The sequence below is a fragment of the Nuphar pumila genome, chromosome 4 (assembly GCF_984573655.1).
Source record: "Nuphar pumila chromosome 4, dmNupPumi1.hap1.1, whole genome shotgun sequence".
Lineage (NCBI taxonomy): Eukaryota > Viridiplantae > Streptophyta > Magnoliopsida > Nymphaeales > Nymphaeaceae > Nuphar > Nuphar pumila.
In genome coordinates this window covers 129,389,595-129,533,773 of record NC_143252.1, presented here as the reverse complement: position 1 = coordinate 129,533,773, position 144,179 = coordinate 129,389,595, and the positions used below count along the sequence as shown (strand labels likewise).

Genomic DNA, 144,179 nt, shown 5'->3' with positions numbered 1-144,179 from the left:
ACCACCAGGTGTCTCGCTGGCAACTGGTGCAATATTTTTATGACGGTCTTACTAAGAAGAACTGTCAAATGGTTGACGTTGCTTGTGGGGGCACTTTTATGCACAAAAGTGAAGACGAAGCATGGATGCTTTTTGACACCTTGAGTGAAAATTCCATGTATCATGTTGTCACTTCACGTTTCAATAGAGTTGCACCTGCGCAGGATGGCGCTAAGAAAGCAGGTATTTTTGAGATAGGGATGCACCTTCAATTGAGCAACAAGGTCGACCAACTGTCCCAGAAATTGGATCAGCTTCTGTCGGTTCTCTCTCCTGCCATGCAGGTGTGTGCGCTGTATGCTAGCCCTGCACACCATGTAGTAGACTGCCCAGTAGCGCCGCAATACCCTGAGTTTGTCCAAAAGCAAGCTCAGATGACACAAAATTTTGCTAGGCCAACACCCAATTCATATGCCAACACATATAACTTGGGTTGGCGAAACCATCGCAATTTCTCATGGCGCAACCCCCAAACTCAACCCCCTAACCCTTTCCAAAGTCAACCCAGGCAAGGCGGTTATGCGCCTGGATTTCAGAGATCTAGCTATCCCCCAGCCAAACCTGCCTATAGTTAACCTCAGTCCCATGAGCCTTTGCCTACTCAGTTCTTGGAGGACAAGATATTGCAAGCATTTTCAGATATTAAGGCAAACTTGACCTCCCATACTCAGTCCATTGCCAAACTTGAAATCCAAATTGGGCAACTCGTAGAGGTGCTTAGCAGGCGAAGTGAGGGGACCTTGCCTAGTCACCCTATAGTTAACCCTAGGGGTAAGGAGTCAATGTATGGCTTGCATATGACAGATGCCCATCAAGAGCAGGCTCAAGCGGTGATTACCCTTAGGAGTGAGAAACAGTACGCAGCGAGGGAGACTGCAGAAGAAAGAGAGAAGATTAGTGAGAAGCAGATTGTCCCTAGTGTTTTATCTCAGGAAAATGAGAGAGTTCTTTCATCTGAGCCTTCAAAAGCCTACATTTCTAAATCCCCTTTTTCTGAGGCGTTAGAGAGACCGAGAGCATTAGGTAAGTCAGGAGTGAATATACAAGCGATGCTTGAGATATTCAAGCACGTTCAGATAAACTTTCACTTACTTGATGTCATCCAGTAGGTCCCTGCATATGCAAAGTTCCTCAAGGAGCTTTGTACACAAAAAAGAAAGTTGAGGTCTGTGAACACCCCAAATTTTTCAAAGTTTTGTAAAAATGACCTTTTTGCCCCTGACCCCATTTTCAGAGAAAATCAAAGCTAATTTTCAGTTGTTCTTCGAATTTTCTAGATCAAATTTCATTCAAACTCGATTCTGGATCCGGACCCAGTGTTCAAAATTCAAATATGAGCCTCGTTGTCCAATTTCCAAATTAAAAATTACAAAAATACCAAAAAATGGTTCTGAATGGCTCGGGCAGTTCATCTGGCACTCTATTGGATCCCCAACTCTGTATTTCTCGATTCGAGGCTTTTAAACCTCGAATAATTTTCTCAAAATCTAGATATGAACCCATTTTCTGAAGAAATTTTCTCAAAATAGCTTTTAATTCTCAGAAAAATTCCCTTTTGTAAATATTTTTGCAAAAACACAAAAAAAAACTAGTTTTAATATTTGTCTTCTCGTAAAACTTTTAGGACTTTATTCTAAAAAATGAAAAAAAATGAAAAATAAACACAAAAACCAAAAAATTGGAAAAATTACGAGAAAAACAAATGAGTTTAAACTTTTTAAGTCAATTTTGCTAAAAAAATATTTTTTTAACCATTTTTATGAAAATTTTGTTAAAGGAGCCTTTTTTTGGAAAAAACAGAAAAAATCACAAACAAAGCTTAGAAAACCCTCAGCCGCACTCCTCTATGGCATTCTCTCCCTTTCTCTGAACCACTGAAACCCTCCATCACCATTCATCTCTCACTCTCGATCCTCCGCCATCGATGCCCAACGACCCTTCTTCCCGAACCTTCCTTGTTCCTCCTTAAAAGGGGACTCATGTGACCCTTTTCAGCCATTTGTTTCCACCCTTCCCCATTTCCTCTTTCATCCATCGACTCCATTCACACCCATCCACCATCCGTATGTCATTAGTAGCCTGTTTATGCCATCCGTTGTAGCAATTAACATCAACTATGTATGTGCTTGCCACACCATACCTCATTTTTTTTTACACAGTACCTCACCTTTTTCCCATCACAAACTATCTTCACTGCTAAAAGGGTTGCTTGTAGTAACCTGGACATGATCTGTCCCTCATCATATCTCCCTATTGTATATACCCCATATATATAGGTATATATATCATTTTCATCTTTTTCATCATTCATATCCTGGTATATGAACATTTTTTTTAGATATCCATATGATATATGCCATTCTTCTTCTACTTTCATGTTAATCCAGTTGTTTTGCATGAAGTATATGGAATAAGGTCATTATTGGGAGTTGTAAATTCAATTTTATGTCTTGTAATAGTTAGATCTTAATGAGAAATTACATTTCCTGTTTTAGATAGAATGAATAAGCATTGTAAATATCATGAATTGCTTGTTTTCATGTATTTTGTCTTTATTTCTCAAATTCTCACAAATGGCAACACGAATGGCACGTGCACCATTTCATAAGAGATAATTAATTCTAAGTTGATGATTTACATCAATGGTCATAGTCAGGATGTAAACAAAACTTAGGATTTTTATCTTTTATAAAATAACACTGGATCCACACTGGATCTTTTTCAAAAATCATCATATTTTCTGTAAATATTTTCCTCTTTTATCAGAATTTAATTTAAAATTAATTCAATATATATACCAATGGCCATAGTCAGGGTATATTGAGAGTTAATTTCATTTTAAATTCTATAAAAGTACCAAAAATATATTTTATTCTTCACTTGAATTTAAATGTGGTTATTATATAATATATTCAATGACCATAGTCAGGGATATATTATATCTTCAACCTCAGTCTTAATTCATTTAAAGAATGGAATAGCTTTTTCAAAATCTCATTTCAAATCTTTTTCATTCATCATTTAGGATAGAATTGCATCATATTTTCCAAATTCCTTTTTCAAAATCTAAGTGACTGTGAATATCTCTTCTTCAATTTTTATTTCAACTTATCAATTCTATCTCATTTTCAATATCCAAATTTTGACTTTGAAATCGAAATTCAAAATTTAAATTCAACTTGATTCATTTTGTATTCAAACTTCAGATCAGTTCAAAATTCAAAATTCAATTCAATTCCATTCTTCAAAGTTCAATTTAAACTTTAAAACTTCTGAGTTATCTTCTGATTTCACATTCGAAATCAAGTTCATCTTCAAAATATCAAAATCAAAGTTTTAGATTGATTTTTGAATCTCAAAAACTTGACTCTTCTTAAATTTTAAAATTCAATCTGGGTTTTTCAAAACCCAGATCCATCTTTAGTAGGTCCTATTTGGACTTTTCAGAATCCAAATCAAAAGTTAGATCCCAATCCCAACTTGGATCCAGATTTCCAAGTACAATATCCACTTTTGGATCTCAGACTTCAGATCTAGAACTCATTCTAGGATCTAGAACCCAACTTCATCTTGGATCTCAGATTTTAGATCCAAAACTCATTTTAAAATCCAGGATTCAACTTCCACTTTGGATCTAAGACTTCAGATTCAAATCCATTTTAGAACCCAGAACCCAATTCTACTTTGGATTCCAGACTTCAGATCCAATTCCATTTAGGATATAGAATTCAAATTCCATCTTGAATTCCAGATTTCAAATCAACTTCTATTCTCAATTCCAATTCCATTTCATCCCAGATTTCAAATCCAATTCCCATTTTCGGATTCTAAATCCAGAATTCAATTTTGATCTCAATTTAGAATCCAAACTTTGGATTCAAATTCCAACTTTCAAATCAAATCCCATTTTTTCAATTCTATTTTAGATTTCTCAAATCTCCTCCTAATTTTTAAACTTCAAAGTTAGAATTCAATTCCATTTCAAGTATTCATCCAGGTTTAAAATTCTAGTTCAAAATCCATTTATGACTTTGAAGTTTTCTTTCTTCTCCTCTTATCTCAATTTCGAGATCCTTCCTTTCAAAAAGTCTAGATTATTTTCTCAATGATTATTCCAAAAATTCGTATATCTAAATCTTAAGTTCTGAGTTAGAAACCATTTTTTCACTCTATTCATCCCAGAAATACTTGGAAATTTTCAAATCATTTTTTGAAAAGAGCATACATCTTTGCATTGCACAAGCATGATTCTTTGTGCATTTAGTTTCAAGATAAATTCTTAGATAATATTAAAGCAAAGCAAAAGGCATGAATTCGACCCTTGGTTCGATTACCCCTGGTAAAGGTACCAAGAACGGTCGAACCTCGTACGGACGAGCGGATCCCGTCTCCCAGTTTTCCCGCAAATATTTCAAAACGGAGGTGAGTTATTTTAAAAATATCTTCAAAATTAAGGTCAAGTGAGACCCCGCAAAAGAGTTCATCTTCTCTTCTTTTCTTCTTTTTTCTCTTCTCTCTTTCTTTCTGTCTTTTATTTTCTCCCTTCAAGGAAGAGAGAGAAACCACAAGAGAGAGAAAATTTTGCGATGATCACAAGGTCCCATGAGCCAAAGAAGATATATTTGACCGAGCAGGTGAGTACGATGTTACAACACCAAACCCCACCAAATTTCAAGGACCTAGGGACTCTGATCATTTCATATATCATAGGAAACATCATTGTTGAGCGTGCATTGCTCGACCTTGGAGAAAGTGTCAACATCTTGTTGAGTTTCTTTTATGACAAATTTGGATTAAAAGAGATGAAGCTAACACCTATGATTTTGCCGGATCAATCAAGGTCCCATGAGGGATTCTTGAAGACGTTCTAGTCAAGGTGAAGGATTGTTACTTCCCTATCGACTTAGTTATTTTGGATATAGAGGGAGTGGAGAACATGCAACGGACCCCCATTATTCTTGGATGCCCCTTCCTGGCTACCGCCAATGCGTGCATTAATTGTCGCACTGGTGCAATGGATGTTTCATTTGGCAACAGGAAGATGAGGCTAAACATTTTTCATGCGGCTATGGGGCCTGCCAGAGAGGAGGCTTCTTTCGAGGTTGATTTTATTCAGGACCTCGTAGAAGCAGAGCATGCTTGGTTATTGAGTGATTCACCTCAGGAGGAGGAGGATAAATCTTTCAAAGAGGATCGCCTAGGATTGATTGAGAGCCAGACAGGTGATTTGAGTTGGACCTGATACTTTGAGTCACTTTCTGATTTGGTGAAAAAGCATGCTTGACCGTCCATCAAGAGTCCCCCGGAGCTAGAGTTGAAGCCTTTATCAGCCTCACTCAAGTATGCCTTTCTAGGCAAGGACCGAACTCTCCCAATCATCATTTTCGCAGATCTGACTGATATGCAGGAGTGTCAGCTATTACAGGTCTTGCATGAGCATAAAGAGGCAATTGGATGGTTGGTGGCAGATCTAAAAGGGATATATCCTTCATTTGCATGCATAAGATTATCATGGAGGAGGGGGCTAAACCCTCAAGAGAGGCGCAAAGAAGGTTAAATCCCCACATGAAGGAAGTAGTAAAGAAGAAAGTAGTTAAATGGTTGGACGCCAAGATCATTTATCTCATCTCTGACAGTCAGTGGGTGAGCCCTACCCCGGTTGTTCCCAAGAAGTCTGGGTTCATCGTGAAAAAAATGAAAAAGGAGAAAGTGTTCCCATGAGGACTACTACGGGATGGCGAGTATATATAGATTATAGGAAGTAGAACAGTGCAACTCGGAAGGATCACTTCCCATTGTCGTTCATCGACCAGATTTTAGAGACTCATAGGCCAACAGTATTTTTGCTTTTTAGATTGATATTCTGGATACAATCAGGTGGTTGTGCATCCCAAAGACCAGGAGAAGACGACATTCACCTGTCCCTATGGCACGTTTGCTTATAAGAGAATGTTGTTTGGGATCTGCAATGCTCTTACAACTTTTCAGAGGTGTATGATGGCGATTTTTCTCTCACATGATGGATGATGTCCTTGAGATTTTCATGGACGATTATCTCCAAAAGTTATCTTGTGTGCTTCAGCGTTGTAAGGAGATAAATCTGATGCTCAATTGGGAGAAGAGTCATTTCATGGTGCGACAGGAGATTGTTCTTGAACATATTATGTCCGAGAAAGAGATTGAGGTCGATAAGGCCAAAGTGGAGACCATTGCTAGATTATCTCCACCAACCTCCATACAGCAAGTGTGATCATTCTTAAGGCATGCAGGTTTCTATCGATGGTTCATTAAGAATTTTAGTCAGATATCTCGACCATTGTGCAACCTGCTGTCGAAAGACCAACCATTTGTTTTTTATGATGCCTGTTTGAAGGCATTTATGGCCCTAAAGGCGACCCTGACCACATCTCTAATTCTTTGATCTTCTCAGTGGTTAGTGCCTTTTGAGATTATATGTGACGCATCTGATTACGCTGTTGGAGCTATTCTTGGACAAAAGATAGAACGACGATTTCATATTTTTCACTACGCTAGTAGGACCCTCTCTGATGTGCAATTGCATTATACCACTACAGAGAAGGAATTGTTAGCTGTAGTTTTTACGCTTGAGAAGTTTTGTTCATATTTATTAGGCTCCAAGGTCATCATTCACTCAGATCATGCTGCATTGTGATATTTGATGAGTAAAAAGGATGCCAAACCGCGTCTCATTTGGTGGATTCTTCTGTTGGAAGAATTTGATCTCGAGATTCATGATAAGAGCGGATGTGAGAACCTTGTAGCAGATCATCTGTCCAGACTGACAATAGAGACATCCACTAACCAGGGACAGATTAAAGATTCATTCCCAGATGAGCAGCTCTTTCATGTCAAGCGTCTACCCTAGTTTGCGGATATCAGCACCTTTTTGGTGACCGGAGAGTATTCTGCGCATTGGAACTGTAATGAGAGAGATCATTTTTTTGTGCAGGTGAGGCACTACTTCTGGGAGGAGCCAGAGTTGTTTCGATTATACCCTGATCAAATGATTAGAAGATGTGTTCTCGAGGAGGAGTATAACTCCATTCTATCTTTTTATCATTCATTGGCTTGTGGAGGCCATTTTTTTAGCTGAAAGACCGCCGCAAAGGTCCTTCAGTTGGGATTTTGGTGGCTGACACTTCATAGAGATGCTCACGAGTATTGTAGGAGGTGTTTGCGCTGTCAGCAGACAGGTCGCATCACCAAGCGTGACATGATGCCTCTCCTTCCTATCCTGATTGTTGAGATTTTTGATGTTTGGGGCATTGATTTTATGGGTCCTTTTCTGTCATGTTTCAGATTTGTCTATATTTTAGTGGTGGTTGATTATGTCTCCAAATGGGTCGAGGTCGTGGCCACCCAAACCAATGATCATAAAGAGGTGCTTTGATTGATCAAGCACAATATTTTTAGTCGGTTCGAGGTCCTGAGAGTGATCATTAGTGATGGTGGTACGCATTTCCATAATGTGCAAGTAGCTTCCTTAGGAAATACTATGTTCATCACCGGATTGCTACACCTTACCACCCCCAGACTAGTGGTCAGGTTGAGGTCTTCGACAGAGAGATTAAATGGATTCTTGAAAAGACAGTCTGACCAAACCGCAAGGACTGGTCCCAACACCTTGATGATGCCATGTGGGCTTATAGGACTGCTTTCAAGACCTCGATTGGCATGTCTCCATATTGATTAGTTTTTGGAAAACCATGTCATCTTCCTGTTGAGCTGGAGCATAGGGCATATTGGGCTATCAAAAAGTTCAATTTTGATATGACCCAAGCTGGCGCTGAGAGAAAATTACAGTTGAGTGAGCTCGAGGAGATGTGAAATGAGACCAATGAGAGTACCAAATTTTACAAGGCTTGAACCAAGCAGTTTCATGATCAGCATATTGTTAGGAAGCAGTTCGAGACTGGTCAAAAAGTGTGGTTTTACCATTCGTGTCTCCATCCTTTTCCAGGCAAATTGAAGTCAAGATGGGGATGGTCTATTTATTGTGCATAGGGTGTTCCCACATGGAGCGATAGATCTTTTGGACCCTCGCATGGGTAGTATTTTCAAAGTCAATGGGCAACGGCTGAAGCCCTATATTTCTGATGTTGTGATAAGGCAAGACATCGAGGATGTCGATCTCATAGAGGCATAGGGTGCACACAAGTTTGTATGTTGTACCATTCATAAGATCTTGTAAATATTCATAGAATAGTATCTTGTTTAGTTTAGTTTTGTTTTCATGTGTTCCATGCGCATAATGAATAGATCATGAGTACCCATAGGCATACATTCATATTTTATATCAGGTTGAGTCTACTTTTTTCCCTCATTTTGCATCTTATGTGCATTCACTTAGTTTTATATGAGCATAAGAGAGTGCCACTGGGACAGTGTCATTCAAGCATGGGAGAGGGTGTAGTTTGCACACCCTGATATTTTTTGTCTATGTACTTGCACATGTTTACACATCTTTCATGAAAAGTAGGTCTTTAAAGAAAGTATTTGAACTTATATGAATGTTATTCAAAATCTAATGTTTTTAGAGGATTTTTAAGTCCCACGAAAAAAAAAATTCTGCATGGATCTCGAAATTGTGGTTGTTTATGTGGATTTCAAAGAAATGACGATAGATACATGTTGGAGTTTATTTTGAATCACAAATATGAATATGCAAAGTGTTATTTTTGAAAAACTAAGCAAATGAATAGAGTACAAAAATGAGCTCAAAAAGTGTAAAAGAGCATGTGTTAGGTTGTTTGGATATATTTCACAATCCATAGTAGTTGGACACAGACGCAAGTTGAACTGTTTGAGTTTCATTTCGAAAAAGAGAGTGGAAGTCTTCGTGAACCCTAGTAGCTGGGAGCAGACACAAGTTGAAGTGTTTGAGTCTCATGTCAAAAAGGTGAATGAAGTCACTTTTGTGTCCTAGTCAATATTTGCGGCCTATATTGTTCTTATAGAAAGTATAAAAGATATTGGCATTGCATAAAGCATAAAAGCAGACCATTCGCAAGCCATAGAATAAAAATAGTGTAAAAAAATGAAAAGCAAGAAAAAAATAACTTAAAAAGAAAAAAATACACTGCTTAGAAGTGTGATTGAGAAAACCTATGCAGAAAATATGTGAGTAAGGATAAGTAAATAATAACTTGTATTTATTTGATTCTTCAAGAATAAAACATAAATAATTATGATATTTAGAAAAGTGAAAAAATATTTTATTCTGTGGTGGTATATAAAAAGAACTTTAATTATGTTTTGGTTATGTAATAACAGAAAATATTTACGAAAACAAAGTCTTTAACTACCTACTGCTTGTGAAAATGAGTACTCTTATGCATACATGAAAGAGATGTTTCTGGGTAGCATCACTGCAAACCCTCATGAGACCTTACTCATCCACTGAGGTAACCCAGGGGTTGAAAGGGCTTGTTGCATATGCTAAATGCAACTATGATTCCTATGAAAGTGAGTTAGTGTGAATAGTGTTGATTCTTGCATTTTTCCAATTTGCTCGAGGACTAGCAAATGATAAGCATGAGGGTATTTGATCATGCATATTTTTTTGTGTTTAATTCATAATAAGCTATGCATGATTAAGTAGAAAAGCATATTAAAATCTTGAGTTTATTGTTAGTTTCGAGAAAATATGCAAAAAGAATAAAATATGAAAATTGCTTGAAAATGAGTTATTTTGTAATTTATTTCAAAGGTTATCATTTACAATTAACTTAGTAGGTTAAGTTAGAAAAAAAATAAAAAGAGGAAAAAGTTCTTTAGAAAAATAGCTATAGCTTAGTTTGGCTAAATAAAGTAGGAATTAGTGCATTAGGGAATAATTTTTTAGGAGTCTTCTTTTTAGAATTTTTGGAAATAAATGGGGGCATATGTGAAAAATCAAGTAACAACCTAACAACTTCCCTTTTTAAACTTAACGTAGAAGAAGAGAGGGGTGTCTTCTCTCATGTGCACGCCTCCCTCTCTCCTTTCCTTTCTCTCTCATCCGGATCTCCCTCCTTCCACTCTTCCTTCCCTCGCTTTTCCCTTTCTTCTTCTTTCCCTTTCCCTTTCCCTTTCCCTTCCCCTTTCCCTCTCCTTCGGTGGAGTATTGTAGTCTGACGGTGGCGCACATGGTGGAGGCAGCCTTCTCTTCTCAACCCAATCTAGTTTGGTAAGTTTTCTTCCTCTCTTCTCCCCTCTTTTCCTCTTTTCTCTCATTCGTTTCTCTTCACATTCCTGTTTGCATTTTACATTGTTTTGTTTTGTTTTAAAAAGAATGCAAGAATGCATTAAATGTGTAAGTAAATGAAAAGCGCATATTGACATTAATCAAAGAAACACACAAATGCACGCAGGAAAGAAAAACAAAGTGCTGAGTGCGCAAATAAAAATGCAAACTAAGAAAAACGCAGAAATGATTTGAATGCAAAATGTGCGTAAAACTATGCAAGATGCAGAACTGAAATAAAGAAAATAAAATGCAGGAAATAAAAACATGGGAAATGGAATGCAAGAAATAACTAAAAAAAAATGCAGATGCAAAAAAAAGGAAAAATGTGCAAATGCAGAATGCAACATGCGGCTGTGTAGGAAATGCAAATGTATGCAGAATGTGGAAGGGAAAGTGAGGCAAACTGAAATGCACAAATGATGCAGTGGATGCAGAAGATGCTGATGAAGTGCTGCAATGAAGATAAACTACTCGATGCGGATGCAAAAGGAAATAGAAGTGTCGTGAGATGTAGTGAAAATAAAATACAGAAATACAGAGGATGCAGAGAATGATACACTGAAACAAGAATTAGGATAAATGAAAAATGCAGAGCAGCAGATAAAGTAAAAGGAATGAAACACAGGTTCAAATGCAATGATGATGATGATGAGAAAAGGGGGAATGCAATGTTGTGAGATGATGAATTAGGAGAATGATGATAAGAATGCAGATGCTGATATGCACAAGAAATCGATGGTGGATGCTGATGAATACTAATGTGTAGAGGAAATCATGAATGATGCCAAAGAAATAGGAAATGCAGAGGATGGAACAATGATATGCAATGTAGAAAATAAAATGAATATGATATGCAACAAAGAAATGATGCAAATTGAAAGCAATGCAACGATGAACAAAAGGGGAAATCAATACAGAATGCAACAACTATGACATGATAAAGCAAAAACTACAAGACTAACAAGAGAATGCATGAAATGTTAATGCGCAAAAACACACAAAATTTGATCTATATTTTCCTGTTTTGCATTTGTATTTAGCATAGTTTACTTTTGCGTTTGCTTTGCTTACTTTGCATTTAGTTTCATTTAGTGCATTTTATTGTTCTGCAAAAGTTTGTTTTAGTAGTTTTTTTAGTGTTAGTTCTCATATTTGTTTTGCAAATAGCTTAGTGAAATTTAGTCAAGTTTTGTATTTAGTTCATTTTGCACATTTTCGCATTTCTCATTTACATTGCATCACATTTTTATCGCAATTGCGTATTGTAGCATTTAGTTATTAATTTTGTGATTAAATTTCATTAGTACACTTAGCATTCATTTCTTGCACAATTCCCTTTCACATACTATACATATTATTTTTAGCATAGTGTTAGTTGTCTTCTTTTACTGCTTGTGTGTTCATGTCTTGCAGGAAAGCGCAGAGTGAAGGCAAGTGAGCAAGTCAGTTGGTGGCACGCATTCGACATGCAACACGAGGCACGAGCATAGAAGACATTTTTGCTTTTCTTTTAAAATTAGAAATTTAATTCAATTTTTGGGTTTGTTGTAATAAAAGCATTTTAAACCCTCTGCGTAGAGTAAACATTTGATGTAAGCTAAGTAGTTTTATTTTCTCACACTTTTCATTTTAGGCAACAAAGCGTAGTTTAGTTGCATGTTTGAATACAAGTATCTCCCGTTCCCTGAGATCGACCCAGACTCCACCACTCGTGAGATCCAATTTTTATTTTTGGTGTATGGCTTTCATGTTGTTTTCATTTAAAAATCTTTTCAAAAATAGACATCAAATTTTGGCGTCGTTGTCAGAGAACGGTGAAATACGAGTATTTACTTTATTGCCTTGTGTTTGTTCTCGTATTTTAGGTTGTTAGTTTACTTTCAATTTTTTAATTAGGGTTGCTTAGTTTGTTTTTCAGTTCATTAATTAGGATTGTTTAGTTTACTTTTCATAATTAGGGTTAGAACCACGTGTTTGCACACCATAGAAACCAATTTACTTTTTCTGCACAACCCACCTATTAGGATACCCTTAGAGGTGACTGTGCATGAGTGGTACTATGCTCATAGTTTGCTTTTTACAAAAAATTTGTTGAGTGCAAGTGTGTGGTGTTTTGTTTATTTCTAGCTTTTCTTTATTGTTTTACTCGCTTTGTGGTTTGTGTGGTTTGGCCGTTTAGGGCCTTAGTTAGGTAGAAAACCCAAATTTAGGATGTTTGTTGAACGGTCTACCTCTTGGTGCATGCAAGGGCTACGCTCGCTTGACCCCGAGCTTGTTGAGACAATCGAGGACCCCAAGTCTCTCATTAGGAGACCCCATCGATCCACGGCCATGGCCAAAGATCAGCAGTTGATTCGTCCTCTTAGGGAGTACTTCATGTCCAACACGTACACTCCTACCTGCTGCATTACAAGACCTAATGCAGGAGCAAACCAGATTGAGATCAAGGCCAGCATAATCCAAATGCTACCTTTATTTTATGACCTTAGCAACGAAGACCCATATCGTCATCTCGACAAATTTCTTGAGATTTGCTCGATTGTGCGAATCAACAACTTTGGAGATGATGCAATGAGGTTGACGTTATTTCCATTCTCCCTCAAGGATAAAGCCAAGCATTGGCTGAAGACTTTAGATACAGTTCAAATTACCACTTGGGAATATATGCAAAAGGAGTTCCTGAAGAAATATTTTCTAACTGATAACACAAACCAGTATCGAAAAGTCATTACCAGCTTTTTGCAAATAGAGGAAGAAATGTTCTATGAAACTTGGGAGAGGATGAAAGATCTTCTCCGCAAGTGTCCCCACCACCAGGTGTCTCGCTGGCAACTGGTGCAATATTTTTATGACGGTCTTACTGAGAAGAACCGTCAAATGGTTGACGCGACTTATGGGGGCACTTTTATGCTTAAAAGTGAAGACGAAGCATGAACGCTTTTTGACACCTTAAGTAAAAATTTCATGCACCATGTTGTCGTTTCACGTTTTGATAGAGTTACACCTGCGCAGGATGGTGCTAAGAAAGCAGGTATTTTCGAGATAGAGATGCACCTTGAGTTAAGCAACAAGGTCGATCAGTTGTCCCAAAAATTGGATCAGCTTTTGTCGGGTCCCTCTTCTACCATGCAGGTGTGTGCACTGTGTGCTAGCCCTGCACAGTAGCACCACAGTACCCTAAGTTTGTCCTAGAGCAAGCTCAGATAGCACAGATTTTTGTTAGGCCCACACCCAATCCATATGCCAACACATATAACCCGGGTTGGCGAAACCATCCCAATTTCTCATGGCGCAACCCCAAAACTCAACCTCCTAACCCTTCCCAAAAATAACCCAGGCAAGCCGGTTATGCGCCTGGATTTCAGAGATCTAGCTATCCCTCAGCCTAACTTGCCTATAATCAACCTCAATCCCATGAGCCTTCGCCTAGTCAGTCCTTTGAGGATAAGATGTAGCAAGCATTTTCAGATATTAAGGCGAACTTGAGCTTCCATACTCAGTTCATTGTCAAACTTGAGACCCAAATGGAGCAACTCGTCGGGGCGCTTAGCAAGCGAAGTGAGGGGACCTTGCCTAGCCAGCCTATAGTTAACCATAGGGGTAAGGAGTCAATGCATGGTGTGCATATGATAGATGTCCATTAAGAGCAGGCTCAAGCGGTGATTCCCCTTACGAGTGGGAAGCAGTATGCAGCGAGGGAGACTACAGAAGAAATAGAGAAGATAAGTGAGAAGCAGCTTGTCCCTAGTGTTTTATCTGAGGAAAGCGAGATGGTTCTTTCGTCTGAACCTTCAAAAGCCTACATTCCTAAAGCCCCCTTTCCTGAGGTGTTAGAGAGACCGAGAGCATTAGGTAAGTCGGGAGTGAATATGCAGGAGATGCTTGAGATATTCAACCACACCGGGGTCTTCGTCACATATGAATGTGTCGACGAGATTTCAATCTTGGCTCAATAATTCTCAATGTGCAAAGAGATACACGTCCCCAAAGTTTGAGTGGGTTTGCGTGGGCACTAGCATGGCACCTCCAAATAAAGTTGCTTATTTCTGTGATTTGATTTCACAAACGTGCTCTCCACATGTAATTGTGCAAGAAAATACTCAACCGCAACACATGAATTATGCATGGATGTCCTCTATTTGCGAGCTTGAAATTAAAATGGGCAACGAGTGATGTAGCACCCACGAAGCATGACACATGGCTTTGGGTGGCCGAAGAGACCCCCATGCCATGGAGCATAGAGCTATGCAGATGCACTTGAGAAGTAATGCACACACTTTAAGCTTGCTTGCTGAGCTGTTATACGAATAGTATAACGTTGTCTCGTGCCATCGCCGCATGCCATAGCTAAGGCATGTGCTTTTGGCTGGTGACAAATAAAGTTGAGCATAGTAGGCACCTAACGAATATATATATATATATATATATATATATATAACAAATCAAAACTAAATATTTGTTTAAAAGTACAGCTCCCAAAAGCAGAGGCAAAATCGGTTGTAAGTCACAAATTCAACGCTACTTCGTCAAGTTTCATTTGAATCCATATTCAGAAAATCCAATGCATGAGATTCAAATCTGGATTTGGATGAAGCATGATCCGGCTTATGTCCATTCATTTGCACTCCTATTAGAGAGAGATGCTAAAGTGATTTACTATTTCTTAGGCTGATGGTGAAACAACACAATGTTTGTAAACTATAGCTTGCATTAGAAAGATTAGGCAGAACACACGTGTAAGGAAAAAATGACAATTAAATTTGTAAAACCAAAAAAAAAAAAATTTACTTTAACCAATGCATTTATAGTTTCTGGTTTGTCAAGAGAGTTTTTTGAACCTGTCATCTGGCAAATGTATGTAGTAAGGATGACTGGTAGAGTTTTTCTAAAGAGCTAAAAAAGAGTAGGAGCTTTCTCGCGTGCTTCTTAGGATGAAGTAGAGAGAAATACCAATGAGGATTCGCTTGTCGGGTAGGAGCAGCTAGTGCACGTCACCTTGTGTTTGGACTTTACAAGTTAAAATCCCAATTGTATGGTTGTATAACTGGCAGGGTGTTATCATTGCAAAATTTTACTTTTGCAAGTCAAACTGACCTTTGGAAAAAAATTGAAAATAACCTGCCTCCGTTTTAAAATGTAGGATAATTCTGAATAATGGGACTCGCTTGTCGGTACGAGGTTCAACTGTTCCTGGCACCATAACCAGAGGTAATCGAACCAAGGATCAATCCAGTGCTTTGGTTTGCTCAACTTGTCTAAATCGATGTTCTATTTTCTAAATGCACAAAGAAACAAGCATGTGCTGTGAATTTTAGAACATGTAGATTGAAATCATGATGTTTACTTGGAATATTGGAAATATTTGGAAAGGGGGATACCTTGAAAATCATGAACCATGTTGAGAGAACATTTTTGAAGAAAAGAAAAATCGATTTCTAAAAAAATCTTGAGGTTTTGAGAAAACCGAGTTCTGAGGAAATACAAATGACCTTGAGAAAAGTTGATTTCTTTGAATTCTGAAATTGAGAAGTTATTGAAACTTAGAAAATCAATTTTGGGATTTATAAAAAATATTTGGAAATCCCTTGAAAATCGTTTTTAATGAAAAGAAAACCTTAATGTTTTGAGAAAAATCAAATTTTGAAGAAATTTCTGGATAACTTTGAGAAATCAATTTTCTTGAAATTAGATTCTTGATTTGATCAAAAGAGAAGCGTGTAGCCTTGTGAAATCCTTTTCATGATGCATGAAGATCAAATCCTAATCCTAAATGGCTAAAATGAAAATGTATAAAGTAAAAAGCAATTTGAATAAATCAAAGCATAAAAAAAAAATTTACATGAAATTGAACTAGATCTACATTACTATTACATGAAATTGAAAGAAAATGCAAGAAAGAAGAGAAGAAGAAGAGGGGGGTGATTTTTGATAAATTGAAAGAAATAGAAAAAAAAGAAAAAAAATCAAAAGAAAGGGAGAGAGATGGCCTACCTTGGGCTTCTTCCTTGCTCCAGCTACCATTTTCAACCTTGAGCCACCAAATGCCAAGAAGAAGAGTTTTTTTCTTTGGAAAACTCTTCACTCAAAGGAAGAAAAAAGGGAAAAGAGAGATGGGGAGGGAAGAGAGAGAAAGAATTTTTTTGTTATCTCAATTTCTCAAACTCCAACTTGATGATTTGAGAGACCCACAAGGGGTTTATTTATAGTTGAGAAATGGGGTTGGCTTTTGCAAAACTTTAGATATTGGACTAAAAATTCTCAAAAAATAGAATCCAAGGCTATTTGGGTATTTTTCTTATTTGTAAAGAGGCATAAATAGATATTGGAAATGCTTGTACACATGGCACCCATCTTGCACATGGGTACCCATGTGGCAAAAGGGAGCTCACATGGGGTTGGCGCCAACCCCATGTGGGTCTTTTCCCAATTTTGTAAATGGGCAAAAGTGTCCTTTGTGAAATCTTTTGACACATAGTACCCTCTTGCAAGGAGGCGCCCATGTGTGTCTTTTTTTATTTTAGAAATGGGTAAAACGAGATTTTCTTGAAAAAATTGACACACGGCATCACCTTGTGGGTGATGCTCATGTGGGATTTTAAAAGCAAGGGGATTTTAAAGGCACTTTGAAAAAACAATTTTGATTAAAATGCCAAGTGGCACCCCTCTTTTGAAAAATGCTTTTTTTATTTTTTATTTTGAAAAATTAAAAAGCAGAATGAATATGAAAATGAAAAGAGGTATTTTTGGGAATAATTGAAATTCAAAATTCAATTTTTGATTTAAAAAGTCCGAATTGGGCAAAACCGAATCCAAATTGAAATTTTGAGAATTTTTGCAAAAACATTGATTTTGGTTTCTGAAATTTCAAATTTTGAAATTGGGGATAAAAATTGGATTTTGATTTTAAAATTGAAATCCTCAAATTGATTTTGAACAAAAATTGGATTTTGAAAATGGATTTGAATCTATTTTGATATATCGCAATCCAAACTGAATTTTGAACTAGATCCAAGGTATTTTTAAAGGATTTTTAAAATTCAAAAAGTTATTTTTTTGAAATTGGGGATAAAGATCGGATTTTGATTTTGAATTTGAAAATCCCTATATGATTTTTAAATAAAAATTTGGATTTTGAAACTAGATCTGGATCTATTTTGATATTTCAAAATCCGAATGAAAATTTAAATTGGACCCAGAATGTTTTTCAAAAGATTTTTGCAAAATGATGAATTTTAATTTGAAATCTAAAGATTGATTTTGAAATTAGGATAAAAAATGGGTTTTTAAAAAGGATCTGGATCCGAAGTTTTGAAAAAGATTATATCTGAATCTTGATTTGAAGGAAATTAGTTTGAAATGAGAATCGAACCCTAAATATGGATTTTTGAAGAATTGAAAATGGAAATGGCCCAAATTCATAATAAAATTGGGATTTTGATTTTGAATCTTGGATCCAATTTTGAGAATGGAACTGAATCTTGGATCTGAATCAGAAATCAAGAAGTGAAATTGCATCTCAGATAAATGAATCTGAGTTCAGAAATTTAATTGAATTTGTACTCTTGAACGGATCAGAAGGTGGATCCAGACTGAAATGAATCTGAAATGGTTTAATTGGATCATGGATATCTGATGAGATATTTTAGGTTCAAAGAATGAATTCAACTCTGGATATGGATTTTTGAATGAATTAGGTGAAAATTCATGTCCGAAAAGAAATTAGATACTAGATCCAACATTGGATCCAATATCTGAATTGAAATGGATCAGATCTCGGATATTGATGAAATATTAGGTGAAGGAATGAATCCGAGTCCGAATTTGAGGTTTGTCTCAGTTAAGAAATTATTGGAAATAGTGTCCCAGATAATTTTTTGGGGGGGGGTTCTTCGTCCTGCAGGGATAAAAACACGCTACTAAACTGGTTTGAACTAATTTGAGTTGAACTGGCACGAAATGAACTGATTCAAAAGTTAGTTATACTTAGATGAATTGATTTTGAAGTTAAATCACTAGCTCAACCAACTGGAGTCAGCTCAATCTGGACTGTGTTGAGCTCAAATGAGCTCGAATGAGCTCAAATGAATGTCTGAGTGTGAAAAAAGTGATTTTGAAATGAAACTGAGTTACTTGAACTCTTAATGAACTTATATCAAACTTACTAGAATGAGATCTACTGGATTTGACTGACTCGAAAATAGTTTGGTTAAGATTTGAGCTAAAAGTGAGCTTATTTGGGTTGAAATGAGCTAAATTAACTGAAATTGTTATAATTCACTCAAGCTTAGAGGAGTTAGAAATGAGAGTCATTCTAACATTTCTGAACTCAAGATGAGATTAGTTAAACCTAACTGACCAGAAGTCTAAGGATAACCTAAGGGTAAAATAATAATTTTATTAGCTAAAAGGAGGTAAACCTAACCTTTAGACTGAGGTAGACCTAGGGGTGAGACTCGATATCTCACCGTAGAAAAATGACGTGAAATGAAAATGTTTGGAATGGAGTCGAAAAATTTAAGATGTTTAATGTACCTCAAGGATTTTACCAATAGGAGGTGAGCGATGATTTCTCTTGTCCTAGCAAAAGGCGGGTTGTCCTCATATACAGAAATTGCATCTTTGTGCTCCAAAAAATTCTGCAAACGAGAGAAAAAAATGAAAGATTAAAATAGATTTTAATTGAATGCAAGGTTTCATGAAGAGATAGGCCTAGTGTGTGGGGGAGGCGGGTTGTTTTTAATCTTCTCCTTGTTTCCTTACTAAGCAGAGGGCCTTCCCCCGTTATATCAGCATAAAATATAACGGGTACATTACATGCATTCAGGTAACTTCTTTAACAATGAGCTTCACAACCTCCCCCACATTACCATGTTCAAACAAAACCCTAGCCGATGTGTTAACTTTGGCAGCCGAAAAGGAATGAGGCGCCTCCCTTGGCAACGGAAAAGGAAAAAAGCGCCTCCTAGCTTTTAGCATTGAAGTCTTTTTCTTCTATGTTAGACAAGAAATATTATAAAATACAGCCATTAATTTTCATGCAATTAGGCATTTAACAACGTTCTATTTTTCGCCGTTTCTACGCCTCCTACAAACCGCTGATACCCCACCTCAACCCCTCTATTTAAACACCCCTGTCCCACCCATTTCTCCATCTCTCTCTCTCTCTCTCTCTCTCTCTCTCTCTCTCCTCTCTTTTGCTGTGGAGTAGGAAAATGGAGATGGGTATGGGTTCAACCCAGCCTTCCAAGGATGCAAACTGGTTTCTCTACGCTATCCCTGCCTTCCTGGGCACCAAAACCCTGGAATTATGTGATGGGTGGGCTCTGTTATCACTGCTGGCTGCCTTCGTCGCCACCCTCGTGGTGTCATGGTGGCTTACTGCCGGGGGCACCGCCTGGAGGAACGGCCGGAACTCCCGCGGAGCCGTTCCCATCCCGGGGCCCAGGGGACTGCCCGTCATAGGCAGCCTCCATGCCCTCAGCCGCGGCTTGGCTCACCGCACGCTTGGCGCCATGGCTGATCGCCTAGGCGCTAGGCAGCTCATGGCCTTCAGCCTCGGCTCAACTCCGGTGATCGTCGCCTCCGAGCCGCAGACGGCGAGGGAGATCCTCACCTCACCGCACTTCGCCGACCGGCCGGTGAAGCAGTCGGCCCGCCAGCTGCTCTTTGAGCGGGCCATCGGCTTTGCGCCGAGCGGTACCTACTGGAAACTCCTGCGCAGGATCGCAGCATCCCACCTCTTCGCGCCGAGGCGCATCGCTGGCCACGAGCCGGGGCGCCAGCTCGACGCCGCGGTGATGCTCGCCTCCATCGAGGCCGAGCAACGGGCCAACGGATTCGTGGAGCTCCGGCGTCACCTGCAGGGCGCGGCGCTCAACAACATCATGGGAAGTGTCTTCGGGAAGCGGTACGACGTGGCGTCGGAGAACCACGAGGTGACCGAACTGAGGGAAATGGTGCGCGAGGGTTTCTATCTGCTGGGCGCGTTCAACTGGTCGGACTTCCTCCCTTGGCTCAGCTACTTCTACGACCCCCACCGCATCTGCTCCCGTTGTGCTGCTCTCGTCCCTCGCGTCCGCAACTTCGTTAGCGGCATCATCGGCGAGCACAGGATGAAAAGGGCCGATAGCTCTAACCCAGGGGATGATGCGGACTTCGTGGACGTTCTGCTCTCCCTTGAAGGAGAAGAAAAGCTCGGACAGGATGACATGATTGCTGTCCTTTGGGTATCTTACCCATCATCTCTTCCCATCCCATCAACTATTCTCTTTACTATTTTTTTGTTTGGTTGCTAGATTTCATCAGATCCTGTATCAAAATTCTCGCTTGTTGCTATTATTGGTTGTTTCATTTACTTCCCTTTAGTCTTTGCCTTTTTTTCAGTTAGGGTTTGGGCCTAGGGACGATTTCAATGAGCAACAATGCAGTATTGTGTGCTTTGTTGGGAGTACGTCGCTAGCTTCGGTTTTTTAATTATCATTTGATGCAAATTAATCCTCTCTTTTTTTGCATGTGGTTGCAGGAAATGATCTTCCGTGGCACTGACACGACAGCCCTGTTGGCTGAATGGGTGATGGCAGAGTTGGTGCTGAACCCTCAGATTCAGTCTAAGCTTCAAAGGGAGCTTGATGAGGTGGTGGGGAAGGAGAGGAGCGTCACCGATACTGATGTTTCCAAGCTCCCCTACCTACAGGCGGTGGTGAAGGAGACGCTGAGGGTGCACCCACCTGGTCCGCTGCTGTCGTGGGCGCGCCTCTCGAAGAGCGACGTGCATCTCAGCAACGGGATGGTGGTGCCGGCGAAGACGACGGCCATGGTGAACATGTGGGCCATCACCCACGACTCTAAGGTGTGGAAGGATGCCTTGGTGTTCAAGCCGGAGAGGTTCGTGGTTGAGGAAGGTGAGCAGAGCGTGGACGTGAGGGGAAATGACTTGAGGTTGGCTCCGTTTGGTGCGGGCAGGAGGGTGTGCCCGGGCAAGAACCTTGGGCTCGTTACTGTGAGCCTGTGGGTCGCTAAGTTGGTGCACCATTTCACCTGGGTGCAGGCTCAGGGGAACGAGGTTGATCTGAACGAGGTGCTCAAGCTGTCCTGCGAGATGAAGTACCCTCTCTGTGCTGTGGCGGTCCCTCGTGGTGTTGCTTTCTAGGGCCTCGGTTTGAAGGGGGGTTTTGCTTTGCTGTGCGGAGTAATGATAATAATGGTTGCCAGTTCTGGTCACGTTGGTCTTAGAATTTTGAACTTCCTTACTAAGGCCACATTCCTACTGGTAGTGTGTTAGGTTTGATACATACAAATATATATGTTTTTAAGCGGACGCTCCATCTAATATATGTTGACCAATCTTTCCCTATATAATGTCTGGTGCGAAATGCTAAATGGGTGTTTTTTTTTTGTCAATTTCGACCCCATAAATGTGTTGGTTACTGTCGATTTTGTGTTTTCGATAAAAAAATTATATTTGGAGCTTCTAAAATTTTGGAACCTTATAAAAATGAAATATTTATACTGTCAAATTTTAAAAATAAAACAAAAAACCCTGAAAAACGCATTTAACAAGTATCATTTAGCACCTATCATTTCATACCTACTCATTACTATATCTATACAGAGATATACATATGAGAACCGAAAATGTTAGGTCTTATTTCTTGTTTCATAGTTTTGAACTGTTTTATGATAGATCTAAACCGTTAAATGTGTTTAGCATGCTCAATTTAATGAGAATTGACTCTTGGATCATGATTTTTTTGACGGTAAAACATGTTTTTACTAACTGCAAAAAAAAAAAACTGATATATGTGAAATAAGATGCCAAAAAAATGAGTTTTGAAAAATCCAAAGGTCAGAGCAAGAAACAGCAGCAGCGCATTACTCGTATGAGGTTGCAGCAAGCTGCACCCCAAGTCAGCACTGAGAAAGGGGTCGATGGGGTCACCCCACAAGCGCTACTGAACATACTGACATTGTTCCAGCACACACCTCCATGTTTGAACAAGCGACATGTAGGTCGTGGACACAGTCGGATGAGATACCAGTTTATCCTTTACTTAGAAAACGTACCAATGCTCATGCATCCTAACACTATGATGGGATACACGAGAGAGAGAGAGGTGTGAAAACCGAGTAGCCGTCAATAATAAATTCGGATTCTCTGCAGAGCATGCACTACGGTGATGATCATAATGAGAGAACAATAGGCGTTGTGGGCAAAGGGCAAAGGCATAGGCTGCATCTGCAACCGCTTTGCCCTCTTTACACTTAAAGGAAACAGCTCTTCAGCATGCACGCACATTAACTACGTACATGGGACATGAGATGGACGAGAGTGCCCAACTCCAGCGCCCATGCGGGCTTGTGTGGAGTCTTAGTACGTATCTCTTGCTTCTTTTCTTCAGTAAATAGCCGCGATTTTCCCTCAACACAACTATTACTAAAGAAAGCGATGTGACCGGCCAAATACTTTTAGAAAAGATTTTTATTGGAGTCCATATCTTCGCTTCAAATTTCAAATCCACTGATATTTTGAGAAAAACTCGAGACAGTGCTCTACTTTTTGGAGAAATCAGCAAATATTGACATTGAGCTCCTTGTGAAACTTGCACCAAATTTAACGGTACAGTCTTGGGTTTCCCTCGCACTTTTCTTCTGGGGTTGCCAGTGAGCCCGGCCCAGTTCGGTTTAGAGCTCGAGTCATCTGTTCTTAAGTATGGCCTGGCCGGGAGATGGCCCACCCCCTTATTATTGGGCCAGGTACCCAATTCTTAACGGGCTCAGGTTTGAAGATCCGCTCATGACCCAGTCCATTGACCCAATGGGACTATATTCAGGGGATCAATCCATCCCGGGCCCAAACCCATTTGTAGGTTATTTTCAAATGAAATCCATAAATTATTTCCTACAACACCAAAAAAATAAATTAAATAAAAGATTTAATGCACCCATTTAATGGGCAATGGATGGACGGCTCAGTGGACCAAGCCGAGCCGAGCCACTATAGGCTGACTTTGGGTCAAGGTTTTAAATTAGTTGTTTTGATTATATAAAAAAAATAATAATTTGATGAGTGCATTAATCTTTCATTTAATTAATTGCTTTTGCTATGATAGGAATTAATTTATGAACTTTCAGAAATAACCTATAAATAGGTTTGGGTCGGGTTGGTTCGATTGGCTAAATGTTGACCCATGAGCTGGATCATGGGCTGATCTTTAAACTCAAACCCGTTAAGAACTAGGGCAAAACCCGACCCTTTAATGTGTCGGGCCATTTTCAAGCCCGGTCATACTTAAAACCCGATGAACCCAGCTCTAAACCGGCTTGGGTTCGATGCCCACCCCTACCTCTAGGTGGCCTCTTTCTTTATTTTCTTCAAAAGGTGCTTGTGGGTCACCTCTTAGGAAACTAGAGACACCATTTAGAACTCATATATATGCTATGTTCGAACAATTAACTTAAAGCTAAACGTATGGTTTGACCTAACTACGGGTGAAACAGTTAAGCTATTTCCGTTATGAGTAGAAGAGTAAAATTATCTTACAGTTCTATATTTGCTCATTTTTTCATAAGTTCATTTTGGACATTTCTAATTTATAAAAACATGAATCCGTCTTGTCAGTCAGGCAAAAAGGTGGGGATTCTCCAGTATGATTTTTTTGACAAAAAAATTTACCACTTTCTCTGGTTACTTGTCAGTCCAGCTAATTTACCAATCATTTTTGTTTTCTTTTTTTCTTTTGCTTGTTGGTTGGGATGGACAAAAGGTTTTTTGCTGTATTTGCTGATAATCTACTTGGGTACGTTTCCTTCCGGTACCTTGGCACGGCTCGGGCCGTGTTTGGTGTTCATAACTCGCCCATGAATTTCTCGAAACTTGGTTATATTCCTCTTTGAGTGCCAAAATATTAAGAGGCAAGGCAGTTTCCAGGAAAAGACTGGTGATCCCTTTGTAGGTTAATTCGAGAGTGTTGTCCAAGGCTTGAAGGTTTGATCACATATCCCCAATCGCAAGCCAAGTCTTGCCACGGCTGGTTCAACTGGACTTAGTACAAGTGCTATGAGTTCTATGAGCAGCATCAATAAGCCCTATTGTCAGCGAGACTGATGGGGTTCATGAACTTGGTCATGTTTTGTAGGCCAGATCTGCATCAGGCATTAACCTATATGCTATGATCGACCATGTGTAGCTATCTGGCAATCAAATCCCTCCTCTGACCCTTCTGCTTTTGCCATGATCGATAGCTAGAGCTATTCTCTCCTGCCATCATTAGAGGCGTTAGCGTAAAACGCTGCAACTTTTGCAAGAACCCCATAAGCGATTGGTACAAGCTCTGAGACTTGCTGCTAGTCTACAAACACAGTCTAGAGGAGCTAAAACCAACAGCGTCAGTGCCCTTGACAAAACTGTAGAAATAATTAAGAAAAAGCGTGCATGCACCAAAAAGAATAAAAAAATACGATGAAGGTCAACTAGAGTAATGAAGGCGTCCATCACATATGAAGTGAGCAAATCCATATAAAGTTATAAACCTTAAAGTTCATAAACTTGTTCACATTATGGGGCAACCCCACCACAAGAATCACATGCGTGTATTGGAACTTGGAAAATCCTGACAATGCATGTTCATGCTCTCTTAACAGAACCAGTGACTGAGTCTGAGTCCTAGCCATCGTACAGCTCAGCTAACAATCTCTGAGTAATCATACAGTTCCTCTTCTGGTTCTCGAAAAGAGAGAGAGAGATGAGTTGGTGCATGTAACCAGAGTTAGACTAAATGTCGGTTTGAACGAAGAGTTGTGAGTGTTAGGTTCCTCGAAAGGAGCATTGCCTCTTATTCTATACTTGAGGGAAACAAAACATAACTCAAAAAAGGCAGGCGCACGAGATTTGACTTTGGGTCAAGTTTTTGTTTCAATGGGTATTTTATTATTATAGAACGTGAAGAAAAAGTAGCTTTGGTAGGAGTGGTTAGGGCATGTCACCTTGTGTGTTGGGACTTGGGACGTTGTAAGTTCAAAATCTAATATAAATCTAATGGTACATTGTGAGGACCTCCCTGGCCCCATCTTTCCTGTCAAAAAGAAATATATGTATAAGAAATAGTTGCGGTGATTAGTGACAGCACCGAATCGTACAAAAAGAAAGGGTGGTGCAACTGTGTCAGTCTTGTCAACTCATAGTTAACCCATATGTCTCTTTGATTGACTCTTGACAGCTACTGACCCTTTTCACACCATCAAAATACTCACACCCTTTCTTTACTTTCTACCTGGCCTTCGGTGTTTATTTACTTTCGGTTTATTCAAATGATCCGTTAATCATTTCTACTTTTTTACTGAGTGCCAAGTCATGTTAAAAAAAAAAAGGGTGCAATTTTGCTTTTATTTTTTAAAGGAAAAACACTGTATCATTTCGATCAGTGAAAAGGAAAAAGCGGGCGCAATGAAAAAAAACTTGGGTGCAATTATGCTTAATTTTCTTTTTAAAGGAAAATAAGGAAAAAAAATATGGGTGCAGGTCTTCTACGATGCATCTATGTGTACATACGGAGAGTGCATCTGGTCGAAGGCAGCTTAATTTGTATCATTGGATGTTCATCCATGTGATGAATGGCAGCTAGAACACCGTAAATAGATACATTTGTTGTTAGCTTAAAATAGATAAGTAAGAGTTACTCACCGGTTGAACCCTAAAAATGATGAGAGGCCGATAACACGTAGTTTGTTCTCACAGTTCTACTACTAGGAGTCTCTTATTTATTGAAAGATTTGGAGGAAGGTCACAAACCCTTTAAAACCCAAGAGTCTCTCCTATATACATCCCTTGATGTGCTCATGTCAATATGGGTAATATGTAGATTGAATCTGATCCGCTTCAAAATCCAATATTCTTTCACTTGACTCATTAACATGAAAAACACTTCATCGAGGTTCAATTTTTGTGGGTTCGCATGCTATCATGGATCACAAGAATGAATTATATGAGTCATGAAGATGAACACCTCTATGCGAGATTTCATATTTTCATGTACTACAAAATTATTCATTTTAAGTATTTAACATGTTAAGAATACCTTTATGAACATATTTGTCTTTAACACATTCTATTGGTTATATTAATATTGTTATTCTATTCTTTCTTCAAAACGAGGGTCATTTTATACAAAATCAACAATGCATAAAACTATAGAGAATAAATATAATTTCATAAATGTGATTACATATAACCATAAGGTATTGTCACACACCAGAAGGAATCAAATAAACCCATCATCATTGTATATTAGTAATATAATCTTGGTGCTAGCCTTTTAATAAGAGGATCCACAATCATTTCTTTTGTAACAATTGTATCGATACACACTAAATGATTCTCTATTCTTTTTTTAACAATAACATAAAGAACAACTTTATTATCACAAAAGATCTTCATTGGCTTTTCAATATAGACCACAATACCAAAATCCAAAATGAAGTTTTTTATCCATATGGTCTGAGATGAAATCTTGTTTGAATCAATAATTTATGTCTCAATGACTTTCAAAAAAAAAAATCGTTGTCCAATAATGAGAGATGACGCCTCTAATATTCTTAGCTATTCATGATTGACAAGTTAATACTATTTTAGCACTCTTACTTCTCATAGACAACCTTCTGAGTGCTCTCACTTCTCATAGACAACCTTCTAATCGATTGTGTTATTCTCTATTGGAGTGGGTTAATTGCTCTATACAAGATCCTATCGAAAAAGTAAACATGAGATCCTTTATTAGTCACATTTTCTAAGGCAAACATAATAGAGCCATTGTCATTACACTTTAGTGAAAATATAATAATCAAAGTTGTTTTGCCTCCTCAAATCTTAAGAAATTGACTTCAATTGGTGAAACTAGTAGATCATGTAACTAAAGGCAATTTGACACTGTACCTGTGGGTATAATTATGCTTTATGGGCTGGTGTACAGACTTACTATTACACCTTGTGTGAATTTGAAACACAATGACCTATCTTTGGATAAAATCAATGTTTCATAAAATCACATATAATCATAATACTGAATATTGATCTCATCACGGTCAAAAAAATTCTTAATTAACACAACTCATATCACTTTGATGATTGCAAGAGTGAGTTGAACAATATCTATTACTGTATGTATATGCAATGCAAGTCAAAACACAAAAATAATGCATGCATTCATAATCTCATAATTAAAAAATCATGAATAACTCAAAAACAATATGAAACGCACTTTATATCATGTTAAAGTCACCAAAAAGTATGAGATTATTGATAAAGACATGCATTTACAAGTAATAATATCAGGGATTGGGCTTGAAAATGACCTAAACAAGTCCTTAAAGACCCTTAACTGGTCATTAAAAGCTCTGAACCAGTTTTTAGAAGCCACGAACTAGTCCCTGAAACCACTGAACTGGTCCAAGAATGCCATGAACCGGTACTGGAAACCCTGAACTGATCCCCAAAATTACTAAACCGGTCCTAGAATGCCCTAAACCAGTTTTGGAACCCTCAAAACTGGTCTCAAGATGTATGAACCAGTTACAGAAACCCCAAAACAGGTTCCAGAAACCCCAAAACCAAACCTAGAAGGGCCAAATTGGTTTTAGAACCAGTGCTATTTTGGATGGGTCTGGTTGGTCTAGTTCTGAACCTAATCTGACCCAAGGTACTGACCTGTTCCACCCTGAAACAATAATAGGTCCTGGATCGATTCCAAATGGGTCAGGCTCAAGCTCAATCCACCCAGAACCCAAATTCTGGGTTCGTGTTTCAGAACCGGGTCAGACACAGACCCAGTCCACCCAAAACCCCCAATGGGTCTCAGTCTTAGACGAGGTCTGAAAGGGTCGGGCACAGACTCGATCCACTCGCCCCCACCAACATGTCTGGGTTTGGATCAAGTTCTGTCGGGTTGGTGCAGGCACTATCCATCTGGTCCTGTTAATGGGTCCAGGTATGGATCGAGTCTCGTCGGGTCGAGTGTAGACCCAATCCACCTGACAAACCTTCTAATGGGTTTCCGAACATGGATAGGGTGCAGACCCGATCCACTAAAAAACCCTCGATTTAGCTGAAAACTGCCTCTCAGGTTTAGAACCAGGTACCTTCGGGTCAGGCACAGACCTGATCCACCAAAAACCCTCAATGGGTCTAGGTCTCGGACCTGGTGTAAACCTTATCCACCAAGAAAACCCTCTAATCGGTTTATGGGCCCAAATCGAGTGCAAACATGATCCACCCGAAAACCCTCTATTGGGATTCCAAGCCCAGATCGAGTATAAAATCTGATCCACCCGAAAACCCTCTAATGGGATTCTAGGCTCGGATCGGGTGTAAAATCTGATCCACCCAGAAACCCTCTAATAGGATTTCAGGCCCGGATTGGGTGTAAAATCTGATCCACTCAAAAACCCTCTAATGTGATTCCAAGCCCGGATCGGGTGTAAAATTCGATCCGCCTGAAACCCATAAATGGGTTTGTGGACCCAAATCGGGTCTCCCCAGGAACGAGCGCAAATCCAATCCACCCAAAACCACAAAAACAGTTCTGGGTTCATATCAGGTCCTTGCCCCGGTCGAGATCCACTGTAGTTGCAACTGTGGAAACTCGATCCCTCTCAAAACATAAAAAAGTTTTTTTTTTGCCTAGGGTTATACTCCCTTGCACCAGCGTGATCCGTCACCTGCAGCCACCATCGGCGGTCAGCCTCTACTGCTGATAATGGCCAACTTTTGTGGCAGCGGCGAAAAAACTTTTGGCAGGGAACAGGAGACGTTCTGTAATGCCCCAAAATATTTACCAAAAAATTCATAGTTTTTTTTTTAAATCACAGCAAAATCACTTAATACTAATCGAGGTGAATATCTTGGGCAAGTTACAAGCTTTCGAGACAGGAAATTAAACATCATTCTAAATAATTATTACATCCCAATGATAATCATCAAGTCTTAAAGTTTTTTAAATGAACGAATAAAAATTCAAAGTTTAAACAGGACATCTTCAAGAAATTAAGGTTCAATGGCGCCACCCGTAGCGATGCTCGCAATAACTCCAGAACTATCATTCGCTTCCTGAAAAATGGTAATATGGAAGAGGTCAGACTACTCCCAATTTTATTAGGAAACACAACATCAATATGAATGCGCATAGTGTCACCTAAGCCAGTATATATGCATCACTTTTGAATATCACCGCTAAAAACCAAGGTTCATTCAAATCACATATACATTCGTCATTGCAAAATATCATATCACATGGCATAAAAGAGCAATTCTGAATAACAGTCAACTTCAAATGAAATCACAACATAATTCAAAGTAATCACAATACTAACCAAAACTAATATCTTGAACCACAAAGATAAATTTAAGTTTCTCTTTTTAACTCGCTCTATAGGTACATACAGACTTAGACATCGTAGCAGACTGGGACCACACGAGTGTTTGATATTAATATCCACAACTGAGAGAGTACTCCTCAATGGCATAAACAAGAAACATGATGCATCTCGAAAGTTTTTCAAGTGTACCCAGAACCCTAGGAAACAAGTAACATATACAGTCTTTCAGGTGTACCCAGTACCCTGTATCTTAGGTTATGTGTGCAATTATTAGTTCATTTCTTAGTATAATTCATAGCACCTTGAGGGTTAAATCATAAAACCCAACTCGCAATTGGGTGATCCAGTAATACTCACAACCTCAACTAATGCACATAAAGCACCATCACGGTTTTTTTATAAAACCAAAGGCTTGTATATGAGTCGAGCATCTGTGCAAAAGAATTAACCTTTATGATTCTGGGTATATGTATTGTAATCCCTTCCTACTCTTTAGCAGCCGCATACCTAATCCAAGGTACTACACAAGTATATGTTTCACGATCTACTCGTGACATATCATAAAATAATTTTGTTTGCCAATGATCATATAGTACCACACTAGGTTCCGTAGAACCGTGTGTTTGTTTTTCTTTGCACAACAATAACCTTGCACATATTTTTTTTATCAACAATATATAGTGGTTCATGCTTTGAACCATAATCAGGTAATGCACATTTGTCAACCAAACCATAATCAAGACAAGATACCATACACAATTTTTTTTTGGTTCATCTGGCATATACAACACATGCATGAGCATTGTTCTTTCACTAACATTATTTACAATTTATTATCGTTTGAAAACGATATAAAATAGCTGAAAATTTGCAATTATATGCATATGCACAACATAAGTGTTCGAGTGTGTTTATGGTAATGCATAGTAGAAATTTAGTCCAATCATATATATAATTTTTCTTCTTTTCATAAGGTAAGTTGGTTTTAGGTAGATCCTTACCAGTTAAACACTTATGTCTTTTTGCTTTGAAACCACAACATCTCAATACAAGGTGACGTGCATCGACTGCTCCCTCCAGCAGGTGGAGCCTGCTGTTCTGCCATAAGTGTGGCAGGGATATTGCTCAGTAGGGAGCCGGCCAACAAGTGGCTTGTTGTCCTGTACTTTGACAGTGCCCAACAGGGACTGCGCTACCTGTCGTGACCAACCTCCCGCATCTCACCCATGGTTGCTAATGCAAGAGCATAATTTGCATTATATGACATACTCATAAGTTGTGTAATCATATTTAAGTGCTTCATTGAATGCTTGATGACAATTATACATGCATATGAACAATTCTGCATGCTATGTGATAAGCCCTGTCTACTTAACTGAAGTTTTACATGACAAATTAGATGTCGCACGAGTTGATCTATGCAAGTAATTATTTTGTTTTCATGCTAGACAATACGTATGTGTGCAATATAAACCAATCTACATACCGGAAATATAATTTCACATGCGATATGACATCTATGCATGTTGTATGATCAAATTTATGAAATTAAATATTTTTTCATGCTATACAATACATAAGCATGCAATATGAACTGATCTACATACCAGAACATGATTTTGTATGTTATATGACATTTATGCGTGTCGTGTAAGCAGATCTATGCACTTAAATAATTATTTTTATGCCATACAATATATAAGCATGCAATATGAACTGATCTACATGTTGGAATATATTTTTGCATGTTACATGACATATATGCATATGATGTCATTAGATCTATGAACCATGCAATATGGACTGATCTACATGCTGGAATATAATTTTGCATGTCGTAGGTCATCTATGCATGTCGTGTGATTAGATCTATGACATTAAATATTTTCTTTTGATGCAATATGGATTGATCTACATACTAGAGTATAATTTTGCATGTTACATAACCTCTATGCATGTCATGTGAGCAGATCTATGCATTTAAATATTTTTTTCATGCTATACAATACATAAACATGCAATATGAACTAATCTACATGCTCGAATATATTTTTGCATGTTGCATAACCTCTATGCATGTCGTGTAATCTGATCTACTTATTTAAATATTTTTTTCACGCTATACAATACATAAGCATGCAATATGAAGTGATCTACATGCTGAAATATATTTTTGCATGTTACATTATATCTATGCATGTCGTGTGATCAGATCTATGAAATTAAATAATTTTTTCATGCAATATGGACTAATCTATATGCTTAATCTCGCAAAAGAATGCATAGCAACCAAATACTACAATCGTAGGGTGATTCAATTCTAATTAAGGTTGATAGCAGCCATAGCAAAAAAAATTTAAGCATGTAACGAGTTGATCTTCACCTATATGTGCCCCTATGGCACTATGTGCAGGCATAGAGGGATCGTGCACCCTACCTCTTTGAAGATTCAAACTTGAATATCCTTCCTCAATTCTTTTTCTCCTCTCTAGACTGGAAATCGACTTTTTTGCTTCTCTTATACAGCCCACGATGCGGCTTCTACAAAGTATAAGGGAGAGAATAAGAAAGATAAAGGGGTTCACATGATGTAGAGCGAGAGAGAGTAGGAGTCTAATGTATGAAAGAAAGAGAATAGTAAAGAAAAATTGTAAGCTCTTTACCATTTAAAATCACTCCTAATGGTGAGGGGGTCACCTTAGGGAGTGCGTTGAGTTTTTTCTTTTAAAAATCGCCCATTCAATTCCACCAACAAAACTTCTTTCCTAACTCCTCTTAAAAAATGTGTGAGAGATTCTTCCCATATATATTATTTTTATAACACTATCTTATGTTGAAATATAATGTCAATTGAATTGGCTTTCATAAAAAAATGCAAATAGGGAGGTTGACACTCCCTTTCCTTTCTTGTGTGAGGGAAATTTTTAAAACTCAAATCTCTTAATAAATTTCTTTGTTTTCTTTCCTTTTCATTATGTTGACCCTTCTTATGCATTTTTTCTTCTTCTTTTTTTAGTCCTCATCACAAAAACTTGTATGGAATAAATCCACTTACTAAAACTAATTTTTCTTGTTTAATTTCCCACATGTCATCAAGGAGAATTCGATTTTTTTGCTAAGTGGGTCCCACCAAGGGGATGACCCACTAATCTTAGGTTTATAATAACTCTTGATGTGAGTTGGATTCTATCCTAATTTGGATCAACCCAAGATCTAATAGAAATCCAGAATTTTGGATTTTCCCTAGATCCAAAGTCTAATTCCAGATCCAATGGAATTGGATCAAATTTAGTTTAATTGAGTTGGATTAAATACAATTGGATAGGATCCGAAGTACCATCTATTTTATTTATAAAATTTATTGGAATGCCACCAGCAAAACCACTTTAATTAATTCTTTTTTTAAAATTCTCATTTAAACCCTAATTCAACTTGAATTAACATTCCCTTGAATTTTAAGTTATTTTCGCACTGTATGTTTATTTTGTTACTTACCATAATTTAATTGTGGATCAAACTACTTAAATTTTGTGTGCACGGCTAGGATTATGAACTAAAATGCAGTCAAATATAAAGAGTCAATTCCACCTTTTGGACTATTGACTCAGACATGAAATTCATCCAGCTGATGTCGTCTGCGGTCAGCCATTGGTGATGACAACCATGTTATGGCCCTGAAACTGAAATCCTTTGGTTTTTTAGGGTACTGCCCCCCCCACCACCACCACCACCACCACCACCAATAGACATCAGCCTCCACCCATGGCTGGCCTCCACTGCCGACAGTGATGACCGACGTCCAGCGGCCTGTCGTCTTTGTCCACGATCACCCATCGGTAGCGAACAACCAGCTTGGCTGCAACCGACTATGGCTGTACACAGCTACAGTTGTCGATGGTCTCCAGGGGTGGCTAGCCTTAGTGGCTGTCAATGACAGTCGACCTCAGAAGGCCAACTGTCGCCCAACATAGCCTAACCCGACCTCTTAGTGGCTGCGGTGACAAATTGTTGGTGGAAGGGGCTCCTTGCAAGGGGCTTCAAAACCCAGATTCTGGCGATCCAGCTCTCTGACGGTGATCACCACTGCCTCCGCAGGGGGACAACGATTGTTATCATTCCGTAGGCGATATGTCACCGGTCAACACATCCCCCCTCGCCGCCGACTTTCGAAAACCAAATGGGGGTCCGACGATGGAGAATAATGCTGACAAAATTTGTTGGTGAGTGTTGCATGGACGCCGATGCAACTACACCCCAAACATGCATAGCAGATGCGCGGTGTGTGGGCCCATAACCCAATGTTGACTTAAAATAAACCAAAAAGAGCCACTTATCATATGCGATCATGAACGATCTGTACAACACTTTGGTAAAGGCAGGTGGTCGGCGTTCTCCGACGTCAATCGACGCCCTCAATGAGCCAAGGCCGGAATGTAGAGGTGAGTAGGACTCTTAAACCCCCAAAATGGTGAGAGATTGATAATACGTAGGTAGTTCTCATCATACTATTACGGGTCTCCTATTTATAGAGAGATCTAGAGGGAGGTCCATGATGAGTCTCTATAATGAGCATACATGGACAGTTATGAGGCCTCATCTCATAACTATACCCAAAATCCAAAAGCCTTTCCTATGTATGTCCCTTGATGTGCCCATGTCAATATAGGTCACATCAAGGTTGGATCTAATCTGCTCCAAAATCTAATATCTATTTCTCAGGTGGGCTCCACAAATTTTTTTAGGAGCCATTCAAGTTTTTTAAGAGATTTTCTCTTGTTGAGAAACAAAATGCACCGAGATTAGCGCCATTGGATCAGACATTTCTCTTGTCATAGTGTAGTAGGGGCTGAAGCTCACAATGGTTTGGGATTTTCTTATTGACAGTGTTGTTGCGTCTTTGCTTAGTATTAAATTACTAAATAGCTAATAAACAATTTATTGCGTTCTTTTGACCACGCATACTCATAATTCCTTACTAGTTTTGTGTCCCCTTTAAGGGAGACGCCAGACCACCAAAAAGAGCAAAAGTATGAAACCGGGTTTCATGTAGTTGAAATTCTCACTTATGAACAAAGCGCATTTGCTTTTCCGATGGGTATCTTATGTATTAATGAACATGCATGTCAAAAGGCAATTCAGAATCACGGGTTTCTCTCTCTTAGGCAAAGGTCAAAACACATAAAATAACCAATGTGCAGCAGATCTTACTTTCTTGGGGGCTAAAATGTGCCATTTTTAATATTTTATTTGCACGAGGTAATGGCATCACAAGAAGCTTTATTATTGTTTTTTTTCGGGTAATAGAAAAAAAAAACCCACATCACTGCTGTCACATTGGCTGGCTTCCGTTTGGTAAAACCCTTGAGGTCCTTCCTGCCCATTAGAGAGTAGACCCGGCTTCAATTTTACGACAAGGGATGACATCCGTAGGTTTCGAACTTGTAACATCCTGTCAACTTGGTGACATTCACAAGTTGCCCATTGTGGGCAAGCTTTATTATTGTTAGTCAAAAGAAAACCCATGAACTCTTTGTTTTTATTATTTTTCTTTTTATAGGCAAAGTTGGAGATAATCCTATGGGATTTGAACCCGAGACTCCTTAGTTATGAGTGTAAGATAAGCATCCAACTATCGCATTCAAACCTGACTTTTCTAATATGATATGACTGAAAAGCAATTTGGCTATGCCTAGAACCACTACAACAAAATAGACTTTTAGTGACAGCCTTTTTAGTCACTAAAGGCCCCAAGATCTGTCACTAAAAGAACAAGAGCCATCACTAAATATCCTGTCACTAAATGTTTTAGTGACAGGTCAATCCATCACTAAATAAAACCTCTAGTGACGGTTATTTTCCGTCACAAGAGAGTACCTACAACCACGGCTTCAGCCGTCACTGTAAGTCTTTGCTTTGAAAAACAACACCTTACCAATAGTGACGATTTCAGCCCTCACTATAAGTCTTTGTTTTGTAAAACAACACTTTACTAATAGTGACGGGTTCAAACGTCACTAAGTCTTTTTTTTGCAAAAAAAATAAAATTCAGTTTTATTTAAATATTTTATATTTATGTGTATTTACATAAATAGCTAGTTAAATATATTTACATAAATAGCAAGCATGTCCACATGCACAAACACACGAGGACTTTAATCTTATAAGAAAATGAATTGATCAGTCAATGTTACACACAAGCACGTGCGTGCTAACACACCACAAAAATCAAACAATTTTATTTCAATGTTTACCAACTCTGAGCATACACCTTGTCTAACATGGGCATATTTTCTCTCTGAGCTTTGTATGGGAAAAAATGCATATGCTCTATCAGGTAAAATTTTCATATGCTCTATAAAAAAAATGCATATGCTCTATCATCTAACATGGGCATATCTTCACTGCTTTCGCTTTGTATTTTTTCTATTCTTGTCTGTGTTGTGCAGAGATAGTTCTCCAAGAAATCTCACATGGTATCAGAGTGTCATAAGAGGCAACCCTCGTTGATGCGGGCTGCAGATCTTCCTTCCTTCCAAAACATCCCTCCTTGTTCAGATCTCATTAATAGGCCTGGTTTCTTCCTCTCTTTTCCTTTTATCAGATTTGCTATCAATCAGATCTATCGATATTTCAAATGAAAATTTTTGTTAGATCTGATATCAATCAAATCTATCTCCAAAAAAAAAAAGAGAGAAATCAATTTGATATCTACTTTCATATTCTTCCTTTATCAAACCTCTACCATAAAAAAAAAGGGAAAAAGTTATTTTATGTAAGATCATGTTAGATCTGATTTTTGTCCTCTTGAAAACTTTTCTTTTCTCTCTTCCTAATTAGATTTGTTTTTCTCTTCTCTCAATTTTCTTATTTCTTGTTTCTCAAAACTCTTTCTTTTCCTTTTCTTTATTGCATCTTGTTCTCAAGTTTTCTTTCCTTCATATCTCACGTCAGACCATATTTGATGTGCTTCTGGCTTTCAACATCATGTCAAATCAGATCTGACGTGTATTTAAAAAAAAAAAAGGCTGATAGTATTAAATATATACATATAGACTTTATATTTTATATATATATGTCATCGGTTATTGGCCTCTTCTGCGCATCAATATTATTGGAGATTATTCTCTTATTTACTATCGTCAAAAAAAAAAACCTGAAAAAATCCTTCACGCAAAGTGCAGACTATATGTTTTGCCAATCAATTGTTTATTCTTTTTGTCGCTCCTTTCTTTTCTTTTCTTTTCTTTTCTTTTCTTTCCTTTATTCTTTCGATGGTTGCAATCAATGCTTCATTTCTCAGTCACCTAGTAACTAAGAAACTCGATTCTTCCAATTTCATTACCTAGAAGAATCAAATCATCTATTTCCTCAGCAGTCATGATCTGATGTGGTACCTTGATGGGTCAATTTCGGTACCCTTAGAGTTTATTCTTAAAACAATCTCAAAGCAGAATAAAAGTGCAGGGAAAGCCTCCAAAGACATGGTCAGAAATCTAGATTTTATTTCATGGCACAGAAATGATCAGTCAGTGATAGCTTTCATCACGACCACTCTTTCCCGTGAAGTTTTTCACATTTCATCTAGAGTTCTAACAAAAGAGTTATGAGACACTTTACATAAATGGTATGAAAAAATTTCTACTCTCAGAATTTATCAATTGAAGGCAGAATTCACATATCTAAAAATGAGAGTTTCACATATTGCTGAATATTTCAACAAGATCAAGGTTTTTGTGGATCAGGTTGTAGCCATACGCTCTCCATTGTTAGATGAGGTTATATGCTCAAAAACGGTTAGAGGCCTTGGGCAAGATTATAATATGTTTATCACGGTTTATACCAGTACAGTTCCTCGCCCGCCTTTTGATTGGTTGTACACTATGTTGTTGAAACATTAAGCGATGCTTGACATATCATTTGTGTCCCAGAAAGATAAAGTGAGTCATGATGTAATGGTTACAACACATACTTTCAACACCTCTCAAGAAAGAGGACGAGGTCTTGGACGCAATTCTGGTGGCCGTGGGACATGTATACTTTCTATACCCTCTTCTTCTACTAATCAAGCAAATTTGGTGTGTCAGACATGGAAGGATCATATGTGTTCCAACTGTTATTGGCGATATGTTCCTACTTATTGGACGTCATGGTATCGATTCCCGCTCTCTTTAGGGATCTTGCAGCTACTGCTCCAGCATTTGCACCATCTGGATTAGATTTACGTGCTCCAATGAATTTTGTTCAAGCTCCTTTCAGTACTTATCCTCCTTTAGTTGCAAGTTCTCATGATTTAGATATGCTTACTGCTAGTTTTGGTCAGTTGAACTTTCAACATAACCATAATCATGTTGGGAATCCATGGGCCGTCAACATGCATTTTTTATCTTTGGTTGAACCCTCTTCAGGCACTCCCTCGTAAGGCTGGTTTATAAACTCAAGGGCTGCATACCACGTACGAGAGATCCAGGTAAACTTTATCATGTTGATCCTTATCATGGTAATGAGAGTGTGATTACGGAAGATAGAAAACACCACCACATTACTCACATAGGTACTATTGTCATTCATACTAGTAAAAGGTCTCTTTCTTTGTCCAATACTTTTCTTGTGCCCAATATTTAAAAAAATCTTGTATTTGTTTCTCAACTTTGTCGTGATACTAATTCCTATGTTTCCTTTTCTTTGTCTTCCATTTCTGTGAATAGCATTCACACAAATCAGACACTCGTTGAGGAAAGAAGGTACAAAAACTTATATGTCCTGAATGAAGCTCTACAGTTTTTTCCATCGTTAACCAATCATTTATTCTATGCATCATCGTCGTCAAGTCCAGAAGTCCACCTGCAAGTTAATGTTTGGCATCATAGATTACATTATTACAATTTCAGTTTTCTTGATATTTTATGTAATAAAGGTTTGATTGATATTCGAGGAAGAAATTCCTTTTCTTGTGTTAGTTGTCATATTTGTAAAAGTTATGAACTTCTATTTTCAAGATCTAATAAAGGAGCGTCTTTTCTTTTTAAGTTGATTCATTCTGATGTTTGGGAACCTTCCTCGGTTGTGTCCTTATCCAAATCCAAGTATTATGTAATTTTCATAGACGATTTTACTTGTTTCACTTGGATATATTTTCTAAAATCTAAGGACCAAGTCCTAAATGTCTTTTGTAGATTCAAATTGTATGTTGAAACTCAATTTTCTCAAAAAATCTTAATCTTGCAGAGTGATGGTGGTAGTGAGTTCATGTCCACTTAGTTCACACATTTTTTTCTTGATAATGACATTCAATATGAGTTGAGTTGTCCAAGGACCTCCCATCATCATATTATGGAGACCGCCTTGACTATGATGTATGATGCTAACCTCAAGCCTTACCTATGGTCGGAGGCCTTTCACACACCAATTTATTTGATAAATAGAATGCCTCTATCCAACCTTGGAGGTGAGTCATCCTATTCTTTGTTGTACGGATCATACCCTAATTATTCTTAGTTACGTGCGTATGGATGTTGGTGCTTTGTCCATATTGATGGCTTGATGCGAAATAAATTATCTCCCAGAGCAACTATGTGTCAATTTATTGGGTGTGATGAAAAATACATGGGATATAGATGCTTTGAACATGCTGCCAATAAGGTTCTTATCTCCCATCATGTTGTTTTTAATAAAGATGTTTGTGGGGCTGCATCATCCGAAATCACTGCATTCCTTTTAGCCATCATTCACACAACAAACTCAGTATGCTTTTACTGACAAAGTTGTTGCTGATAATACTCAGCCAACACATGAACAACAACGTCGTTTTCAATTTTTTAAACAGGTTTACAACAGAAAAGGTGAATAGCAACCTAAAAAATATAGCAAATCAACTGTCGAACCCGTTCAGCCTACTACTTCCACTGCTAATTAGACTGTAGATCCTCCCTCATTGGTTGAGGGTAACACCTTCAATCAGCCTACTAAAAGTTTCCCATTTCAGCTATCAAATAATGCAGCAAACATTGGTTTCGTTCAGCAGCAACCTCACCCTACTCGCATGTCCATAAGGATTTGACATCCTTCTGATAAATGGGTCAATTATGAGTCCTCTCTAGACTTTCAGGTATATGCTGCATCACTTGATGATTGTTAAGAGCCCTAGTCCTTTGTTGAAGCTAGTCATCATGCACGATGGATAGATGCTATGAATAAAGAAATAGCAGTCCTTCGTGAGTGCAATACATGGAAAATAGTTTTTTGGCCAACAAATAAAAATATGGTACATTGTCATTGGGTGTACAAAATTAAACCTAAATTTGATGGCAGCATCAAGTGCTTTAAAGCCAGATTAGTAGCTAAAGGATATACTCGGGAACATGGACTCGATTTTGATGAAATCTTTAGTTCAATTCGCATGAGAACAATTCGTATTATTTTGTCTCTCGCTGTATCTAATGGATGAGATTTATTCTAGTTAGATGCTAATAATGCATTCCTTCATGGTGATTTGTGTGAAGAAGTATATATGGAGCATCCACCTGGCTATCCTAAGAGAGACGCTCAAGACACTCTTCTCAGACTGAAAAATGCTATATATGGCTTAAAATAGGCTTCACGAGCATGGTTTGATACATTCAACAATGTTGTTCATTCTCCTAGTTTTGAGCGTAGTCATTGTGATTACTCCTTGTTTGTGCATCATGACAAATCTGCGATCATAATCGTCGATGTTTATGTGGATGATATAGTCATCACAATCAGCAGTCATGCAAAGATTAGTCAGATGAAATCCATTCTTCATAGTAGATTTCACATGAAAGATTTGGGCCCTCTTCAGTTCTTTTTGGGTGTGCAGGTGGATCAACAATCATACCGTCTTATTCTTTCGCAGTAAAAGTATGCTAGAGATATACTACATCACAGTGGAATGCTGACGTGCAAACCTGTACTCACTCCCATGGCTATTCCAACTCAGTTGGGTCATAGTCTTTCGGATGATGCTGATTTTCTCGAACTTGAAAAATATCGACGCATTGTTGGTGCCCTACAGTACCTTACCTTCACGCGTCCAGATTTGGCTTTTCAGTGAATCAAGTTTCTCAATTTATGAATAAACCTCAGATGCGTCATATAAGAGCAATGAAGAGGATTCTTAGATATATTAAGGGAGCTCTTTCAGATGGCTTCATATAACTATGAGCTTCGGTGAGTCCTCATGTCTCCATTAAGGTTCTAGCTTATTCTGATGCAAATTAGGCCCATGATCCTCTCACAAGGCGTTCGGTGACTGGTTATGGTGTTTATTTAGGAACACACCTGGTCTCTTGGGCTAGTCGAAAACAGCAAACTGTTGTACAGAGGCAGAATATCGGGCTATGGCAATTGTTACCGTGGAAGTTGCATGGGTTAAACAAGTATTGTCCAGCTTACATCAACATATATCCAGCTCTTTGCTCTATTGTGATAATAGAAGTGTGGCAGCTATCTCTATTAATCCAGTTCAGCATGATAAGATAAAACATGTAGAGATTGATCAACATTTTATTCAGAAAAAAGGTCAAAGCCAAAGAAATTCAGCCAGTCTTTATTCGAGAGAGGACTAGGTGGCTGATTTTTTCACCAAGGATCTTACGGTTCGTTGTCATTGGAATCTGAAAACCAAACTGTCCATGTTCAGTTTGAGGAGGCGTGTTAGAATATACATGGGTTTTGGATCCATATTGAGACCCGATATGCATTATGTAAATACATGTGAGAAAGGGGCATTATTGTAACTGTAACACACACACACACACACACACACACACACACATATATATATATATATATATATATATATATATATATATATATATATATATATATATATATATATATATATCAAAAGACGTCACCCAGTTAGGGTGAGATGTCTTGTTATTCTTCACTGCTTTCTCTTTGTGTTTTTTCTCTTCTTCTTGTCCTTGTTGTGCAGGGACAGTTCTCCAAGAAATCTCACACATATGACCCAAACTGCATCTTCAGCAGGAATATTTAATAAACCATGTTGTTCACTGAAAGTGAGAATACTGTTGAAAGATAATGGCAGAAGTGATCCAGGTTGAAGCTGTCAACCTCATCGCTAAATAAACATGACTAAAAGTGAGGCCTTATCTAGCATTCAAGGCCTAAATTTTGAGCCACATCAGATCCAACAGGAAGTCAACCCTAATCAGGCAAAGGCCTTAATCCAAACAACCTAAGCCCAACCCTCTTACCAAATGGGCCTAGCATTAGTTTTGACCATCAAGCTAATTACAACCACTTGTTAAAACAGGCTGCATATTAGGCCAACCTGGTTCAGGAAGCTTAATTATCACACTACAACAAAATAAACTAAACAAAAGTTTGCACTTTCAGAGTCTACAGAAGTGATCCAGATTCAGGAAGCTTAATTATCACACTAAACAACAAGAGATCTTATAAAAGGTTTGCACTTACTGGTCAAATAGCCTAGAATAAATTGTGATTGTCATTATCAAGTCATCCGGACTTAGCGCTGATGAATCTGGATCAAGAGGCTTTGTTATGTTTCCATCTGGTGTCACTATGACACACTTAGATGAGAGTCCTCAAGAGCCTTGACATCACACCTGATAAGAGAATCTTATTTTAGTTTTTGGGAAATTAAAATGAAATAGTTCAAACAATTGTGGATCACAATAAACTTCTCATCATCATACATAAGTTCTGCTCCAGTATGAAGGTGGTATGTTGATTTATCATCTTTAGATTCATAAGAATCTCCTTCCTTCTCCTTTTTGAAGTCAATATTTCCAAGATAGAGAATTGCTGCTACTATGAAGAATATAGCATCCTGCAACTTAAAACATTATATCTTTGCTTGGTGGTTGATGGCCCACAAAATTAGGAAATTCATATTAATTGGAAGAATAGAAAAGTGTAGTCTTACTTCCATTAAGAACTCACCTGCTCTTCTTGGAGAATTGCTGCCACATCCATGGCATTTCTGGTCCGTAGATACTCCCTAGCATCATTCACATTTGCTACTTCACACCAGTTGCTATGAGATAATGAAAATGCTAAAACACAAGAAAGATATTGATTATTGCAATTTGGTAATCAAACAATCCAATAGAACAGAAAAAACACCGCACAGCCCTCAGACATTAAGATAACAGCCAACGCTCTAACCAACTAAGCTACGGAACCTCAGACACTAAGATAATAGCCCTGACATTGAAACCTATGATACAATAGAAAATAGATTAATTAGACTTTGGGCAGGAGTTGAAAGCATTGACAAAATATCCCAATACTACCTTTAAAGTTGAGGGGCAAAGCATTAGACCTCATGAAAGTAAGTAAAAGTCTAAAACAAGCAATCTGGGCTGAAGCTCTACAGTAGTGCAACTCTTTTAAGGATCTAAAATCTCAATGGAACAATAATGTAGCTTCAATGCCCTGCTGCAGTTTTATGCATCAAGTGATTCCTTTCATATATAATAAATCATAGAAAAACTAAATAAAATATAGCTAATTGGTTATTGCAAACACATTCATCCTTTTAGAAAAGATAGTGCATAATCCAAACATTTAGCTTCAGGTCTCCAAAAGAATTACCAAAAGGTTGCAAAAGTTGACCAGGAATGACTGCAATAGGTGTGCTCCAAAACTACCAAGCCAATCCAAGATATGATATAGTCTACATGGAACGGAACCATGAGATGATACATACCTCTCAAAAAACATTTGAAATACATGTAAAATACTATGCTACCACTACCAGCACAATTTGTAAAGTTGCCTACGCAAAACAAATAATACTTTAGCAGATACTGCCTCACCTCAAGTGGAATGAGTACATTATCCACTTTGACATGGATGGTACCTGTCTTAGAAATGACGAGTTTGGATGCCTCCATAGTTCCATGATGTCGTTGATTTGCAACTTCCCACTTAGAAGCTCTAAAACCAGATGACTAGACCCAGGGACATAAATCAATCAACTTTGGGGTACTGATATGGTGTGACACCAGAGTTGAATATGAATTCAAGACATTACTAACCTAGGTCAGAGATATAGACTTGATTTAAATCCTACAAACACCAAAGAGAACCACTGAAAGTAAGCAAGCACATCAAAAGCTCTTAGTATAAGAATGTGGATCTGATGATGTACCTGGGGTGTGTGTATGTGTGTGTGCACGGGCATGTGTGTGCATCACTACAAGAAAATTGTTAATTAGCGACGGAAATTAGCGACGGAAAAAATCCGTCGCTAATTAGCGACAGATTAGCTAGAGATAGAATCTGTCGCTAATTCGCGACGGATTAGCGAGGAAACAAATTTTATCGCTAATCCGTCGCTACTTAGCGACGGATTAGCGACTAAATTTTTTGTCGCTACTTTTTATTACAAGAACACCATTTTAGCGATGGATTTAGAGAGGGAACTCTGTCGTCGCTAATTAGCGACGGCGTAGCGACAGAATATATTCCGTCGCTTTTTTTGTATTTTGATTTAGCGACGGCTTAGCGACGGAATGTTTCCGTCGCTAAGCTGTCGCTAAATGTCGCGTAAATCCCTAATCTCATCCCTCTTTCTCTTTTTCCTGTTTCGCTGTATTGCTCCCGCCCGCCGCCCTCTCCCTCCCGCCGCCCGTCGGCTCTCGCCACCGTCCGGCCGCCGCCGCCGCCTCGCCGACGATCCTCGCTGCCGACCTCCCTGCTTGGCTAGCAGCTGCGCCAGGGACCCCGAGCACCGGCGACCCGCCGCCGACCTCTTCCTCCTCCCTGCTGTTCCTCCCTGTGGCTGCTGCCGGGAGGTGTTGTCTCCCCTTCGGTCGCCGGCGACTCGCAACCGGCGTCCTCAGCCGCCGACGACCGACGATCCTCCCTGCGGCCACCTCTTCGCCTCCGCTCTGAGTTCCGGCGACCCAGTGGCCCCCGAGCTTTGCTCCAGGTCTCCCCCTCTCTGCTGTCGACTGCGCCGGCCACCGACGACCTCGCCAGCCGCCGCTCCCCGTCCACCGCTCGCCAGCCGGCGCTCGCCAGCTGCCGCTCCCCGTCAACCTCCCACCACCGCCCGGCGACGCGCAGGTAATCTTCTTCTTCTTCTTCTTCTTCTTCTTCTTCTTCTTCTTCTTCTTCTTCTTCTTCTTCTTCTTCTTCTTCTTCTTCTTCACGCTGTCGTTGGTTGTTTTCATGAATGGCGCTGTATTTTTTGCCTAATTAGGTTTAGTTGTTCTCTTTAAGGGGAGTTTGGGCATCCGGTCTTTAAAGTTTGAGTTAGTTTGAAACGATGAAAGTGTTTATCGTGATTTTGGTTTTAGCTTTCTGACTTTATGATTGATTTGTAATGGTGGGTGGGTGTTAAGAACTATATTGTGTTTGTTTTACTGTTGTTCTATTTATCCCAAAAGGTACGATAATTTGGGATATTTTTCTCTTCAAAATGAAATTATGATGATTCTTGTTTCTTGAATTATGATACATGTATCCTGAAATGATAAATGTGAAAACTGTGATGCAACTTCTCCAAATAAAGTCTTCTAGGTTGTTACCTTTATCTAGATGAATGAATCGGTCTAGATAAATAGTAATTGGTTACTTTGGGCCTTTGGCATCAGTGAGGGAGAATTCTTCGTTAAGATGTCTTAAGTTCAAGTCGACCAACTGTTTTATTCAGTTGTTGTTAATGATCTCCAATTGTGGAATAACCAGCTTTCTATGTAGCACGAGAAAGTTTTTCTATGCACAAATACACAAGCAAAAAAAATTATCTTTCATTTCCATTCTGTTTTCTCATGCTAAACAAACAAGCCAAAAAAATCTTTTGGAAAACTTCTCATAGGCAAATCTTTCATTTCTAATTTGTTTATAACTTTGTGCTCCTATATCAAAATGACATGATTTTTGTTAAGTCAAAAAACTAAGATTGACTAGTTTCAACTTTTTTTAAAAAAAATAACTTAAAAAATGCAGTTTTGATATATATAAAAAATGCAGTTTTGATATAAATGAATATCGGCTCTCTTCTTCTTCTTCTTCTTCTTCTTCTTCATACATGGTCATGTACATGTTACCATTAAATGTATGCACCCTATAGGCATTCTAAACACATGTTATTGGAATCATCAAAATCACATTTCTTCCTTAAGATTCCACATGCTTGTGTTAATTTTTTTCTTCTTTTTCCCACTTTGGTGATGATCATGAATATGTGCATCAAGCATGAAAGAATCAGATTTCTTTTTTTTTTCCTACTGTGGGCGAAAAGTTTTGTAACATTGGTGCAATTTTGAATTATACTGAAAACATGGGAGCAATTTGAAAAATTAGCCTTTAGTTTTTTCATCGAGTTCTCATTAGATATATCATCAACAGTTTAGTTGTTTTTTGCATTGCATAAGTGTTTGTGTTTCCCTAATTAGCTTCAATATTCATTTTAACACAGTGTTTTTTGCAGATTTCTCAACGGAACTCGCTTGTGCCCCGCCACCCGTGGTAAGTAAGTGACAAAAACAATGCAAATCGGGTAAATACCCGTGGTGAGTAAGTGATGCAAGCGCATCACATGTTATTTAATTTATTGAATGTAACACTTTATTGTTCACACACTCACTTAGTTATTGATATCTAGGACTGCTTTGTTGGAGTTCGGAGATCATGCTGAGCATGATTTTAATGTATGAGAATAGAAGTGTTCTTATTTTTGGAGTACGGAGTCCATGCTATGCATGGTAATAGTTAGTGGGATATTGAAGTGTGTTTGCTGCAGGTACATGTTTGACATTTATTTGATATGAATTATTTCGATGTATTGCAATGTTTGATGTGATTGTATCCATGCTTACATGTTGTTACTTTCAATTTGATTATGTCTTTCATGTGAAATTGTATACTGAAAGCATGTTTCAAATAGATGTATCGTGTCATGAATAGTTTGCACATGAAAATATTAAGTTATCAATGCATGCATCATAATTCTTGTGATTGTATGACATCATATATTGCATGATAAATTTGATATTTTGTTCATCATAGCATTCTGATGGTTCTCTTTTAACTGGTTAGGATACTATTTGTAACATCATACGACAGAATGACTGCAAACCGTGAATGGATGTACCGTAGGTTAGTGGACAATGAGTTATCGCATGAATATATGGATGGTGTCTATAGTTTTATTGAATTTGCAACAGCAAGTGTCAGTACGGTAGATCCCACAGGTCGGATTAGGTGTCCCTGCAAGATTTGTAAGAATAATCGATTTGTAGAACCTCATGGCGTTAGACATCACCTATACAGGAAGGGTTTTGTGAGTGATTATCAGAACTGGACGTTTCATGGAGAAGAATTTAGAAATGATTTTGATGCACGGGTGAATGTGGTGCACGATAATCCATATACAAATTTGATATTTGATGCTGCAGGAACAGAACAAGGTTCTGCTATGAGTTCTAGTGATGTAAGAGCTGCCGTAGATGAAGAATCACCAAACGATGCAGCTAGTAGATTTTATGATTTACTTAGAGATGCTGATGAGCCACTTTGGAACGGTTGTGAGAGTCACACTATCTTGTCTGCAGTTCTTCAACTAATGAATTTGAAGTCCGAGTATAATTTGAGTCAATCATGTTTTGACCGTTTGTGCATGATTGTGAAGAGTATGTTGCCTAAAGATGAGAAATTGCCACAAAATTTCTATCGTGCGAAAGTTATGGTCAACGCTCTAGGTATGGGTTACAAAAGGATTGATGCTTGTCCAAATCACTGCATGTTGTATTTCAAAGAGCAGGAAAACGACATATCATGCCCGTCATGTGGGCATCCTCGGTTCAAGCCAAAGACAAGAGGCAATGGTAGCACGAGATCAAAGGAAGTTTCATACAAGTCGCTCCGCTACTTTCCTATCACTCCTAGATTGCAGCGATTGTATATGTCTTCAAGGACAGCTAAACACATGAGATGGCATGCAAATAAAGTTTGACACGATGAAAACAAGATCACGCATCCTGTTGACGCTGAAGCTTGGAAGCACTTTGATCGTACTCATCAGAACTTCGCAATGGAAGTGCGAAATGTTAGACTCGATCTATGTACAGATGGATTTAATCCATTTGGGGGTAGATCAACTCCATACTCATGCTGGCCAGTATTTGTAACTCCATACAACCTTCCACCAAGCTTGTGTATGAAACGTCCAAATCTTTTCTTGTCTCTGTTGATCCCTGGTCCGACCTCACCTGGCCAAAATCTTGATGTATATCTAAGGCCATTGATTGATGAATTAAAAGTACTGTGGGATGACGGTGTTACTACGTATGATGCCCACAAAAAACAAAATTTCAACATGAAGGTCGTTGTTCTATGGACAATCAGTGACTTCCCTGCATATGGTATGTTATCTGGTTGGAGCACACATGGGAGGTTGGCTTGTCCGTACTGCATGGAGGATTCCAAAGCTTTTAGATTGAGGCATGGAAGGAAGCCTTGCTGGTTTGATTGTCATCGTCGATTTCTACCCAGCGATCATCCGTTCCGACGTCAAAAGAATGCATTTACAGCAGGCACAACTGAAACGGAAGGTCCATCCTCAAGATTGTCTGGCATAGAGATTCTAAGAAGATTGCGATACTTTCCAGATGTATTAACAGATGCCCGCAGTCCTACACCCTTCCGTGGATTTGGGAAGGATCACAAATGGACAAAAAAATCTATTTTTGGGGAACTACCGTATTGGCCGACCCTATTGATACGACATAATTTGGATGTGATGCATGTAGAGAAAAATGTGTTTGATAATGTGTTTAATACAGTAATGAATATTAAAGGAAAAACCAAGGATAATCCGAAGGCCCGTATGGATTTAAAATTAATATGTAAAAGACCAGAATTGGAACTCAAAGAGTATAATGGCAAAGTACTTAAACCAAAGGCAAAGTACGTGCTCGGATCTGATCAAATAAAACATGTATGTCAATGGTTGAGACAACTGAGATTTCCAGATGGATATGTCTCTAACATTGCTCGGGCTGTGAAGATTGACGATGGACAGTTATATGGGTTGAAGAGCCATGATTGTCATATCTTTATGCAACGATTGATACCCCTAGCATTCCATGATATGTTAGACAAACGTATATGGGGGGTATTGTCTGAGTTGAGCGGATTTTTCAGAACATTGTGCGCATCGGAGGTCGTTGTATCAGATGTAAAGAATCTCGAGGACTCTGTCATCACCACTGTTTGTCTGTTAGAAAAGATATTTCCGCCAGCATTTTTTGATGTTATGGAACATTTGATCATACATCTGCCATATAAACTAAGGGTTGGTGGCCCTGTGCAATATCGATGGATGTACCCATTTGAAAGGTATATGTTTTTTTATATTTGTCTCTTTAATGACAGATATTTAAAATTTGAAATGTATATTCTTGTCAGATGCATGTTCGACCTAAAAAAAAAGGTTCGTAATAAAGCAAGAGTAGAAGGCTCTATTTGTGAGGCGTACACTTTAGAAGAGATTTCAAATTTCTCATCTATGTACTTCGAACCTCATATTCCAATACGTTACACATGCCCGCCCCGTAACGATGATGGAGAACAAGTAACTATAGCTGACAAGCTATCGATATTTCAACCACTTGGGCATGCATTTGGTAGTTGCCGATCAAGGCTATTGACAGATCGAGAGCAAGATGCAGCACACATCTATATTCTTTTTAATTGCTCAGCAATCGACCCATACATCAAGTAAGTATATGTATATGCAACTCAATTATAAATCCTTTTATGTTCTATATGTGGATACATGACTCGGTAATATAAGTATTTGTGGTTTGCAGACGATTTGATATGGAGTTGCGAAACGAAGTTTCACATCTCACTGATGCAGAAGTACAAAAAGAACGTGAAACTAAGTTTGTGGAGTGGTTGAAACAGTTGGTAAAGAAGCTAACATAAATTTTGTACTTATAAACAACACTAAGTTACTTAATTGATCGTGATCACAATCATTGTTTATGTTTGTGCGTAGGTTCGCAATGGTGATGTTAAAGATCAAGGAATATGTGATTTAGAAAATGGTCCAACCAAAGTTGTGCAATGCTACAACGGGTATATCGTAAATGGTTATCGATTCCATACAAAAGACTACGGTATAAACAAATCAACGATAAATAGTGGCGTGTGTGTCAAGGGTAGCAGCTATGGTGAAAATGAACATGATTACTATGGTGTTATAGAGGAAATAATGGAGTTGACTTACTTAGGCATGAATAACAGGGTTACTTTATTCAAGTATCATTGGTTTGATCCAACTGCAACAAGACTCGACAAAGCTTCAGGCATTGTGGAGGTGAATCATAAATCCAGGTTTGGAACATATGAACCATTCATATTAGCCTCGCAAGCTCAACAAGTTTATTATACTTCATATCCGAGTATAAAAAAGTCAGATAGAAATGAATGGTGGGCAGTTTGCAAGGTGAAATCCAAACTATACCCCGAGTATGATCAGTTACAGGAAGATGAGTTAGCTGAAGACAGTGATTACTATCAATCAGATGATGTCTGTGACTTCGCTTATGGTCACGATATTGCGCATGATATGCATGTCATATCTCCATTGGCTGATGAAACATTCATAGAGGAATGTGATCCAAATGATGTACCAAGTGGATGGGCAAACAATGAAGAAGAAGAAGAAGAAGAAGAAGAAGGTCAAACTAGTGACGAGGAAGAATTCTCAAGCTAGTGAGCAAAATCTTATACTACAAACCTCTATTTAAATGCATTGTAATACTTGATGTGAGTTGTATTACAATACTTGGTGTGAATGATTAAAAATTTTATTTGAATGTATTGTAATACATGATACGAATGATTCAAATGCATTGCAATACTTGATGTGAATGATTTCAATTATCTGAATATATTATAATTTATGCAATTAACGAATGATTTGAATTAGTGCAATACTTGATGTCAATGATTTGAATTATTTGAATGCATTACAATGCTTGATGTGAATGACTTGAATGCATTGTAATACTTGATGTGAATTATTTGAATGTATTGTATGACATATGTTATTTGTTAGAATATGGTTCGTGGAGGTTATAGTGGTCGCTCATCCAGTAGTAGCCAGGCTCAACCTTCATCTTCACGGGCTCCTGTGATAGGTATATCATATAACTAGTTAGATGCTTGATTAGTTCAAATGCACATTCTGAGAATTTCTAATGTATTTTTTTACAGATGATGTTGCGCCTGTACACAACCCACCTACACCAGTTGATCACACAAGTCAACAGCCAACACAGGAAATAGGGTCTTCTCAGGCTGGCACAAGAAGACTCATTCGAATAGTGTATATCGATAATCGACCGTAAGTATTTTGTTTTCAATTATTGCATATCTTTTAAATATTTTATATTGATATTTACTGTGTAACAATTCATGTGCAGCACGATGTTTGAGCCACAAGAAGTAGTACGGGAGATTAGGAATTCACTTCTTCAACATCTACCAGGACCAATTGCTCAATGGAAAGAGTACCCAAAGGAGGTGTTAGACAGATTGTGGTCCTCATTCATGGTATACAGTTGTTCCTCATAGTTAATGTGTTTCATATTTAATTTATTTAAGCAATGTCTACTAACTTTCTGAAAATATTTGTAGGCTTCGAATCGCTTCGCAACTACGGTGGAAGAAAATGATGCAAGGAAGGTGTGACAGAAGGTGGCTGTCAATCGATTTGCAGACATGCTGCACACTATGAAGACTGCAGCAAAAAAAGCATCTGGCGTAGTAGATGATCCATTACTGTGGAAGGGCCATGGTCCTATTACTATCAGGAGATATTACTAGGATGAAATGTGTGATAAGTGGGCGGGAGATGCATTTAAAAATCGCTCTACGAAGGCTTCACAAAATCGATCGAAGATGCCCGAAGCCCATCTACACACAGGTGGATCTAAGACATTTGGGAGCCACCTAAAGAAAATGGTAACTCATCAATATATAATATTAATTTTATAAGTATTGTTGCAAACTTGTGTACTAAATCTTTTGTCATTTAACTTCGCAGGAAGCAGAAAAAGGAGGCAGTGTACCATATAAGGATGTGTTTGTAGAAACACATAAACGGAAGACCACGGGAGTCTTCGTATCAGAGAAGGCGAGAACGACAACGGTATGTATTAATTCTATTAATAATCATTGCAATATATATGCAAGTTATCATAATGTTATCATTAATTATTAATGAATACTTTAAACATTATTTTGTAGGAGGCATATGAGCAACAGATGGTAGAGCGATATGGCGAAGACGCTACTCAGCATTCATCATTTGATCCTACGGCATGGGTGATTGCAGCAGGTGAACCCAAAAAAGGTCGCGTGTTCGGGTTTGGGAGTAATATGAACACTTCACCAGTTATTGGTTCTTCCAGTTACCGCTCACCGACTTCTTGCACCGACATAAGCTCCAAGCAGCCGACTATTCTTTCCGGTGATGATGTACGCGAGATCATTAATGAATCACTGAATAACTACTTCCAATACACCGTCGCCCCCTTTCTCCGAAATGAGATCAAGGCCGCTGTTCAGGATAGGGGATCTTCGATTCCAGGTCCCTCTCAGGTATAATCACATATATAGTTTTTTTGACTGTCTTAAAGCACATCTGAGCATGGTAGAATCACATATAGAGTTTTTCTAGATGCCTTAGAACACATATGAACATGCTATAATCACATATTCAATTTTTTTACTGCCTTAGCACACATATGAGCATGATAGAATCACATATAAAGTTGCTTTGCCTGGCTTAGAGCACATATGAGCATGCTATATTCACATATTCAATTTTTTTACTGCCTTAGCACACATACGAGCATGATCGAATCACATATATAGTTTTTTGCCTGCCTTAAAGCACATCTGAGCATGGTAGAATCACATATAGAGTTTTTTTATATGCCTTAGAACACATATGAACATGCTATAATCACATATTCAATTTTTTGACTGTCTTAGCACACATATGAGCATGATAGAATCATATATATATATATATATATATATATATATATATATATATATATATATATATATATATATATATATATATATATAACTTTTTGTCTGCCTTAGAGCACATATGAGCATGATAGAATCACATATAAAGTTTTTTTGACTGCATTAGAACACATATGAGCATGCTATAATCACATATTCAGTTTTTTGACTGCCTAAGAACACATATGAGTATATTATAATCACATATTCAGTTTTTTGACTGCCTTAGCACACATATGAGCATGCTATAATAACATATAGAGTTTTTTAACTGCCTTAAAACACATATGAACATGTTATATATCATTTATGATAGAATCACATATAAAATTTTTGGCTTTGCCTGCCTTAGAGCACATATGAGCATGCTATATTCACATATTCAATTTTTTTACTGCCTTAGCACACATACGAGCATGATCGAATCACATATATAGTTTTTTGTCTGCCTTAAAGCACATCTGAGCATGGTAGAATCACATATAGAGTTTTTTTAGATGCCTTAGAACACATATGAACATGCTATAATCACATATTAAATTTTTTGACTGCCTTAGCACACATATGAGCATGATAGAATCACATATAGAGTTTTTTTATTGCCTTAGATCACACATGAGCACATGATAGAATCACATATAGTGTGTAATTTATTTCATTATATTTTGTTTATCAATACTGACTGTTCTTTTCTTGTGTAGGCTGCTAGCGATAATCAGGATAGTGGAGCTGAAGGGACAGATAAAGACAATGAACAAGAAGACGCACAAAATCTTGGCGATGATTAGAGGACTGTGTTGAAGAAGTTCTATTTTTTTTATTTTTCCTAAATGTAATTGTTGAATTGTAAATAATTAAACTTCTTAATTTTAAGGTGGAACGATTAATTATTGTAGATACTTGTTATATGAATTTTTTTGTGTGGTTTGTTTTTTATTTACAGGAAATATAAATTGTACAGAAAATAGAAATTGTACAGGAAATATTAATTTTTAAATATTTTTTTTTTATTTTTTTTCGTGTTTGCGACGGATTAGCGACGGATGATTCCATCGCTATTCATATTAATCTAGCGACGGCATAGCGACGGAATTAAATCCGTCGCCAAGCCGTGGTCGCCGTTTAGTACCGGCGGATTGGCGACGGAATATAGCGCTCGTTATTCCGTCGCAATTAGCGACGGACCTGGCGACGGAATAATTCCGTCGCCAGTTAGCGTCGAAATATTCGCGACGTAAGCATACTGTCGCCTCGTTGTCGCTAATCCGTCGCTAACCATGTTAGCGACGGATTAGCGACGGAATGTGGTCGTCGCTAATCTACTGCTTTGTTGTAGTGCATGTCCACATAAAATTTGCTAGTGGTGATTGTTTATCCATCTTATGAATGTGATGAAGCAGCTCTACCACAAGTTCATTGTACTTTAGAATCTATATAGGAATAAGATGCTTTAGAAAGTAGTCAAAGTTTGAACTATTTTAAAAAAATCATCTTACAAGCAAGCTGATTAAGGATATTAAACTGCTGAGGTAACTTCAGCGTCTCCTTTACTTCTGAAGATATGGCGAAAGTGCCACTCAATGCCATGCAAGTCCTTTGCCACAAGATATTGAGTTGGAGGTTGCTGAGACATGTCCTGTAAAGGCAGTCTCAAAATATTAGAGATATGATGTATCAGCCAAACCGAGATCCTGTACAATGAATGTCAACTCTTTACTTCTCATATTAGACAGTTAATCGCCCCTACAATAACTTTATCACACTACCTCAAGCAATTCCCAGAAAAATAAAAAAACAATGACTTTGATACAAGGAGAAAAACTTAGATAGGCATAACACCTTCAGTTTCATATGTAGTCAGTAGTCACAAATATCAAATGCATGCCTTATCTTCACCTTATCTTCAATACTAAAATCAGAGTTATATGTCTATTTCTTTGATGGGCACTGAGTGTAAAGATACATGAGAGAATCTATTAAAGCAGTTCAAAACAAGGCTCCTACCAATGGAGGAAGACATTCATCGGCATGTCGTCTGAACACAGAATCCACCATGTGGGTGTCTGAGGCAGTCAATATCTTGTAAAAGCTGTATATACGTGGCTTAACAGGCAGTGTTTTTGTACTCTCTTATTTCATAGATCCATCTTTCTGCTATAGCAGCATGAAAACACCATCAATTAACTCACTTGGAAACTCAATTGCACAAAAATGTAATGTTAAAGATAAGTGCCTACCTCTTGCTCTGGAATCAACGTCAAATGTGAGTACGCCTCGTCCGTGTCTGCTTCAGCCTACAAGGAACATTTTCAACTAATAACATTATTTTACCAACAATTATCTCAGAAAACACCTATTGTAGATGACATTGTATGCTCAATTTCAAAAAACAGGTGTAACAGGATACAAATTTATCAAAGAGAGCCCACAATGTAGACAAAGATTGACATGATACTGGATCAAAACAATGTATCTCAAAGTAAAATAGAAATTATGAGAGCCATGCAAGGGCACAACAGTAATACATCTTAAAACTGCATTAAAAAAAGAAAAGAAAAGCTCATGGAGAAACAAGAGATGCTTATACACGAAGGTAACACAAAACAGTTATCAAAATGATACACCAATCAAACTCTGACGGTGTGGTAAAGGTACCACCCATCATAAAAGTCCCCAAAGTAACCAGGAGGCTCTACAACAAACTTGGAAATGATATCTATAAATGTTATGAGCCCCTCTAGATTATCCTCCTCATTAACAACATAAATCCTAAATATCTTTTCTCCATCCAGCCTTAGAATAACATCTTTCAGTGTGTTGTCCCTTTTGCATGCAATTATTCCCAGAAATATGGGAGAGGATTCATGGTGCTCTACCAGGTAACCTCTGACTTGCATACATACAACTGAAAGTTACCTACCCATAAAAAAATTCCATATCTATCAGTGGTGAACACATTTATACAAGTCAAATATTTGACAAATGCAACATATACAACAGTCCTTTTTTAGAAGCTACTGTGATTTAGACTTTAGACAGAACATTGTCGAGCAACTCAAACATGGCAATGATAGGATCTAAACTGAAGCTTGGTAGATGAAGACCAAGGAACTAGCATAACACTACCTGTACAAGTTAGCCACTTCAATTACAGGAGTTTGCTAACAAACTGATTTAAATTACTGATCACAATTGGTTTTATCAGTTAGTCGTCTCAAGAAATGAAAAAAACCAAACACATGATAATTTGCCATTATGGCTACCCATAATAAACAAACATCATGGTACCTTGACTGGATTCTAATATATAAGTAAATACCTGACATAGAAATCAATCAAGTGCATCATATAAGCTCTCTGCACAACTGTAATTGCAGTCATGGAATGATATTTAGCCTCTGCATTGGACCTATGGTGCAATTTTGCAAATAGTTATTTTTAAACAAGAACTACACACTAAATGATAAATTTAAAACCAGTCCTTGCACTCGTGTAGAGTGGCAAGTCGGATCGTCTCCTTAGGGAACATGAAATAAAGCATAATATTTCACTTAAAAACTTCAATTTATTAATACTTCAAAAAAAATAAAAGAAATACACTATCTCTTCATTTACAATGCAACAAAGTTAGACACAATTAAAATGAAAGTAAATCCTAAACTAAGCTCGAGACTTTCTCTCTTCGTGTTCAATTAAAGAGACAATGATAGATATATCCTCCTCCATAAGTAACAACATCTAAGAGAAACTACTTGCAAAACAAAATAACACAACTATACCTATACTAACAAAACCATTATCAAAATAACCAAAAAGCCAGCGAAACTAAACAATTAAAAACTCAAACAAATTAAACCTAACTAAGTTTGAAAACAACTGAAATGAAAGCAACAACTAATCAAATAATAAGCAATAAATCTAACTAAGTTAACACTACCCAAAAACAAAAACAAAAACAAAAACAAAAACAATGAGATTGTACTAATGGTCACAACTAAAAAAAAACACCTCTATTTTGTTGATGAAAAACAAAGCGCACACACACGTACCAGACTTAACTAACACCAATATATCGAATAAACACAAAGCAATACCCAAAAACAAAGGAAAAACTTAAGCTATTCTACTCGATTTGCAAATAAAGAAAACCTGAACTCGACAGAACCTATCAACTTTGGATAGAGGATGAGTAATGTCAAAACAGATAAAAAACTCCTCACATTTGGCATAGACCTAGTCAACATTCTCTAATTATGTGCCCACCTTGTCCCTGGATGAAACCCTACAAAAACTCGCATGAAATGACAAGCTAAAACGCGAAATTGACTTTACCGATATCTATTCTTAACTATTTCTAACGATAAAGCAATTAAAAAAAACTGATTAAAACAAAGCAATTCAATCTAATTAACTACTAATAAGAATGTAGACTATACTAAAATCAATTCTAAGCTAAGAGACAATCAATACACTTGATGACAAACTGTTGGAATTTAATTAAAAATACTAAAAAAAACTAAACCACATGATATAATTACCTACTCCTAACTTAAGCAAGAACTCAACTAAGATCGACTAAATCAAACCTAAAACGATGATGAATGGTAGAATCTAACGTAGAACAGCAACAATGAAACTAAAATTCAACCTAACTAATATTGAAATTAATCAATAAACAATCGAAATGACAAAACCAAATTACACGCTAACTCACGATTGACGCTATTCAATTAAATCTCTTTTTTTACCTTAATTCTAATCAATCTAATCTCAATAAAATTTCTAAAATACTGGAAACAACTTAATTTATAAATCGATTTAACAAACTAACATTGAACTACACGCCTAATCTAATTAAACATATTCTATACCTAACTACAAGCAATGGATGAGAAGACTTACCTCAAGGGTTGTCTGACGAGTTTTAGGAAGAAAAGAGTTGTCCACCTTCCTCGAAAATATGTACCCATGTTCTCCCTTGCTGCAACGTCGATGTCCCCTTGTTGCACATGCTTTGGAGCCAAATCCACGAAGGGGAAGCTCGGTGGAGAAGAAAAGATGGTCGACAGTTGCTAGATGGGAGTTCTCGGCCGCCGGCAATGAAGGTAATTGGCTTTTTCATGCCAAATCTGATTTGAAATTCCAATAGATTGTACCTGCAGTGATTAAACACAAAATACAGCAAGAAGAATAGAGAAAACGCGAAGAACACGAAGATTATATAAGAGAATTACAAAGAAAACCAAAAAGAAAACAATAAGAGAAAAATGGAGAGGAAGAAGAAGAGAAAGGAGAAGAAAACGTGAAAAAAGAAGATGGAAGAGAAGGGCACAATTTCCAAGGCTATTAGACGGCTGTTAGGGTTGCTATGACTTTTTTTTTAAATGAAATATTTCACATATTTTATAAAACAGCCCTTAGTTCAAGCTATTTTCAAGAACCACCTTTAACTTATTAAAATTATAACTTACCTCTAGGCACTATCTTTGAGGATGTTTCGGTCTTTTCTCACCTTGGATCTTCAGATCTTGGATGGGTTCAGGTATGGATCTGATCTAAGGTTCATAGTGAAGGCTTTTGAGTCAGATCTAGATCTAAATTTGATTGAAAATTGATTCCATTACCTTAAAATAGCTTTATCTCTCTTATTTTAGCTTAGTTTCGAGCAAAATTCAAACTGAAGCCTCTTTGTACCTAAAACATCACAAACATGGATACTTAAGCCATAAAATCACATATAAATGCACGAATGTATGATGAAATAATGTGTATTTCATGCATTATCAACCTCGCAACAACCTTTTGTTTTTTACTACTATACGAGACCAAATTTTTTCCAAGAAAAATATAGTACCCAGAAACGGACCTTCTCTCATCAGAATCTCATGCCCAGTCGACATCTGAATAAGTCATAACCATTAACATATCTTCATGTGGTGATCTATTTCTATAGAGAAAGCCATCTCAAATAATTCCTTTTAAATATTTCAAAAAAATTGAAAGTAATGTTTAAGTACGTATGTCATGAGAGTTAACTAATTAAGAATGTGAATGTTAGTTTTCGTGTTATTTACAATAAGAGAGTAAGTAGTACAATTGGCTTTATGAGGTATTATAAATCACAGAGGGTTGTTTCCCCAACCACGGAGATAGGGGATAGCTACCATCGGTGTTGCGGGTGGTAGTGAATAAGGCTTCAGCTAAAGAAAAAGACTCGTATATCAGGTTGAGGGTGTTGGGATTTCTCTCTCGATAAGTTTCGTCCCTCACCCAGGGTCAGAAAGGATGTGAAAGGCCAAAGTAATAAGACACAAATTGTTTGAATGTATTCCTTGATCGTGTCTCCAATCTAGATATTGTTTGTGTCGTACCCACAAACATTATTAATACAAGGAACAAAAGTGTATTGTGCATTATATCAAAAGCATCACATGCATATTTAAGAAAGATCACTTAAATGAAATAATCTTAAGCCACTCGTGTCATAAACAAATACTCTGCTGCATTGAAAAGTCATGCAAAACATCTTTGATCATTTATAAGTATTGAATTGAGTTTTTCAGTGGTATTGTGATTTATCAATGCCTCGATATTTGTTTAATAATGAATTTATCAATGCCTCGATATTTGTTTATGTTTGCAAAATGATATTTCATGTATGCCTACTTTAGTATACATGTACTTTGTCATTGTATTCCTACCGGGGTGTTGTTCTAACCCCCTACACAATTACAAGAACTGAATGAGATATCGAGGCAATGACGGGGAACTGTGGCAGAGTCGGGAAGCCAAACCATTTCCCTTTTCTGAAGACTGGATTTTGAAACTTCTGTTATTTTGTTTTATGAACTTTAGTATTGGTTATTGGCCTATTAGACAATATTGTATGTGCTACAATGAAAGTTTATAATGACATGTTCCTTGTTTTTATAAAATCCAATACTATTGTGATTGACTGACCCATAACTCGCCCAAGGTTTTTTATTCAAGATGTTGAAAAATATTTTCACTGATAAAAAAAAATTTACTCAAATTTTTTGGGTAAAAAATCTCAGAGTGTTATAGAAATATTGATAATTAAACTTAACAAGTTATTCATGCATGTTACATTAATTCATGCATTTTTAGATGTTTGATTTAGTATGAAAATTAATGGTAGCTTGCTTAAACTGCTTAAATTATAAGTTGTTTTGTACGAGTGTTGTTTGTAGAACTCACTTAAACTTATGTTTGATTTGAGCTATGTCAAATTCTTTACTGTTGGATTTTGAGAGGGTCTTATACAAGAACTTCAGCTACAAAATAGTTCTCAAGAACAAGCCTCCCTAACTTAAGTGTGTTTACCCTGGTCAAACCTTGGTTTAAACATAATAAAATTGCCTAGTTACCATCCATTTCTTTTACTATTAACCTTTTGCCAAAACATGGGGGTTTCTCTCTCCCCAGTCGCCTTAACCTCCATTACCTATTGTTGGAGCTTGCCTCTCCCATGGGAGCAACAACCAGAGGTCTACTTTAAATCTTAACAACAAACTATCCTTTTTATTGCTCTTTAAGAATGTCATGTAATCCCATGTAAGTCTATAGGGTTAGATCGACATGAGGCCAAGTGTAAACACCTCAAATTTTCAACCTTCACTCATAAACCCTTTCCTCCTGCCACTGGGACCCACTCTATGTAGCCTTCAGGAAACCAGCTGGTCGATATCTGAGCCAGGGTTGTTCATAACCCAAATTTTATAATAAATTTCAATACTTCATCCTACAATCAAGATTCAATCCTCATTTTGGCTCAATCTCAATTATCAGTTCTCATCCTCAGATGAGAATCTCCAATCCTTTGTGTCTGCGAGAGGTTCGGGACTTCAAATCTCTCATCTAGGGTTTGTCTTTTGCATCTCATTTCATATCATCTCGCATCATTATATGTCATTGCATTGCATGACATTGCATCTCATTTTTAAGATCCAGCACTTTTGTTTTTCAAAATATTCAATCCAGATTCGATTTTAAAACTTTTCTTTCAAAATTAATTTCAAATACCTGGGTTTTAAATCGACATTTTGCCATTTGTTAACCCCCAGGATCTTATATTCATTTTAAAATCAATTTTTAACTGAGCTCGGTTCTTAGATGAGACACATCTAGGTGGTGTCGCTTCTGGATTCCTTCATTCCTCAAATTTCTTAAATTTTCAGAGTACTAGTCAGATCAGGACTCTATCTTTTTACTTTTTAAACCTTTTTCAAATTTCTTTTTTGATTTTAAATCAGAAGTAGTCTTATCCCTTGTCCATTCCTGTCATTTTGGCCAAAATTTTAGAGTTTCGGTTGGACTAGGACTCTGTCCCAGAGTTCTCATCGAATCAGGACTCTATCCTGATTTTATTTATTTTATTTCATTTTCACTTGTTTTCAAAAGTCCTTTTTAAAATTTCATCATTTGTTTCTCAGAAAAATCAAAAAATTCTTAGAGTTCTAGTCGAATTAGGACTCTTCTCTAGAGTCTTAGTCAGATCAGGACTCTGAACCTGACTTCAACTTCTATCTTATTTTCACCTATTTTCTAAAACCCTCTTTTTTTTTTTAGAAAACCCTAAATTTTAAGTCTTATTCGAATTAGGACTCTATCCTAGAGTCCCAGTTGAATCAAGACTCTAATTCTGATTTCAGTTTTCACCTTGTTTTCATATATTTTTACGAAAAAGCTTTTAAAACCTTCTTTTTGTTCAAAATTCTGAGAGTTTTAGTCGAATTAAGACTCTATCTCAGAGTTCCAGTTGGACCATGACTCTAATTCTGATTCCAGTTTTTATCTTGTTTTCACCTGTTTTCGCGAAAAAACTCTCAAAATCTTCTTGTCTGTTTTCAGAAAAATCAAAATTTCTATAGTTTTAGTCAAATTAGGACTCTGTCTCAGAGTCTTGATCGGATCAGTACTCTGACTATGTTTTGATTTCTGTTTTAACTCCCATTTTCACTTATTTTTAATACATCTTCACCTATTTTTTGAAAAAAAAAATCCAATTTTGTAGAGTTTTAGTCAACTTAGGACTCTATTTCAAGAATTTCAGTTGAACTAGGACTCTAACCCTAACTTCATTTTTCAACTCATTTTATCAAATTCTGAGAAAACATTTTAAAATTTCTTTATTAATCTTTCAAAAATGCCAGATTTTCAGAGTTTCGCTCGAATCAGGACTCTGTCACAGAGTCCTAGTCAGGTTAGGAATCTAATTTTTCATTATTCTAATCCTTTATTTTCATTGTTATTCATTTTAAAAACCTCTTTTAATCTTCGTTTTAACATTTTCAAAATCCAATTTTTATCAGCTTTCTTTAGGTGGGACCCACACTGTAGGGGTGCCCAAACCTTAATTTTTCCATTTTCATTCAAATTCTTTCTATTTCATATTTTATCCATGACAAAAATGCAAAAAAAAATGTTAAGAAGTCTAGGTGTCTTTTGAAGTTTTAAAAAAAACATTTTTAACCCTTTTATTTTTAGGTTTTTAAAATCGTTTCCTGAAAACCAAGTGGGCCCCACTCTGAGTGGCGCCACATTTGAGAGTGTTAGGGTTAGCTTAGTGTCCTAGCTAGGTTAGAAGAGTCAAAATTGATTTTAAAATTCTATTTTTACTTTCCATTTTAACTTTGGTTTTTAAAGTTTTTAAAATTAGGGTTTTAAAAACCAGATGTGGGCCCACAGGGGATGGCACCACATTTGAGATTGTTTTAAGTGAATTAGGACTCAATTAGGTTTAATTAGGGAAGGTTGAAAAGTTAAACTCCTCTAAGAAAGTCATTCCTCCCTTAATTAGATTAATTAGAAAGGGTTCTAAAAAATAAAAACTCCTTAATTAACCCTAATTAAGGAGGTTTTGAAAAATTATAAAAAGGGGACTTCAATGGGGGCCATGACATCTTTTTTTTTCTTCTTCTTCCTCTCAAAATTTTGTGGCTTCTCTCTCCTCCCAGCATCCTCTCCTTCCTCCATTGAAGTTGCAGCAACCCAAGGTGAGTTTTCTTTACTTATTTTTATTATTTTATTAAATTTATTACAAGTTTTTTATGGATTTCACCATTGCCGCCCTTTGCATATGGATTTCAAGCTTGTTTTTCATTCAAGAACCTTAAAATTGATTCAAGAAAGTGATCTAACGCTATTTAAGGACGTTTTTCATGATTTGAATCCATTGAAATTGTTAGAAATATCATTTTTTATGTTTAAGCCAAATAAAAGATGAGATTCGCCTGTTCAATGGGTCGAATCTCTCTTTTCGATGGCAAAATCCAAATCTAACAGTGTATTCCCTAATTTTTTTTATTTTTTTATCATGTTTATGTTTATTTTGGTCATTCAAGTGCCAAATCCAAATTTATGGTATTATTTTTATGTTTTCTTTATTATTTTTTATATTTAGAATAGGGTTTTTAATGCTTTAGCGGTAATATATGGATTTCGATCTTGAGCACGCGGGAACAGTGTTATTTTATGTACATTTTTCTGTCAAAAAAATATGATTTTTTTAGGGTAGAACCGTGTGTTTGTCAGTGATTTTTTGTAAAAAAAATCAGATTATTTTGGGTTCTTAACTCTGTCAAAAAAATAGAAAACCGAAGCTTACTTTTTGAACCGTAAAATCGCTATTGGATTTGGGAACAACTTGCAGAGGTGATATCTCCCTCATCAAATATCTGATTGATGATTTGTAAGTTACAGTGGTTTTGTATTGATATCTAGCATTTACTGTAAATTTTTTATATTTTTATGCATCTATTTGCTATTTTTCTCCTATCATAAAGTAGAATCGGTTTTTCAGAGCTTGTTATACCTTGTTTAAACTCTAGATGGACATGTGTCGATCGTATCTCCCTAACCAGAGATTTAATCGATGATCCATAAAATATAAAATCTTTCTATATGTATTTGTTGTTCACTGCCAAAATTTTATAATTTTTGAATATGATTTGTTATATTTTCCTATACCCAAAACTGGATGTACTTATTTCAACTCATTATATATTCGTCAGAATTACGCCTATATTGCCGGAACAATATCTCCTTAACCAGAGATGATTTTTCCAATCTGTAAAAAGAAAAATATCTATTTTTTTGTCTAGTATCTCTTTGTAAATGTTTATGAATTTCTTTTATGATTTGATTCCTGATTTAGGTCTGACACTATGATAGGTATGTGCTCGCGGGCAAAATTATATATTTTAGTGTTTTATTTAATTTTTTCATTAAAATAATGCCAAAATATATATTTTATTAATGAAATTTAATTTTAGGTTATCATAGGTGTCCATGTCGATTTTTGTTAATTTTTGAGTTTATTTAATATGTTATTTGATTAAATCATGAAAAAGGGTGCCCGCGGAGTCCTGATTCGAGTGAAACACTATTAAAAATTACTCTTTTTGTGATATTTCAAATTTTTATGCATGTTTTTCATATTTTTAGGGTTTGATCATGTTTATAATCATTCTAGAGTGCTTCACACCCGATTTGGTGTTTATTTGAATCCATTTAAGCCCTAAATCCAAAGTTTTACCAAAATATTTTTTGAAAACCCTGATTTCAAGGCCATAGTTTTGTTTTCAGGGGTATTTTTATCATTTTTCTTCAAAATCTGAATTTTAAAGTTATTTATTTTTATTATTTATTTAATTTTATATCATATTTTATTATATTTATCTCAACAAAATATAGAAAAAGGCTTATATTCGGATAAATCCAATAATTTTCAGATATTATTAGATAAATCCAGAAAAGCCGGCATATCTTCACTAACAAGCTTTCTAGTTTTGCAAGGATATTCAAGATTGTATTTTCTTTTATTTTCTTTTATTTAAATTCACTTAGTGATATAAATTAATTGTAAATTTGGAATAAGAATTTAAATTCATGTTTAGATTAAGGTTTGCATATGCATATAGTTTATTTCTTTATATAAATGCTAATGTGTGATGGATGATGATTCAAGCATATTTCAATTCCACCATGGTCTACATGAATGGCACATGCACTAGCTTCTAGGGAGTTGATAAACTCGATTGAGTTCGTATTTATAGTCATAGTCAGAATACGAATAAAATCCAGATTTATCATCTTCTTTTAAGCCACAATCAACCTATACTCTTATGCTATTTTCAAAAACCATTGCATATTTCAAAATTTTCTAAATATTTTCTTTTTTTAGAATTAAATGGATTAGATTCAATCCATATCTGTAGCCATAGTCAGGGATATGAGGAAAATCTATTTTATTGAAATTCTATAAGGCATATAAACTTCCCTTTTCAAATAATTTCTCAAAAGTTCTTCAGCATTTTTTTTTAAATTGCATTCATTCATTTATCTAAGTTAGATTACATCATAAAAAGATTTTACAGGGCTACACGCCCATCTCTTTTGATATATTTTCCAATTCTAGCTCAAAGAAATCAATTTTCTTAAAGTCATTTGAATTTTCTCAAAATCAATTTTCTCAAAACATCTGACTTTTCTTCAGAAATCAATTTTTCTCTTCTTCAAAAATACTTTCTCAATGTGATTCACAATTTTCCAAGCATTTCTTTCCCCAAGTATTTAAAATATTCCAAAAAAACATCATGTTTTTTCAATCTGCATTTTTTGAAAGTTATAGCACATGTCTGATTCTTTGTGCATTTAGGAAATAGAACATTGATTTAGACAAGTTGAGTAAAGTAAAACACTAGATTGATCCTTGACTCGATTACCCCTGGTTATGGCGCCAGGAACGGTTGAACCTTGTACCGACATGCGAGTCTCATTCTTCAAAATGATTCTGCATTTTAAAATGGAGGCAAGTTATTTTCAAAATCTTTTTCAAAGATCAGTTTGATTTGCAAAAGTAAAATTTTGCAATGATAACACCAAGTCACCTTTTACTTTGACCCATTTTTTAGAGGGCCAGTGACTAGTGATAATGAGAAATTAAAAAGAATGCACAAATGGTGGTGCTCAAGGGATACAAATGATGATTGATGATGGCAGTAAAATGAGAGAGAGAGGTGTCAAGGGAAATGTGTCACACCATAAATTTATCTGAGTCATCTTATATACAAGAGTTATAAACATCATTTAAAAAAAGTAAAATTGTTCTCTGTCAACATCAAAAAAGTTTGATTTCTTCTTAAAAAAGTAAAATTTTCATGCATTTAAAGCAAGATATTTATGATGTAGACACCTCAATTTTGACAATTCATATTCTTTTAGACTTTATCCAAGTGATTGTTTTCATAAAACACCGGTGTATCAAGTAAAAACCAACTAATCTATTTTAAGTGTTCTTTTAACTTCAAAAATATTTTTTTCATGCTTTGAAACATAAAAAAAATTAAAGTAGAGATAATAAGTTTTCTAACAAACCAAAATTCACCGCAAATAGACACCCAAATCAAAAGTTATGGTCAAAACAAGTTTTTTTACCAAAACGTGTTTGATTTGGATCTAAATCCAAATAAGTTATCATCCAAGCAGGTGTTGTTCAGAACCAGTTGTCATCCAAACAACTTGAAACATGATCAAATCCAATTGAGTAGTTATCTTTAAATTTGGAGTTTAATTTTGATTCAAATGAGGATTTGACCTTACATTTGAATTTGGATCTAGATCCAAATGAGTTATAGTCTTTGCATTTAAATATGGATCTAGATCCAAATGGGTTATAATCTACACAACGGCATGTCATGCTTATAGTTTGGATCTAAATAAGATCCAAATCAATTATTGTCCATGTGTTTGGATCTAGGTTGGATCCAAACTGAGTTGTTTGAGTATTTTGGATTCAGATATGGATATAGAATAAGTTGTCATCCAGACATTTGAATCTAGATCCAAACCCATCTAGCTTGTGATCCAGTATTTTTGGTGTTGTCCATATCCAGAATTATTTTTTAGACCTATTTTACTTGAGGAATGGAATTTTAGCCGTAAAAACTTACTAAAAAACTAGATTTTCATACCAAAACCTTCCCAAACCCTAGGATTTGACCCCTCTATTTTTTCAAAACCCTTATCTCTAAGAAATTAGATTGGCTAATGAGAGCTTAACAACTTGGTTTTCTTGCCAATTAGATCCAAGGAGCTGCAAAGCAACTTGATCGAGATCTTTTGGCCTAGAAACTTCTAAATTTAAGTTCACAACCCATTATAAAACCTATAAATAAGGGCCCAATACTGCATCTATGATCTAGAAGCTTCAACACCCAAACTCTGCCAGTTTGAGCCTAGCCCATTGCACCCATACCAAAAGTTGTTGAAGACTGAACCCAAGTTATTTATAGATCCCTACCTCACCAAGCTTCTTAGAGCCTGCACTTAGTTGAGGTTCTGTCAAATTGTCATCATACTCGTCATCATCATAGAAAGGGAAACCTAAGCCCAAGATGAGATTTGATTTGTTCACTTTATATTGCATTTATTATATTATTTTATTTAAAAATATAGATTTTTCTAACAAAAAATAATTATACTATCCTTGTAAAATGGTGTAGTTTTAAAAATGCCTCATAATTTGCCGAAATCCTTTTGGTGCCCAAATTTTTTATTATTGACTTTTTTAGGATATTTTTACTCTTCACACAAGCGAACTTGTTGATGTTCGCACAATAGATATGTACGTCATCTGAAGGTTGGAACATCTTAATAAAAAGAAGATTTTCATTTACATTTTGTAGACTTGATGAAATTCATAAAAAGTATTTGCGAACATGGCTAACTTAAATCTCAACACAAGATATTTGCATCTAAAATGTGCGGATCATCTAAGATTTGTAAGCCTGATATAAATCTTCTAGAATTTAAAAGTTTGAGCTTAATGGGTTCTCTACATATGTTTATAGCAGTCTTGACATTCATGCAGATGTTATGCAAACCTCCTTTAACTAAAAACTCACATAAAGTCTGGACGTTTGTCTACAAATATATGACCAACCTTCATAATTTTTTTTTGTGAATTTCACTAACTTCACATATTTTTTTTTATTCAAACTTGAAAGATTTGTGTCACAATTTTATGAACATCACGACCTTCGCGCATGCAAACCTCCTTTAAAAAAACTTGCTTAAAGTCAGAACGTATGTCCGACCTTCATAGATGTGACTTTGCATGATTTCTTATTGCAGGTTCACATCACACATTTGCAGACATCATGACCTTCAAGCAGACACCATGTCAACCTCGTTTAACTAAAAATATGGATAAGGTCTGGACGTACGACCACAAACGTATGACATGAATTTCACAAATAAGTGTTGTGAACCTCTTGTTAATGCAATGATAATTTATTTTAACGTGCGAATATCATTTTGTAATATGATGAAATGACGTGCGAATTGCATCATCAGTCGAGACAAAAAAAAATGATAAAATAACATCAATCAACCCAATCTTTACTATTTAGATTATTTTGTAATATGTATTTTTCTCATAAATATTTTAATATAAATATATTAATCTCCTTAGTTTATTCGTGTACGTTCATATTTCTCCTCAATTATTACTCAGTTGCAAAATTTTTCAGGTCCATGTCTTAATTGGACCTTCGGCTCTGCACTCATGTCTTAATTGGTTCTTATTATTTATCACCATACCCGGACCCTATAGGGTTTCATTCGGGTTGGGTCTGGGTAAACCAAGCTCATTAACACCCCTAATCTAGGCTGATGTAGAGCATCGTGAAGATCTGAGCTTTGAAGACGAATTAGATCTAAATCTAATTCCCAAGATCCAATCCAGGATGCGATCTAGGGAAGATCTAATCGTGCAGGACTATCAGGATCCAATTGGATCTTTGCCAACCCAGACCCATTTTGATTATCGTGCAACAATATCTGAGATATTTTGCATCTTTCTCAGAGATTATATTTTTATTATTCGATTCCATTTTGGCATGTGAGGAATTGCATTAAATATGTTTTTATTTGTAATCTTTTTTTAGGAGCCAGATTCTACGGATCTGGATAATTCTGGTGCTCTGTAGGATCTTTTTGTGGTACTTGAGGGTATATGGGGAATGCAGGTAGTTTTTATTTTTTGTATTTGCATTTTCTAATGCATTTTTGTGCAAGATGCAGTTCGTTGCACGTTTTGGATCTGAATCAAGATCCATACCCAAGGAGCACTAGTTAGGGTCACTTGGTATGGACTTTTATAACCTTCATTCAAATTCAGCCTTGACTATTCCAAGTCAATATGGTTGTTGGACCTCTTAATGGTCCATAGCAAAAAATAGGCTAGTCAAATTCAAATTTTGAGGCAAGGCTTGGGAAGGCCATACCATCGTTATGGTGGCTCTTCCCCAAGCTCCAAGCTCCAAAGCTTATTAATCAAGGGAGGTCGACAAAGAAAAGGTGGCTTTTGTTCTGAAATTTTTGAATTTTTTTTGGTGGAGAAGAAGTGTTTGAAGGGTGAAAATTGTCTCAGTATTTTGATTGTAACTTTTTAGATACCAGTCCAAATTGCATGATCTTTAACTTGTTGGAAAACTAAGATCTTTCCCTACAAGTTTGTTGTTTACCATTTTGCGTGATTTAGCTCGGTTAAGTCATTAAAATCACTGACAATTTTCTTGCTGACAGCATCAAGCCCTTTTCCTGGTCGAAAGCTCGAGTTTGTGAGTTTTTTTTAGAATCTCTTTGGTGAAGATCGACCTTGACGTGTTCCTGTGTAAGCACTTGGGTTTGTCATTGCTGGATGTTTAAGTTGCAGTTCGTAGTGTTTCCATTTGGTGTTAGTTGCTTCCCAATGACATCCATTACCATCTTCATTCCAGATAAAATCGATGGTTCACTTGTTCCTTCATTTCTCAAAATTTTTATATGTGTTTTTCGTTAAATATTGCTTGTAAGTTGCAATAGGGTATGCGTTATTTTTTGATCGAATGAATAAAAGTCTTTCATGTTATGAATTGGTTCTGCTGCTCACAAGAAATATCCAGTTTTATCTTTGATATTATATAACTTGGTTTCCTGTCAAAACCCGAATTCCTAAATCTTGAGTTGTCAGGGAAAACCTCAAAGAAAATATTGTATCGGCCTCAATACTAGTTGGTTTTTGACATTCTTTAGCTTTTCGAAAATCTAAGACGATTATATACAACTTTATAGTTAAGGCCATTGCATGAATCGACCTTATGTATCCCTGAAAAGTGCTAATAAGGTCTTGGAATGATAGGAGTTCACTGTCACCTGTTTGGTTCAGAACACACTTGGTGGTGTTTGGTATTTTTTAATTATCTTGATATTTCATGCATGAAAAATTGTTTTGTTTAATTATGTGGAAAGCTAGAACCTAGATCTAAAACTTTTATGTTCATAGCTCTAACTGAATCTTCGTTTAAGTATCTCAAAAATATCAGTCTTTTACTATTGTCGAATAGTAGAAATTTAATTCATTTGATAATATCTCAGACCATTTTTAGAATTCAAAATTTTGTAGAGACTTATAGAAAACTCAAAAATTCCAAATCTTGGTTCATTGAAAAGGTATGGACCTGACCTACATTTTTTTAGTTGGTAGTTTTCACAAAATTTACCATCTGAAGGGTCAAAAACCCCTTCAAATAGACAATTCGTGGAATCCGAAAGTCTGTCATAGACTCGTTTGTCCATCCCAGTCCCAAGTTTGTGAAACAGACACCTCTGATCCGAATCCAATGATTTTGGATTCGTTGGAAAGATGTGTGAATCACGCATAACTTTCCTTTAAATCGTCTCTGTCAAAATAGAGTGCACGGGTCCCAAAAATCCTATTTTCTTGAGTCCTATTAGAACTCATTTTCCTGAAAAGCTTTCGCGCGTGTTAAGATCCGTTTGGATCTTGAATCGTGGATCGGTGTTAACCGAGTCCACATCATAGGCCCTCCTGACTTGTAAAAAGGCTGTCAGGCCTGCATGTGGTATCTAATTTTTCTCCAACTAAACATTGGGTGTTTGGGTTGACTAGGGGTGCAAGTGTAACCGGGTCCATATGTTCAATCATACTAAGAATGACAACAAAATCCAAACCAAATTAAGGCCAAACTCATGTTGCACTTGAACTTGAACCCATTAACTCATATGAGTCTACATTTTCTGCCTGTTCATGTCCAAGATCGAATCAATTTAGGTCGGGTCTGAGTCTAATTTCTTAAATCTCATTAAAAAAGGATCAACTAAAGACCTAACCCATTTATACCAAACTTTTATGCACCTGAACCCATTAAACTAATCATACTCGACCTTGAACCCAGAACTGAATCAGATTGGTCAGGTCCACATCTAACTTAGACCCAATTTTAAAATTGGGTCTGATAAGACCTAACCCTGAACCTAACCTGTACCCAACCCAATTACACCCCTAGTTTGGACTAAGCTGACTATGCATAGCTAGGACCTGGACCAAGCTGGACCCAGGCTGACACCAAGAAGAACGGTGCCGCTTGCCAATCAGCCCAATCGGAGACTTGGGGGGCTCAAGTGAGCCCATACCAAGCCAGACCCTCTATGCCTGGACATGGCTCTGGTCGATGCCCACCTCTTAACCCTAGGGAAGGTCCGATATCACAGGCACGACTCGGTCGCCTTAAAACCCCATCGGACAATCTTCTCCGAGTCGTTCTGGAATATATATATATAGTGTGTGTGTGTGTGAGAGAGAGAGAGAGAGAGAGAGGTCCGAAACGAGCCTGATTCACCATGGCCACCATTATGCAGAAAATCAAGGACATTGAAGATGAGGTATTCCTCTCTCTCTTCTCTTATTAGCTTGCGTTTTTCTCTAGATCCTCCCGTAGCCTTCTTTTGTGTCGCTTTTTTCTGCTTAAGATCGTGAATGGATGTCTTCTTTTTTCTCGTTTTTCTTTCCCATCTACTCCTCAAAATTTCGTTGAGGATGTTGGTGTTTCTTATTACGCTCTTCCCATCAACTAATTTTTCTACTTCAACTCTTCATTTGGAGTGTTGGTCTTTATCAGCATGCTTATTTTTCACTGCCCATCCACTACTGTCCGTTTCGCTAAATTATTTAAAAGATGGAATGTGGTTGTGTTATCTTATCCTGTGATGATTGGTGCTATTGGACCCGTTTTACTGCAAACTAGTGAAAGGATCTCTCTTTAATGATTTTGGAGTGATGAAGTGGAAAAGATTGGTCAGTTGGTGCCCAAGTTGTAGATTTTCGTGATTTTGTTCAATATTCCATCGAAATCAATCTGGTTTTGCTAATCAGAAGAAAACGAATAAAAATATTGTTTCCTAAAAAATTAACTTGAATTGCGCGAGTATGAATGCAATCAGTGAGAGTATTCGATCAAACAGAATAAGAACATCCGGGTTGGATGATCTGTTTTTCGGGGTTTGTGTTACTTTGGATTTGTTGGCTCGCATAAATCCTCTTCATTTGGAAGAATGGTGATCTAGAAATATTGGATGTTTTTTTCTAAAAATCTGATCCATGATGGCTATAATTGAGCAGGTTAAGTTTCACATAAGATCATTTTAAAATTTCAAATACAAATTATAGGAGGTTACTTTTTTATTTCATCACATGAATTCCGTCTATTTGTTTTTATGTAATTTGTTTTATTAATATTTTTTTCTCCTCGTGATTGTCTTCCATCTTAATTGATTTTATTACCTTTTCTTCATCCATTTCTTCATTAGTCAAACTTCTAAGTAGAATCCTTATATTCAAATTTTGGTTGTTTAATTCATTGCAGATGGCAAGGACACAAAAGAACAAAGCTACCGCTCATCATCTTGGTTTACTGAAGGTGCTTTTTGTCTTTAGTCTTGTAAATTTGTTTCAATGATCACGACCCAAATTAATACAACTAGTTGCATGCCCTGCATCGGAATTGACCTTATCTTTGTTAGTTTTCCTTTCTTATGTGGAATTAATTGTGCCTGCTATCATTGTTCCTTTTCCCTATGTTTCTAGTCTTTCTTTTGATTTTGACATGTACTGCTGTTACTACCTTAGTTGATGGGTTTGACTCATTTATATATCTAGTTCTCATGTGCCTGTTAAACTTTCTGTGCTGCACAAAAAGTCATATGAAAGAATGGGTTTGAGCATTTCTTTAGCAGCTTTATTAATGTGTTTGGGAATGCACTTATGTTTTTTTTACGCAAAATGCCGAGGTGGAAATATCCCTTTCGATTCCTTGCATCATAGGCATTGCTGTGCCTTGAGATCCTAATTGCCATGGTTCCGTTGCATCACAAGGAGTTGTTGCGGGGAATAGCCATAAAAGAACAATCATTTGGTTTGGTTCATTATTGGACTGCCCTGAAAGAGTCGGTTGACTTGGTCCAAGCAAGAAAGGCATCATGGGAGTGGAGGGGCAGAAGTGAAGGACAGTACAATATCCCTCCACCCAAATAGTCTAATGCAATTTAGTGAAACTAAAAAGAATGGACCTTTCAATGTGCATATTGGAAATGAATAGTTACATGGCTTGTAAATTTTACATAGGGATTTAAGTTTCAAATTCAGTTGGTTCAAATTTCCTTACCAGCATGGTTGAAGTGCCTGAGGCCTTTTTACACCTAGGCTGTTTCACAATTCACATACACCAATTATTTTGCTGTTGAAGAATGGAGAAGTTAACAGAAATTGCTAAAACAACTATATATACACATATTATATATATAGTATTATTATATGCTTGTGCTGGTTAACAATCACCATTCATATGCAACTGTTTTGTATCTAATTCCAATGAATACAAATCAAAAGCATGATATGAAGATTGTTAGAAATTTATAACAAGTTGCTGTTCCCATCCAATTGCCTTGGTTTCCATTAGTGAATGCAAATCCATTTCAATGAATGCATATCAAGGAACTTTAGTGTATGCAAATCCATTCCCTCGGTTCACCCTGGGTTAATTCCTATGTCACATGGGTGCGGGTGCGGGGATTCGGCACTTCCAAAAAACCCAGGTGCGGGGGTGTGGCAGGGGCAAAAATGTAATATATATATATATATATATATATATATATATATATATATATATATATATATAAGAGGGGTCTGGGGGTTCCCCCCGGCACGGGTCCCGCTGCGCGGTCAGCGGGCGGGGCTCCAGGGGGGGGGGGCGCCCCTAGCGGGGGGTTATAGGGGGGCAGCGCCCCCCCCCCCCCCCCACACACACACACACACACCCACCCCCCACTCCACCCCAAGATTTTTTTTTTTAAATTCCGCAGCCCATTTCATAGGGCAATTTAAAAAAAAAATTCCAAAAAAAAAATGGACCGAAATGACCCTGGGTGCGGTCAACGCACCCAGGGTCGGGTTGACCGCACCCGGTGCCGCACCCTGCTAGCCGAATCCCTGTTACATAGGTTAATTCAAATAAAATCAGATCTGGTTCCATCTACACCTTAATCCATTAGATCCATTCATATTGGACCCTAACTGATACGTGCACATAGTTTTTGCAAACAAAATGGAGCTTAAGTCATTCTTGATAAACTTGATTGGACCCAACAACATTGAGAATGAACCTGCCTATCTATGATCTATTCTTACACCTGGATCCACTTAAGAGATTGATTTAGACTAGCCGTCAAGAGGCAGAATGAAATCTATTCAGGCAGATCTTTTCAGTGTGATGTGTTTGGTGCTACTTGGAATGGATGATCCTGATTGCTAGATCTGTCTAGCGGGCTATCAGATCCAGTTTTGCATGCAGACATGTTGGTATTTATGGATGGCTTGAAGATCTTTTAACTAAACTTCTTAGGCATATTAGAGTTGACCACACATGATATTTTCAGTTTAAGTGCAGTGAACACATTTAGGAGATATCAGAACTATGGGATTACCTACACTAGAACTACACATGATATGTTTGGACTCAAGAACATGCTTTCTCCAACCAAGGGAGAATGCCGTAAACTAGGACAAAGATATTTGAATAGGAATGAAGATCTTGATCCAGTTTTTCCTTGGAGTAGTCGATGAACTTACGTGCGTATTCTTAATTTTTGGATTTAGAAATTGATCTATGCCCATTATATGTGAAGATTATGGTTTTCCACAGACTTAAGACTTAATAGGAATAGTTTAGGAGGATGGGAGAAGCTGTTTTAATCTTAGTTTTTTTTTTAATTTCAATTCATTTGCATTGTAGTTCAGTTTAGATTGATTTGGATTAAGTTAACATGGAACTGTATACACCATTGATTTGCATTTCAACCCCAACATTCAATCTTAAGCTCTCCACCTAAAGATGTATGATCACTCAACCTGATCAAAGTACAAGTAACTGTTAAAATATATACATATATATATATGTTATTGTATATATATGTATAGTTTTGTAGTCTGGGGTATATCTATCTTTTTAGCTCATGGTATTAGAATAGTCCACTAGGGACTATTTTGTAATTTTCCTTTTTATTTATTTATTTTCTTTAATTAAAAGACCAAGGGCTCTATGGTCATTAAACCATGGAGTCGTTGGGACCTCATCCCAACGACTCTATGGGAACCTCCCCTTGGTCCATTTGTTGTATAAATAGGGGCTGTTAGCCCTTTTCATGTTAATGTTTTTTTAGAGCATTTTATCAATAACAAAATCATTATTTTTGATGATTCTTATTCCTCTTTATTAGCATTATGAGTAGCCCTTAGTTGGCTCTTTGTATATTGCCCATTAGTGGCTTTGCATTTGTGTGGTTGTACACTCTTTGTAGCCCTTTGTGGCATCTCTCTTGTGCACTTAAGGTTTCATTACATGGTATCATAGCCCTTTGGGTTCTTATGATTTTTAAGGCTTTGTTCGTGGTGATCAAGGATCGTGTGTTTGTGATAAAAGCTCTTTTGCTCTCTCTTTTCTTCTCTATCCACTTCTCTTATTGTTTGTCATCGAGCATGAATCAAGGGTTCAACTCTCCTTCAAACTCAATGGATCCATCTACATGATGTGGGCTTCGGCAACGGAAAATCACATCAAAGGCAAGAAAATTTGGGGATTTGTGATGAGCACTACTCCTGAACCATCTTTGAAGCTCACCAAAGTCGAAGAAGGTGTTGAAAAAGCCCTTGAAGGAGACAATCACACTAAGGTCATCCATGAGCATCAATTTAAGGTAGAAGATTGGGAAAGCAACCGTGTTAAGATTTTGGCATGATTCATGAACAATGTTGACATAAAAATATGCGTCAACATTGCTAAGTTTAGATGAGCCAATAAAGCATGATTCTTTTTGAAGGGTATGTATACCAAAAACGATCTTGCTAGGCAATATTTTTGTCAAGACAAGATTAAAACCACTAAACATGGAAACATGAATGCCCGTGATTATTTTAGTTCTTTGTCACATCTTTGAGACGAATTAGCACTTCTTGTGCCAAAATGGTGGCTCTCGATGATATTGAACTTAGAAGATAGCAAATTGAGAAAAAACACTTCTTTCAATTCCTTCATGGTCTAAGATCGGAATTTGAACAAGTGGGGTCTTGTCTTCTTCATAAGACTTTGGCCATGCCTCTTGAAGATGCTCTTGTCGAGGTATGCTAAGAAGAAACTCATCTTGGCATGACTACTAAAGGTGTATGTTTTTGCCGTTACTAGGCCGGGTATAAATGCAAGGGCTTATAGGCTCGGTCACTTTGTAAAACAAAATAACTATAATAGTGGATATAGGAAGGGTGCTAATTGTCATTTTTGTAATGAACTAGTGCATATTAAATCGGTTTGCCTAAAGCTTAAGGAGCTTAAGGGCAAGGTCACTTTCGTTGGAGAAACCACCCCCAATAAGGAAGAATCTAGCAAGAATGAAGGAGATATTAAAGACACTCTTAGTCAAATATCGGTGGCACTACAACAACTACTCAAATCATCTTCTACTTTGGGTGCCTCCATGACATCCTCGTCATCTCCTCTAGGTATGTGGATTCTTGAGTCAGGTGCTTCATTTAATATGACCCCTCATGAGAATGTTCTTTTCGAAGTTTGCACTAATTCTATTTCATCTTATGTCTCAACCGCCAATGAAACCTCCTTAAAAATAAATAGTATGAAAACTCTTGATTCAAAAACTTCTAAAAATATTTTGTTCCAAAAATAATAGTTGTTCCATAATAGAATTTAAATCTTTTTTTCATTTTCAAATTTTCGACCATCGATGCAAAGTCTCTTTCTCATAAAAAGATTGTATCGTGCAGGATCTCCAGTTAGGGAAGCTGATTGGGCAAGGTCATAGGAGAAAGGATCTTTACTTCATGGATTTTTTGACTCTTCCACCTAAGTCATTTTGTAATTATGTTCAAGACAAAAGTATTGATACTTGACATAAGAGACTTGAATATCCTAGTTTTTCAAAGATGTATCTCTTTCCTTTTTTTGAAAAATATTTTTAATGTAAGGATATATATTGTAAAAATTGCATTTTTGAAAAATGAAAGCAATTCCTTTTCCCCAACAAACTTTCATTTCTACTCATCCTTTTGAATTAGTGCATTCCGATATATGGGGTCCTTCACCAGTCATATCGAAAGGAGGTTACTCCTATTATGTTATTTTTGTTGAATACTTCACTAGATATACATGGACTTACTTTCTAAATTTTAAATCTGATGTGTTTTCTTTTTTTAAGAAATTTCATATAATGATTAAAAATCAGTTTCGTAGGAACATATCTATCCTCAAGTCCAATTCGGAAGATGAATATATGTCAAATGATTTTCAAAATTATTTGATACAACACAACATTTGTCATCAAAAGTTTTGCCCTAGAACTCCCTAACAGAATGGATTAGCGAAAATAAAGCATAGACATCTATATCACAGGGATTCCGCTAGCAGGGTGCCGCACCCGCGTCGACGCGGGTGCAGCACCGGGTGCGGTCAACCTGACCCTGGGTGCGTTGACCGCACCTAGGGTCATTTCGGTCCATTTTTTTTTGGATTTAAAAAAAAAACATTTCCCTATGAAATGGCCTGCGGAATTTAAAAAAAAAATCTTGGGGGGGGGGGGCGCTGCCCCCCTATAACCCCCCGCCAGGGGCGCCCCCCCTGACCGCGCCGGGGGGAACCCCCGGACCCCCCTTATATATATTTACATTTTTGCTCCTGCCGCACCCGGGTTTTTTGGAAGTGCCGAATCCCCGCACCGGCACCGGCACCCGCACCTATCTGACATAGATAGACATATAATAGAAACCTCTATGCCTCTTCTCATTTCTAGGGACATTCCAATTTTTTTTTGGGCCGAAGCTATGTTATCTTCAACCTCCGTCATAAATAGAATACCTTTATCTTCTTTGCAAAATGTCTTCCCATTTGAAAGACTTTTCAAAATGACTCCCGATTTTAAAAGATTAAGAATCTTTGGGTGTAAGTGTTATGTACTTACTCATAAAAATGATAAACCATCTTCAAAATCTATTGAGTGTGTTTTCTTAGGATATGGGGATAATAAAAAAGGGTATCTTTGTTTTGACCCAAACAACAACAAACTTTATGTTTTTAAAGATGTTACTTTCTTAGAAAATGAACATGGATTTGATAATAAAGAAACTAAAGAAGAAATTGATTATACATTTCTATTTGATATCTTACCAAGACTTGATGAGTCTAACCAACTTGACTTTGATGATTTTTTTGATCTTTTGCTTGAATGATGCTTCTAGTAATGAACATCCTGTTGTTGATGAAGCATGCCATCAAAATGAAAGACCAATTGAAAATGTGCATGTTTATACTCGGCGTGGACAAAGTGATCAACCATGTGCTCTTGACAAGTTCTCTCAAAATATACCCTTAGAAGAATCCCAACTTAGGAGATCTAATCGAATCTCTAATGCTCCTAGTAGATTTGTATCTTATAATTTTTTTTCTCCCAACTTTAGAACATTTTTAATAACTCTTCACTGTTATTATGAACCATCCCATTACAAACAACAACAAAAAATGGCCTCATTGGATTGAAGCAATGAAAATGGAGCTTGATGCCCCAACACTTGAAAAATAGTTGATCTTCCTCTAGGTAAGAATCCTATAGGATGTAGGTGGGTATTTAAAGTCAAGACCAAAAGCAACAGCTAGAAAGGTATAAAGCAAGGTTGATTGCCAAAGGGTATGGTTAAAAATATGGAGTAGATTATGAAGAAACCTTTGCTCTCGTCGCTAGGATGACTAGTGTCTGCACCTTAATAGCCACTGCCTCTATCAAAAAATGACTAATTTATCAACTATATGTTAAAAATGCCTTTTTAAATGAAGAACTTTGTGAGAAAGTTTATATTTGATCCCCTGCCGGAAGTTGATATTAATGGTAAAATTCTAAAACTAAAAAAGGGCCTTGTATGGTCTCAAACATGCATCTAAGGCTTGATATGATAAATTTAGTAATTTTTTGATTGATTTGAGATTTATTTATTGTTATACTGACACTGCTCTATTTGTCAAGAAAACAAGTACTAATATTGTGATACTTCTACTATATGTTGATGACATGATTATTACAAGAAATGACAAGGAAGGTGTTATTGAAATTAAATCTGTTTTAAAGAATTTTTTTGATATAAATAACTTGGGATTTTTTGAGATATTTTTTAGGAATTGAGGTTGCCTACTCACCCAGAGGATATATCCTCTCCCAAATGAAATTGACTGCTGATATATGTTCTAAGTCATAAATTTGTGATGAGAATAAGGTGAAGACCCCAGAAGTCATAAATGCTAAATTAAGACTTGAAGATGACATACAACTTGAAGATCTTACTCCTTATCACCAATTGATTGGATCACTTGCATATCTTTCCATCACTCGACTTAATATCGCTCATGCGGTTCATGCAACAAGTTAGTTTCAACATGCTTCTACCACAATACACATGAGAGCAGTTATGAGGATTATTCACTATATTAAAAATACAATCTCAAAAAGACTTTTTTTATCCTCCTTCTCATCATTAGATTCAATTGCTTACACTGATGCTGACAAGGTGGTAATCCAAATGATAAAATCTTAAATACTGATTTTTGTATTTTTTTAGGGGATTTCTTAATTTTTTGGAGGTGCAAGAAACAATGGAAGGTCTCGTTGTTTTCAACAGAAGCAGAATATCAAGCTATGACTATGACAACAATGGAGCTTGTATGGCTACAAATCCTTCTCCAGGACATGGGAGTTTCCATCTCTAAATCTTTGAAGATATTTTGTGACAACAAAAGTGCAATCTACATTGCAAGTAACTACACCTTCCATGAAAGAACAAATCACATTGAGATAGACTGCCATTACGTACATGATGAGTATCTGAAAGGAACTATTGAATTACTCTACGTCACATCCAAATTTCAGCTTATCGATTTTTTCACCAAAGCTCTTTCTGCACCTCGTTTTATTTTTTTTCTTAATAAACTTTCGATGATCTCACCATAAGTTTGAGGGAGGGTGTTAAAATATATATATATATATACATGTTATTGTATATATACACATATATCTATTTTTATATATATGTACAGTTTTGTAGTCAAGGGTATATCTTTCTTTTTACCTCTTGGTATTAGAATGGTCCACTCGGGACTATTTTGTCTTTTCTTTAATTAAAAGACCAAGGGCTCTATGATCATTAAACCATAGAGACGTATCCCAACGACTCTATGGGAACCTCCCCTTGGTCCATTTGTTGTATAAATAGGGGCTGTTAGCCCCTTTCATGTTAATGTTTTTTAGAGCATTTTATCAATAACAAAATCATTTTTTTTATGATTCTTTTCTCTTTATGAGCATTGTGAATAGCCCTTAGTTGGCTCTTTGTATATTGCTCATTAGTGGCTTTGCATTTGTGTGGTTGTGCACTCTTGATAGCCCTTTGTGACATCTCTCTTGTGCACTTAAGGTTTCATTACAGTTACACCAAGTGCAGCATTACTTTTCCAACTTACAATGTTAAACTCACTTCTTTCATTTATAGCTTTCTTAAGGATGGAAAACTCCAACAATTAGTAATAACTAGTCATATGTCATCTAGTCATCATATGAAGCAAATAGTGTGCACACTTGAAAGGGCCTAAAAGTTTACCTAATCGGTTTTGATTAGGGCACTTCAACACAAAATTGTCCAATACTATTTGAACACACTAAGCAAGCTGCAGAGAATAGGTTTGTAATAGAGTTAATAAACTGTAGCAGTCTATAGAAGAAATCTTGGTATTGTTCTTTACAGCTTAATTTCCATGATCGTTATTCAGTAACACAATTCTCTGAATGAACCCATAAGAGTTAAGGATTGGTTCCAAGATAAAATTAAAAACAAGGCCTAAGAAACTAATCAAGAAGCAAGTTACAATATCTATATCCATGTCATTTCTTGCTACAATCAGTCATCCGATCCAAATGCTGTGCAACAAGATGTAACAAGCCAGAAACAGTGACTAGCAGAACTTTTTGAAACCCATGGAGTGATGAAGGTAAACAATAAGCAGGTTTTGAGGTTATAGGGACAGTTAAATGGTGCTTGACAATGCTTCCATGACTAACTAGAAATTCAACAACAAAACATACAACTTGTTGACTGAAATGCAAACTGTATGAAGACGATTCAATGTGTGCATGCGTGTGGGGTGGGCAGGTGTATGTGTGATGTGGACATTGGGTTATGCTGTTCCATTTTTAGTTAGAGCAGGGTAGGTGATGCAACCGTCTATGGTGGTCTATTTGCAATCACACCTACACCTTGGATTCTAATGCGGAAGCGGTTTGAGTTTTAAAACAAGGGGCAGAATTTTAAAATTAAATTTCAGATTTGATGTGAAGAGCGAATCTGATCGCAAGCACGTGAAATATCCACTGTATATATATTAACTAATGCGCTCTGCAACAAAAGAACACTCCAATATTCAGCTCTCCAACCTCCACCGAACTACAATATCACAAATAAAGTTGACACTTCAATAATACTTTAAATAAATATGTTGAACAAACACTTGCATCCACTAAACACGCATAGACAACTAATATGACAGTCTTTGCACGTCAGATTGAAGAAAGCTGCACGAATGTTGACACCAATCAGAGGTGTCAAATCAGATCCGACGGACTGGATTCAGTTGGACTGGGTATGTGCAACCCTAATGACAAAAAAAAAACACTCAAACGACTGAGGTTACTGCTGGACCTACAGATTGGTCGATGGTTCTGGACATACATCACACAAAACACACCAGATTCGAGGGCAGCTCAGCTGCCGAGTTGTGAATGAAGGCAGCGATACCCAGGGAAAATGCTACTAGTGTTTTCTCTGTTTACCGATTTTTCAGAAATGAAAATCAAGTAGCACAACACAGGAAAAATAAAACTGATTTTAGCACTTCACAAGCCTTCAGCAAACACAGGAAAAATAAAACTGGTTCTACAACAATCAATAGAACGAAGTCCAGATTCTTTTTACTAGCAAACACATGCAACCAAAATCAATATCAATTCCCAAAATAACACGTAAACAGAAACTATGAACATGTTATTATTCGGTTCAGATATGAATCTCAGAAAATTTGTAGCAGCATACACGTGTTGTTCGCAAATAGAATTTTAAGCATAAAACAATTTGCAGATCAGATTCTAATAAAGTCAATTGATAACAGTCCTCAATGTACAGTTGAAAAGACAAGCTAGAGCAGATTTAGGTTCCAGACATAGGGTAGGAGATGGCAGATGCCACTCTCAATCAGCAACCCTCAATATTCAGCAGGAGTACTCGAACAATAGCTTGAACAAGTTCTGCAAAAGACTGGTTCATGCCTAAGGCTGGTCGGCTGGACTGGGGTCACGTCCTCCAGGTTCATGCCAACAGCGACTCGGCACGATGCAGGTCACAAGCTTGTCCACCAAGCTTTCATGCCAAAGAAGGAGACGCTGAATGCGGGTCACGCCCAATCAGCTCCACAAGTTCTCAACTACACAAAAAAAAAAAGGATTTTCAGATGCACAAGTTCATAGAAAAAATCCCAGCTTCACAAGCTCCCTCAAGTTCATGGTTTCTTCATGGAAACGTTCCAGCATGTTCCTTCTAAAATTTTCAGCCAGCAGAAAAGACCCCTTCCATGCATTTTTTGGAGTTTCATAAAGGGAGCAATAAAGGCACTTGGGATCTCATTGGGCCCTTGGGAGGTCACCTTCCAAGGGGCCAATGAGAGACCCAAATTCGAATGAGTATTTCTCATTGCACCCCTTAGATGCCCAATGGAAAACCACCCATCTTAAAAGGAGAAGTTAAGCTGGGCGTCACCTCTGGAGACCACCAATGGGTGGGCTGTGAGGTGGTTGAAAATTGATTGGCCACTTAAATGACCACCTCACTCTATGCCCCATCACAAGAGGCCTCTTGTAAAGTGGGCCTAAATTCAAAATGGATCCAAATGTGAACCTAAAAATCAAAATCTACCCAATTACCCCAATACACCCTCTAGTGCCACAAAACAAATCCTACAAGGCACTACAACTATCCGGATCCGTAGGAATTGGCTTTTACAAAAAAATAAAAATAAAATAAGATAAAAATTATAAATGTTTTTATGTATGTGTCCAAAAATCACAAAATTGAAACCATACTTCAAAATGAATTTTCTGAGATGCATAGAACAAAAATCTCAGAAAATAAATATGTATGAAATGATGCTTTTACCCTTGAGATCTGTTTGGACTCAAATGGATCAACTTGGATCCTTTTGAGTAAGTTTTCCCGTAACGGGCTGTCAAAGGCGGATCATCATCCAGCTCCTCTCGTATGTTGGGATGATCTGGATCAGTAGGTCTATTTTCAAGCTTCATCTTGAGTTCTTCGAACTCATTTCTCAAACTGATTAGTGTATCCCTCTTTTTCAATCTTTGCATTTTCATTTGAAGTCTCTGATCTCATCGAATGCAATACCTTGCTCTTGAAGAAATTGAACTTTCCAATGATATCCCAACATTTCTGCTTGGTGTGTCAAGTCTTTCCACAAATGTTGCACTTCAGTTTGTCTTTATCATCACCCATCCATGTATTTCTATCATGATCATGACCTAGAGCTCCCCCTCCTCCCCTACTCTTGTTAAGTGGTGCTCTTATAGCACTTGATTCTCCTATTAATGCAAATCTCTGTAAGTTCACCTCACTGTTATGTTCCAATTTCCTTCTATGTTCCTCTCTAAGCAACAAGGTATACATAGTGCCCAATGAAGGAATAATCTCACTTCCTAGTATATTCACCTTAATCACTTCATATTTGGGAGATTCTCGAAGGAGGTCCCTTTTCCCGTTTTTTCCATTTATTTTCTGAGCACATGACTAACAATTTGATCAAAATGATACCATTCATCCCATAAAGCTCTTAATTCGGCATGATATTCACTTATAAATCGATTTCCTTGCTTGCATTTCATGATTTTTTCCAACAAGTCATACTCCTTTGCCACATTTTCTTCCTTTGAATAAGCTTCTTTTATTGCTTTCCATACTTTCTTGGTAGTGTGGAGATACATGAAAGTTCGTGATATACCAGGAATCATTGATTGAAGTAGCCATGAAATGACTAAGGTGTTTTTTTTCTTCCAAAGATTATATTATGAATTTTCTTCTGGTTTAGTAATCTTAGCTGTAATGTACTCAAACTTACCCTTTGCAAGTATCGCTAACTCCATGGACCTAGCATACTCAATATAATTTTTACCATCAGATCGAACATTGGTTATTTGAAAAACTTCAATACTAGCCATTCCCTGAGTACTCACCATAGAGCCTCCCCCTTTGTGGTTCACTGTACAACACCCATCATTTGATTCACCAACACTTGGGTTAGGTTCCATCTTCAAGCAAGTTTCGATACCAAGTAACCTTCCTCTTAATTACTTTCAGCTTTCATATGATCTTTATACAGAACTAGTTCAAGCAAATAGCATCATGCTACAAACCATCATATAGAGGAAATACTCACAGGTACATGCTGACATCATAATATAAAGAGAACTGGCAACCATCATGTCAAAAGTCATGAAAGCAAGCATTCCTCCACACCAAACTCACAATTAAAGGAGCAACCAACAACAGAACCCACTTTTAACTGAGATTCACTGTCAATATCCCACTGAATTGCGCTCCTACACTGAAGCTCACTGTTGATGACTGAAATTCCAACCTGCTGCTACTACTAAGAAGCCTCAAGTTTTGATCCCAATGTCAATTTTCTGTGGTTTTCACCTTATATCAGTTCATGCATTTAGATGACATTATCTACCTGTTAAATTGAATGATACCCATCAAAATTGGGCCAAACATGAGATAACTCATTAAATCCCCAATCTTGTTGGCAACAAAAAAATAAGTAAAATTTCAATAATGCTTCATATGATTCCCACAAAAGTCTGAAAAAATTCTCTAAATTCATTAAAAAGCAAGATCTAACTTTACCCAAGGACCCAAGCACTAACTCTTCTAAGTCACACCAGTCATTGTCCAAGAAGGGGTGTCACTTCATGAACCTGTATTCTATGTAAACAGACCCCTTCCAGGCATCTTTGTTCCTTCGATATCATCTTCAAGTAACCATTGCAGTAGCCTTTAGTGTGTGGTAAAATGGCAAAGGAAAGAAAAAAAGTGGAAGAAAGAGGAAAGTAGAAGGGATGGTGGTAGAGATAAACACTAGGGCAAGAGGACTTTTTTTTTCACATTCACTATTGCCATCATAGACAACTCTTTTACATAAGTAGGACAGTGACAAAAATGCCCCTAAGTACAAGATATAAAGTCTTCTTTACGTATAAAAGAAAAGGTATCTCCCTCAACAGTCTTCATTTACAGATTACTGAAATGCAGAATAAATTATTATTTCAATGATTGGATAAGAGTTTCAGAAGAGCTTGAAGCTATTATAGTTGTTGTTGTGAAGACTTCTGTTTACTTGTTTTCCAGCATGTTGTTTGTTTCACAGTTTCATCATTGCTTGGATGTTTTACGTGCTGTGTTTGTCTGTGGTATTAAAAGGCTAAGCTCGCAAAGCTAAGGCGGGAACTCCTGGAACCTCCATCAAAAGGAGGTGGTGCTGGTGCTGGAGAAGGCTTTGATGTGACAAAAAGTGGAGATTCTCGGGTTGGCCTGGTTGGATTTCCTTCAGTTGGAAAATCAACCTTGCTTAATAAGTTAACTGGTACTTTTTCAGAGGTACTTTATACCAAACTCATCCCTTCGGACTCTTTTGTTGCCAGCATCTCCCTGTTACACCTGAATTACTTTTACTTCCTTTTTCACTTCTTCTATTTGGTTCTCTGGACACTTGAGTTGGGAACTTGGGATCACTTTTGGTTCCATTAGACTACGATTTTTCTGCCAGAATTAGCTTTGTTCTATATTTCAATGTTACAGTACTTTTTTGCTGCAAAAGTCCATTATTGACACTGTAAAAGTATCTCCGACAAGATACTAAGATCAAGACCTTAATATTCTTGATAATAAACCCGGCACAAAAGCACAATAAGAACACTTTAAAACACTTGTGCACAAAAGCACAACTCACAAAAACTCACAAATGCACAAAGGCATAAAAATAATGGAATCACTTTATTGAGCACTTGGGCTTTGACTCAAAGCCATGAGAAAATACAAAGGGGAGAGCCCCTATTTATAACAACACAAAGGGGGCCTTGGAGGGGCTCCACTCATAGACGTTGGAGCCCCTCCAACGGTCACAAATGTGACTGTTGGAGGGGCCCAACGTCTATTTGAGTGGGCCCCCCAAGGTACCTTTTGGTACTTTAAATAAAAGAAATAAAAAAATGAAAAAGAAAGAAAAATAAAATAAATTTACAATCACATTCATAAAGTGAATGTGCGTAAAACAGAGGAAAAGGCTAAACTACCCCTACGACTAAACAAATAGAAATATATATTTTATATATATAATAAGTAGATACATATACATATATATATATATATTAATATATGTATATGTATTACCTTATATATATAAAATATATATATTACATTATATGATTAGTTACAAAATTTAACACCCCCCCTCAAACTTAGGGCAGGATGACCGAGAGTTTGCTAAGAAGGAAGTTGAAACGCGGAGCACACAAGGCTTTAGTGAAGAAATCCGCCAATTGATATTTGGACGTGACATATGGAAGGTCAATGATTCCTTTGAGGTACGCCTCCCGAACATAGTGACAATCCATCTCTATGTGTTTGGTCCGCTCATGAAAAGTGTGATTTTTAGCAATATAAATCGCACTTTTGTTGTCACAGCATAGCTTGGTAGGCCCTTCAATTGCGATCCCCATGTCTTCCAGCAACTGATGAATCTAAACAATTTCCATGGTAGTAGTCGCCATGGCACGATATTCGGCTTCAGTTGATGATAGAGACACCTTTTGCTGCTTCTTGCATCTCCATGAGATCAATGAGTCTCCTAAGAATACACAAAAACCAGTGGTGGAGTGACGGTTATTTGGGTCACCTCCCAAATCAGAGTCAGTATAAGAAATTAATTTTAACTCAGAAGAGGAAGACAAAAAAACTCCCTTATTAAGAGTGTGCTTTAGGTATCTTACGACACGTAAGATAGCACCCATGTGAACAGAAGTTGGTGTATGCTGAAACTGACTTGCTGTATGCACAACATGTGGGATATCTGGTCTGGTAATACTTAGGTACATCAACGATCCTACTAGTTGCCTGTAGGGAGTAAGATCAGAGAGAAGAACACCATTGATCTCCTACTATAGCAGGAGTTTCACAAATTTTATCGTCTGTAATACCTGACCTGTCAATAATCTCAGATGCAAGCTTAGTTTGAGACAAAAAATATCCTCTATGAGAGTATGCTACCTCAATACCCAAAAAATAAGTTAAGAAACTCAAGTCAGACATTTCAAACTTATCATTTAAAATTGATTTTATGCTTTTAATCCCTTTAGAATCACTTCCAGTTATAAGCATGTCATCCACGTATAGTAGCAGAATAACAATCCCTGCATTAGATTTTCTAACAAACAAAGCAGTATCAGTAAAGCAGGATGAAAAACCATTTTCTAACATTACGGAGTTAAACCTATCATACCAAGCCTTGGGGGCTTGTTTCAAACCATAAAGTGCTTTTCGAAGGCGAAACACTTTTCCTTTGGGAAACTCCATTCTAGGAGGAGCATCCATATATACTTCTTCATTTAGATCTCCGTTTAAAAAAGCATTCTTAACATCCATCTGATAGATGCTCCACTTATTGATTGAGGCAACGGTTATAAGACATCGGACGGTGACCATCCGAGCTACCGGGGCAAAGGTCTCCTCATAATCAATCCCATATTTTTGACCATATCCTTTTGCAACTAAACGGGCCTTGTATCTTTCAAGGGACCCATCACTCTTAGTCTTGACCTTAAACACCCATCTACACCCTATTGCTTTCTTGTCTTTAGGGAGGTCTTGAAACTCCCTTGTCTTTGCTTTCCTTAGAGCTTCAAGTTCATTATTCATAGCGACTATCCATTCCAGACATTTTCGTGCTTCCTCGAAGTTCCTAGGTTCTATGTAAGAGTGAATGGCGCTTAGACATGCTCTATATTTAGGTGAAAAAGACTCATATAAGATGAACCTAGAAGGGGGTTTTCTTGGTCTTTCGGTCCTACGAAGGTTTTCCTCACTCTGAGGAGTAGTCTCACTATCATCATATCTTTCGAGGGCACTTCTGAAAGTATTCCTATCTCTATGAGAGTAGGTTATGGGATCTCTATGCGGTTCTTCATTGATATGTTGATGAAGCGTTGAGGGCTCAAAATGAGTTTCATTATTACTTAAGTCATTTTGATTAGATTCATCATCACTAGTATCATCATTTTCAGTCAATAAATCAAACAGAAAGGAATAGTCTATATTCTCGTCATTAGATTCAAGTTTTTCGAAACCACTAATATTTTTCAAGAAGCTTACATTTCTGGAAACATATAGTTTATCACTTTTAATATCATAACAACGAAAGCCTTTTTGAGTTTCAGAATAACCAAGAAAGGCACAAGGAATGGCCTTAGGGGAGAGTTTGTCATTTTTATCAGTAAGGACAAAACATTTACATCCAAAAACCCTTAACCTGCTATAATCAGGTTCTTTTTCGTATAATTTTTCAAATGGGGAAATCTTGTTCAAGTTTTTAGGTGGAAGTCTATTTATGAGATAGACAGATGTAAGGGCTGCCTCAGCCCAAAGTTTTTTCGGAATATTTTGTGAAATGAACAAAGTTCGTGTTGTTTCAATAATATGCCTATGTTTTCGTTCAGCCAACCCATTTTGTTGGGGGGTTTTAAGACAAGACTTTTGATGGAGAATACCATGATTTTCAAGATAACTTTTGAATTCATTAGAAAGATATTCGCCACCCGAATCGGTTCTAAGGATTTTTAAATTTCCATTGCATTGATTTAAAACCATCATATGAAATGTTTTAAAAGTTGAAAAAACTTCATGTTTATGTCTAAGAAAGAATATCCAACTAAATCTAGTGAAATCGTCCACAAAGATAACATAGTATGAGAAACCTCCCTTAGATATCACCGGAGCCGGACCCCATACATCGGAGTGAACAATTTCAAAAGATTTTGTTGTAAACATGGATCTTTGAGAAAAAGGAAGACTTTTCATTTTCTCAAGAATACATTCATTACAAACAAAATTTTCATTACAAAGATGCTTAATAAAAGGCAAATAAGAGATTTTAACAATGTTGGGATGACCCAATCTCTTATGCCATACATGAATATCTTTGTTTTGAGCAACATTGCAAAATTGATTCTTGGGAATTTTGAGAAAATCAACATAGTAGAGGTCTCCTCTCCTAGAGCCTTCCCCAATCAACTTCCCGGACTGACGATCCTGTATCTAACATTTATTAGAAGAGAATTTTATATCGCAACCATAGTCCGAGAGTTGAGAAACGGAAAGTAAATTTAAGTTTAGTTTTGGTATAAGACGAATTTTTGGAATAAAGAAGTTTTGTTTTTCAAAATTGCCCATTCCTTTAATTTCAAGAGGTGTTCCATCCGCCGTTGAGACAAAAGATGAAAGAAAATTTTTAGAATAATCAGAAAAAAAACAAGGACTTGGAGTCATATGAAATGAAGCACCAGAATCTAGAAGCCAAGATGTCTTACCGAGAGAGGAGGAGGATGACATAGCGGCTCTAGAAATGCCTCCCTTGAGAAGGGGTTGAAGAGCATCCATAATTTGTTGAAGCGAAAGAGACTCATTTGATGAAGAAGGTCGTTCCTCTGATTAGGATGCTAAAGCCGCGACAAGAAATTTCTTTCATTTGGGACAAATGGGTTTGATATGCCCCGGTTCTTTACAAAAATGGCAAATTAATTTGCTATAGTCTCTTTTGCCATATCAATCATTTTCTCCTTGTCCTTGATTTTTGAAGTTGGGCGGTTTGTAGGTCTTCAAATTATTTCCGGGTCTTGACACAACATTAACCACTTCATAATCATTTTGAGAAGGTGTAGTAAGGATGCTAGGATTATTTTTGCTAATCCCCATACGGGTTTCCTCACCACTTAGCTTGGTGATAACATCTTCAATAGAGGAAGATGTGAAGGCGGATAGAAGAGATGACCGAATTTGCTCAAATTCAGGTCTAAGACCATTTAGAAAGTTGAAGAATCGATATTCCTCTAGTTGTTTGTGTCTTAATTCAATAGCTTCTCCACTCCACTTTGGTTCGAGCATAGCAAGCTCGTCCCAAATAGATGATAGTTCGGCAAAATATTCCCGAATAGACAAATCGTTTTGTTGAAGGGTCAAGGCTTTCTTTTGGAGATAATATTTGTGAGATAGGTCCCTTGAAGTATACATTTTCTCAAGGTACAACCAAGCTTCAGAGGCCCTTTTAAACTTAATGATGTTGGCATTGATCTTGGTTTCAACGGATGAAAAAATCCAAGATTTTGAAGTTCTTCATCTCACACTCATCATGCCTTTTGGAATATTCTTGTAGGGCCTTTTGTCTATCTTCACCTTCAAGAATCTTAATATCCCTTTTCTCTATGATAGTAAGTTTGGGTTCGGGTTCCGATATGGAACCTTGAACGTAACCCCAAAGGCCTTTCCCTTTGATATGGGCTTCCATATTGCCGGCCCAAACATGGTAGTTCGAACCACTAAGTTTAAAACCAAGGGAGAAATGGGAGTCTTTTTCACCCATTAGAGAGGAAAGAAGATAGAAAACAAGGCGTACCTTAAAGGATTTTCAACCCTTTCTTGACAAAAGTTGCTTCTAAAATATTGCCCGAAGGAGATGGTTTACTTCAAAACTTCACTAACTTGAGGGCACGTTTTTCGAGGCACTTCACAAGTGAAGAGATGCACGATCCTCCTTCTTCAACCTGGCTTTGATACCATGTAAAAGTATCTCCAACAAGATACTAAGATCAAGACCTTAATATTCTTGATAATAAACCCGACACAAAAGCACAATAAGAATACTTGTGCACAAAAGCACAACTCACAAAAACTCACAAATGCACAAAGTCATAAAAATAATGGAATCACTTTATTGAGCACTTGGGCTTTGACTCAAAGCCATGAGAAAATACAAAGGGGAGAGCCCCTATTTATAACAACACAAAGGGGGCCTTGGAGGGGCTCCACTCATAGACGTTGGAGCCCCTCCAACGGTCACAAATGTGACCGTTGGAGGGGCCCAACGTCTATTTGAGTGGGCCCCCAAGGTACCTTTTGGTACTTTAAATAAAAGAAATAAAAAAATGAAAAAGAAAGAAAAATAAAATAAATTTACAATCACATTCATAAAGTGAATGTGCGTAAAACAGAAGAAAAGACTAAACTACCCCTATGACTAAACAAATAGAAATATATATTTTATATATGTAATAAGTAGATACATATATATATTAATATATGTATATGTATTACCTTATATATATAAAATATATATATATATATATTACATTATATGATTAGTTACAAAATTTAACAGACACTACATATTGGCAGTTGCAGGATGTCTGTTTATGGTTGAGTGGGTTGAGGCATCTACACTCTCTAATCTAGTTTCCTTGATTTGTTGATAATTATTATGGTGCGTTGAGCCTCTTTTTTCTTTTCTTTTTTTGAGAAGAAAAAATTATTAAATTAGTGAAAGAAGAAAAGGCGACGAGAGGACACCAGTACATGCCAAAAGAAGGCAAAAGATCAGGAAAGCGAATAAATGTTTTACCCAAATAAAACAAATATTATAGAACCTGACACAAAAAAATTATGGTTTTAATAGTAAAGATTATCAACGGGCGTTTGAGAGCCTCATATTGCAGATACGAGGATCCGAGGTGACATGAGGCGTGCTGATGGGGTGCGGTCCAAAGTTTCTCAATTCTGGGATATTAAATCAAGGATCTCCCTTGGATTTGATATCCGTTAGACACAAACACACCCTTAGTGAGTTGAAACAAGTCATTTAAACGTGAATTAAGCAAATTATTTAATCAGATTAATTTAAGAAATGCCTATATCATGCATATTTTGGATTATATATTCATTTTGTGTGACTGTAACTTATCAATGTAAGCACATTTTGACAATCAAATTTGCCTCATCATGTTAGTCTAAGTCAATTTGGACCTAGTCTCAAAACCAAATTAGCACATCATTTGGCTATACCTTGGTTCAGAACAAAGTGGTTTGAACTTGGCTATATTGATAAATAGTATCCTGACAACAAGTTTGATAGTCATTATTCTTAATTTCATCAAATGCACGGTTCAAGCTAGTAGTTATTCTTGATTCACGTGGTCATCAGCATGTTCCATGGCTTGCGTCTTGGGTCCATGACCCAATTCAAAGCACAATGGAAATCTGCGTAATCTCAGGCCCCCATATGTTACTTCGTCTTTGGTTGTTGCTTATCCCCTTGGGAAAAGGACCCCAGTAGTATAAGCCAGTGTTCCTTTTGTACTAACAGGTATTATGTTGATAAAAACTGTTATGGTGGATGAGATGCATGTACAAATTAATTTTCTTTAATTGCAGCAATCTTTAAGATAAGGGATTACGTATCACTAGACTATCCTATCTAATGCTGCTTCTAAATCTATATCTTGAGAAAAGGATTTTATCCTTTTTTTTTCCAATACACAAGCTACGATTTTGGTATCAAATGGACTATAGATTTTTGAAGCCACTGCAATCTCATCCATAATGTTCCTGCACCACAAGAAAACCTTTAACTCTAGGAGATTATGTTACAGAGCACAACTTTGGGCCCTCTGTTCAGAATTTTAGCAATGATTTGTCTGCTTAAAAGTAATGTGAGCACCAGAATCAATATGACCCTTTGCATCTTTAACGACCCCAACTCACACCTCTTGAAAATAGGGATTTTTTTTTTATAAGTGCGGAAAACTTTTCAGAGTCCCGGGGTTCTTACAGTTCTATTCTCAGCTGGATAACCATACACTACAACAAACTTACATTTATCATCCACAACCAAACCAAACCATTTTATTGATGAATTAATGACAGTCTCAACAATAGTCTCATATTCAAACCCAGAGTGAAGTAAACAACTAGACAAAAGCAAAAGAGACTGAAAGAAACAAAAAGTAGAGCCACTTTGTCTGTAAGTAAAGCGGTCTGAAGCAAATGTGACCCTCGTATCTCCTCAGAAGTGAGTCGACTTCACTGATCACCTGAGGCTGCGAAAAACCATAAAAGTAGAGGATAAAAATTCGAAGAATTCTACGTACAGGTTCTTCTAATGAATCAAATAAGAAAAAAGAACATGAATAAGATCCACACAATAATTTTGAGGAACATAAATATCACATTCATAATTCAAATAACCATTCATACAATAGAGAACATCTATTAATCATGAGTGAATAGTAACTAAGCAACATGGAATGTAATTTAAGCAATAAGAGCATTTATATACATTAGGGAACATCAACATACAATCATCATTATATAGCAACTAAATGAATAATCAAATATGCGTGATCTAATGCATAACAGGAATATGCATGATTTATATGCAATGCATAAACCTTTTATTATCTTTCGTTAAAGTTTCTCTTTCCATATGCATGTTCTATTAAATGCATACAATTTAAGTTTCTCTTTTTAGTTACTGTTGCCCGCGGATACACCAAACGGGTAAAATCCTCGATGTTAAGTTAGGTTCCCAGGGTAGCTTAACACAAAATTTGTATTTTATTACTGGGTCCCGAACTTAGCCCTCGACCGATATCAGAAAACAACACCATCCATCGGAACATTGGAAAACAACATCCAATGTCAGGGACACCATGGAAAACAACATCCACTGACACCACTTTCTTGGTATACCAAAACAACAATAGCTGTGTCAAACACACCACCCCCAAGTACAGTGACAGACTCTCCCTAAAACCGTGGCCAGGAGAAGAACCTCAATATCGGGTTCAGGGGCAACAATAATGCACACATAGTTTTTGTATCTTCACGGTTTCCCCAAACCGCAACCTCCAAGATTCCCATAATAAAGAAGGGACATCAAGGAGAACATGAATTACACTGTTCTTTACTCCCTTTTATCTTGTTATTAATATATCTCTTTTACATTTGCAAATCAGCATGTAAAAATTAATATCATAAGCTTGCAAATCAACATGCCAAACTTTTCACGGGACCACAATCCGTGGCAACAGAGTACAATGTAGGAAAAAAAATCATAATATCACATTTGATTTTTTTTTTTTGGCAATGCATTAAAACAACTAAAACAGAGAACAACTTGTTCTCGAGGCTCACTCAGCCCCCTCGATGAACCAATTAACCATTAATGCATTCATATGCAAAATCATGGGTAACAAGCCATTATGCATTCTTTTTCATGCTTCTCAATGCACATTCATCTATGACAAAATTAATAATATTTAAATGCATGAGCACGAGTTCCCACACCAACATCCAATGCATACTTTCATTAATTGCACAATTCCTGTCAAATGCATCATTCCAATTATAACATGTGAACGATCATGCAAAACTCATAAATTTCAGTGTGCGTGTATGAACAATCGTGAAATCGACACTTTCACTGAAGCATGATCATCTAAGAGTATGCACATGAATAACTCATTCTTTCACATGGATAAAATTGACTCCATTATCAATAGAGAGAATTCCAGAATTCAACATGCTCGTTGAAACCTTTTATTTGGGCTCAATCGAGCCCAACAATTGTACCTGGAAAGCAACTAGTTACAAGTTAAGGAAATCTGAACCGATCCTGTAAGCATATATAAAAAAAACCTGGATATTTCAACTTGTACAAACCCTGCTTGGGGGTCCAACATGGGCTGTCAGGTAACTGCTAGGCCTGACAGTCACTGCACAAACTCTACCAGAGCCCGCGCAGGAGACTGCCAAGGCCTGGCAGTCAGCCCTTTCTTCAAAGAGGGCCCGAAAATCCGTTCCGGCATACACGAAGATACCTAGAGGAGGGAGATCAGGAAGGCACCAATGGAACTGCCTCCCTTTTTCTTTTTGCAAACTTACATTAAAAGTGCAACTTAACATGTAGAAGGTTGGTAAATTGGGTTCTGAATACAAAAAGTGGATGTCTAATCCACATGGTGTACATGAGACACAATGTGTTAGTTTGTTTTCAAGGAATCGAATTTCAAGAAATCAGATAGGATCTTGCCAACAACGGCAAATAGGAAAAATACATTTTTATTAGCACTGCCAGACTAACTTACGACAACTAATTTAAGCAATACTTTATGCTCATGTAACTCAGAAACCTAGTTGGCTTGAATTCTTCTTTTGTTACTGGGTTCCATGTCTTTGTCAACCTCTACAATCATGCCCCATATCAACCGCCCTGGGATCAGATATGATATACAACAAAAGGTATGGAAACATATCTCTTTTCGTATGAGAATAAAATGATAATACCATGAGCCCCCTAAACAAAAACATAATCATGTAAGTTTGACTGTTCTATCAATTTCTTGATTGAACTCTAAGTTGTTGGATTGCATCTGAACTATGTTATCAACCCTAAGCAAGAAACAAATACCCTTTCATCAAATAGTCTGAATACAAAAAGAGTAGGCGGCTAATACATGCACACAAGTAACCAATCTGGTTAGATACAAGTATAATCACCAACATTTAGCAAAATAAAATCTTAGGCTTCCATTGAACTGTATGGTCTGAACAGAATTTCAAAAAAAGAATGTATTGAAATATGTTGAATAAAAAAAATCTGAATATCTTTAAGCTGGAAAGAGGTTTAAACCGCGAATTTGGACCTCATAGAGCAAGAAAAATTAATGTATCCATATCCTACCCTAAAATCCGAAACTCCCAACTAAGACAAATCATACCAACCCTACCTCAGAGATCGCAGACCCCTACCCCAAATTTTTTTCTTTTTACCAAATCATTGCATGGAATGCAAATCCATGCCTTTGTTCTTATTCAAACCAGAAAAAGAACCAGTACCTCAAAATCGGCGTTTGAGGGTTGCGGCTATCGTGAGAAGGAGAGCGATTCTACCGGTCTCGACTGCTCCGACGCCGTGGAAGGGATTTCGAGAGGAAGAGGAAAAGAAGGTGTCTGCCGCGGGTGGTTGGTCGCTGACACCGGAGGTCCCGCTGTTACGCGTGAAATCGAGAGGGAAGAAGACAGAGACGGAGTGAGACGAGAGAGAGCTGGTGTCGCCACTGCCGACCTCAGGCTGAGAGGGAGAGGGAGAGGGAGATAGAGAGGAGGAATAGGGAGGCCCCTTTTGTAGAAGGGGGGTCTCCCGAAAAGGAAGGAGCTCCCCTTCCATCATTCGGCGGCTGCGCTCCAACGCCCCTCCCCCTTTGCGATTTTTGCTCTGCGGGGGGGGGGGGGGGGGGGTTAGGGTTCACTCTGAACCCTACCCCTATCGTTTTTATCGGGCAACCCGTATCGGGTTGCCTTATAGGTTTTTTTTTTCGTTACTTACCTGTTACGGGGTGTGTGGCCCGAGTCCGAGACCCAAGATCTAGACACAGTCTGGATCTGCGACACCCCATTGCAGTGTGGATTCGTGTCTTACCAACAATGTGGATCCACAAGTTGGATCCAAATGGATCCAACTGTGGATCCCTGCACTAAGTTTTTATATTTATTATTTCTTTCTTTATATATATATACACGATATTAATTATATATATATGCCCCCTTATGGGTCCTGGATCCAAAATACGGATCCTAGGCCCATTTGCACATTTCGCATTATTTTATAAAGGAAAATACACGAAAAAAATTGGTTATTACAGCATCCATCTGTTTGAGAATTATCATTACTGCATATCAGAGTTACCAGAAGCTTCTTAGATTAGGTGGGAAGCCTGCTTCTCGGAAACTCGCTTCGGAAGCGCGATACTCCTCGCTTTCGAAACTTGATGAGAATCTCGATTCTCTCACGCTTTTCCTATGTTTTCCACATGCTTCATCTATTCTTCTTATATGTTCTCTCACTCTACTTTTCATATTTTTTGTGTTTCCTCTCATGCTTCTCACTCACTTCCATGTGTTTTCTCTTTATTGGCAGTCATCATTTTTAAATTTTGTTAAAAATTCAATTCTTACGCTAAATAATCATGAAATTTAAGAATAGTCACTTTTATTTTAGTTTTTATTTGTGTTCCATTTTGATTCACATTCAATTCTTATATTGCTTTTTTTTTAATTCCTCCCTTCTCGCTTCCTATACATTTTAAAATGCATGCCTCTTGCTTCCTATATCGTTTTCTGTTTCTGCTTCCTTGTCTGACAACCTTGCTGCATATTTGTTAACTTTCATTTTTTGGAACCTTGGAAACAAGAAGAATCTTATCCATGCAGTTATCCCAAAACTGCTTGAAGAAAGCCAGTGTATGTTTATAATTTCTTCTATGCCAAATCAGATTCCAAAATGCTTATGACTATTTTCCGAGCAACATCTGCTGTAAAATTTTCTTGGAGCATATCCCAAAGTAGGAAATCACTGTTCTTGCTTCCCCCCTTCGGAGAAAAGAAGATATTGCTCTCTTTTCCTATGTGATCCATTCCATCCACATTTGCATTTTTCCGTCACATTAAATCTCCCTGCCAACGAAGCCTTGTGAAACTGTTTGATGTTTCTGGCCTATTCTATTATCTGTTTGATGTTTGTGGGGTGGGAGGGATCTATAATAAGACTATAATCTGCATTAACTCCACAATGAGGAACAAGGGCAAAAAATGGTGTAGCATTTGGAGATGGATGATTAACCTTTGTTTGGTGGTAGGGTGGCTTAGATTCAACTTGATACTTGAGTGGGAAGAACAACTCCTTTTTTGCCCTTGATGTTTGTATTCAAATAACAAATCATTTGCTGCTTTTGGCTTAGCCATATTTGTTACAACCTGGGGCACCATAACATTGTCCATAGACATCAATGCAATAATTTAAGTATTAGCTTTCTGGCGATTATTCATCTTATAGAAATTTTCCTTGTTGCACTTTAAATAAAATCTAGGAATTCTTTTTCCCTGCTTTTGTCTATGAGGGTGCTGGTAATTTGGAATAAACATTACACTTTTTTTTTTCATATGGAAAAGCTACGTGGAATGTCCACTTGGTTAGTTGGTTAGGACTTCCGCTGTTCCTTTTATTGCTGAAACTAATAGATAAATGTTGTCAAATGTGGACATAGTGATGCATTCTGCATACCCACTGTCTAGGGCATACAGTTAAGAGGAATTAACCTTGAAAACTGCTGTTTCATATAAAAAGAATATCTCTTCTCTTCTTGTTTTCTCTTTGTTGAAGTTGAACATTACCCTTTTCTTTCTTAACATGCACACTTCAAGAGGGATGATAGACAATTGGAAAAGTTTTTTCATGTTAAAGGAAATTGAAATAATCAATTACCACAAATAAACATTGATAATGGTGTCAATGTTACAGGTAGAAGTTTGTTCAAGCTATAGTTTCAATATCAGGCAAATCTATCTTGTTTGATGTTATCCTTTTCTCTTTTCTATTGCCGTCTCACTTATCTGGACAAAAATGCATGATAAATCTAGACAAATATAAAGTAGCCAAAACAAAAGGTAAAAACAATAAAGCTAAATATTACATAGTTGCTAGGAGTAGGATGGGAATTGAAAATGGGCAGTACAAGAAACAGAATTGGGAAGCGGTCATTTCAAATTCTCAGGGATTCGATGAGCGGGAAGCGAGTAGGAAGCGGTATGAGGAATCACTTAGGATGTGATATATGAAATACTAACAAATTGGTGGAGAAAATAAGAAAACTTTGAAGAAAGGAAGATCACTGTTAGAGACTATTATTTTATTAGAAAATCTCTATATCACTTAGTTTAGAGAATAAAACAAAAACGTACATTAAAAAAATATTTAAAAAGTAGCCTCTTAATAAGCTTACTTTAGACACTATACATTTGACTACTAAAGAGTTTTTGCAGTAATTTATGCATATTATATCACATATATTACAAATCTTTTAAAATCATTGATTTTTTCATCTAAAAGACAAACATATGAAGCAATAGCAAAATATATTCATATTATCTCAAAATTTGCAAAGGAAATCTTACATCCAAATAGTGTCATACTTATATCACTATAATTTTACAGAAATTTCAACATCCAAATAGTGTCATGACTTGGAGTCGGGATCTCCATGATTAAGAATCAGGATCCCAAGTAATCAGGTGTCCTGCTTAGTCTAAGGGATTCTGGTAACTGTGAAATATGGTGCATATGATAATATTATTACTAAATTAAATGCAAAAAATTGTGTAGATGACAATATATAAGTTAATGCTAGAAAAAGAAAAAGTAGAGATGTAGACTATGTAAGGTGTATTAAAAATAACTGATAACATTATATTAGCAACATTCAAAATTCTCTCTTCGAGTATTAAACATACGAGTCATACTATGAAGTTTTATATAGAGCATTTTAAAAACTACTTTGTTTTCATGCTTGGAAGGTCAACCATAGGAGCCATTTTCTTGTCAAGGCAAACCATCAAAAGTTCTGATGAAGAAAAGATTCACATATGATTTTTATTAATTTAGCAGAAGCTTATAAGAGTGTTAAGACAATTTATTTAGTACTAAGAGAGAAAGGTATCCCATATGGATATATTAACATTGTCCAAGACATGCATGATGGAATAATAAAGGCCACATGTGGAGAGGCAAGTAAGTTCTTGATTAATGTTAGACTACACTAAGAATCAACTTTAGTCCTGTTCAATTTTGCATTATTTATAGATGAAATGACGTCATCTATTCTAGATGAATACTATGGTATGCTATTATACTAAGGAGGAACAAGTGTTGATGGTCGGAACTTGGGGAGAGGTTGTATATGTTGCTGAGTGATGGACAACTAAAAAATGGTAGGAAGAGATAATGTATGTTATGGAGCGTAAATGAATGTATTGAGTCACGAAGCAGGATGCCCTTGGAAATGAATATATTAGAGGATGTTAAGGCTATGGTTGAAAACTACCAGTCCATGGTAGCTGGGGAAGGAACTATGAAATCCACAAAATCTGTGGATTTGGTACTTCTCACCAGCCTGTTTGGAGCACCATCATAAATTCGGCCATCACTTTGCAAATCCGTTCTTAAAACAGTTTGGATGACATGGATTTCATAGTTCCTTCTCTAGTTACCTGTTTCCAAACAGGCATTAGAAATGTTGCAAATTCAATTGCCCTTGTTTGACTTGGGCTAGGGCTAGAAAAGGCTTGGTTTGACATGTCATTATGGGCTGAGGTACCACATTGACCAAGGTCCTGTCTGGGTACCTGAAGTGTAAAAACTCCATGAATATTCCCCCTACTAGGATAGTTTCCCTTTGGCTTTGCGAGATGGAATGCACATACTGGTTATCATACTCTTGGCGTCCTTCAGCTTGAACGCCTTAAGGCAATCTACCTACCCAAGTGTGCAGAGCACTTGTGGGTTTAGTGAAGTAGAAATTTACATGATTTGTGTCAACACAGTGAACCATATGTTTTACATAAGGAATGAGCAGCATAATGAAAGTGTTCATGTAACATTCAAAAAAACATCACATAGGAAAGTTATTGAAATTGTTATGCTCATTGTGAAAGTTTTCCTCAATCACATTATAGGACACTTTCCCAGTTCTATATCGAGCAGCTAAGGGTAAGTACATGACAATGAACTGTATGTGGTATGAACAGGGTGGGTGGGAAGTGGTATTGAGGAGGGAACATTCACAATTGGTCTTTGATGAGTGATTGGCACTCATGCAGTTGCTTACACAGTGTCCTATAACTGGTTGGATGTGTATGTAGTTCTCATGTATGTAACCTTTTACAAACTGGTCTCTCATATAAAGAGGAAAACCCAAATGTTGAAAACCAGTATCCAATGAAAGAAACAGAAAGGTGCTTCACATGTTGCTTATTAAAAACAATACAGTTATTTCAGTGAAAAAACACATCAAAAGTAGCAGCCACACATAAAGGCAGAAAATTTGAATCCACTTTAAAATCCACCTCTCTTCTTTATTTCTGTCCAATAAAAATTTCATTAATTTAATAGTTTACAAAGACCAACATTGACAGATGGAATGCAGCATAGAGAACAGAATTATTGAAACTTCTGATACATTAAAAATTTAAAACTAAAATAACCACTTAATCCAATCCAGAAGTTATCGAACATAAATTTGGTCACTTTCTTTCCACAATCTTCTGCAACTGAGAAGAGCCCATGCTCAATCTGGTAAAATTTTCTATTCTTCATGTGAACTTCTCCAGGTGCCCATCAGTTTTTCATGCATTACCCCGACCACCAACCTGTCCCATGTTCATCGAGAACCTATTCACTTCTTGGATGACATGAAAAGATGCACTGAAGATTGCAGTATCATCCACAAGATAACCCATGGCTCAAGAGAGAAAATCTGACATTTTCATATATTCATTGCATCCAAGGTTCATGTTATCTCCAGTTTCCTCCAAAATACTTGACCTGAACATTAACACACCAATTGCCGGCATAACCTGGTCGTTAACGTACCAACATGAACAACATCATAGATGTGATCGCTGTATACATGAATACAAATTATGTAAAGAACCACACATGCCTCTGCTTTGCCACATGGCAATACCAAAACAGAATGATGTCCACGTAGAAGAGCACTTTAAAGCAATATTATGATCTTAATCAAGCATTCAACCTTTTCAATGTAAAAGCAATATTATGATCATACACAATCACATGCATGAATACAAATTATATAAAGATAAGATCATATTATGTAAGTGCAAAACATTTACATCATTACAGAACATTTACATTGTGGGTAGAAGAGAGAGTGCTCAACTCATTTACATCAGTGCGGAGCATTTACATTGTGGGTAGAAGAGAGAGTGCTCAACTCATTTACATCAGTGCAGAACAGCATCTGAATATAGCATCCAAATAGTGCAATCTCTGTCAGCCTTAGTGAAGGCTCAGCATAGGAAAAATCTTAGAATTTAGAAAACAAAATGAGAAGAAAAACATGTTTTTTACATAAGACTAAAACAACCACTTTTCACATATTTAGATATCAGCACCATCATAGAAGGTTGAATATCAATCAATAAATATACCAGATTTAAGCCTAGTGTGTCTGATTATAATAAAAAACATGCAGTCATGAGAGAAATGTTATTGGGCATTTTATAAAACAGTTAATATGCAGTCCAACAGATAACTGGTGCAACAAACTAAACTGATTCAAGCCCTAAAAATAAGGACATTGATGGCGTTGCTTATTAGCAACCCTCTAGTCCAAATTTTATCAAAAAACAGATATGCAGTTCCGACCCGTGTTGTTAAAAGCGTGCTTCGAGGCGCAAAGGCACAAAAAAGCGCGCCTCGAAGCGAGGTGCAAAGAACGCACCTCGAAGCGAGGCATAGCCTACTAAGCCTCAGTGCGCACCTAAAAAGAGCATTAGGGTGCAAGGTGTGCGCCTCATGCACCTTAAGGCACACTTTTGCCTCGAAGTGTGCCTCACACATGAGGCACACACCTTCTTATATAAGCTGGTCAAATGGGGTCAAAGGCCTCATTTGACCACTTTAATGCTATTAAAAAACAAAAAAAATGTTTATAAAAAACGAAAGGGAGAAGGGTTTAGGTTGTCTCCCCTTCTCTCCTCCTCCGCCTCCCTTCCACTGCTCCGGTGCCCAACCCATTGTTCCGATGGGAGCTTCCAGCAACAAAAGGTACTCTCTCTCTCTCTCACTATTTTCTTTTTATTTTCTTTTTCTCCTTTTTCTTGCTTCCTCTTTTTTCTTTTCCCCTTTCTTCCCGTCTCCTTTCGTTTTTTCTTCTTCTTTTTGTTTCCCATTTCTTCTTCATCTTCTGTTTCCCATTTTCTCTTCTTTTTCTTTTCCCCCTTTCTTACCATCTCTTTCTTTTGTTTTTTTCCTTCTTCTTTTCTTTTTCTCCTTTCATCTTTTTCTTTTCGTTTTTCTTCTTTCTTCTTTTTTTTTCTTAACCCTCTTCTTGGTTCTTCTTCTATGTTTTCTCTATATTATTTTTTTTCTTCCTTTTCTTCTCTATTTCTTCTTTTTTCCGTATTCTTTCAATGATGAGTCGGGCTTGAGCTCAGCTTGGTTAAACATGAGCATGAGCCGAGACACAAGCTCAGTCTACTGTTTAACGATATGAGCCCGAGCTCGAATGTGTGCTGTTCGGTTTGCTGGGCATGTTTATCAATGCTAATTGTTGCATGTGAGGTTTGATTGTCTCTTTAAATTTGAGCAATAATGATTGTATGACACATCCTTTTGCGACGTCTTTAAGTCAGAGTGAAACACCATGATATTCAGCAAGTGGACAAGCTTATTGTAAAATCTAACCTGAAAAATCAATAAATTTTTTTATTAGTCAAATGGATTATGAAAGAGTAGCATTTAAAATATTATAAAAAAAACATAGCATATGCATATTTATTTTTGTTTTTTTATTTAGTTGATTTTTTAATATTTTTTGTGAAGCTTATGCTTTACGAGGCTTACGCCTCGCTTCACAAGCAGGTCTTACACCTCGCTTCATGAGCAGGTCTTACGCCTCGCTGCGCCTCAGCACTTTTCACAACATTGGTTCCAACCCTAAAAATAGGGACGCTGATTGTGTTGCTTATTAGCAACCCTCTAGTCCAGATTTTTATCAAAAAATAGATATGCAATTCCAACAGACAAATAGGTGCAGAAAAAATAATTTGGTTTAAGCCCTAAAAATAGGGACATTGAGGGTTGTAGAATACATTCATCCAAACCTAGAACCAAAGCCCTATTAGCAACCCTCTTTTGAGTCGCCTTGGCATGAAAATCCAAACCCACAATACTTAGAAACACAAAATGCGTGAAAATCAGAAAAAAAATCTACCTTCAGTAATGCAAAAACAGATGGTATTTACCTTTAAATGGCTGCAAAGAAAGAGGTATAAGGGGAAGTAGAATGTAATATCTGACCTCTCCAAGCTAAGGTTTGTGGAGTTTATACAAAAGGGCTGAGAAGAGGTTTGTGAAGAAAGTAAAGAGTAAAATGGGTCAGTCTCTTCGATAACCGGGTGTGGAGTTAGGAGGGTAACTGGAGAATCAATGTGGTAAATGGAGAAGGCTTTGGGAAAGGAGAGATGACCATCTGGAGGGGAATCAGTAGTGGATTTGCCGACTACCACCTCCCGATGGTGGTAGCTGGATCGTGGAACTGACATTGGTAAGTGCCATGCCAGTTCCCTTTTTTTCCTCCATGATAGTTCCCTTCTTGGATGTGATTTTTCCAACGAAAGTGTTTTTGCCTTTAAACTTTGGGCATACCGGTCTAATATGTTCCGGTTCATTAGAATAATGACAAATAGCACATTTCCTATATACACTGTTATAGTCATTTTGTTTTACAAAGTGGGCAGGCCTATAGGCCCTTACATTGGAACCCGACCTAGTAATGGCCAAAACATCATCACTCTTATTGGTCATGCCAAGATGAGTTTCCTCTTGACATACCTCGGCAAGAGCATTTTCATGAGGCATGACCTTGGTTCTATGAAGAAGAGGGGACCTCACTTGTTCAAATTCTGGTCATAGACCATCAAAGATTGGAAAAAGTGTTCCTTCTTGATTTGCTCTCTTCTAATCTCAATATCTTCGGGAACTACCCATTTTGGCTCATATAATCTCAATTCTTTCCAAAGAGGGGACAATGTATTAAATAATCACGGATACACATGTCCCCTTGTTTGGTGGATCTAATCTTGTCTTGACAAAAATATTGTCTTGCAAGATCTTTTTGGGTATACATACCCTTAAGAAAGAACCAAGCTTCATTGGCTCTTCTAAATTTAGCAATGTTGGCACATATCTTTATTTCAACATTGTTCATAAACCATGCCAAAATTTTAGCATGATTGCTTTTTCAATCCTCTACCTTTATTTGATGTTCATTGATGGCTTTAACACAATTATCTCTAACAAGAGCTTTCTCAAAACCTTCTTCGAGTTTGATGAGCTTTAAACATGGTTCAAGGGTAGTTCCTATCATGAATCCCCAAAGTTTCTTTCCTCTAAGATGATTCTCCATGGACATGTAATTAGATCCATTGAGTTTGAAGGAGCGCTCCACTCTTGATTCATGCTCCATGACGAAAAATAGGTAGGTAAAGAAGAAGAGAAAGCAACACACTTTAATCACGAGTACAAGATCTTCAATCACCACGAGCAAGGCTTCTAAGATCAAATGAACCCAATGGGCTCTGATACCATGTAATGAAATGTGAGATCATAAGAAATATATCACAAGAGGCAATAGAGAGATCTTAACCATACAATAATAAAGCCACTAATGGGGCAAGACACATAGAACTACAAAGTGCTTAAGCACAAGAGCACAAAGAACATAAAAATAAATAATAACTTGTATTAATGAATGCTAAAAAGCATAAAAAAGAGAGGGGCCAATGGCCCCTATTTATACACAATGGAAGACGAAGGGGGGGGGGGCTCCCATAGAGTCGTTGGGAGCCTCCCAACGGTCATAAATATGACCGTTGGGGAGGGTCCCAACGACTCTTTGGTGAGGGCCCAAAATACCCTTGGTTATTAAATGAAAAGAAAAAGGAAAAATAAAATAAAAGATTACAAAACAGTCCGTAGTGGACTGACCTAATTACGTAGGGTAAAGGACAAAAATACTCTTGAGGGTTATGACAATTTACCAAAATATACATATATTTTAAGGGAAATGAAAACCTCCCCAATGGAAAACCCTCCCAAACCTCCCCAATGGACGTTTTATTGGATTTTTGGTATTTTTCTCAAAATTCTGGCTGGACAGATGTGATCTTTATGCTTGTTTGTATAGGAATCAGTTCTAGGAGCACTTGATTCCGATGCATGAATAGGCTCTTATAAGTTTCAAAATCAATGGCGTTCAATTTTCATAAATTTTCGAGGCTTCAAATACCATTTTTCTATCCAAAATTCATGATCCAAGTGTTGATTTATAGTAAATCAATCATTTTGAACACATCAGTACTGTCAGAATGTTAAAAAAACACCAAAAAATTTCCATTGGGGAGGTTTGGAAGGGTTGTCATTGGGAAGGTTTTCATTCCCCTATAACGGCTTTTCCTCTCCGCCCACCCTCCGACTGCATTTCCAATAAGGGCCTAAGAGTATTTCCTATAAGCTAAAAGTTTAGGGTAAGTTTGATTTGCTGGGCCACATGTGATTCCAAAACCAAATTTGATTTGGAGTCATTAAAATCAGAATCACACGAGGCTTCTTATGATTCTGATTCTCATTTAAATGAGAAAATAACTCTCATTTGTAAAGGAAGATGAGTCCATTTCTCACCCTTCATTTTCTGATGTTTGTTTAGCCAATGCCAATGAGCTTCATTATCTCATATGTATGAGTCCAAATCTAATGAGACTCAACCAAACATGCCCTTAAGGCGTGTTATTTGAGATGGTTTGGCATCTCATATGGAGGCCTATCTCAACACTAGTGAAAATGGATGACATCGCAAAACTAGAACGAATTAAAAGAAAAGACCAATGAAGTTAGAGGGAGTGTTTTAAAGGAGATATTAAGGATTATAGTTGGTATAATGCTTGATGATGTTGATCAATTGAAAAAAACAAAAAAAGTAAAAAGGATGTTTTTATCAATGCAACTTTCCTATTCTGAATTTACATTATATGTTACATTTAGGGGATAGATTTTAAATAGCTGCCATAATGGGCTTTTGTATGTGCTATATTACTTCAATCTGCCCCATATGCCACCACCAGATCTTGGTTCCTGTTTCTTGACATAACTAGATTTTTTCCAGAAGAAACTCCAAATGAATAGTCTTAGATTTTAGCAAAGTTGGCCTCCAATAGAAAATTCAAAGTCTACACGTATGGTCCAATGTAGGAAAACGAATGTTGTCAGAACCGGTGCAAGGGCTGAATCGATTTTCAAAACAATTCAGAGAATCAGCCGATAAAGACTCTGAACTGAATTGGCCAAATTTTAACCAGCAGATGACACGTGTGAATAAAATATTTAAATAATAAAAATTTATTTTTAACCCTTTTAAAATGATTTTAAAAATAAGCTTGATAACGGTTATGATATGAATCAGCTGATCCCCAACAATACTGACAACAATGAGGAAAACACTCACGTGTCATTCTCTAACATGCTTGCATTGCAAATGGAAGTAAGATTGTATAAGTAAATCTGTAATATGAAAAGATTATTGTACATAACAAATTCTTCTTAAAAAATCCTTTTACATGTTTAAAGAAGCCAAATAAATAACTAGCCATTGTAGATGATATTGAATTCATTTTCTAAAGTGAAGAAGACATAAAACTAAGATCCTCCTTTATGCATGATTTTATGCCCGATTTTTTTTTTGATTCACCTGTCTAACTTAGTTCAATGGCCATCTGGCCATATCTGTTTGTATTAATTTTTTTTTATCATTGCAGGTTGCTTCTTATGAATTTACCACATTAACTTGTATTCCAGGTGTGATTAGCTACAGGGGCGCCAAAATTCAGGTACTAAATGATCACTTTTAGGTTATTCATGTTCCATTTCTTTGGACATCCTTGGGACATGCAATGATTCTAATTAGCTAAATCCTTTTATGTCAACTAATATAAAAGACTCTTGAGTTTTCCATCTATAGTTGCCTCACTTCACGACTAAACTAAAGCGTTCTGTAATTCTTTTGCATAAAAAAAACAAAAGCTTTAATATATATATATATATATATATATATATATATATATATATAGAGAGAGAGAGAGAGAGAGAGAGAGAGAGAGAGAGCTTCTATGGTGGTACTTTACCACCTTGACTTGTCGTGAAAGACACTTGATTTACATATATCTAAGCTTCAAATGCAAAATCTAACCTTTGGATCATGTTTAACATGTTCTATTTACTATTTCCATGTGTTAAAATTGACTGACATATGATATTTTATACCATATCTAAACCACCCTTATTTTCATGAATTGTGAGCCATTGATTTTCACAATCTTAAAAATAGAATCTTATGATGTGTTAGACATGATAAAACCTTCTAACATAGTAAATAAACCATGCTAAACACATCTGTATGGTTAGATCTACCATTTGGTGGCTAGATCCATACAAATAAGGGTCTATACTACTTGTATGGTATCATGGTACAGAACCACCGTATATTTCTCATACATATGTATATGTAAAAAGCTTGAAGGACTTATCTCATGTTATTTTCATAAAATGTAATTGTCATATCTAGATATATAGGATTTTTGAGAGAGGCCAAGGACACCCTTAGTTCTATCACGAAGGATCTCAATTCCAAGGATATATGCGGCTTCACCCATGTCCTTCATGTCAAAATGAGAGAAAAAAAATCTTTTGTTTCATGTAGTATACTCAAATCATTAGTTGCAAAAAGAATATCATCAATATACAAAACCAAAATTATAAATTTACTCCTACTAGCCTTAAGGTATATGCACTGAGCAACAATGTTTTCAGTGAATCCAAAGTTCATAATTACCTGATTGAGCTTTTATTTTAAGCCACTCATTTGATTCATTAGTTATTCCTATTTGTGTGTTGTACCAAACAAAGTGAGCCTTTATTTAAATCAAATGGAAAGTATCTATTTGGTTTTTCTTCATCTTTGATCCCATCTTTGGCAACTGAGACAAAGGTAAGATGTGATCATTGGTGGGACATGTCATCTGTTAAGGAGGAAAGAACTCAAAGGGGTGGAGATAGAATTAGGTCATCAAAATGAGTGAATTGGAACTCTGATTTGCCCACAAAAGTTTCTATACAATGTATAAATATTCAGCATGAGTTGAATATATAATTATGTACCATCTAATAACCAAATGGGGCATAGCGACTGCTCATGAAACAGCTCATACTGTGACAAAAAATCTGGCACAGTTTGTAACCAGGTTCTGCTGCTTAAACATGCATGCTGATATATGTTATTTGGAGATGATATGAGTGCCGATTTAGCTCTGAATATGGAGTGTCAGACATCTCAAGGCCTACAGTACATGTGGGGTTTTGAGCAATGTAATATATTGTATCATATCTGTGTGTGTTACTCTATGTATATTTTATTATTTATAGGGGTATTCTTGTACTTTGTGGCTTTCTGTTGTAAAGTCAAACATAGGCGTATATTTTATTATTGATGGTTCTGATCTGATCGGTGGTTTTTAAGGGTGATGAATGTGTGTGGCTGGGTTGTTTTTGAGTAAGGAAGCTATTGTAGATGGTTTGGGTGCACAAGCTTTTGGTTTTGGCTGAGTTGGTTTTTAAGGGTGATGAATGTGTGTGGCTGGGTCGTTTTTGAGTAAGGAAGCTATTGTAGGTGGTTTGGGTGCAAATTTTTCTGGTATTGGCAGAGTTTTGAAGTGATTTTGAGTACCCTATTTCTTGCAGTAAAGTGTTTTTGGCTTTTTCTTGGGTATCAGTTGCTGTAATTGCCCTAATAGTGCAGCATATTGTGCTCTTTACCCCTGATATTGACATCATGCAATGTTGAGGGTGTCTTTACATTGTTCTTGTAAAACCTGTTAAAAGAAAAAAAATTAAGTTTGGATCCGGGTTGGAGCGTGCTTATAAATAAGCACGCGGAGGTTCCCCTCTTATGCAGAAAAAGGAAACCCCCGACACCCTTTCTCTCCTTGCTGTTCTCTCCCCCTACGAAACCTTCCTTGACTCTCTCTGTCCCTCCGACCCTCCCATCTCTTCGTCGTCTTCCCCGTCTTTCCAAGGCACAACCCGAGCACCCTCTTGCTCACCCTCTCGTCTTCCTCCCTCGGCTCATCGACGTCCTCCCCCTACCAGTACGTCTCTCCGTCTCCCTGCTCCCTTTTTTCGGCAAGCAAATAGACCGGGGGCGGTGCCCCCTGCCTTTTTCTTTCCTGGCCAGCGAGCAGGGGCGTAGCCCCTGCCCGTTGGCGGGCAGGGGCGGGACCCTTGCCCTCCCTCTCTTTGTCAGGCCTGAGGGCAGGGGCGCAGCCCCTGCCCCCCTTCTTTTTCCAGCTGGCGGGTAGGGACGCGGTCCTTACCCTCCCTTTCTATATCAGGTCGGCGGGCAGGGGCGCAACCCCTGCACCCCTTCTTTTTTTGGCTATTGGGCAGGGGCGCGACCCTTGCCCTCCTTTTTCCTTTTGAAGTAAAATCCTACCTTTGGAAGCTTTTTCCCCCTTGCCGAATTCCCCTACCGCCGTGCGTTCTTCCTCAAGTTGTGTGACAGAGAGAGGAGGAAGGTAACGAGTGAGAGAGGAGGAACGAGAGAGTGGGGGATTTAAAGAGGTGAAGGAGCAAGAGTTGGAGGAGAAGGGGGAAACAAAGGAGAGAGAGAGAGAGAGAGAGAGAGAGAGAGAGAGAGAGAGAGAGAGAGAGAGAGAGAGAGAGAGAGAGAGAAGGGGCCGGTTACCCATTTTCTCCGGCGGCTGCATGAAAATACGCAACCCCTTTCTTATTTAACTCAAGAGAAAACCCTTTTTAGGGTTTGCATACTCCTCTCTTTTTAACCTTACACATTTTTTTTAACTTATTGTTTTTAATACACGTTATTATCCCTTCCTCATTGCATTTTTAACGCACATACGTGTGCGGGTTTGGGTTGACCACACTCATGACCCGTGACCCACCAACAGTTGGGTCCACTCTTGAGCCTATCCGGATCCATCCGCGGATCCGGATCTTCTTTTAGATTTTTAAGGTATTAATCTTTAAATTTTTTTAAATATAAACTCTGACTAGATTTCTTTGGACCCAAATACACTATCATGGATCTCAACCACTTATTATGGGTCCAAGATCCATTCTACTCATAAAACCCTCTTAAGAAATACGGATCTAAGGATCCGAAATTTTCTTAACACTATGGATCTGAATTACGATACATGGATCTAGATCACTATTATGGATTCAAACATAAAAATTCTAATTGGATCTTCACCATATTTAAATCTCCGATGTCCAGGATCCAAATGCAATATTATGGATCCAAACGTCACATAGACTATTACGAATTCCCATAAGGTGTTATAGGTCCTATACAGAAAATTTCTTATTAACATTTAATTTAAACTTCGCGGATCCACTGAATTCTTCCTGGACCATGTATCCAATATGACCATGATATTGAGGATCCAATATCAGAGATCCGAACAGAATTTCAACCTCTATTATTAAATGTTCGTTGGGATCCAATATCGAAGATCCAAATTAAAACGATAGAATTATACTTATACTAGCTTAAGGACATAAATTTCAGGTTTATTTATTTGATAAAAATTACGGGTATTACAGTTCCACACAACCACTACAGCAATTACTATTTTTGGAACCATCACCAGAATAGGTAAGAACACCTCACTAGAAAATTTTCACACAAAGGTCACCTGAACAGGAACAATAGGTAATGGTACCATAGATAAACTGATACCAGAAAATAAGCCTGCTCTGAACCTGACAGAGCCAAGAGGAAATAATCAAAGCTGAAGAAGCACAAACTGAACCTTATAGAACTGATGTAATCTTGTCTAGAATCATGCTAAAGTGTCAATAGGTGGAAATGACTACTATTGTACTCAGATTTGCTTCAAAACTTGTCAAATATGAGAAAATGCCCAAAAGTTTGAGTTCACTTATATAACCTTGTCTAGAATCATACCAAAGTGTCACTAGGCTGGAACGGCCACTACTGTACCCAGATTTGCTACGAAACTCATCAAATATGAGAAAATATGCAAAGTGTGAGTGGTGGCAGCAAACAGTGTGAAACAGCAGCCTATAAAACTCAATAATTACACCTAAGGTTGATTTCTATGCCTATACAGGCCAAAAAACAAGTGGGCCCAAAACAGTCATGCACCCCAATCAGACTTACTCTGCTCAGATGTGAAGAACCTCTCAGATTCTTAGAAAAAATGAGGTGTTTCTGTCTTAAACCCCAACAGATGACCCTTGTAATATCTCTGGTACTCTTGCAAGACAGGAAAAATCAACCCAAGCCAGTAGAAATCGCATTTGATGTGACAATTTCACAGGTTGTCCCTCAGCTCTCATGCCATTTCAGCTATAGATAGATGGTTCAGAGAGAAAATGAACGTTGATTTTCACTTCAACATTAAATTATTGAGGGTCATATTTATAACACTGGTAAAAAATAAGGAAGACGAAAATAGCCTGAAAGAATTTACAGCAGTTACAAAGTACAAGTGCAAATGACAAAATTGCTATTACGGACAAAAATAAAATTTAGAAACAAAAGAACACATCTACTCTAGCTCAAAAATTTAATGAAAAAGGACTAAACTGCGTTATATAATCTAACAATTGCTTAATCAATGAAAAAGTTCTCAGCTGTTCGTGCTTTCTTCTGTTTCTGTTAAAGAAAAAGCATCAGAAAATCTGTTTATTTTCCTTGATCACTGTTCTTGCTGTTATTCTATGTTTAAGGCATGTAAACAACCATGCACTCTTTATAATTATTTTTTTGATATGATTACTTGCAAAGATTGAACAATAGTTGCTGTGAACTTTACCAGTTTTGGCTTAATGGAAATGCTTGCTAGTAACCTCATGTTGCTTTTATATCAGTTAATATGTTTTTTGATGATACTAGCAAAGATTCAACAATAGTAGCTGTGAACTTTACCAGTTTTAGCTTCGCAGATATGTCCATTAAAAAAAAAAGAACTCATATTGGTTGTTTGTCAGTTATTGGATCTCCCTGGTATTATTGAAGGTGCAAAGGATGGGAAGGGCAGAGGACGACAGGTACGTCATAAAAATTATTTTTTAATATATCTGAGATTTCCAATAAAAGATTTTAGTTATTGAAGTCTTTTTATATTCCGTTAAGCTGCAAGTGCCCTGTATTAAATGTTGACCACATGTATCAAAGGCTCTCTGTACCTTGGTTAATCCATCGATGACATGAATTCTGTATCTTGTTTTGTCTATGAATCTCTTCTGAAATATGCGAAGCTAATAAACCATATTCTTCAAACAAAAACAGCTATTGCAGTAATGAATTTATGTGCCATATTGTCCCTGCTGTGGTTACTCCTTTACATTGGTGTGTTATTTTACTTCAAGTTCTGGCAATAGGACTGCAGGTTCAAGAATGGTGTAGGGCAGGTTGCCGTCTTATTAGGATGTGCTATCAAGGCCAATTAACAATTTCTCTCTCTCTCTCTCTCATTTATCTTCTTTTTCCACCGCACACACACATGAAATATGCTAAATGGGTTTTTTAGGCCTTTTTCGTTTTATTTTTAAATTTTGACCGTACGGATATGATCTATCATCTATGTACTCGATTTTATAGGGATCAGCTCTTGGAGTGTTCGATTCTGATTATGAGGTTTGAAAAATTAATGGTCCAAGATCTTTGTAAAATTTTGAGGCCTCAAATATGGCTGGAAGATCAACTATGGAAGCTATACATCTTCTTAGACAACTTATTGAGAGATATAGAGAGATGAACAAAGATTTGCATATGGTTTTTATTGATTTGGAGAAAGCATATGATAGAGTACCTAGGGATGTTCTCTGGTGGACAATGATGAAGAAAGGTGTTTATCTCAAGTACATTAGTATAATTAAAGATATGTACGAAGGAGTAGTAACCAATGTCCGCACTTGTGGATGAGTGACAACCAATTTTCCTATAACGGTTGGGTTACATCAAGGATCTGTATTAAGCCCTTTCCTATTTGCTATAGTGATGGATGAGCTTACGAGATCAATTCAATAAAATGTGCCGTGGTGTATGTTGTTTGCTGATGATATTGTTTTGATTGATGAATCTAGAGTTGGGGTTAATGCTAAGTTAGAATTATGGAGACAGACATTGGAAGCACGAGGTTTTAAGAGTAAGACAGAATATATGGAATGTCGGTTTAATAAGCAACGAAGTAGTGATGGGAGTGTAGTGAAGCTTGGTGAGCAAGAAATACTGGTGGATGACTGTTTCAAATATTTGGGATCTATCATTCAAAGTATGGAGAAATTGATGAAGATGTAAATCATAGGATAAAGGTTGGGTGGATGAAATTGAAAAGTGCAACTGGAGTGTTGTACGATCGTAAAATGCCATTGCAGTTGAAGGGAAAGTTTTATAGGACGACAATTAGGCCCGCTTTATTATATGATACGAAATGTTGGGCTGCCAAGAGACATCATATTCAAAAAATAAATGAGTGTAGCTGAGATGCGTATGCTTAGATGGATATGTGGAAATACAATAAAAGATAAGATTCGAAACAAGGAGATACGTAAGAAGGTAGGCGTTGCATCCATTGAAAATAAGATGAGAGAGAATCGTTTACAGTGGTTTGGACATATTCGGCGAAGGCCTAATGATGCTCCAATTAGAAGGATGAAGAAATGGGAAAATTTATTAGTTAAAAGAGGTCGGGGTAGGCCTAAGAAGACTTGGATGAAGATGATAGGAAAGGATATGAATACTTTGAACCTCACCGAGGACATGACATTGGATAGAAATGATTGGAGGAGAAGGATTCATGTGGAAGACCCAGAATGATTTTCTTTTTTGGTTCATATCGCCGACCCTAATTGTTTTGGGATGAAGGCGTAGTAGTTGTTGTTGTTGTATTTGAATGAGTTGGAATACTAAGCTAAACTTAATAATCTCAATCTATGTAACAAAGACTCTTCTAACAGGGCACCACACCCATACCCATGCGGGTGCGACACTTGGACACGTCTTCCTTTGTGTTAGGTGAAGTCAACCACACCGAGGTCCATTTCTGTTCAAAAGTAGACTAAGTTAACCCTAACCAAGTCCATTTTTATCTATATTACATATATAAATACATAAATGCACGCACATAGACGTAGTGTTAACATAAAACTGTTAAAAATGATATATATATATATATATATATATATATATATATATATATATATATATATATATATATATATATATATATATCCTCCCTGCACTCAAGTTTTTTTTAAGTGACGCATCGCCACATCCGCACCCGCACCTGCACCTATGTGACGTAGATCTCATTGAGGTGGTTGAAAGATATGAAGCAGTAAATGATGATGGTAATAATATCTTTTCTTAGAGTTCATAAGTTGTAAATATTACTAACTATAACTTTTTTTATTGAAATATTTGTAGCTACGGACAAGGACAAAGATACAATAGATATTTCTAATGATTTTGATATCGTCCATATGAGAATAAAGAAGAGCTTATAATACCCACACCTACTTATTGCCTTCACTGCAAAGCAATAAGATTTGCTTCTGAAACAATCAATATTTGCTTTTCTCATGGAAATATTTATCTGCCAAATCCTAATCTTCTTGACAATTTGTTGTATCTGCCTGTCAATTTCTCTGCATCATCAATGTGTCACAAGACCGTAACTGAAGAAGCTTTAAATTTTATTGAGGTTATTCTTGAAAATTATCTAAATCCACACTGATTCTCCAAACGGAACCAACATATATCATTTAGGTCGTCACATGTTCTGTTTACATCCATATGCATCCTTGAAAGAAGTTTACATTATATGCAGCCATATCAATGAAAAATATTTCACAAGTCAGCAACTTAACCACAATCACAAAAGCAGTACATGAGAGAGATGTGCACAAGTACTAAAAATAGAGCTATAAATGTTTGGAATGTTCTCAAACAAAGAGGCATCAATATCACGTGGGGTAAGTGATTCGGTAAAAGTGACAAAGTTGGAAGTTTATAATTGCCCATTTTTTCCATGCGTTGTTTTGGCCAGCATGCAAGAAAATACCACCTTTCATGTCATAGATCAGCATACAGATTTGTAAATGTACAAGAACTGAAGAAAGTAGACTTAAATGGGTATATCAGACTGAAGATGGGGTTACATACGTGATGCACACTCTCAAAGAGAGAGGTATCGGTTTCATGTGAGCGAGCACTTCAATAAGAGTGAGAAGAATGGTAGTTTATAGTTTCCCGTTGTTAAAGCGACATGTGGTTGTCCTAGATGAAAAAAAAAATGAGAGAGAGAGAGAGCCACATCATCCCCCTTTTTTAAAATTTTCGCCTTCATTGTTTGTGGGCATGGCCATCATAAACACAACATGACTCATTACTAAATGGTGATACATGTAAATCTCTTGTTAGTTGACAAAAATAAAAAACTTCCGGTATGAACCATATAGATAGGAGAGGTTCCCCTTTTCTGTTTTCAGGTTGATTTCCTAAAAGACTGGATGCAACACGAGTAACCCAACCAAACAAGACTTATAATGGTAAAAAATAAATATAATCAGTTTCCCTACATCGATGGAGAAAACCCATGGTGTCAGCACTTCTATTTTTATTTCAATTTAACTAATGAAAGGTTTACACATGCACGACACTTATTAATGGATGGGTCATGATGCTTTATGATTGCCATGCCCACATCCAATAAAAACACAAGGAAATCTCTCTTACTTAGATGGTTCATGTCAAAAAATTTTATTTTTGTCAAATTTACTAACAAAAGATTCACAAGTATACACCATTTATTAATGCATGGTCATTTTGCTTTATGACGACCATGCTGACATGTAATAAAGACAAAAATAAGGAGGATATGTGATTCTCTCTCTCTCTTGTGGTTCATTTGCTGAGTAGTGAGATAATTTTCAGTGGTATGGCACATAATGTAATAACACAAAAAAAAAATTGGTTTGGGCCGGATCTGGACCCGACCCGGGCCACCGCCCCTCGCTGTCAATAAAAGACAGCGAGGCAGGCGGGAGGAGGGTTACGAAACCCCCCTCACCGCCTCTCGCTCTCTGTTGTCTCTTTCTCACCCTCTCGTCCCCGACTCTCTCTCTCACCGACCCTCTCGTCTCCCTCTGTCTCTCCGTTTCTCTCTCTCGCTCGTCCACTTTCACCGACGCCGGCGACCCCCGACAGCCACCGCCACCGACATCGGCGACCCCCCCCTTTTCTTCCGGCGAGCTCCTCTTCGGCGAGCTTCCTCCGAAAACCCCCTGGTACGCCACCGCTTCCTCTTTTCCCCTCTTTTTCCTCTCAGTCTCTTCTCTCTCTCCCTCACCTCTCTGTGTGGCCACGGGAGGGGTCAAACCCCCTCCCTGTGCCCCCTTTTAGCAGGGGAGGGGCACGACACCCCTCCCTGCTCTCCGTTACGATTGGGGAGGGGGCTGAGCCTCCTCCCTTCTTTCGTTATGGCAGGGGAGGGGCTGAGCCCCCTTCCTGCTTCCGTTATGGTAGGAGAGGGGCCGAGCCCCTCCTCCCTGTTCTCTGCTACGGCAGGGGAGGGGTCGAGCCCCTCCTCCCTGCCCCTTTTTGCCTGCCAGTAGGGGCCATCGGCCCCTGCCTTGTTTATTTCAGCAGGGGCTGAAGGCTCCCGCCTCTTTTGGGCTGTTCTGGCCTGCCCTTTTAGTTGTTCTAGCAGGGGCCATCGGCCCCTGCCTTTTTTGCTTACCAGCAGGAGCCGATGGCCCCCTGCCCTTTGTGCACGAGCCTGTACCCTTGCCCGACAGGCCCGGGTAATCTTCAGAAACTACATCGTGATGGGAATAGATCATTGTAATAGTTGGTCTTCAACGAAGAATTCTCAGTAAGCGTAAGTCATCAACTCGTTTTGACTACGTTTCTCTTTTGGCAGCAAGGGTCATTTGGCCCTGCCCCATACTTTTTTTTCTGAGGCAATTGGGACAGTTGGCCTCAACCCTATCTATCAGAGAAGTCGAGTCTTCTCCTTGCTTTTGCTTTTGTTTGAGTTGCATGTTAATATCGCATAATTGCAGCTACGACAGATCCCACTTGCGCTCCGCGATCCGAGCCGTCAATCATGTACATCCGCAGACGCCAGCGAGCTCGTAACTCTCCAAGGCAGGGGAAGATTGCACGAAAGACTTGGATAATTGAATTAAGTTCAATTAAACTAAAAACGATCATTAAATGAATATATATATATATATATATACAAATATATATATTTATACGAGTATGCACTTCACTCAAGGATGCGGTTCCGCAATCCTTGCCCTTTACCTTCTATCAGTTGACTTCCCGTCATGCATCGCGTCGAGGTTTAGCGTTGCACTTCTGCTTATCGCCTTTACCTTACGTCGCGCTCTGCGCCTAGGCTCTTGCTTTTGCATATGTGTTGGTATTGCCTTGCTATTGCAGATGACGTGCAGGTTCTTGCTCTTTGCGTATGCCTTAAAGGCATCCTCGTGGAGGATGCAAGGGGCATTTACTACCCTCTCTCTTGTGACGAAAGTTGAGTTGGGAGTTAGCGTTACATCCTCGTCTAAGGAGAGGGATACCTTGCAAGGATCCTGACTCTTCGAGTATGCAGTCCTGCAAACGAGTTGGGGTTCGAGCGAGCTACTTAGCAGGGGTTCTGTTGAGAAACTTGTATCCCGTCTATCGAGGCCGGTATCGAGTCATGCGAGGCATGTAGATACCCCGATAGCGGATGAGGTTCTAGAAAATCACATGCATAATGTTGGCACAAGGTATTGCTGTTTCAAAAGATAAAGTAAAGTTGATAAACTTTACATCTTTGTGAAACACTCCTGTTGAGGCTTCTATTGAGAAGCTATACCCCCTTCATCCTAGAGTACTTATAGTCGTGCACGACACGTCTAGTACTGCGATGATCGGATGAGACGGTCGTGCGACCTCGAACAATGCTAAATGCACAATGCTGTAATCACATAAATGGCCTCACATTCGCCTTCACAGGCAAGATGCTCGAGTGGTTTAAAGACCACAACATAGAATGGGTCGTTAGTTAAGCAACCCCTAACGTACCTATTCGCTTCTATGTGTCTGTCAAGGGAGAGGACAGAGCGGTACAAACTCCAATGGACAGGTTGTTAACAACCACCCTACGGGCAACGATCCGGCCTCCTCAGTCATCGGAGTTAGGGGAAAGGGGCTATAATAGTTAGCTCAACACTTCTGCAGAAGTTGGATGCATCCGTGGCACTGCCTCCTTTGGGGAATCCTCTCTCGGCTAAAGCCGTCTCTTTGGAGCAGACTCAACTAGCTATTCGGGTTATTGAAAATACATAGAATAACAAACGCCCAAACTAGTCTCAGTTGTTTCTACGTTTTGCCTGCGCGTACCCGCAGACCAGTAATTATCGAAACATAAGGTCTGTTCACACTGGTCGTTGGGTCGTGAGATTCGCTTGCACTACTGATTCGCTTGCACTACTGATTCGCTTACACTACTTATTCGCTTGCACTACTAACTCGCTTGCACTACTTATTCACTTGCACTACTTACGCGCTTGCACTATTTTACCTCATGCATTGCTTACCTGTTTGACTGCATATTTGCTTTAAACTGCGTAACTTGCTGAATTAAATGTACATAATTCAATTTCCTGCAGTCTCTTGTGCACCTACTAGTTTTTCGCGAAACTAACCCATTCTATGGGTACATGTGATGATTAGGTACACTACAGGCGATGACGCGATGGCAAGATGGCATCCAAGACGTTCTTCTTCCTGCTCTTAGCTCGCGTCCTGATGTTTGGGGTTTTGTAACGGATTTTCCTTGGGATATCCGAATTTTGTACTATTTGGAGAACGTCTTAAATGAAAGTGGCTTTTTCAAGTGTTTGCAAGTAGCATGGATTGTGCGTTTTGGTTCTTTTAGCTAACGCGCTCAAAGTTATCAGCTTGCCTTTCTGAAATTAACAAAAGAATAGTCTTCCGCTGATTTCATAAACCATCTCTGAGATAAAGAGATCTCTTTTTAGTCTCTTGTCTATTCTTCTGAAAGGTTTGCAAGTTGGAAATTTTGGGGCATTACACATAAGCCGTACAATATATCATTTATTTCCTTATATTTAGACATAGATTTAAGTCTTGTCTCCATGTATACTTGAGCCAAGACTTCATGTAAGGGAAGTGGTTTTTCCTTATGAATAATATTGACCCGAACTTGTTCAAATTTAGGTCTAAATCTTCTAAAAAATTGTAACAGTTGTTCCTTATGCTTGCATTTCTTCCATTCTTGAGCATCATTTGGAGTCTCCCATATAGGCTCAAGTTTAGCCAATTGATCCTAAAGTCTTTTGAGGGTACTATAGTATTCCCTCAGAGTCTTACCACCTTGTTTGCAATTATGTACTTTGTCTTCGAGATCCCATTTGTGTGCCACATCTTTTTGGGTATATGTTTGTCTAACATATTCCCAAGCCTCATCAGCTCTTTCAAATTCAAGGATATCGAAGCAAGGCTCCTCACACATACTACCCATAAAGAGGAAAAGAACCTTGGTATGGCCTACTTCCCACTCTTTATAGGCCTTTTTGTAATTAAGTATAGCTTTTTGTTTTTCAATCTCCTTAAGGCTTTCTTCTTTGGATTCACTATCGGTTCCAACATCCAATTTTGTGAGAACTTATTGTGGTTCCAAGGTGAATTCATCAACAAAATGCCACAAATCTTTACCCATGAGGATTATTTTTTCCGCCGCGGTCCAGAAGTTGTAGCTTTTCCCATCAAATTTGATGGGAACAACCTTTATAATTTCTTTATCGACCATAATGAAGGAAAAAAAAGAGATAAGAAAGAGAAGAAAGAAGAAGAGAAGAAAGCAAGAAAAAGGTGTTGCAGAAGTTTGATGGCGCACCTCTCCAGCCAACGAGCCAACAAACCAATCCTACAACAATCCTGCAATCATTTTTTTTGTGTACAAGCTTCCACCCAAGAGCACCGAAGGCTCTGATACCATGTAATGAAACAAGTGCACAAATACAATGCCACAAAGTGGCTACAAAGGTGCACACTTAAGTACAAGAACCTCTAATGGGCCAAATGCAAGGAGCCACTAAGGGCTAACACACAATCTCTTAAAAAACGATCAAGAACACGAGTAAAATAATAAGTTTTTTATTCAAATATGCTTGGCAACAAGCATTAAACAATACAAGGGAGGGAGTAGTGCCCCATGCTCAAGGGGCTGGTCTAACAGCTAGTTGGACCAGCCTTTTACAACAGAACAAAATAAATTAAAAAAATAAAAAGTAAAAGACAAAAGTCGTCAGTCCCTAGTGGACTAACACCTATTACAAGCTGAAATACCCCTGATGGGCATTTCAGTTTACATACACAGTAAAAGATATATATATATAATGTATATATATATATCTTCAATATATATATTGAATATTATACACAATACATTTTAACAGTGGTGAGGACATGATATCAGTGATGACCTTTTCAGATGCAGACTGGGCAGGGGACCCAGATGAAAGAAGATCAATCTCTGGATACTTATTTTTATTTAGAAAAATCTAGTATCGTGGAACAGCAAGAAACAAAAGGCGGTGGCCCGTTCCAGTACTGGAGGACATGATATCAGTGATGAGCTTTTCAGATGCAGACTGGGCAGGGGACCCAGATGAAAGAAGATCAATCTCTGGATACTTGTTTTTATTTAGAAAAATCTAGTATCGTGGAACAGCAAGAAACAAAAGGCGGTGGCCCGTTCCAGTACTGGAGGACATGATATCAGTGATGAGCTTTTCAGATGCAGACTGGGCAGGGGACCCAAATGAAAGAAGATCAATCTCTGGATACTTGTTTTTATTTAGAAAAATCTAGTATCGTGGAACAGCAAGAAACAAAAGGCGGTGGCCCGTTCCAGTACTGGGGCCGAGTATTGGTCAATGGCGGCAACTTCATCAGAGGTAACTTTGATTAGGTATTTATTGTCTGATCTAAATCAACAGACACCAAGTTTCATATTGTTCTATGATAATCAAAGCGCAATTAAGATCCCACTTAATCCAATTCAGCATGGAAGAATCAATCATATTGAAACATATCAACATTTTATAATAAGCAAAATAGAAAGTGAGAAGATTACAACCCAGTTTGTTGGAACTCAAGATCAAGTGGCTGATTTGTTCACAAAAGGGCTAAGCAAGCCGGGGTTTTGGTACTTGAAGAGCAAGTTGTCCATGGTTCTCACCATGCACAACTTGAGGGAGGCTATTGAGATGTGATACTTTGGGTCCAAATCTAGATCTCTCGGACTGACGTCATTAATGATCCCTAATGTAACACCCCTCTAATGTAAGTTATATTGTATATTAATCCTAGGGGCATTTCTGTACATATAATATTGTTTATTAAAAGGTACTCATGACCCACATTGGGTGTGAGGAGTATTGTTGCATCCCTCTTCTCCTATCTCTCTTCTTCCTCCTCTCTCTCAATCTCTGGTGACACATCCTTGATTTTTGCATGCATCCTTTTATCTTATGTGCAACACACATTGAAAGTAAGTTTTCATATATCACATGAGCCATGACAACCATATCACAAGAATTATCACACAACTTGATTGCAATCTCATAAGTAGTATGAGAAAGAGAGAGCCACATCAACCCCCCCCCCCCCCCCCCCCCCCCCCCCCCCCCTTTTTTTTAATTTTTGTCTTCATTGCATGTGGGCATGGCCATCATAAATGCAACATGGCTCACATTAATAAATGGTGATACTTGTAAATCTCTTGTTAGTTGACAAAAATAAAAGACTTCTGGCATGAATCATATAGATAGGAGAGGTTCCCCTTTTCTGTTTTCAGGTTGATTTCCTAAAAGACTGGATGCAACATGAGTGACCCAACAAAACAAGACTTATAATGCTGAAAAATAAATACAATCGGTTTTCCTATATTGATGGAGAAAACCCATGGAGAGAGAGAGAGAGAGAGAGAGAGAGAGAGAGAGAGAGAGAGAGAGATGTGGAATGATTTCAAACAGAGGCATTGGTAGTTTATATTTGCCTATATTTTCACGCATTGTTTTGGCCAACATGCAAGAAAATACCACCTTGTAAAAATGTCTATGAAAAGACAATACGCATACAAGCATAAACACTTTATAAAAGAAGTGCACGAAGACACTCTCACAACACTTGAACAAAATACGCAAAAAGCGTAAAAGTAGCAAACATGCAATAATGCATGTATTTCATAAAAAGGAGCAAATGCTTGAGACTCTCAAGCTTAGGAATTACAAGGGGGAACACCCCTATTTATACAAGAAGAAAGAGGTGCAAAGGGGGGCTCCCAAAGGAGTCGTTGGGGAGCCCCCAACGGTCACATTTGTGACTGTTGGCCCCCCCCCCCAACGACTCTATTGGGGGACCCCCAATGCACCTTTTATGAAAAAGAATAAAAATAAAAAAATAAAAAAAGAAATACAAAAAATAAAGATTGAAAAATACAACATATTCCAAATGGAATATGCGCAAGATAGGAAATTACAAGAATACCCTTTTCGGGTAAGAAAATAAAAAAAGGATATAAATATATATATTTATATATATATATAGAGATACATATACATATAATATATATATATATATATATGTATATGTATCTCTATGTATATAAGTATATATATTTATACTTACAACAAAGATTTTGGAGATACATTTTAACACCCCCCCTCAAACTTACGGTGCGATAACCGCAAGTTTGTCAAGAAGGAAATGAAATCTGGGCGAACATAGTGCTTTTGTGAAGAAGTCTGCAAGTTGATACTCAGACGTCACGTATGGTAGATCAATAATCTTCTTCAAGTATTCTTCTCTGACATAATGGCAGTCCATCTCTATATGCTTTGTTTGCTCGTGAAAGGTGTGATTTTTGGCAATATAAATTGCACTTTTATTGTCACAGCAGAGCTTTGTTGGTTCTCTGATAAACACTCCCATATCTTCCAAAAGACGTCGAATCCATACAATTTCCATGGTGGTAGATGCCATGGCTCTATATTTGGCTTCAGTGGATGACAAAGAGACCTTCTGTTGCTTTTTACATCGCCATGAGATCAAAGATTCACCTAAGAAAACACAAAAACCAGTGGTGGAGTGACGGTTACTAGGGTCACCTCCCCAATCTGAGTCAGTATAAGCAAGTAATTTTAATTCAGAAGAAGATAGAAATACTCCCTTATTTATTGTCCCCTTCAAATATCTGATGATGCGAAGGACAACACTCATATGAACGGTTGTAGGAGCGTGCTGAATCTGACTGGCGATGTGTATAGCATGTGACAAATCGGGTCGAGTAATGCTAAGGTACATTAAAGAACCTACCAACTGCCTGTAAGGAGTAGGATCGGTTAGAGGAACACCGTCGTCAATCTTCATTTTTGATCCCACGACTTCAGGAGTTTTGCATACTTTGTCATCAGAAATTTCTGATCTGTCAATAATCTCACAAGCAAGTTTAGACTGAGATAGAAAATAACCACGTTGCGAATAGGCAACCTTAATTCTAAGAAAATATGTCAGAAAACCCAAGTCTGACATCTCAAATTTTGAAGTCAAGACAGACTTAATACCCTTGACTCCTTGAACATCATCACCTGTAATTAACATGTCATCAACATAGAGTAATAGTATCACAATCCCTGCATTGGATTTTCTAGTAAATAGAGCAGTGTCAGTATAACAGGAGGAAAAACCATTTTCCAGCATTACACTGGTAAACCTGTCATACCAGGCTTTGGGGGCCTGTTTCAAACCATAGAGGGCCTTTCGAAGACGAAGAACTTTGTCTTTAGGAATCTTCTTGCCTGGTGGGGCATCCATATACACTTCTTCGTTAAGGTCACCATTTAAAAAAATATTTTTCACATCCATTTGAAAAATGTTCCAGTTTTTAATAGATGCAATAGTAATAAGACATCTAACTGTAACCATTCGGGCTACAGGAGCAAAAGTTTCTTCATAATCAATTCCATACTCTTGCCCATACCCTTTTGCAACTAAGCGAGCTTTATACCTTTTCAGAGATCCGTTGCTCTTAGTTTTAACCTTAAAAACCCATCGACAACTTATAGTTTTCTTTCCTATGGGTAGAGTTTGAAAATCCCAAGTTTCAACCTTTTTAAGGGCATTAAGTTCATTTTGCATAGCTTCTTGCCATTCTATACATTTTTTAGCTTCAAAATTCCTTGGTTCAAAATAGGAGTGAATGACACTAAGACAAGCCTTATATCGGGGGGAGAAAAAATCAAAAGAAACAAAACGAGTTGGAGGTCACCTATTCCTTTCAGATCTTCGGGGATCGAGAGTAGGAACAAACTCACTATATTGGTCAATAGCACTTCTAAAGGTGTCTTGGTTTCTACGAGAGTAGGTTATTGGATCACTTGAAATTCTACTTTCTTGTTCATTGAGTGAGTTATCTTCACCAACGTCACCATCATTTTCCTCATCATGGTTTGATGATACATCATCATCACTAGATATATCATCATTACAAGATAATAAGTCAAATAGGAAGGAATAATAAAAAATTTCTTGTTGAGAAACATTTTTTTCAAAGCCACTTTCATTTTCTAAAAAAGTTACATTTATACAGACATATAACTTATCATCTCGAAGATCATAACAACGAAACCCTTTTTGAGTTTCGGAATATCCAAGAAAAGCGCAAGGGATAGCCTTGGGAGAGAGTTTGTCGTTCTTATCCGTAAGTATAAAACACTTATACCCAAAAACTCATAATCTACTATAATCAGGTTCAAGTTTATATAAAATCTCAAAAGAGGATATTTTTCCTAATATCCTAGATGGTAAGCGATTTATCAGATAAACAGAAGCAAGAGCTGCTTCTGCCCAAAAGTTTTTAAGAATGTTTTGGGAAATAAGAAGGGTCCTAGTGGTCTCAATGATGTGCCTATGTTTTCTTTCGGTCAACCCATTCTGTTGAGGAGTTTTAGGGCAAGACCTTTGGTGGACAATTCCATGATCCTCAAGATATACTTTAAATTGATTGGAGAGATATTCCCCTCCAGAATCACTCCTAAATATCTTTATATTACTGTTGAATTGATTCTTGATCATTGAATGAAAGGTTTTAAAACACGAAAAAACTTCATGTTTGAACTTAAGAAAATAGATCCACGAATATCTGGAAAAATCATCCACAAAAATGACATAATAAGAAAAGCCTCCTTTTGAAGCAACAAGTGCGGGTCCCCAAACATCCGAATGAACAATTTCGAAAGTTTTAGAAGAGAACATAGTTCTTTGCTCAAAAGGTAAACTTTGCATCTTTCCGAGAATACAATCATTACAAAAAAATAAACTTTTATATAGTTTTTTTGCAAAATGTAAATAAGACAACTTGGTGATATTAGGATGACCAAGTCTTTTGTGCCACACATTTATATCTTTGTTTTGGGCCACATTACAAAAAGATTTTGGAACTTGAAGAGATTCCATATAGTATAAGTCTCCTTTTCTAAAGCCTTCCCTAATCAATTTCTCGGACCAACGATCCTGTATTAAACATTTATCACAAGAGAATTTAATATCGCAGCCATGGTCCGAGAGTTGAGAAAAAGAGAGAAGGTTTAAGTTTAGTTTAGGTATAAATCTAATTTTTGGAATAAAAAAATCTTGAGTTTCAAAATTACCTATTCCTTTGATTTCAAGAGAGGTTCCATCCGCAGTGAAAACAAAAGAGGGAGAAACATTTTTTGAGTAATCGGAAAGTGAAAACATGTTTGGGGACATATGAAAAGATGCATCGGAGTCCAAAAGCCAAGAGACTTTACCTGGAATAGATGAAGTAGACACGGCGGCACCGGAGGTAGCTCCCTTGAGGAGAGGTTGAAGGGCTTCCACTATTTGATTTATAGAGAGTGACCCACTTGATGATGCCTCCTCCTTTTGTGGTACACCGGTGGTAGCCATTGCAAGAAACTTTTTCCATTTGTGACATATGGGTTTGATATGTCCGGGTTCTTTACAAAAATGACAAATAATTTTGCTATAGTCTCTTTTTCCTCTTTGCCCACCATTTTCACCTTGATTTTGTGGTTTAAAATGAGGGGGACGATAGGTTTTTACATTGTTCCCGGGTCTTGATACGACATTGACCTCATTGCTTTCTTCATGATTACAAAGAACCACAAGAACACTTGATCCTTGTTTACATAAACTCATACGAGTCTCCTCACCACTTAATTTGGTGAGTACATCTTCAAGATGAGGATAGAAGAGAAGACCTTATTTGCTCAAATTCGGGCCTTAGCCCATTCAAAAAATTGAAGAACCGATCTTCTTCAAGTTGCTTGTGACGGAGTTCAATTGCCTCTCCACTCCATTTTGGTTCAAGCATGGCAAGCTCATCCCAAATGGAGGAAAGATCGGCAAAATATTCCCTAATAGTCATTTCACCTTGAGTAAGAGAGAGAGCCTTCTTTTGAAGATAATACTTATGAGCTATGTCACAGGGATTCGGCTAGGAGGGTGCCGCACCCGCGTCGACGCGACTCGACGCGGGTGCGGGTGCCGCACCGGGTGCGGTCAACTCGATCCTGGGTGCGTTGACCGCACCCAGGATCATTAATGTCCATTTTTAAAAAAAAAAAATTGCCCAAATGGGCTTCGAATTTTTTTTTTAAAAACTTTATGCTAGTCTGTCAGCTGCTGACAGACTAGCATAAAGTAAGTTTTTCAGTTTTCACGCACAGCTGCTGACAGCAGCTGTCAGCACAGCTGCTGCCTGTCAGCTGCTGACAGCAGCTGCCTGACAGCTGCAAAGTTTAAAAAAAAAACCCCGCCTATTCCCCAACCCCCTTTTTAAAAAAAAAACCCGCCTATTCCCCAACCCCCTTTATATATATATATATTACTTATTACATTTTTGCCCCTGCCGCACCCCCGCACCCGGGTTTTTTGGAAGTGCCGAATCCCCGCATCCGCGCCCGCACCCATGTGACATAGCTTATGAGATAGATCCCTCGAAGTATACATTTTCTCAAGATAATGCCAAGCTTCCGATGCCTTTTTGAACTTAATAATGTTGGCATTAATCTTAGTTTCAACAGATGAAAAGAGCCAAGAAAGAATCTTGAAATTCTTCATTTCCCATTCATCGTGCTTCTTAGAATACTCTTCAAGAGCTTTAACCCTTTCTTCTCCTTCAAGAATCTTGATTTCACTTCCGTTTACCATAGTTATTTTGGGTTCCGGTTTCGGAATTGTGCCTTGTACATAACCCCATAGCCCCTTCTCTTTTATGTGAGCCTCCATGTTTCCGGCCCAAATATGATAGTTGGACCCATTTAATTTAAAGCCAAGAGTAAAATGAGACTCTTTTTCGCCCATTATGAAGTAAAGAGAAAGGGAGAAATGGCGTACCAACACAATATTTCAAATGCTAGCTTGCACAAGATTCTTCTAAAATATTTGAGAAGCAAGATCCACCACTTCAACCTCCAAAGATCCGAAGGCACGCTTTTCGAGGTACTTGAAAAGAAGAGAATCCCACAATCCTCTATCACCAACCAAGCTCTGATACCATGTAAAAATGTCAATGAAAAGACAATACGCATACAAGCATAAACACTTTATAAAAGAAGTGCACGAAGACACTCTCACAACACTTGAACAAAATACGCAAAAAGCGTAAAAGTAGCAAACATGCAATAATGCATGTATTTCATAAAAAGGAGCAAATGCTTGAGACTCCCAAGCTTAGGAATTACAAGGGGGAACACCCCTATTTATACAAGAAGAAAGAGGTGCAAAGGGGGGCTCTCAAAGAAGTCGTTGGGGAGCCCCCAACGACTCTATTGGGGGATCCCCAATGCACCTTTTATGAAAAAGAATAAAAATAAAAAAATAAAAAAAGAAATACAAAAAATAAAGATTGAAAAATACAACATATTCCAAATGGAATATGCGAAAGATAGGAAATTACAAGAATACCCTTTTCGGGTAAGAAAATAAAAAAGGATATAAATATATATATATTTATATATATAGAGATACATATACATATAATATATATATATGTATATGTATCTCTATGTATATAAGTATATATATTTATACTTACAACAAAGATTTTGGAGATACATTTTAACACACCTTTCATGTCATAGACCTGCATATGGATTTGTAAATATACGGGAAAGTAGACTTAAATGAATATGTTAGAACTAAGATAGAGTTACATATGTGTCAAACACTCTCATACAGAGAGACGTGGCTTTTACGTGGGTAAGCACTTCGATAAGAGCGAGAAGAATGGCAGATTATAGTTGCACATTGTTAGAGCTACAGGTGGTTGTCTTACATGAAAAAACCTAGAAAAGAAAGAGCCAGCCAGCCACATCATCCCCTTTTTTATTTTTGTCTTTGTTGCATGTGGACATGGCCATCATAAAAGCCACATGACCCATTTCCTTAATAAGTGGTGTATACTTATGAATCTTTTGTTAGTTATCCAATTTTTTTTTTCTGGCATGAACCATGTAGACAAGAGGGGTTCCCCTTTTTTCTGTTTGTCTTGATTGTGTGGGTGTGTGGCCATCATAAAGCAGCATGCCCCATCCATTAATGATTGTTGTACACGTGAATTTCTTGTTAGTTAATTTGAAAAAAATCAGACATGGTGATACTGTGGGTTATCTCCATCAATATAGGAAAACAGTTGATTATATTTTATTTTTTTGTCATTATTCTTTTTTTTCTGTGTTACTCGGGGTGCTTTGGATGTTTCAGGAAATTAACCCTGAAAATAGAAAACAGGCAAAGAATACACACTTGTATATTTACAAAAGCATGAAATTTATCCGGCTCAAGTAATTCAAAAGTAATTTAGGTTGCAGCTGACAATGATGTTGATTGCAAAGTTGTTCATATGTGATGTAGACTAATTTTTACGTTGAATCAACTCGTAGTAACATATTCATGCAGATAGATTTGGATAACTCTATGCATTTGGTTGATTCAGCTGAATTGAGTTGGATTTCAATCAAATAGCAGTATGAATTGACATTACTCGAGTTCTAACCCTAATTCTTCAATCTTTTTAGGAGTGACTATTTTCTAATTTTTTAGATGATTTTGCTTTTATATAGTTGGTTCAATTCTTGATGCATGTTAACTTTCAGTTATCAAGTCGTAATACTAGTTGTAATTAACAAGTGAATGAACATCATTTGTTGTTTCTTTTTCATCTTTCTTTAAATCCTGGCCATAGGTAATCAGCACTGCAAGGACGTGCAACTGTATTCTGATTGTCCTCGATGCCATAAAACCAATAACTCACAAGCGTCTAATAGAGAAGGAACTTGAGGGGTTTGGCATAAGGTACCAGAATATGCTTTCTTTTTCTTTTTTTTTGCTTTGTTTTATGATTTTTTTTGAGAAGCATCATGGCAGCTTCAGTACATTACATGGAAGAATGACAACATAATGCAAAGATAAAATGAAAATTTAATGCGAAGGACATTTGACTGCTTAAGTGCTTGATATTCAAATGATATTTAATGTCACCCGGGTATGAGTAGGGGTGCGGGTACGGAGGGTATGACACGACAATTTCAAAAAATATGGGTACAAGGACATGGCTATATATATAATATCACATAAATTCAAATAAATTCAACATTTATCATTTAACAACTAAACTAATAACAGGCTAACAACAACTTTTATTCATAGAAGACTTGAGGATGGAGACTTTTATTCAAAGAAGACATAAATTCGATCCATGAAAATAGGTAAGGGCTAGGGTAAGGTTGAGACTTGAGGATGGAGACCACTTACAGGTCTGTAGCAGGTTGGGTAAGAGTCTCCCACGTTTTGGAGTGCTGACACAAGATCCGCAACGAAGGAACGCTAGACGGATTGCTAGAGAAACGAGACCGCACTCGCCTAGGCGTCAAAGAGCTTGGGCTCTTCGGAAAGGGATACCGATCAACCTGAGAGGTCTGGTCCTCACGTCAACCAGAAGGAGATAGAGAGAGAGAGAGAGAGAGAGAGAGAGAGAGAGAGAGAGAGAGAGGACGACGACTAGAGAGAGAAGTGTATTTTTAATTTTCAAATTTCATAATTCAAAAGGGGGACCTCAGGCCTCTATTTATAGCTTATGGCTTGGGTTTGGGTTCAGCTACAGTCTAAAAGTAAGATCTAACCCAATTAACCCATACACCCTCTAACTGTCAAAAGAGGCCCTTACTGGCAGTCAGAACTAGACTAGGAATGGAGTCAGTTGGACTAACTAGAGTCCCTTCCTAACTAAATCCTAACTAAGCTTTGTCATCTTGGCCTTATTTTCAAAAAAGAATAATTAAGAAAAGGAATTATTGAATTTATTAAACCCTTTCTATATTTCTCACTTTAGTAAAGACACCCTTTTTTGGAAAAGGGGGAGATGCCCCCTACTTTAGTTTCTTCATTTCCTTCCAAGTTGGTGCCCCTATGACCCCCATTTGCTTACCTTCTCTTTCATTTTGGTATGGATATGTGTCCATTGACTTTTCATCTTGGGAAGGAGCCACATCAGCTCCTTGGGCCCCACCTTGACTTGGGAAGCCCCCTTGACTTTGATGATGTGGCATTTGGATCTTGAAGCAATGGTTTTGATGTCTTCCCTAGGACCGCAACTTGATGTAATTGCTCATTATTGAAAGATTAATCCTGGTTGCTATAAAGTATAAAGAACTTTGTCTATCTTGCAGATCATTTTGGCCATATAGAATTTTCACTTGATTTGATTTAATCATTTCAGTTTAAAGATTTTAATTCATAAGTTTAGATTTATTGTTGTGGTCTTCAATTTGCATATTTTAAGAACAAAGGCTTGTTTTGGTGAATATCTTCCCTAATCACTTGAAATATCAAGTACATTTGGATGTTTTTTTTTGTTTTCCTATGATGAAAGTTTGTTTGGTAGCATGCGTAATCTTCTATCCGTAAGCTAGATATTGAAAATGCAAGAGTTATATTTTTCTCTTTAGTCTTTTGTGTTCTTTGCAGATATTCTCGATCAATTTATCAGTGTGATTATAAGTTCATTAGAAAGTTTATGATATCCATCTATTGAGAAAGCAAAAAGATTGCTTTATGTGAAGGTCTGGCATTTATTGGATAAATTCAGATCCTTTTCTATATTTTTTTATTCACATATTGCTTTGCATATCTTCTGCACAAGTTCTATGTCAATCAGCAATTTCTATCAAATCCCAATTTGGAAGCAACATTAGACATGGAAACCAGGAGAGGGTAACAAAGCACTTGATCTTTTTATAGGTTGATGTCCCTTGACAATACTCGGTTGAAATATTGACTGAGCTAGATCTATTAATAAAATAATGTCAAAGTAAATGAAGTAGCAAAGATGCACATAGGGCACTACACTACTAATCTCTAGTAATATAAAGCTGTATAAATTGTTAAGGAGCACGGACCTCTCTTGAAAGAATGAATTGATGTCATGGTCACATGGCTCTAGTGTTTTTTTTTCTTTTAATTTTTAAAGGGCACATAAAATATTTCATTTCAGTAAACCTTTTAAAAATTCTGAAGCCTATCTGCCTCAATATGCCAGCTGGGATTATTTATTTTTCTTTTTTTTTCCTCAAGTACTCTTGTTATAGGGACAACATTACCTTCTCTGATGAAATTTTGTACTTTATTTTGTTGATCTTATATCTATTTGCTGTTTTGTCTTCTTGAAATTTAATTCTTAAAAATTCTGAAGCCTGTCTGCCTCTAGTCGTTTAATATATCAACTAGGATTATTTATTTTTCTCTTTTTTATCTTCAAGTACTTGTGTTATATAGGCAAAATATCTTCCCTGAATGAATCTTTTATGCCTTTTTATCTTATATCTGTTTGCTGTTGTGTCTAGAATTTAACTACACCAATTCTATTCTGGATTTTATTTGAGTAACATGTTGCACTTTTGCACCCTTATATTGCAGATTAAACAAGGAGCCACCAAATTTGACCTTCCGGAAGAAAGACAAGGGTGGAATAAATTTCACATCAACAGTTACAAACAATCACTTGGATCTTGAAACTGTGAAGGCTATATGTGGGGAATACCGAATTCATAATGCTGATATATCTCTTCGTTATGACGCTACTGCCGATGACCTCATAGATGTGATTGAGGGTAGCAGGATATATACACCTTGCATTTATGTTGTCAATAAGATTGACCAAATAACTCTTGAGGAATTAGAGATCTTGGACAAACTTCCTCATTATTGCCCTGTGAGGTATTCCTTTTATCTAGTACTTTAAACATTTGCATAAAACATGGTACATCATGCTATATGAAGGAAATGAAAAAGTTGCTGCTTTTGTGGTTAGTACACAAAAGATACCTTTTGGAAAGTACCTATATGACATTTTTATGCAAAATTAAAGTTCTATAGTACAAATTTTGAGATTTAGAATTGATCAGTTAATTAAATAGATTTTTATTCTTTTTCTACCCAACTCATGTCTCTCATAGAGATCTGCTATCATAATTCTTCAAGCCTTCATTCACTAATGTTCCTTTCTATTTTTCATACCAATCTATGTACCATGGGTACTTCTACCAGCCCCTCGTACTTGTGTCCTACCCGCATTGGTACTTGAGTACTTCGGGGTATGGGTCAACCGAGTTTTGGACTTGACTCGACCTATTTTATCCATTTCATGATCCAATCAACGTGTAGACAACACTTGTGGTCAAAAGAGTCCAATGTTAACTATACTTTTTTATTATTAATTGTTAGTTCATCATATATCTATAACATGCTTTGGATGTTAAGTTTGTATCTACAGATTCCATGTGTGGAGTATTTTGTGAAATATAGTTCAATTATGCATTTTTTTAATGTTTATAATTATATATATTTTTTGAAATTTCATTTTTTTTCATTTTCTTGATTCATTTTTTGGAATCACAAATGTGATCTATATGGTTTGTTTACTAGGAATCGACTCTTGGATCATCCAATTATGACATTTGAACAGCCTAGAATTTTTATAAATTTTAAGGCTCATAAAATCATATTTTTTCATCAAAAAAATATGATCCAACACCTGATTCTTAGCAAATGCATCATGTTGAGCACATCTGTGGGTTCAGATTTGCATAAAAAAGCTTGAAACATCGAAAAGTTGAAACTGTCCACACTGTATGGACAGTAGGAGGAACCATTTTCTCCATATATATATATATATAGCCATATATATATATATATATATATATATATATATATATATATATATATATATATATATATATATATATATATATATATATATATATATATATATAGCCATACCCTGTATCCACAGCTGTACTTATGTGATGTAGATACCAATGCTAGACATATATTTTGTATTTGTGCCTTAGATCTTTGAGTTGTGATGTAGAGTTGCTAGTGTTTCACTTATTAGCCAATGAGTTCAAAAATTTTGGTTCCATTTGTATACCTGATCCTCTCTATAATTTATGTGTTTCTAGTTGGTTTTTGAATAAGCATCAATTTCTCTTTGAAAATTTGGTTTTCTTTTTTAGTTTAAAACATAGTTGGCAATGCCTGACCCCTGATTCATGGGTCTGCTGGTTGACTCATTATCTCAGATGGGTTAGGACCCTACACTTTTTAGTGAGCACACAAATGGTATGGAAATAATCAAACTCCAAGCTGCAAAATCACTAAAATAAGCACAACATTTATACATGATTGTTAACATTTATGATTGAAAAATACTTGATTCTTCATGGCAGGTAGCTTTCAATGAGCAATGTGCTTTAAAATAAAAAATGCATGGTAAAAAGACATAAGAGGCATACCTGAATCTTTAGTTTTCAATATTTTGAATGTATCATGCTGTCACGTACTCACGTAGAGAAATATTTTAGCACTAATAAATGGACAGACACTTTGGTATTAATGATTTGTCTATATCAAAGATTCAAGATAAGTGCTTGTTATTTACATACGTGTATGATTCTCACTTCCTATGGCATACTGCACTAATGCATATAGATCGATGACCCCAGATTGGTGACCTATTTGGGGCCCAGTCTGGGTTGACTCAGACGATTCCTGAGTCTGACTCTCTGGGTTTGCCAACTATGGTTTAAAAGCAAAATGATACAAATGGAGATGTTGAGACTAGAAGAAGTCTTAAAACTATACTATGCCACTGCTTACTTTTATCTAAAAAGAAGTGAGAGTTGACTGCTGTTTAACTCTACCATAGATTAAAAGTTATGCACTGTCCAACAGATTATCCTTTTCTTGATTTACAAGAATTCAAACTTATTCTTACACCACTATATGTTGCTTTGGATGTTAATTTCTCGTGTGATCTTTCCCAATAACAGGTCTCATATCTCATGTCTTTCTCTCTGCTTTTCTGGGAAAGTGACAACTTCTTTCCTTTTCTTCATCTGTTAGTTTGCATATGGAAAAAATTTCAAAGGTATTTTTCATCGTGGAATTCATTTTCGTGCTAGAAGTTTGGAGAAAAGGTCAAAATGGCAGAGTTTCCCACATGGTTATTTTTCTGTTGTATATTTTAATGAAGAAAACCAGCAACAGAAAAGTTCCATCTGGCTTATTTTATACCTTCCTTAGAAGTGGTGGGATTTAATATTATAGATGTCCTCTGCGTCATTCTAATGGGAATGTTAGTTCTCTCTGTAAGTATCATGCTTCTTACAATAGAAAGAGGGGATACATGTTAAAAGTTGCCATCTTTTATGCCATGTTGTGTAATATATATCTATATATATAGCAGGTGCCTACTTTGAGTGAAGGGGTTTTTTTGGGGTGTTTTTCGCAAATTTGACCCTACAAATGTGTTCAGCAGAGTCAATTTGCTAGAAAATGACACTTGGATCGTGTTTTTTTTAATGAAAAAACGTGAATTTTTAAGCTTGAATATTTATAAAAATTTTAGACCGTCGATTGTCAAACCTTATAAAAACCTACCCACGTGTCGCAATCGGACGATCCAAGAGTCCATTCCTATAAAATCAAGCAGGTAGAATACATTTGTACTGTCAGATTTGAGAAAACCCTTCAGAAGCCTGGTATGCTGGCATTAGGCATGGATAGGAGTAGGCAGCTACCCCTACTCTCTCTCTCTCTCTCTATATATATATATATATATATAGTATTTTATGGAGGGAGGAGAAAAGATAACTCAAAAAAATAAGACATAGAGACATCATATTCTTAAAATTTTAGAGAAGAGGGGAGTCTCAGTTTCATTATACATGTAGGCAACATACAACTGTTATCATAGAATCAATTATTGTCTCTTGCCTTCCTCTCATTAAACAAAAGGGGTTTCTTGTGGTGAAAATCAATTTTCTGAGTAACAGACTGTTTTGTTCGTCTGTTTTTCTAAAGATTACTCTCCGCTTATCATCTCTTCCAAGGTGATGTTTTAGATGTTTCTCTTTCTCCTGCCAGCAAAGAAGTCGTATATGAAACAGTTTTTCTTGTACTAGCCTATTTTCTGTTGCATTGATGTCTGTAATATACTTTAGAAGTGACCTTGTTTTGTGCCATCTTCATATTTGCCCCTGGGGTTATATAGAGGACCGTATTCATTGTTACCAGTGACTGGTGTGCTTTTTGTGCTATACTGCATCTATGCTAATATAATGCAGTGACAGTTTTATGACAATGTGTTTGTCACCTAATTGTTTGTTGACAATCTGATCCTAGATCTAATGTATGCATCATGATCTTGCCATGCTATGCATATTAATCTTAAAATGTTATGCCTTCAGCTGATAAAATTAATTTCAGAAGGTTTTTTCATTATTTTCTGGTGTAGGGTTGTTGCTGAGGCAGCAATACATTGTCCGTGTTCTGATCATGACTATTAATCTTAGTACTGAGGTTACAAAATTTCCCATGTTTTGAAACAGTGCACACTTAGAATGGAATCTTGATGGCTTACTGGAGAAGATATGGGAATATCTTAATCTGACTCGCATATATACAAAGCCAAAGGGGATGAACCCAGACTATGAAGACCCAGTAATCTTGTCATCTAAGAAAAGGACTGTAGAAGATTTCTGCAGTAGAATTCACAAAGATATGTTGAAACAATTTAAATAGTAAGTTGCAAATAGATGGCAGCATCTTCTTGATTCTCTCTGCTGTTTAACATTATTCTCAAATCTACTATTCTTTGTTGATTGTTTTAACATTTCTCTCTAATCTTTCAGTGCGTTGGTTTGGGGCTCTAGTGTCAAACACAAGCCACAAAGGGTTGGCAAGGTTGTACATCCCATTACCAATAGAGGATAGTTCGTATTCTCTAGCATCCAGTTATTTTTATTTTTAGTGAGCAACTTGGAGTTTTTATTGAACCGTTGGACTCTATGATTGATTGAAATCCTTGTATTAATCTTTGGATGCAGGAACATGAGCTTGAAGATGAAGATGTTGTTCAGATAATTAAAAAGGTTTGATAATATAATGAGAGTAAAATCTTTGCAAGAAGCATTTCTGGGTGAACCTTGTGCAACATTAACTGTGGTTACATCGAGGGAAGCAAGATGTGGTCTAAGAACCAGCAAATGGTATTTTTCTTATTCCTAATGCTTGTTGTCTCTTATGCAAGAATCGTCCTTGTTTCTGGTTCTATATTTACGTGAACCTAAGCTTGTATAACTGTTCAAGATTGAACGTTCGACTCCTTTGGCTATTTGTTCGGCATTGTATAGAATTGGTGGGAAGCTAAATGCTAAGGTAGAATGTTAGTTTGTCATCTTTCAGTTAGTAAGCAAGATGACTTGTTTGTACCGGAGCAGCTATAGCATAATGAACAGTTTTCATTTGAGGTACATATACAAGCTAGTTACTTGGACGTGACACGTGTGTCGATGGCATACATGTTTTCTTAAAAGGTTGACACAATTTCTAATATCAGATACTTCATGTCTAAGACACTCAAAAGTGTCGAGCATGCGATAGCGAGTGTGCATTTAAGTCATGTGAACTTTGTATAGTGAATATTTGCAAAGTTAATGCAATGCGGGGAGTGTATTTAGATAATTTAACACTGGGATCAAAAGAGTGTCAACTGTTTCACAATCAAAACGGTTAAATTTCCTAAGCATTTTCTCAATATAATACGATTTAAACCATATTCATGCTCATGTCTCATAAGTTTGATTCTTAGAATGACATCAACAAACCCCATATCTTTCGTGTTAATGTTAAGTGACAGAAAAAACTTAATATCATTTATGCATTCTATGTTGTTGCTAAGTATTAATATGGCATCTACATATAAACAAATTATGACAATGTTTTCACAATCAAATTTAGTATATATATATATATATGCATTTGCTAAAATCAAGAGTGTTAAACCCATAAGTTAAAGTCACTTGATCAAAATTTTTATGTCAGTTTTAGAGCTTGTTTCAATTCGTATAAGGACTTAAGTAATTTACAAACTTTATTTTATTTACCAGAAACTACAAAATCTTCAGGTTGTTCTATGCAAATCTCTTCATTTAAATTGTCATTTAAAAAAAGTTTTAACATCCATTTGAGAAAATAGAAACTAAGGCTATAAGAATTCGGATTGAAGTTATTCTAGAGACTATAACATGTGTATCAAAATAATCTATCTCTTATTTTTGTTTAAAGTTTTTTGCTACTAATCTCGCTTTAAATTTCTCAATTAAACTATTCGCCCTAAATTTTCTTTTGAAAATTCATTTGCATTCAAGATGTTTAAAGTCTGATGGTAATTTTGCTAAAACCCATGTTTTATTTTCTAGAATATAAACAATTTAATTTTGAATAGCTTCTTTCCAAAATGCATCATTAGGTGAGATATAGCTTCAGAAAAGCTTAAAGGGTATCTATCAATTATATAGAGATAAAAGACTTTCAAAATCCTTCGGTTTTCTAACTCTCTTACTTTGTCTAGTTTCTATATTTTCATGTTCTAAAACAGGTCTTTTGAATACAAATTCATGAAAACCATCGGGAGAAGAAAGATTTTGCAAATCTTTGAAAATAAGATATTCTATAAACTCAGCTTGTATATATTAAAAAATAACTTTAGTTTCTAAAATTCATTAATTTATATACCTTGCTATTTTGAGAATAACCAATAAAAATACATATATTGGTTTTAGGTCTTAATTTAGTTTGTTTAGGTTCATTCAATCTAACATAAGCTTCACAATCCTAAACTTTAAGATGGTTTAAATTTGTTTTTTGGTTTTTCTATAATTTATATGTTGTAACATTTAATTTTGAATAAGACCCATGATTCAAAATATGACATGCATTAAGTAGGGTTTCTCTCCATAAATTAATATTAAGTTCAGAACTAATTAGCATTGCATTCACCATATCAATTAAAGTTTTTTTTTTCGTACTGCAACTCCATTATGTTTGGGAGTGTAAGATGCACCGTTTTGTCTATTAATGTCATGTTCTTTACAAAATTTAATAAAATCATGAGATAAATATTCTCCACTTCAGCCTTAAAAATATTAATTTTTTCAAAAGACTCATCTTTGCTTTTCATAAGATAAACGTAGACAAATTTAGAAAAATCAAAGAAAGTTATGAAATATATATTACCTTCATGAGTTGGAGTGTTTTTCAAATCACATACATCACTATGTATGAGTTCAAGAATTTTATTACTTCTTTCTGCTTCATGAAAATATTTCTTTGAAAACTTTGCTCGAATGCACACATTGCATTTATTATAGTGATCATACTTGCAAGAGACATTTTTCGAAAGTAAAATTTAGTTTCATAATCCCTTTTTCTTTTACCTTTGTAGAATGAGTGTTTTTCATGTAAATTTCATTGTCTACCCCCACGAGATCGTATCTATTAAACATACTCCAACCATATGAATTATAGACCTAGAATCTACATACTACCCTTTGTCCATTTGAACCATGCAAACAAAGCTTACTACAACCACTAGGTTTTCTTCAAGAGCTTGTGTCTTAGTGCCTTGCCTCTTGCGATGATGATACTCTCTTGCATAGTGTCCTGGCTTGCCACAAACAAAACACAAAACCACTTCACATTTTGGTTTCTTAAAATATCTAGGTTTCTTGTTATTCAATTTCAAATTGGGCTTTAATCTCGGCTTATGTTCCACAAAATTCACTTTGGTGCCAACTTCTTTTACTTTCTCTTTTTTGTCTCTATGACGAGCTTCCTCTTCAATACGAAGATGGGAAAAAAGTTGTTCTAAACCGAAGTCTTCATTTTTATGTTTCAACACATTACGATAATCTTTTCACGTATTTGGCAACTTTTCAATTATAACAGTCACTTGAAAAGACTCGTCAAGATTCATGTCTTCTACCCTAAGCTGGTGAACTAACAATTGCATCTCATCGATTTGGGGTAGAAGTGGTTTATCATCACCAAATTTAAAATCTATATATCTATTAACCAAGAATTTATGGTTACCTGCATTCTCTGTATTATATTTATTCTGAAGAGCTTTCCAGAGCTTTTTTGCGGAGTCTACTTTAGAGTAGATGTCAAACAACGAGTCGAACAATGCATTTGGGATATGTCCTCGGATGTCAAATTTTGCCTTATTCTCAGCAATAGTCTCTTCTCGTTCAGGAGGACAACCTTCTGAGAGCACGTACAATACCTTGGCCATAGTTAGGAAGATCATGACCTTGTTCTGCCAGGATTTGAAGTTCGTTCTATCGAACTGAGACAGTTTGAGAATCTTCTGGTTGCTAATCTTCATTGTAGTTGCCATAGAGCTAGGAATGCCAGTTTTGAATTGTTGGAAAGTCGAAACCTTTGTTCTTGATCGTGGGACCTTTTCTTAAAGGCACACTTTCTCAAAAGTGACGGTTTCCCCACCAGGTTTGAGCCCGAGTGTAGAAGGGTTGTGCACAACTTCGCTTTTGGGTAATAACCCAGTCTCACCTCCTCGCGTAATACTAGCCAGCCCTGGCACTGGGTAAGCTAGCCACCACGACATTTACCCGCAAGATATGCAAATCACAAAGGAATTTTGCAGGCCATAAAGAAAATTTGTAAGTCGCAAGTCAAAAGGAATTTCACAAGACACAAGGGAAATTCAAACACAAAAGAAATTTGCAAGTCAAAAGGAATTTTGCAAGTCATAAGAAAATCCACAAGCAATGAAGAAAAATTGCAAGGCACAAAAGATTTTCACAAAACACAAAGAAAGGAAATTCATAAGTAAAAAAGAAAATCACAACTCTTTTTGCGAGGGACAAAAAGATAGATCAAAGACCAAGACCAGACCGAATCCAAAGCCAAGGCCAAGACAAAGATCGAACTGAACCCAAATCTAAAACCATAATCAATAATTAATAATTAAAGTTCATTTGACAAGCCCAAGATGTAATGCCCCTTCTGGGTATTGCCTTCTAAGGCAACTCCACCAATATAAACACTAGGAGTTACCCAAAGATCATAGATATAAGACTAAACAATTTTCACAAAGTGGTATTTTCATCCAAAATGCTTTTTCAAATAACTAGTCCAAAGGAGTTATTTAGCCAAAAACCTTAGTTCCAAATAGGCATAATTTTGAGCCAAATAGCAACACATCAGCCAAGTAAAAAATCTTGACAGTAGCCTGGACAGAATTAGCATAGAAAAATATTATAGGATCTTATATAAATTTATCATGAAACTTGACATGCACAGAATGAATCATGATGTGAATTCAGCAAAGACCAACAACTGAAACATGCAAGAGTAAGCAAAGTTCGAGTTCCTACATTTTTCGGAGTATCAATTAGAATTTTCAGATTTATGCATTCAAAACGCTTCGAAAAAGATCAGCAACAGAGTATGTCATAATATTCCATATGCAACGACGTCATAATTATCTTACGAAGGGAAATTCAAGTCCAAAAAACCACAAACATTGTTTGACTAGAAGTCCCAACCTGTTGCTCAGCCTGGACATTACTGACATCCATTTTAATAAGTGATGGGATCCTGCACACATGAGCTTGGATCATTCCTCTTCCGCTAATGAGGGATAACTCCAATAAGACTTAGGCTTCAATTGATTTGGATCTTCTTTGCATATTGTGTACCTCGAACTTTGAGTATTTAGATGAGCCCCCGGTGGTGTGAGATACCATTGCTAAAAAAATGGGAAAACACAATAGAGTGCAAGCAGTTAGAGAATATCAAGCAAGAACCTAGAAAATCAAGATCTTAGAGAAAATCAAAGTGTTTGAAATAAGAATTTGGAAAATCTTTAGAATGGGACTTTTGGAGAGGTGAAGGGAAGGGGTCTTAAGATCTCAAAAGACTTGAAGAAAAAACATGGTTAAAAATATCCAAGTACCATGAGCCAAACAAAGAGCTTGAAAAATCCCAAAAAACAAAAACTAGGACATAATAAATGCTAAGTTACAAACATGAGACAATTCAGAAGTGGGTGTAAAGTAAAGATTTTGAGAAACAAGGGTTAGAAAAAAACCTAAGGAAAAACCCAAATATCCTAAGAGATCTAGGAAAGTTAAAGGGAAATCTCTAAATTTCCAAAATAAGTCCTTTGAAGATCCTAAACTCGGTTTTTGGAAGACGACAAGTTTTAGTGAGGTTTTGAGGAAGTTCTAAAAAGAGTGAGAAAAAAGTAAGATTTTTATAACTCGAGTTAAAGATATGCTTAATAAAAATGGTAAGTGTTAGAAAATCAAAAGCCTAGAAAATCTAAGTTAACTATGGAGATAAACATGAAATAATAAGAAAGTATGAGAAAACAAGAGAAGAAAGCTCATCGTGGTCTTAGGTAGCCTTAGGTTGACGATAGCGGTGAACTGGTAGAGTCTCGAGCACTTTTGATGAACCAGGATCTAAGCCAAACATGAATAAGTTTTTTTGAGATTTTGCGAACACATCCTTATACAGGATTAGGAACTTGACTAAAGTTTTTCTTTCTTCCAGACTCAACGAGACTCCTATATTGACAACATGGGGGTTTTCTAGGGTGTCTAGATTGACCTCTATACTTTCCTCCCTAACCACTAGAGAAGGAATGACTCTCCTTTGATCCATGTAGTGTTTATGCTGTAGGCTACCCTCGTGCTTATTTTTAGAATATTTTTCAAAAACAAAAGTGTTAGGTTTTTTAAGTTTTTGATTCTTTTGGATTTTTGAAATATTCATATTTTTTTAGATTTTTGAATGAGAGATAAAAAACATTGACAAAAAGTAAAGGTTTGACATAAACTTTTAGGTTTTCATTCTCAGATACCGGAAAGTTCTCGAACAGGAGAAAGCGGTGTCATCTCCAAACATAAAAGTAGAAATGTTTTTGTACTTTTCAAAATTTTATTTTATTTTTGGTGGATGATTGTTTCAAATATTTGGGATCTATCATTCAAAAGTATGGAGAAATTGATGGAGATGTAAATCATAGGATAAAGGTTGGGTGAATGAAATGGTAAAGTGCAACTGGAGTGTTGTGCGATCGTAGAATGCCATTGCGGTTGAAGGGAAAGTTTTATAAGACGACTATTAGGCCTGCTTTACTATATGGTACGGAATGTTGGGCTGCCAAGAGACATCATATTTAAAAAATGAGTGTAGCTGAGATGCGTATGCTGAGATGGATGTGTGGAAATACAATAAAAGATAAGATTCAGAACCAGGAGATACGTAAGAAGGTAGGCGTTGCACCCATTGAAAATAAGATGAGAGAGAATCGTTTACTGTGGTTTGGACATATTCGGCGAAGGCCTATTGATGCTCCAGTTAGAAGGATGGAGAAATGGGAAAATATATTAGTTAAAAGAGGTCGGGGTAGGCCTAGGAAGACATGGATGGAGGTGATAGGAAAGGATATGAATGCTTTGAACCTCACCAAGGACATGGCATTGGATAGAAATGATTGGAGGAGAAGGATTCATGTGGAAGACCCATAATGATTTTCTTTTTTGGTTCATATCTCCGACCCCAATTATTTTGGGATGAAGGCGTA

The 144,179-nt window shown here is 37.0% G+C and overlaps 2 protein-coding genes across 2 annotated transcripts; both read left to right on the top strand.

Moving 5' to 3' along the window:
* The first annotated feature begins 19,500 nt into the window (after window positions 1–19,500).
* Window positions 19,501–21,437, top strand: LOC149841035 (cytochrome P450 78A11-like). The gene is made up of 2 exons (XM_090005178.1): window positions 19,501–20,514; window positions 20,811–21,437. The coding sequence occupies exons 1-2, from the start codon at window positions 19,501–19,503 to the stop codon at window positions 21,435–21,437; spliced, it is 1,641 nt and encodes a 546-aa protein (XP_089861304.1).
* A 49,950-nt stretch (window positions 21,438–71,387) lies between these two features.
* On the top strand, window positions 71,388–138,035 carry LOC149841034 (GTP-binding protein-like protein). The gene is made up of 10 exons (XM_090003545.1): window positions 71,388–71,479; window positions 72,460–72,513; window positions 85,731–85,907; window positions 107,802–107,873; window positions 113,077–113,136; window positions 130,407–130,516; window positions 133,136–133,435; window positions 137,110–137,301; window positions 137,413–137,464; window positions 137,608–138,035. The coding sequence occupies exons 1-10, from the start codon at window positions 71,438–71,440 to the stop codon at window positions 137,656–137,658; spliced, it is 1,110 nt and encodes a 369-aa protein (XP_089859671.1). The 5' UTR covers window positions 71,388–71,437; the 3' UTR covers window positions 137,659–138,035.
* Window positions 138,036–144,179: the final 6,144 nt, after the last annotated feature.

Coding starts and splice junctions, on each gene's coding strand:
- LOC149841035 (XM_090005178.1), top strand. CDS start 19,501: ATGGAGATGGGTATGGGTTCAACCCAGCCTTCCAAGGATGCAAACTGG. Junction 20,515..20,810: donor ACATGATTGCTGTCCTTTGG/GTATCTTACCCA, acceptor ATGTGGTTGCAG/GAAATGATCTTCCGTGGCAC.
- LOC149841034 (XM_090003545.1), top strand. CDS start 71,438: ATGGCCACCATTATGCAGAAAATCAAGGACATTGAAGATGAG. Junction 133,436..137,109: donor CCTCATTATTGCCCTGTGAG/GTATTCCTTTTA, acceptor GTTTTGAAACAG/TGCACACTTAGAATGGAATC. Junction 137,302..137,412: donor ATGTTGAAACAATTTAAATA/GTAAGTTGCAAA, acceptor CTAATCTTTCAG/TGCGTTGGTTTGGGGCTCTA.